Source organism: Phalacrocorax aristotelis, chromosome 5 (genome assembly GCF_949628215.1).
Source record: "Phalacrocorax aristotelis chromosome 5, bGulAri2.1, whole genome shotgun sequence".
NCBI classification, from domain to species: domain Eukaryota; kingdom Metazoa; phylum Chordata; class Aves; order Suliformes; family Phalacrocoracidae; genus Phalacrocorax; species Phalacrocorax aristotelis.
In genome coordinates this window covers 35295246-35438692 of record NC_134280.1, presented here as the reverse complement: position 1 = coordinate 35438692, position 143447 = coordinate 35295246, and the positions used below count along the sequence as shown (strand labels likewise).

General features: G+C 41.7%; 2 protein-coding genes and 1 long non-coding RNA gene across 10 annotated transcripts; 1 reads left to right on the top strand and 2 right to left on the bottom strand.

Moving 5' to 3' along the window:
- Positions 1 to 43568: 43568 nt before the first annotated feature.
- Positions 43569 to 47675, bottom strand: LOC142057106 (uncharacterized). The gene is made up of 3 exons (XR_012660542.1): positions 47546 to 47675; positions 46789 to 46882; positions 43569 to 45692 (listed from the first exon to the last, which is right to left on the bottom strand). It is a non-coding gene; the product is annotated as an uncharacterized LOC142057106 (long non-coding RNA).
- A 319-nt stretch (positions 47676 to 47994) lies between these two features.
- Positions 47995 to 114912, top strand: GLS (glutaminase). Of its 4 annotated transcripts, XM_075093927.1 has the most exons (18): positions 48002 to 48378; positions 55997 to 56093; positions 56547 to 56668; positions 62777 to 62906; positions 63630 to 63709; positions 65633 to 65796; positions 72300 to 72358; positions 79839 to 79871; positions 80135 to 80193; positions 81337 to 81403; positions 81959 to 82009; positions 84375 to 84551; positions 85680 to 85811; positions 87570 to 87662; positions 109885 to 109946; positions 110899 to 110975; positions 111148 to 111211; positions 111570 to 114912. In XM_075093927.1, exons 1-18 carry the CDS (start codon positions 48035 to 48037, stop codon positions 111724 to 111726), a joined length of 1968 nt encoding a protein of 655 aa, XP_074950028.1. In that variant the 5' UTR covers positions 48002 to 48034; the 3' UTR covers positions 111727 to 114912. The 4 variants fall into 4 exon arrangements, with proteins under 4 accessions (XP_074950026.1, XP_074950028.1, XP_074950027.1 ...); XM_075093926.1 differs by lacking the exons at positions 48002 to 48378; positions 55997 to 56093; positions 56547 to 56668 and adding an exon at positions 62112 to 62184; XM_075093928.1 differs by lacking the exons at positions 48002 to 48378; positions 55997 to 56093; positions 56547 to 56668 and adding an exon at positions 62114 to 62656.
- Positions 114823 to 142465, bottom strand: STAT1 (signal transducer and activator of transcription 1). Of its 5 annotated transcripts, none has more exons than XM_075093919.1 (25): positions 142365 to 142414; positions 140420 to 140742; positions 139588 to 139716; positions 138806 to 138950; positions 137448 to 137546; positions 135572 to 135667; positions 134750 to 134828; positions 133595 to 133686; positions 132784 to 132935; positions 132356 to 132514; positions 130927 to 131019; positions 130484 to 130543; positions 129625 to 129654; positions 129448 to 129541; positions 128521 to 128562; positions 127955 to 128038; positions 127310 to 127408; positions 126675 to 126810; positions 124743 to 124798; positions 123578 to 123672; positions 121117 to 121256; positions 119587 to 119772; positions 118885 to 118960; positions 118328 to 118430; positions 114823 to 117722 (listed from the first exon to the last, which is right to left on the bottom strand). In XM_075093919.1, exons 3-25 carry the CDS (start codon positions 139713 to 139715, stop codon positions 117699 to 117701), a joined length of 2268 nt encoding a protein of 755 aa, XP_074950020.1. In that variant the 5' UTR covers position 139716; positions 140420 to 140742; positions 142365 to 142414; the 3' UTR covers positions 114823 to 117698. The 5 variants fall into 5 exon arrangements, with proteins under 5 accessions (XP_074950020.1, XP_074950019.1, XP_074950021.1 ...); XM_075093918.1 differs by lacking the exon at positions 142365 to 142414 and adding an exon at positions 141595 to 141635; XM_075093920.1 differs by lacking the exon at positions 142365 to 142414 and adding an exon at positions 141595 to 141635 and having other exon boundaries at positions 140420 to 140633.
- Positions 142466 to 143447: the final 982 nt, after the last annotated feature.

Genomic DNA, 143447 nt, shown 5'->3' with positions numbered 1-143447 from the left:
GTGCCCTCAGCCCTCCTCCTGCTAGTCCCCAAAGAGGGATTTGCACGGCCGCAAAGTCACTACCCAAGGGGCCCTTAGGTTCAGCATCGCCGTGCCATAAAAAATAACACGAGATGGTCCCCTCCTTAATACAGAAATATGCGGGACACATTATGTTTCTCGAGAACCTGTTGAAGTCCTTTGCCTCTGTGCTTGGCAGGGCAGTTTACTGACCCAGTGTGTGCGTAAGAACTGCCTTATTTTTAAGGGACAAAATCCAGCCTTTTCCCTGTACACAAAATGAAACTCCCCAGGTGTCTGGTGAGCCCCTGGCTGACCCTGGGGGTGGTCGTGGTCCCGGCCTGGAGGTGACACGGCCGAGGGCTCCAGCTGGTTTCGGTGGAGCAGTGTCGGCCTCACGCCTGCACGGCAGCCTTGGGATCCGCCTCGTGCTCATTCAGGAGCTTCAGCTTCACCGCCACACGTAGACTGATCTCAGCAGCATCCCTCTCGTATCTCCCCTCCCTGGCTTGCTTCCAGCCTCTCCCGCATGCACCCGGTTATTACTGTAGCATCCAGCATGTTTTACTTCATATTCATCTCTTTTGCACATACCGGCCCACTCACATATTAGATCCGAATCCTTTTTTTCTTTTTTTTTTTTTTTTTGGCTTGTTGCTTGACAAAGCGGTGAGGCACGACACGCCGTGTGTTGTGGCACATCCTGACAGGTCTCGGCACACAGCATGGTACGGCACAGAGCTGCCATCTCCACTGTGCCCTGGCTGCCTTGCTGGCCAGCCCCACCGGCTCTCAGCAGCAGCCCACCTTCGGGGAAGCAGAGGAAAGCATTGGATGCTGCGGATGGTGATGGCACCAAAGGTGTCTTGGCTTTCAATATATGTCTCGTGCAAAAGCAGGGAGTAAGGCATGGAAAACCACATTCATTTGCTATGCCTGAAGCCTTACGGTGGTTGTATTAGATATTATTTTGGCTTTTCCTTCTCACGTACGGCAGTGGCCACGTTATCTGCAGATGATTTGATAGGGCTGGCTGGGGCTGTGTAGGATTCCCTGATGTATTGCTAGCATTGAAAGGTGAAATTCCGGAAATAGCGCAAATACAGAGTTTTCAAATGATTTTGGTGTGGTAAGCATGTGGCCAGTTTTAAAGGGCTATCACTGTACTTCTCAGAAAGACAAGAAAAGCTTTTAAAGCTTGATAAGAACAATGACTCATAAGCGGGAGGGAGAGAGGCTCATAGCTTCTTGCCGAGGGGTTATCATGAATGGCTGGGGAAGGCAGTACCAGTGCACTGCTTCAGTGGGGATGGCATCTCTGCGGCTGGGTTTTTCTCTTTTTTTTGTGTCTCCTGAAAATTTGCTTCTCTGGTTGCTGATTTTCCTCTCCTGGAGTGACCCACTCAAAAGGCTAAAAAGTACTTCTGCTGGCTGGTGGAGCCTGGGATTTATTTAAATTTGCAGAGGAAAAAAGTTGGAGTGATATTCAAAGTGGCCATTTTAAAGTATGCATCCATTGTAGATCTCTGATGTAACTATAGATATTTTAATTATAAGATAGAGAAGAGTCATGTCAGTGCTTGAAACCAAGTTTAAATCTCATCCTTGTGCAAACCACTTTCTTTTGCTGTCCAAAACAATCCCCCGGGTGCCCACAGAGCGAGGTCCCATCTCATTCCCAAAGACCATTATTTTTTCTTCCCTCAAACAGAGATTAGCAGACTAGAAGAGCAGCAGACACTGTGTGAATCACTTTGCTGGCTCCCCACTTACCTGGAGCCATTTAATTTCACCCTTTGCTGTACCAAGCATCAGCTGGACAGTGCTCGGTCTCCAGGTGGGAGCTTGCTGGGGTGGCTTTCATTTTTTTTCTAGCCATTTCTATGCATTTGGGGGAAATCAAAGAGGTTTGGTGTGAACTCCACAGCTGAGATAGAGCCGGCAAAGCAGGTGGCAAGCCTGTGTTCAGTGCAAGGAGGAAAAAAAACCCTACAAACCAAACTGAAAGGCTTTTAATTAAAACAAAAGATTAGATCAACAAAGTATTACAACAGGTGGTTAAATCCTGCGGCTAAACGGCCCGTGCTTTGTTCTCCAACTCTAATGTATGAAGAGAAACTTTCTACACGGCAAAACAAGGGATCCTGAATACATGGCATTAAAAGTTTATTACCGGTAACACAGCAAAATTGGCACCCGCGTTTCACAGGAAGAAAGCAGAGACATGTAAATATAGGGCTTACATCTATGGGGCCTCTTGAAGGATGTCAAAAGTTTGCATTCCCATGGGATGGAAAGAGACTGATTTGGTTTGCTCCTCGCTGCGGCTGTGTGAGGAGCTGCTGGCACCCCTGTGCACCCAGGAGGGGTGCGCTGCTGGCAGGGGACAGGAGGGGGATGTGGGTCTGAGGCCGACAGTTTTGCTAGTGGTCTGACCCTGGCGAGCAGTGAGGCTGGGCGCAGCCATCCACCCTGCCCCCCACAGCTACACACCCTGTTGATTAAATTAGTGTAGAGTATTTTGCTCCTCATGGGCTGTGATATTTGCAAAGCACTTTGAAACATGTGTTGTGGGCAAGGACTTCTGCGTAGCTCTGCAGCCATGCTGAGGAAGAGGTAGGATGCTTCACCTGCTGCTGCTTACCCTGCTCCCAACCCCACGAGGTGCTGCTAAACCACCTACCAGAGATGCCTTGTTCTTTGTGGGTGACCTACGCCCTGATTTTCAGAACTGTTTCACAATTTTTTGGTCTCCCAATCTCAGATGCTTAACCTCACGTACCTAGAGGGAGCCTGATGGTGAGAGGCTGGGTCCACCTGACAGTGCGTGCATCCAGTCCTCCAACATCCGTGTAGGCATCCCCTACATCCCATTGCTTTTTCATGACCAGCATGAGAAGTCTCCTGGACCATGCTGGGCAGCAAGGTCTCCATGACAGGAGACACCTGGGCCACCAGCATGCTTCCCCTTGATCATGCTGGTAGGTTGGCACCCTCCCGAAGACCCCGTCCTGACCATGTTCTCCCCGCTCTGGATCTGCTGCAGGTCACCCCTGTGGCTCAGGGCACCGGTACCTGCCTCGGCAAGCGCAGGCAGGGCAAGGGCAGGTGATCCACGGGGCGTTGGCAGCTCCAGGGGATGAAGTCAGTGCGTTGGGGATGTGCCCTCGCTGCAGCTGAGCAGCACAGACAAGCCAGAAGGCATTCCCAACACTGCTTGTGAGTCCTCCTCCAGTGGCGCCTGAGTGTCAGGACTTAGGGAAACGGGTGAATGTTGTGCCTGCTCTCACAACCACAAATAATACCATGAAAAAGAATTACTGTTCAGAATTGTTAACTTCCTTCGAATTAAGGCTGGGGCGGGGGAAGACCCACCTCTAACCTGTTTTGTTTGGTTGCTTTGCTCTACAGTCTGCATTCAGCAGAATTTGGTGGCATGTCTGTCTTCCTGAAAGACAACCTTTCATCAGACAAAAGCCCAATCCAAACCCCACTTTAAAATGTTTCAGAGTGAGGAATTGGATTGGCTATGGCTGTGCACTGGGGAAAAAATCAGAGCTATCATCTGATGCTTTTAAAGCATCTGCTAAGCCACCATTTTAGAAGGCAGGTAGGTATGGCGAGTCCCAGAGGAGGGATGCCACTCTCCTGTAGAGCGGGTACCAGCAAGCACAGCCCTAGCTTGGAGCAGAGCTGCCAGAGCAGGAACCCCAAGAAGTGGTGCTGTGGCAAGGCTTGGCGCCACCTGCTATTTTTTCACGGGATGAAGAAAGCTCTCTCGCCTGACCCAGGGGCTCCTTCCCCCCAGGAGAGGACAGATGGTCTCCCAGTGAGGGCGTGGGACTGGGAATCAGGAGCTCTGGATGCCTTTCCCGGCTACATCAAAAACTTGCTATGTGGCACCACCTACTTCTGTGCCCACGTTTCCTCCTCCTCCTTCCCTCTCACTCGCCGCTTTTTCCAGACCTTTCACCTTGCTGCTCGAATGTTGGGGGTTTTTTCTTTCACAGAGTGTTTTTCGCAGACTCGAAAGCCTCCCGGCATGCTGTCACAAGTACCTGGACCAGACGCCCACTCCTGCCCAGGCTTCTCCCCCCTCCTCCTTCTTTCCATCAATCTCTCCCTTCCCCTCACAGAGCTGCTGCCGCTCACTCGACGTCTCCTCCAGATACTGCTTCTGGCCAAAACTTCTCCTTGCTCTACTTTTTAGGCATCGCTATCGGTTTTGCTGCAGGCGGTGCACTCGGAGGCATGGGTGGTTCTGGTGCGGGGGGCAGAGCTGGCACTGGGTGAGGGGGGTGGTCGGCAGCGGGCAGGGTTTAGCCCCCGCTCAGGCAAGCCTGCTGGCAAGAATATCATGATATCAGTGGATGTGACTCACAGCAAAGCAGCCTGATTCAGTTTATCGGTTTTCTGCTCTGGACTGAACAAAACCTTCAGAGCTGGGTACTGCTTGCCCTCTTGGGTGCATTTGTCCAGATGCTCTGGGTTTTGCTGTAATAGGCTGCTTCAAGGTGATGCTCTTCATTTTTGGATAGAAGTGCGTGCTTGCGGAGCAGGCACCACCTAGCTAATAAACTCAGGGCACAGTTTTTTTACTCCCAGAAGATTATCTGTGCGACAAGACACTGTGCCTCCCCTTCCCAAGGGCTCCTTGCAAAGGCTTCACCTTCCGTGCTCCATCCAGGCTGCGGCTGTCAATGTCAATGGATTTTAAGTGTCTAATCGCAACATTTAAGTTATTTATTGCTGCCTCAAAAGGGTGAGACACCCACTCCAAAGCAAAACATCTACAAGATTTCTGAAGATGGGTCTGGCCTGGGCTGTCCAGCACGTGTTGTTGCTCCTGGTCACCCAGGGGACAAATCAAAGTGATGAGCCATGGTTAGCAGTGCCAAAATATCGGCGGTGTCAAACCCTTCAGCAGCATCCTTCGCAGCTGCTGTTATTGCTTGCCACCCAGAGTGAGCACTGGGGACCATTTGAGGCTGCGTTGGAGGCACAGCCAGCCTTTCACAGCTGTTCCTGCTCAGTGCGAGACCCAGGCTCACTCCTTCTCCAACCCGTGTTCATGTGGCTCGTGTCCCTCGGGGAGCTCTGTCCCACCAGCTCCATCCCTCGAGGTCCCACTTGGTCAGTTTCTACCTTCGGCACATGCAGCAGTGACTCCATGTCTTCAAATCCTGGTTGAAGCCTCCCCTTGATTGATTAAGCATAGCTCTGCTGGGGCAGAGCAGCCACCCAATTAATTCAGTTTTTTCAATGGTGAAGTGTGGGGATACGGTACATGCTGTAGCCCTTGTCTTCAGCAACGCTTTTGGTGGGGTCCTACTTGGCAGTCGCATGAATGAGCTGGCAGGATGTCTTCCGGATGCAAATGCCCAGTGGGGCTGAAAACGCCAGAGATCCACACCCGAGCAGGCATGTGCTTAAATAGGAGACTGGAGGCATTTCCTAGGACCACCGATCCTTCCTCCAGAACACAAGGGTAAGGAAAACTGGCTCATCTAGTCTGCAGAGAAAAGCTGGGGATGAGGGAGAGGAGTGATGCCAGCAGGATAAGGGGATGCCAGCATATAAAACTTGAACCTACAGCCTGAAGCCTTAGTTTTCCAGGAGCGACCCAAAGGAGGGATGAGCCCTGCGGTGCTGAGTGTGGGGTCTGATGCTGCTGACGTCCCCATGTGCTGCGGAAGAGCACGTAGAGCCGAGCAGCTTGTGAACACGCAGCAGAGCAAAAGGTGAACCGCAGGACTGGTTGAAAATATCTCTACTTTTCATAACTCAATAACATGTCTTGCATGTAAATTAGGTGTCTGATGTGTTCCCACCACCATCAGCAGGATTTTTATCTGCTTGCGAGAAAGGGAGCTGGGTAAGAACCTTGTGTTACTGAATAATCCTGCTAGAGAGAAGAATATAAGAACTAATTAAATTAAATCTTATTTAATACTTGGCTCAGGGTTAGGATGGTAATAAAAGAAGAGAAACTGTTTCCTTGTTGTAATATGGTAGAGCGTTAATTAAAAGAAAAAAGGCCCCCAAACCGTTGTGATGCCAAGTTGCATTAATATCCAGCTGTTGTGCTTTGCATCTGCTGAAGTGCTGAAACAGTCCTTTAAAATATGTGGCTTTAAGTTTGCATAAATAAAAGCAACGACCAAGGCTGAGGGGCGGCAAACAAAAGGGAAAGCAGAGATGCTGTGTAGTACAGGAGACGGGGTTTCTCAAGGAGCTTTGTTCTCCTGATGAAAACACAAAGCCGTGGTCCTTCCCGCCTCTCCTGCTGCCACTGCAGCCTCCAGCGAGGAACCGTTTCTGCACAGTGGAGATGATGGGGCTTTTCCTCTCCCTATTCAGCAAAGGAGATGGCCAGTATAGCTGATGAGAAAAACCAAGGGAATATTACTTTGTCCTTAAACTCGTAACCTTATAATCTAAAAATTAAGGATTCTGAAATGTCTCTTAACATTCTTAAAGCTTTATTTCATGCAATTCATATAAAAATACTTTATGTTGATATTTTTATCAAAATCTTTTAATTTTATTTTGCTATTTTAATCTATAAATGTATCATAAATTTAAGGAAAAATCTTAGGTTATTTACCTTGGGACCTTCTTGATGAAACTGAAATGGCCCTTTGAAATACTCTGGATTCACTAAATCGGCTTCTCCCCCCCCGGAGATCATTGGTTCAGAAAGAATTCAGCAGATCTGTGTGATAACACATAACTGAACGAATTAGGTTTCAGCAGAACTCGTTTGAAGATGGTGTTTTGGAAAACCAGTAAGTGATAGAGGTATAAAGCTCACCAGGTTTCAGGATTCTTATGAAATGTCACAAAGGAAAATAATCTACAGCTGCTGAATTAGAACAATCCCAAATATTTTCAGTTTTCCATAAATTGGAATTTTCAAAAGATCTAATTTTTTTTCTAATTTTGAGGAAAAATTGTTCAGGTATCTCAAAATTTGGTTAGTGCATGGGCATGTTTTGCCATTCCAACTTCTCATGTCATACCTGTGAAGGCAACGTATTACGTGCCTTACAATTACTGACACATCATAATATGGCATAAGAGCTTCAACAATTTTTATTTTTTATTTTTTAATTAAGAGTGGTTTGGACTTGATACTGATTAAACTACCTTGCCTTTGTTTCTAGATCAAAGTGGCTCTTGTTCACGTTGTTACGAAACGGTTTGTCGGCTTTGCTAAGGCACAAACAGGAGCCACTTTGATCTAGAACAAAGAAAAGATGTCTCAAATAGTACCAGATAACAGTTTCTCTTTGTGATTGTAATGGAAAATAAAATGAGAATATTTCAACTATTATTCTTGTCATAATATGACATGATACAAGAACTACTTCTGACATGTAATTTAATAGGTAAAAATAATATTATTAGAAGGAAACTCCATAAAATAAGAATTTTTTTTTTTTTTATGGAGAATTCTTCATTTATAAAGTGGCAATTTTCATCAATATGCATGTCTCATCAACAACCGAATTCTGCTGCAAGTGCCTTTGTGGCGGAAAATACTTCGTTTCACCAAAAATTAAGAAATGGCTCTCATTAGCTTGGAGTTTGTGGTGCATAGTCACCTGGGATGCAGGGATGCTCTTGCAGATGTGCCCTGCATCAGGGGGCAATATAAGAGCTTTGCGCTGCTGAGACTAGGAGGGGGGTGCTGATGACCATTAAAAAGTGGGGAAGCTGCAGGATTTCTTCCCAAGAGAGACTTACTTCTCAGGCTTTTTCCAAAACTGCGTGCAAACAGCTTTTGTCCTCTTAATTTATGACTTTGTGGTCTTACTTTATGGCTTTGACTAACGTCTCTCTCTGCTGAAGAAAGCTGGTATAGGAGGGGGGTTTTCCTTAGCCCGCCGGAGCTGGGGTCTCGCTTTCCTCACTCAAGGACTCCAGGTTGCTGACAGCCGTGGCATTATGTAGCCATGACCCATTGAACGTACCCCCTCAACCCCTTGCAGGCTGCCAGGGCAGGCAGGGACCCGACGTGGCCCTTCCCCGTGCCCCACAGCATCCTGCTCCTGCAGCCTAGCCACCAGCATGCTCAGAGGCATGGACAGGACCAGAGAAGCTTCCTGGGATTTGGGAAAGGAGCCAAAAGTCACAGTCTGCTCCTAACCAGCTGATGAAGATAGCTGAAACTTCAGGAGCTGTCAGTGGGGTTTCTGGCCAGCCTTAGCCTCAGGTGCTCTGGAGAGGAGTAGCAAATAGAACTTTAATTACTTTGTGTATGTAAATTGTCTCCTGAAACAGGCATTTGGCAACCCTAATGGTTTTCTGCATGCCGGGATGTAGCCAGGCACTAAAATAAGTCAGTCTGTAGAAGGGATGGGAGGTGGGAGATAGGGAAAACTCTTTTTATATTACTCCCCTTGCTATATTAAGAGGCACTGTTCTGTTTCCTGGCTCGAGGAAAAAGCTCTCCCTTGCCTTGCAGACAGTCTCTTGTCCTGGTTTCACTGCTCAGAAACCAGGATTTAGAAATCCTTGTTCTTGGCATTGCCACCCATGTCCCTGTGACCTAAGGGACATGAGGAGGTCTCAGGGCGAGGCCATGGCGGTGCTGTTAGATGACACTGGGGTTTGGGGTTTGCCGCCTGTCCTGACTCACTGGCTGGTTGCAGACAGAGAGAATATGAGAAGCTGGGCATTACGGGGAGGTCCTGCTCCTCCCAGAGAAGGGTGTGATGGCCAAGGGAGACCTCAGGCACTGGGACTGCTTCTTGTTTTTCTCTTTCCCTCCCCCCCCTTCTTCCCCCTTGAAACTCACAGCTGGGTATTGCTGGGGGTGAGGCTTCTGGGGGTTGGATAGCTTTGGATGTACGCGTTTTAAATAACGGTGCCGAGCCCAGTGCTTTTTATGTCGGTGCCACCTTAGTATTGTGGAAATCCAGGGACATAAATAGCAAATAAGTGACCTTGACACGCAGTCTCTGCTCATGGCTATTTACTCCTTATAGGTGAATTTCTTCCCATTACAATGACAATGTGGAACCCCTTCAAGCACTCTAATAACACCCATCCTTGGAAATGAATAAATACGCTGTATAATCTGTGACCTCCTCCCATATATAGAGGTGTACCTGCTCAGCTGACGCGACCTCCCTGCCTTGCTGGAAGCCCGGCATGCTGCTGGAAGCCGACACAAGCGAGGAGGAACGGAGAGCAGGCTGTTTTCTTCCTGAAGCGAGTGGGAGCAGGCAGCGGGCGATGCTGCGCCCCCGCTTGTCACGGCTGTTGTTTTCCGCCAGAGCGAGGGGGAAGAGATGCAGACATTGCAAAAGCTGGATCACACCAAACCGCTGTTTCTCGCCCCCCACCCCCCAAGCCTAGACCCATCCCCATCCATCACGCTGCTCAGAGTAGTAATTAATGAGTGTAAAGCGTTCCCAAATACAAAAGCTCAGGTGAAAAGCAGTGACAGCCCCGGGTGCCCGTGCGGAGCCTGGTGTGTTTGGCACAGCCGACGACCGGAGGCCAGGGAGCCCTGGGCTCCTCACCACAGAGAGGCCACGAGCAGAGGCTGAGCCTGGGGCCAGGGGATGCTGCATAACACCCCCTGCAAAGCCATTCCACTGAATGTAAAGATTTGTTTTTTCCACAAAGCCTAAATATTGAGTTTCAGTGGAGGTGACAGTACCTTTTATTTCACCAATAAAAAGGCAAGTCAGGGGAGTGATCCCACAGAAACAGATGCATATTTATTCACTCAGGAGTATAGATGTTTGTGGGCTACAGCCTTAACATAGCATCTGAAATTACTCTGCTTGGCTAGATATTGCTATTAACATCTACCCATAACAATAGTATCATTATTTTTCACTAATATAATAAACAGAGAAATAATATAATTTTTCACTAATATAATAAACAGAGAAAATGCAGATGAACCCCTGTGGTAAAGTCTGCCTGGCTTGTGAGATGCACCCCAAAAACACCCTCCTTTCCTTCAGTAGTGCAAAGGGAGCAAATTGTGAGGGTCAGGGGGCTCTGTGCTTCAGCCTTGTACCGGGACACAGAGGGAATCCTTGCCTCTGTATTTTTGGTAGGTGTAGGGCTGTCATGCTGAAGACTGGGCTGTGAGGAGGAGGAGGGAGCAGGTTGCTCTGACTCCTCCTCGCAGGAGCGACAGCTCTTTGCTGGGGCTGGCTGCTATGATTCATTGTACCTGGGCCCAGTAGACACCCCGTCCCCGTAAAATGATGGTACCTTCCAGGTGCGCAAGAAATACATCAAAGAGCTTCTGCCAAGACTAACTTGATAATGACAAATTAACTTTGTAAAATGGGGCTTTTCCAATAAGACCATTCCTCAGCGGTGCTCAAAGAATTTTCCCGCTTTGCTCATGTTGTGTAAACACTGATTTACTCAGAAAACCCAATGTGTATAGCCTAAAATAGCATTATATTGACTTCGAGTATCAATTCCAGAAATGATCCATTTCTGTTGGTGGGACAAACCCCCACCAGTTTTCCACCATAGAGACCATGTTCACCTTGTGCTCCATACAAGAACAAGGCATCCAGTAGAACCTCCAGTACTGGGAGACAACTGGTCCAGCATTTTTCAACAGGCACATTTCTTCAAGTAGCAAGTAAGCCACTTGTTAGCCATTACATCTATGTAAGTGTTATCCTGTATTTTACTCCCTTTTTCATCCTCCTTTCCCCAGTCACTCCCTTTTTGGTAAGCTCTTTAGAAAGGGCTCTCGGTGCTATTTGGAGCTCCAGTCTGACAACGTGAATATTGAGTACATCCAAGATTTCTTCCTACAATATCAGGTGTGCTTTGCGGATTAGGCAGCAGAGTCAGCACCAGATGACTTTGCTATAAAGCCTCACAAAATCTCCTCGACAGGGGCAGGTGATCCCCGCACGGAGCCTGCTTACGGTGCTGCCTGCCTTGTGATGCTCGGGTTTATTTTTGGAGCACTTGGAGTCTTGAATGTGTTAGGCTCTGAGATGCCATTTTGCTTTCTCCCAAAATAAATTTGCAGTCTTTGTGGTTGAGGGCAAAAACGCCAAGCTTATATTTTTCTTTCCATTGTTAAATAGAAAACAGAAGAACCATCCTTTAAAGCTATTCTTTATATGAATTTCAAAGACAAAATACAAGGCATGAGGCCCATTTTTTCTCTGCAGATCACCTTGGATTCCCATTTGCCATACCCACACCACCCTTCTGTTGCTTGGTGAATGGAGCCAAACACATTCATTTTTTACCATTCTTTTTTTTACATTTAGCTCCCCAGCTGAAATCAAAGTGGTGATGCTGGCACAGCTGGGAGAGGGACAGCAGCTGGCCCCTGTTCTCCAGGGGCTTTGCTGATTACATTTCCTCCAGGCAGGGTGGGATGCAGCCTGCTCCTCTTTGGGCTCCCACGTCAGGATCTTTGCTAAAATTTCTCTTGTGAAAAGAAGGCAAAAAAGCATATTTAAGCAGTTGCTACATTTCAATGTATTTTCTTCTTTGCTGTATTGAGGACTTTCCTTGGGAAAGATGGATCCTATCATGCTGCCTAAGGCTTTGGTGAGATTAAAGCTTTCCTTGCTGTTACTGGCAGTTGTTTAGCCGAAGGTAAAGGTGGGTGAGGCTGGTTTCTGCTTTGCTGCTTGTGGAGCTTTGCCTGTTGCCAGCTTGTCCAGTGTGAGGCTGATCTTTATGTTAGTGGGACATGAGCAGTCCTGTAATACCAATTCAGGCTCTGTTTGTGGCAGAGGGTACGCAGCAAGGGGAGTCATTCTGCTGGCCAAGCTAAAAAGCCACCTTATTCATTGTGGCAACAGCTGGGTCATGTATCATGCCTATAGGAGATGATATGGGTTTCCCTGCTGTTGTAACTAGATAGGTAGTAAGAAGATATGTGGTACTTAGGGACATGGTTTAGTGGTGAACTTGGCAGTGTTATGGTTTGGACTCAATGACTTTGGACTTTAAGCTTTACGGTTGAACTCAGTGACCATAAGGTCTTTTCCACCCTAAATGACGCTATGATTCTAAGATAAATAAGAAGTAGCATTCAGATATTAAAGGGGTGGGCTAATATGCCATAAGGTGTACGCTGCCACTGGGGTTTAATCTAAAGGACTGCCTCTCAGGTGTGGCTATGCACATATTAATTGAGGTGTTTAACTCAGGAGCATTTCGTCAGGCTTACCGTAATCAGCTTTACTAGTGTTGGTGCAAAAGTCTTTCTGGCTGCCTTAGTTTGTTTAGAAACAGGATTAATCAATGTTAATTAAATAGACTAGGACCACATTCAAAGTTAAATTAGCCATTCTCAAGCTAAATAAATGTTCAAGAAAGGGTTTGGGCTGGTTTACGAGTCAGTGGCTGGGGCACCACAGAGAGCTGGTTGTGGAGGGAAAACCATAACCCCCATCCCTACAGCGGGTGTCTGTGGGCTCCGTCCCCTCTGCGACCTGGTGCTTCCCAACAAGTGTATATTCACTCCTCTGAATTGGTTTAATTCCTGCCACAAGCGGTGCCAGCCATGCCCGTGTTACTTGCCTGCATTGTTAAAGGCTACATTGATTGGATTTTCACATGATGTACCGATGTTGATTCTTGCCAGACAACTTTCCCCTTGTGCCGTAGCAAGTGGGAACAAATGTTCTCCCGTTCAGACGTGGCCAAGGCGCTTTCAGCAGCTCTGAATGGAGAGGGAGGGCTTGTAGTGAGAGCAGTTGAGTGCCAAGATGCTACAGCCACAGCGCAGAGGCAAGACTGAAAATAGGTGTTCAAAGACCACAGACGTGTGAGCCTCCACCAAAGAGAAACAAATATTTTGCCTCATTCCAAGAGAGGTTCAGCCCCAAACCCCAACAACATGCATCTTGATCGCAAGTAAAATTTGCGAAGAAAAGATATTTTTAAAATATATATATATATATATGAATAAACAGGGAGTGTTGTGCAAGACCCTGGGAAGGCACTGAATTTTAACATTCACTCTGGCTTGCTCCAAACCGCTGCTCCAACAGGCAAACACCCACCTCCGTGCCTGCCCACGTGCGCGGCTGTCACGTTCCTTCTACCTCCTGCATCCCCGGCAGCCCGGGATGCAGGAGATGATTAATGCCGGCAGAGCAGGCATGCAAGTAGTATTTGTCTCCATCTGAAATAAATACGGCACATATGGAAATAATTGAATAAACCGCCATGTTTTAACTGCAGCTCCTCCAGGGTATCTTATTTAGAGCTGATGTGTTAGGAGTAAGAGGGGAAAATGGGCAGTTTCCATGTGGTTTTATGATTCCTTTCGATTCCACTAATATATTGCACATCATTTATAGGCGTGGAAGACAAAAAGTGTTCGTCTTGAGCCGTGATTGCTTTACTGTGTCCCACTCAGATGTGCTGCAAGGGACCGGCAAGGGTTTCATGCTTCTTTCTAAGTGTGATGCTTAGCAGCGCTGATGGCCATCGACGTGCTAAAAATATTTGAGACCATTGATACTTAAGATGCCATATAATATCTTTTCCTTAAAACCCCTGGTATCATAGATTGCAGCTCTGGCTATTCAAAAGACTTGATTCAACTTCCAATGAAACCAGTGAAAATTTGGGTTAGGCCCAGGGCAGTATTTTTCAGGCCAGTGAAATGTGCTGTTCTCTCCGACTCGTGTGCGTCGCTCCTATCGAGCATAAAAAAAGCACAGGGAAAGTACAATGCAATTGAAATCAAGCCATGCAATGTTCTTTCTACTCCTTTCTCTTCTTCCTCCTGTTCTTCTGAAAATAAACAAAAACAAAATGAAAAAAAAATTAACAACAAGCAGCAGGGGAGAAAAAGGGAGAAGAGGTTGTTCAGTACCAAAGTGCTACATAATTAGAGATTTCCTGGAAGAAACACCTGGTGTGGTGTTAAGCTTAGCTGCTGAGCCCTTCCACGCTCCCCAGGCCACTCAGCCTATTTTTGGCACTTTTTGGGGTGTCCAGGATTGGGGCACAGCTGTATTTTGCAGTACAGGCTGGTCACCCTCCTGATGCGGATGTTATTCCTGCAACAAATTATCTGATTGAAATTCGTGCTTCACTAGTCCGAGATGTTTAAAATAATAATCATCCCACTCCGCCCCGTCAGAGCATTCCCCGTGACGCACCACGCACTGCTCGCCGTGATGCATGGCTGGGAGATATGGTGCCACCTCTTTTGCTGGCTGCTGGTGAGAGCTGAGATCAGCCATGCTGGGTGCAGCGAGCACCCGGCCCTGCTGACTTTCTTTAAATAAACCTCCCGCTCCCGGAGTTCCTTTACGTCTGGGCTGTGCTTTGCAGGGGGAGATGGATGTGCAGGGGCACCCCCCCACCCCCCCACCCCCCCCCACTGGTGCCAGGCGTGATGGCAGTGCTGAGACCCATTAGGAGGATGGATGGGGAAAACAAAAGGGTGAGCCCAAACTTCTGCCACTGGGAAGCTTTGAATCTAGCAGCAAGATTTGGCTTTCAGTTACTAATCTTCTATGCAGAAGGGAGTTGATCTGGATTTATACCCAGGGAGCAAAAGGAAACAATTTGGCCCTGGGTTTCCCGTCTCTAACTGCATGCCTGCAGCCCTCTTCTCACGGGGAGGTGACGGGAGCTTTGCCACAGACTTCAGGAAGCTCAGGTGTAGGTTCCAAGTTTCACTTTTTTTTTTTTCTTAATGTTTAGCATTTTAGGCATGTCTTAGAATGATCCTTGTGACAACTTCATGAAACCCATCTGGCTTCTCTTTTTTAAATTATTTTTCAAATGCATCTGTGCAAATCTAAATAAGCTATCGACAGTGATACAGCATACACTCTGTAAAAGCATGAACTCTGTGTGCTTGGTGCTTACAACCACCAAGTGCAAATCCACTAAGAAAGGCATTTCTAACTGGGCCTCCTGTCCTTGATAATTCAGGTGGTATTTGTGCAGATAAATCAGGGCACCAAAGCATTTATTTGCTTCTAGTGACAGGCACCATCTGCTACATGCCTGCAAAGTGTTCAGGAAGGGATCCTGCCTGCCTGCTGCGCACAGAGAGGCTGTGGCAATGAGAATAATAACAGCCAATTTAGCAGCAATATTCGCACGCAGATGAGGGCAGGGGTATGTCTGCAAGGTCAAGAGCAGGCATGGCCAGCAGTGCTGCCTGCTGGGGGCAGGGGGGTTAGATCAGGTACAGGCTGGTGTGAGCTGGCAAACAGCATCCAGGTGGGAACCAGCATCCCCTGAGTATCTGCACTTGCCAACACCAGCATCCTCCCAAACCACATCATGGCTTGAAGAGATCACAGGCTTTAGAATGTTCCCTGATGGCTTTCATGGATTCACCCACAAGTGCTATGTGTGGATGGACCACTGCATGAAAATACCCACTCGGGAGGAATTTGGGTACCCCTGGGGCACAGGTCTCAGGATATGGGTTAATGAGGGGTCACAAACCTACCACACAGTAGGTGTGAAGTCTTTGACCAGTGCGGCAACTTGGTGGTAGCCTGGGTGTCATTACTGCCTTCGTTTGTGACAGCAGCCAAACCACACAGCCCCTGTGGAGCCCAGGACTGATCATCCCCGATGCCTTAATTAAACTGTGTTGCCAGTGGTGGGCTGGCTCCTGCTCCTGCTGAAACGGGCACGTTACAGTTTGGCACCACCGTGTCACCATCTGCAAAGCAAGGGAGAGGGTATTGAGCTGGTAGGGGTTGGAAAAGGCTGTGTGGTAAAGCACTGCAAGGGGATTTGATGGAAAGGGTTTCTGAGCATCACTGAGATCTTATATCCCAGAATAATGTTATCCCCATTTTTTAGTGTGTGTGTGTTATTGTTGAGGGTTTTTTTAGCACAATAGGAAATAATTACTATTCTTTTTGGGTAAGTAAGCAATTCCCTCCTGGAAGAAGTTCCCAGGAATCTTCTGCGCTCGCATGTCTGTGCATTACAGCAGGGTCAGCTCTCCATGCAAGTCAAATTCATGCAAAACAACATACATGTAGGCTCTAGTCTACTGGGTTTAGATCAGAGACGGATCAGATGACTCACAGGAATCTATGGAAATAGATCAAAGTAGCAGCACACGTTTGAAGAGAGCGTTTGTGTTCGGCAGGGAGCGGGGTTTTTTTGACAACGGCTCGGAGCATGAGTCAGAGCGTGGGCCGGCGTGGGTGGCTGCGTGGGCGGCTGCATCTGTGGGTGTCGGACCGAGACAGACGCAGATAGATGGCTGCAATTAAGTAGTTAGCGAAATGACTGTAATAGTAAAATGAATTTAAAGGCGCAGGTTGCAAACGCGGTGTTCCCAAATAGTTCCTTCCTGGCAACTCGGGGGCCGGCGGGCTTTTCCCGTCGGATGCTCTGCTCTGGGAGCCAGTTATCGCTCCTGGTGTAGGAAGCAAGTCAGGCGGCTGCTTGCTGCAAACTCGCTGGTTTCCAGCTGCCATGCACACCATGGGGAGGGCATGGGACGGGTGGTGGAGCCCTGCCTGGGGCTGCAGGCTCTGACCCTGGCAATCTCCTGCTGGGGAAGGAAAGCTGGGAGGAGGAAGGGGTGGTAAGGGAACAAGGAGAGGAGAACAGATCTACATTTACTGGGAATGGTTGCAAAACACCCACACACTTCTGTGGGACTAGGATCATGCCCAGAGCTCACAGAAAAGCTAAAGCTGGTGGGTTTTGTGTTTGGTTTTTTGTGGGGTTTTTTTGTGTTTTTTTTTTTTTTTTCTATGGTGCCCATCACTATTGCTTCTAAATACTGGCACTGGATCCCACTTGTGATGTGACCCCAGTAATCCAGTCCAGAAAGCTTGCTCTTGGGCTGTACCTCTTGCCTTTGCAGCGAATGCAAACCAATTGCAGTTAACTGCCTCCAAAGGACCTGGATTCGGCTCCTTCGCTATTGGTCTTGGTGCCCCCACAATGGCAACAGGGCCCGTATTATACCAGCTTGCCGACTCCGCACTGTGGGACCCACCTCCTGGCAGCCCCGTATGCGAGCTTTCGGCGGGGAAGTGGAGCGAGATTCTCTTCCTCGCTGCTATTTTTAGGTATTGCTATTTCATGCCCTGCCACTCAGATTTGATAAGTCTGCATGGCATGAGGGAAATCTGATTAAAATAAATAAACCAGTAAAGGCCTCATTCAATATGTGACGAAGGAAATACAAAGCTTGCGGCCACAAACCTGCGTACCCAGCTAAACCTCTGCACGTGACCTGGCCGAGAGATTGGGGGTACCAGATACCTGCTTTCAGTGGACCTTTGTACTTTTAATGTTTAAGCTTCATTTCTATGTAACAGTGCCACTGACTTAATTGATAGTATTAACCCACTTGAGTCGTAGTAATTTTTGAGTGGATTGGGGGAAAAAATTAAAAGTTACCCTCCAAGCCCAGCTTTGCCATTCTGTAAAAATGAGATGTTTGATTTAATGATGAATTGTAATTAGGTTTGCTGCCAACAGGGGCAAGCGGCTCAGGCGTTTCTTGAGCCATAAGCATCTTGTGTGCCGAAACACAGCTCCCAGGAGAGGTGTCCTCCTAGGTCCTACAAGTGGGTTCCTGCATGTTTCCAGACTGTGCAGGTCTGCCTGTTCAGGATTACCTGTGTGCTCCAGAAAACCTCTCAATTTCTGGTAGAAAGTCCCTGTGTCTATCAGTGTATTTTACTAAAGAACGTCCATGGGTCCTTTTTAAGATATTGCTTGGTAAATAACTATTATTGCCCTGCACCCTGCTCAGCTGGCCTTGTAAGGAGATATATGTAGTGGGGATTTCCTTCTCCGAGCAGATGGCTGTTACATGGAAAGGAGGATTTATAATTTATTGATTTTTTTTCTTTTTTTTTTTTTTTTTTGAGATGTTCTGCACAGGCGAGGGACCAAAAGATTGCTCTTCGCTCTGATTGCTACACAGAGCACACTTTAGCAGGGGAAAAAGGGTGTTATTTTGAATAATTAAAAAAACACAATCTCTTGAAGTAGTAGATGTGTAAAATAAATCTATTTTTAAAAGTGTCAGTATAAGTGCTTCTAAATGTGTCCACTGTAGCATATGCTGCCCACGCATTTGCAGCATTTCCCAGTGTGTGTGAGCAACACTGTCCTCTGCTGAGTGTCGTCAGAGCTGTGCATGGCCACCGCCAACAAGGCCACCGCCGACACGGCCACTGCCAGCTCCTGCGCCCGAACCGCGCTTCGTTTCTAGAGAAGTCCTGGGTACAACAATTTGCTTTTTGTAGCTAGACAAGGTCTCACCAAAAAGATTGCCCAACCTGATACCTTTACAGTTGGTTATCCTTGCCAGCAGGAAGGACAGACACGTGGTGATGAGTTGGGAGGCTTTCCGGCTGGGTGATGGATGTCCTGGATGGATCACCTGGATGGGGGTGAGGAACTCGATGGAGGTGAGCTGAAACTCTGGCAGTTTCAGCTACCCTGGTGCTCACCTTACTTGCTGCCATTCCCGGGACATTGTCCGCAAGCAATTTCATAGAATATAAGTTACTGGAGATATCCCAGGCTTACTTTCTACATAGCTTTTTATTTTCCCTTTTCATTTTCGGCAACCTCTGGTCTAGAGGTATCACCAATTGTAATGTAAAATACTTACATTTCAAACTATGGATTAGAAAGGGAGAGAATAAATTGCAACGTGATTTTTTTTGAGGCAAATTTCTATTCCTGTCTGTTCTTGGATTGGGGTGCAATTACAGTGTATCGGAGCTCAGAGTTTCATTTACCATCTTTGATTGTCAGGCAGTCAGATGTGTGCCTTTCCCCACCTCTCAGACCTGTAATTTAGCTGCCGTCCTGCCATGACACTTGACTCCATTTTAATTACAGTGATCGTTCAATCTGGAAAGCTATTTCAAGGGGGCTGAGGGCTGGGCGTTTTGAGCCCTCTCCTGCTCAGAGGCTCTCCCCAGAGCCAAGACTGCTCCCCTAAAGCTTCACCCTATGGGATGGACCGTGCAGTCGGGCAGGAGAGTTTTGTATCTCATGGGAGAAGCAGCGTAGGTTTAAAACCAGGTTGAGATGACTGCAAAACTGCCTGAGGTTTGGGACACAGGATAGAACCCAGAGTCATTAACTGGAGGAGTTTTCTGCTTTCTAGTTTTGTGTAAAATGAGGGGTATTATTATTTATCTTTCCCTGTGGCAATTGGAGCCGATGTGTTTTGCAAGGACCCTGAGCGAGAGCTCGTTGGGGCGTGCCGCCCGCCCAGCCGCACCAGCAGGCAGCCTCCCTGACCCATGGGGCTGTGCCGGCGCCAGCCCGTGCCCGCCCGCGTCCCCACTCCCCCAGTCCCACACACGGCCCTCGCCCCAGCCTGCTCACACTGACTCATCCTCTTGCCACCACGCCTTTGCACGCTGCTGTTCACTGCTTCTCCACTCCCCGCGTCTGTCTTTTTTTTTTTTTTTTTTCCCCAAGGCTCTTGAAGCAGTTGTAAATCAAATCCATTTTTCTCACCATTCCCCTGAACCACCTGGGGGACAGCAAATGGCAGGCTTTTACCATGCTGGCTTTTCACCTCATACTACATGCAGTTTGGTCAAGATGTCAACCAGCTTGTGGATCTGCCCAGATGCTTCAGGGGATGATGCCAAGATCCCTGTGATCTTTAAAAATTTGGGCCCCTCTTAGTATGGGGATCTCACAGCCCAGCAGGGCCAGCACTTCCCTTGACTTTCATTTTCCTGAAGAAGGTGGTGGGACACCAGGTAGAAGCCCGATGGCCTCTCTGAGGCAGCAAAGCTCAATGGCAATGAGTTTTGTGGGTGTTTTTAAGCTACAAAAAAGGGCAGTGGGGAGCGTCACCTCACCCCAGTGGTTCCCTGTAACGGGGTGCAGTGCAGGGGTGCAGACACACAGGTGGGGGGACATCTCCCGAGGGAGGAGGGGAAGGGGCTGCTCCTGCTGTCCCCCCACAGGCACCTGGGGTGGACCAGCTGCAGTCAGCAAAGGGGGAGGAGTGAGAAGAGAGTGCTTTTCCTCTGTGAACTCACAAAAATTGTTTTCTGTTAAAAAAACCTGCATATTTATTTTTTATTCTGTTTCACTAAATGTAAACAAGAATTATTTTTATGCTGCTTCTGCTAAATGTCATAATTGTATAATTGCTGAGCATTTGACTTTTAATGTTTTCAAAATCATTGATACCAAATCATCCCTCTCACCTCTTTTCCTAGATCGAAGGGTCTCCTCTTGAGTCTTCCCAGTGCTACCTGGCCAACTGGCTATAGAAGGACCTGAAACTCTGATCATGCCTCATTACCTGAGCTGCACAGGCAAAGGGGGTTTGGATTAGGGAAAAAATAAATAATTCCAATTTAAACATTTATAATTGAAGTAAGCATTGAAATGAAGAAGGGAAGAAGTGGGATGGGTGATATGCCATGGATGTGGGAGGCTAATTCGTTCCCACCAGACACCAACCCTACCCCAGCAGAGCTCTGATACAGCCAAACAATTTGGCTGCGGCTGCCCCGGGCTCGCCGCAAGCCCTGAGCGTGTGAAGAGGTCAGTGCAGCCAATGGTCTGTAAATATAAGTGTTTCGTGCACAGGGGCTTTCCTGCGCTGAGACACAAGTGACTGTGGGAGCAAACTGACGTGGGAGGATTAGCCTGGGCAAGACAAGAAAAGCTCTGACACGTATGCTTAAAACCATAAGAATAACAAGGGTTTTTTCAACTAAGTATACAAAAAAAAAAAAAAAGGTGCTTTATTGATAACAGCTCCCCTTCTGTAAGAGGGAAAGGGTAAGTCATTTTATAAGTAGCAGCCAGGCCCACATTTCTGGCAGTTTGGGCTTTGGTCAGAAAAGACTCATATGGAGAAAATCATGAACTGTGTGCTTGTAGTCTGGTCTTTCTGCAAGAGAAGAGACATTTGAGGAGCAAAACACAACTGTGCTCCTCCAGGTGCCTTTCCGGATGCGATTCATAAGGATGACTGGGGCGGAGCAGAGTTCATCTGGTGCAACACCTTACCAGGGTCTGCCAGCCCCACTGCTCTGGCTTTGGAGCAAGGAGCACTGGAGCTGCCCTGGCCTCACGGGCCCCTTCTCTGCCTCACGCCCTGTCCCCTCACCCTCTGAGCAAGCAGAGAGGGGTCCTCCAGGCCCCATGAAGGGATAAATGCTGATCCCTTCACTGATGGTGCTGCACTTGATGAAAAAAGCACAGGGCGACACTCCGTCATGGCAAAAACATGTCAGATTACAGCTTAAGTGACAGCTTCAAGGCAAAACCTGGTTTGCTTTTCAGTGTAACATTAGTGTCCATTCAATGACCATTAATATGTAGTTGAAAAAGGTGACATTTAATTTTCTCCTTATTCTTCCTCTTTTTTTTAAGTTCCAATCACTTTTATCTCTGCCTGTCACAAGTCTTGGCATTCACTCCTCCCAGGGCTGTTATCTCTGAGCAAATATCCTTTACTGATATCCTGTGTACCAGCTGAGGAGCAGTTCCGTGTGCCTTGTGAGGTCAGGTTTGGCCACACATAGCATTTACAGAGAGAATTTATTTATTTAAATAAGTTTCTTATTTTCTCCCTACTTGAGCATTGGTAGATGTTGGGGTGTCAAAGTCAGTTATCCTCTGGAGAGGAAGATGTGGGAACAGGTGGGTTTTTGCTTGCTGCCTGTAGCCACTGCAGTGGACTTGCATGGGGACGCATTCCCTGCCATGAGCCTCTTGGAGCTGCTGGTCCCAGGATGAATGAGGGCTGGAAAGGGATAGCTGGAAACAGTTGGTGGGAAAGTAGATGGACGGTGAGATGATGTGAGTAATGTGGCTGTGCAGTGCTCAAGCAAAGCCACTGGGGTCATGTAAACGCTTGTGTGAGTGTTTTCTGTCTGCCTCTCTCCCTGTGTGTGTTGTGCGTGCGCACGGGAAGTCCACCCTGCAACCCTGATAGAGCACCTCCATCCTGAGATGATGACTTCAGTTGTGAGCGTGCTTCTCTTCTGGCAGAAATGAGCATGGGTCATTTCAGTCCCAGTGCTGCAGAGCAGCGCTAGGGCCACGTGTGTGTGTCTGCTGCCTGTGCTACTTGAGCTGGACTGTTTGCCTGCTCAAAGCCAGTGAAGCACAAATATCTTGTGTTTTGCTTTCCTGAGGTCTGTACTGGTAACGTGCCTGCCAAACGGAGAAGGGGAGGGAGGGAGCAAAAGCCATCCTGTAGTAGAAGCGCAGAGCGAAGGACCGGCACACGGAGCAGAGGAGGTGCCGGCCACAGGATGACTGGCAACCCAAACCTCCGCTGAAGCAAGCGCTGGAGCATGCCTGAACTGGCACTGCTACTCCTGTGCTGCAGAATGGTTCAGCCACGAGGAAGAGGTGCTATAAACTAGCAATGAAAATGTTTGGGAAGTCCAGGTGAAGTGTTGGCCATGTCTAATGGAGACTGTGAAAGGAAAACAAGTCCTGTGACCAACAAGTAGAGCATTGGTCAGAAATGTAAATCTCCTTTTTATCATCTTTTCCTTTCCCCCAGCTGTAACGAGTGTTTTGGTCACCCCATTATTTTATTCTTACGTTTTAAAGCTTTGCTGGAGCATTTCATTTCAGTAAAACTCATGCTTTCCTTGGTCTTTTTTTATTTTATTGAAAGTCTCTTCTCTTGCTCAAGGAAGGCTGATGGAAGAAACGCTAGCCACCAGTTCTTACCAATGAATCATTTCTATTTTAAGGTATTTCAGGTTAGCATAGGCTGATAAAGCCTATAAGCAGTAGATGGGCCCGAGAATGCTTGAAGCTATGCAGGTCGATGTCAGACATTCATACTCCCACACTTTCACAGGGCTGTTGAAAATTGATTTCTATGAAGCATCCAGGAGGGGAACAAAATACAAGGCTATGTGGATTCTGGAAAGGAGGCCCACTTTTCTGGCAGCAAACTTAGAAGAAAAACCTTTCTCCAAAGCAAGATAATATGGCATAAATCACAAAGACCCCTGACTCCATGAACCATACTAATCAATGCTTATATTCAATAGAGTTAGAATTGTTTTGATTTGCTTCACTCCTAACCACTCAGCAGATGAAACTTTGTGGTCCAGCAGCTGCTAACGTGGGGAGTTCCCACAGGTAATGCCTGCTTTCTGGGTATTAATAAACTAAAGCTCCGGTCTCGCCTTTTGGGCAAAGCAATTGTTGACACTCCCTCCTACCAGTGGTCCAACAGAGCTGAAGGCACTTACCCAGGGCCAGATTCCCTTCATCCTGGTGTCCATCAAAATGTTTCCCCTGCAGAGCTGAGGTTTCACGAGGTGGCTGTTACCAAGGTGCCCCAGCCTGTGGGGTACCTGGGGGCACCTTTCACCGACCCCTGAGCAAAGTCCTCAGGAGCAAGGGAGTCTGCAATGCAAGTGGTGATAGAGGTTTGGGTGAGTTCCTGGCACTCACCCATGAAGATTTCCTTCAGGAGATGATGCTCTGAAAGTGGTGGGGATTAGCGTAGCTGCTGTGCAACCATGCTGAGGCCCGCAGTGTTTCTGGCAGGCTGATAGAGAAGAGGTTTGGGCTCCATAGGATCCCATTGAGTGAGAGCAGCTGTTGAAGTGTTTTAAAAAATGACTTAGCGTTTACCCAAAGCTTAGAAATTGCCATGAGATGAGAGATCATTATTTGCCTGTAGTTTTTTGCTCACCATTCACAACTCACATCTTGGGAAGGGACGCTTTGGGAATCTAAGTGCTTCCAAAAAGAAACATGACTCAAACCCTCGCTCTGACATGCCCTGCTAAAATCCCCCATCGGTGTATTTATGCTGGGCTGGGCAGCGGGGCAGCCTGGCACCAGGCAGCCTGTAGGACCCAGCTGTGACTCAGTGCAAAGAGCAATGCAGGCTGAAGTGGCACAAAAGAGCAATATTTCCTGGTAAAAATTCACGAGGCATCTGTAAGGAAACGCTAGTGCCCCTAATGAAGCACCTAAGTGTCAGTTGACCGGCATCTTTGCCCTATATCAGTAATGAACTCGTATGAGAAAGAAGGGTGGTGCGACCCATTAGACAACTGCTTAGTGAGAGGCAGCTTCTGAAATGCTCCCCAGGTCCCCTGTGTGGGATGTAATACATCCCTGAGTGATCACGGTCTTTGTCCAGCTGGAAGATAATTCCATTTATCTCCCTGTCAGGACCGTGTACCCCAGACACCTTGAACCGAGGACAGGCTTGTTGCCCCCGGGCAGGAGATGCAGTATCTGCTGAGACGACGTCTTATTTCCATATGACACCTGCTGGTGAAAAAAAGGCATGGCTGCCCTTTAGAAACAGGATCTACTTTGTGGCTTTTTATTTTCCCAGAAAGCATGCATCTCTTACCACTTGCCAGTACGGGCTTTCTCGGTGCTCGGAGTTGGTATTTTCAGTACTCTGACTCATTTCGGCAGGTTGGAAAGTACTTGTCCGAGGCACTTATGCATACAGGATGTATCTCTCTAGATGTTGGTTTTCTTTGGTTCTGCAGAAAATGAGCTTTCAAAAAGAAATCCACCTTTAAACTAATTAAACTTCAAATTATTTCAGTGTCAACAGAACCTGCTCTGAATGCGAACCAATGCAACGTAGCTTAATGCCACTGCCGTGAAGAAAGGTGACCATGTTTTCAGATAGAAACAAAGCTCTTGAACATCACCGGATTTTATTTTATGCTTTATCATTTTGCTGTAAAGAGTTTATCAGATTTGTGCAAGCTCTGCCCTCTATGTCACCTTAACTGCCTGCTGTGTTTGCGGGAGGAAGGCAGTAGTGATGGAGCGCAGGAGCGTGGAGACCCCCATGACTGCAAATTCGTTGACTTCCATGGGTCCAGCAAAAACCTGGTGGACTGCTCTGGTGCAGGAGGGACCCACTCAGTCAAAGGGTGCGTGAACGGCATTTTGCAGAGCCTGGAAGGGCTGTGGAGCTGCAAGGCGTATTTACACGCCAGTTTTTCTGCTTGAGTTGGAGAAGCGAGGCTGGAGCTGAGCAAGAATTACAGGCTGCCAGACCTGACCTGAAAGCAGTGAGCACCTGTCCCATGGAGGCTGGCTTTATGTCGGTCTGCATTCGATGGAAAAAAATAAATATGCTGGCTGGAAAAAGATATTCTGTGTACGGTACTTGATAACATTTGTGGTGAGGACTGCTCTGTGGCTATGTAGCAAATACCAACTTGCTGAAGGCCTCTCTGCTTATGCAAATCCCCCTAAGCTTATTCCTAATTCCAGTATCGCCCTGACTCCACTGACACATTTCAAATGTGGTCCTGAACGTTGCAAAGGTTGCAAATCCTTGATTTACGGTGTCACTGTATTCTTTGGCTGGCTGTTTAAAAAGAATATCATTCAACAAACAGTAGCTGAATGCATTCATGTCAAGTGAAATCATTCCTTTAAAAGATTTAGTTGTCAGGTATTCATTAAAGCGGGTTTCACATCAAAATGATAGTCACTAATACAGCGAAAACATCTTTTATGGCTTTCAGGATTTTTATGTTGCATTGTAAAAATGCCAGACCTCCATGGTACAGAAATGTCTTCCTGGACGTACACGGTAGATATGAGACTGCATTTCCCTGGTTCCCTCCAGAAGAAAATGGATATGGTTTATCAGCATGGTTGGAACAAGGACGTTCCTGAAAACCCTTCATGTAAATAGGGCACAATGAACAGTTGCTGCAAATTTAGCATAACATTCCCATCACTTCTGCAAACTGTTTTCTACCTTGTAAACACTAAAACTCGAGTTTGTCTTTTATTTTCTCTGTGAGGTGAAAATTACCATTCTAACTTCATTTTTTGTGAAGTAACTGAGATGAAAGGTAGTTCTGGCTTAAGAAATGGAAAGTCAGTAGCAATCTAGTCACTTCAAACTTTGGTTGTCTGGATGCTTTGGAGAATTTCACTTATCTGGGAGACTGCTAGATCAGCATTTAATAGAAACCAGTCCTTTTTTGCTAGTGTCCAGGCTGGAGAAATCCAGAGGAAACCACCAAGGCTGGAATGGCGGGGGGCACTGAATTCAGGTTCAGGTTAATGGGAGCTGAAGCACGCTCAGCTCTCCCTCAAAGTCAAGCAGGTGCCTAAATATGGATTGAGGCATCTCACTTTAGACTAGCTATTTTTGAAACTCCTGGCCCCAGTTTGTGAATTGATGGCATTTCAGTTGCAAAGAGCAGATGGTACTCGCTAGTGATCCAGGACAGCTTTTCTGCGTTAGTGTCAAGAATAGATCAAATGCCAGCTGTAGCTCTTTTGGGTCAGCAGAGGTGAAGTCACAGAGTGATGGGCACAATATTGAACATGCAGCAGCAGGGAAAAATCAAGCATTCCTTTTAGCAGCACAAAGCGCTTTTAAATGGCTTAAAATGCTGTTTCTCATGTCTTTTTGCACAGCTTAATTCCTTGTGTGTCTCACTCAGCAGTAAACTAAATTGCCCGGTCCCATAAAAATATTATTCTGCATAGATTTAGCTTTCAATTTTCTGCAATTCAGCATTTGCATCCAGTTCTTGGCGGCAACTTTGGCTGTGCTGCTGATGGGGCACTTCACAGAGGCACAGTCCCTTCTCAACCCTGTGAGCTGGAGAACTCACTAAATTTAGTGGTGCTAAGCAGGGCCTGGAGGGACTGGGGCGGAAGAAGGAACTGCGGTGCCCTCGTTTGCCTTCCCAGGAAATCTCGTTTTAGAGGTCCTGGTGGGAAGGCTGCCAAGCTGATCCGCCTAAGAGTAGGCAGTGTAAAGAGGAGTTTGAGAGTGTTTTATGTTTATTAGAAAACCAGAGGTGATTTCCATTTCTTGCCTTACTGCTCATTTTACGTGCTGCTCAGTTTTAGTTGTACCCTTAGCGAGAAACTCCAGAAAGGTGGTGTCGTGTCAGCAAGGATGATCCTTTCTTGTTAGTTTAATTGGGTGCAAAGCCTCTTTTTTTTTTTTTTTTGGCTGAAGAAAGATATGATGCATAAAGAAGAGAGTTTGCATCATTTAAGGCAAAAAATGAGTTGTGTTTGTGTAAGAAAGCTGGTCCACAGGCACACCCTGCTGGCTTGTAGGGAGAGTGCAAAGGCACTATACATACACTTTATAAAAAGGCAGCTTTCTTTTCTTTTTATAATCTACATTAACTTTTTTTCCATGGTACCTCTCTCTTGGTTTTCATTTCTGAAAATACAGGCAGTGATGCGTGAGCTGCAGGAGGCTGCCTGACTGGGAGGACTCCCACAGCAGATCCCAATGCGTTTGGATATCTCTCTACTAGACCTATATGCCTACCAAAATGACCTTATAATGTGTGTAGCTGAAATGGCAAAGACCAAAGCAGGTTGCATGTGACACCTCTCCATGCCCTAAGAGAGGTAAGCAACACTGCAAGCTTGCCTGTTGTCAGGGCTTTTCCATATGAAGGAAATTACCAGGATAGCAACAGGGAAAAAAAAACCAAAACAACAACCTGTTCTTTGATTCTGCTCTGGTGTCTGTTCCAGATGCTTGTGAGATAATTGCCTCCATATGACTTTCCACCCAAAAGAAAAGAATAAAGAAAAAAAAAAAGAATCGAGGAAATAATGCTCCCTTTATACCCGAATAAAATGTCTGTAGTGATTCAGAAATAGTTACTCTGCATGATTTCCACATGCAAAGCCGCTGCTGTTAGCAGCATGACTGAATTACCTGGGAGCAATAAGTGTCTTCAAATTATATCTGGCCCTTACAGGGCAAATATTAAGGCTGAAAGTTTGAAGAGTTGTAGGTGATCATTGGCCATCCTATTTGAAACCTCTCAAATGGAGCCAATTTTGAAAAATTGCTATGCAGCTGAAACTCAGGTTTTTTAGAAATGTCAGACCAGAGACACACTTGTTCATTAGTTCTGGAGTGGCTGAACGCCTGCATTTTTTCGAGACATGTACTGCAATTTTCATATATTTGGGAGTCCTATGACTGATGGAGAGATAGGTGCCCAGCGAGGGAAGAATTGAAAGGACCCTTCATTTCTGGTGTATGACCCCCAGGGAGCGTGGTTGGGAGCACAGCTGTCTGAGCATTAGGACCCATCAGGGGTCTCTCTTCTTCCCCACCCATGATTTGGATAACCAGTGCAACCTAGTACCAGCATAGCCCTGCCTATGATAGGTGGGTGCCCTACAGCCCCTGGGGACCCTGGCTGTAGCAGATTGCTGGGGTTATGCCCAAGCTTGCTCGTCCTGGGTGTGCTGGTAGGACAGGAGGGAAGCCTTCGGGGTGTTCTTGGTGTTGCCTGGTAATAAAAGTGATGTCCTGGGGATGTAGGAATATGGAGTTTGGACTTCTCCCTGTGAAATCACTGTGGGAAAGGGGATGGAGACAGAAAGGGTAGGTGGCAGGGTGAGCAGGCTGCAGGCAGCTCACTCAGAAAGCTCCCTGAAGACTGGGAGCATCACCTGGAGGAAAGCCATGTTTCCTTTTGGCATTTATCCTCTCTGTATCTGGTGAAAATAATGCTTGTGTGGAATCCAAGTCTTCCCGACTTGTTGGAGAAAGAGGTGATATTACAAATTATAGTGCTTAATTCACTTCAAGGAATGAAGAACTTCAAGAATAAATCATCACTAATATGATGATTCAGCCTTCGTTCTCCCTTTTTCCCAGTACCCCGTGTTTGTATTCATACCTGTGATTCTGTGTGATAACTGGTTTGGAAGTCCTCTTTCGGCCCCTTTCTCGGAAAAGGTAAGTGGCAGGCCTTTGCTCTTGTGAGGGTGTATTTAGATGCTATGCCCCGGGAACTGTGAAGTTTGCACCCCTTTCACATCCATAACCCATTTTTATCCTGTAAGGAGGGCTTTACCTTCATAAACAAACTGGTTTTTCATAAGCATAAGCTCACTTTGAGCCCTGCAGACTGAAATGCAGTATCAGCTTACACCTGCAGGCTGTGCTTCTGGACAGCTTTTCTCATCAGCTCTAATCCCTCTCCTAGACCTGTCCTGTAAATGATGCATTTTCTATCTTTTCGCAGATTATATTTGTCGGGAAAATTATAAATTGCTTGCATTTGCTAGATTACCTTTGCATTTGTATAAACCTATAATGAGCTTATAATAAATCAGGGTCAGATAGCTGCTGCACAGTAAAATAACCAGCAAATATAGCAACAGCCTTAATAATAATAATCTATGCAGATATATGCTCGTGTATATTTTACAATACTTTTATATGATGCCAACGTGTGCTAAGCACTTCAAAGCCTTGGAAGATAGATCTTTGCCCTGCAGCACTTGCAAAGTTAACAGCCATTGAGGGGAAGGGCAGCAAGGAAATGCCTTATATAGCTGGGATGTTTGAGCAGTAATGTTGATTATGCAAGCAATAATGTCAGTGGTATGAGGAAAATGCTGATACATTTTCTATGGTTGAGGGTTTTTTTTTGGCTTGTTTGTTTGTTTGTTTTTCCTGATGAAAGATCTCTGTCAGCGGCGACGCCTTATAACGTGCCAGTTCTCAAACTTCGTGAAATGCGGTGAAAAGCCTGGGCTGATTTTGCTGTTACAGTGGGGAAGGGCTATGGCTTGTGCTGCTAAATAGAGAAGTAACTTGGATGTGGCAGGCACAGGAGGAAGCGGGGAGATTGGCTCAGAGCAAGTTGAATTTAGTTACAACAGGTTTTATTCTGTTTTGGTTAATGACTTTGTAGAAGAAAAAAAATCCCTCATTTCTGCATGTCCAGTTGGCGTTGTTTTTATAGCATGTTGCTTTCTCAGTTCTACTCCTCCTTCTCTCACGCTCACAAAAAATGTTATTTTGGATTAAGCCACCGCTGTGGTATGCATGGTGGTATTACTCAAGGAAGTAAACAAAACAAGAAAAGTGCACCGCAGCTCTTCTTGCACTACAAACCTACCAGTCAAAAATATTTCTGTTGTCTTCCAGTAGCACCTATGACCTCCTGGGCTTTGTTCCGATCGCTGCAATAGTATTTGTAAGATAACCCATGAAAGCAATGGGAGATGCTACACATTCTGCCTGATAGACAAGCCTCCTGTAACACAGTAGCCCTGGACGTTATCTACAGTGAAGCGCATGCTTTGATTATTATGAGATTAATTTTGGGTGGAGCAGTTAACCCCCCACTGACTCTGCACATGATTAGGCACTCGTTCAGCAGGGCCCATGTGCGCATGGAGGCAGCCCTTCCCCTCCAACCGAGCGCAGGCGGTGTGGCCTCCTTGCTGCACAGCTATTTTGCTGGAGAGAAAGAAGGATCATGGGACTCTGGAGGGAGAGCCTTTTATGCGCTGTTTTTGCAAAGGGCTCATCAGTGTCCCTTCAAAAAGGAAACGATGCTTAGTAAGGCGATGTCCCACCAGACAGGTGACAAATAAAGCGGGCAGCAGCTGCAAGGTGATGAATTTCAGCTTGTCCCTTCAGCTAACATGACATTTTATTTTTCCATGACATTATTCCAACTTGAATGCTCTTGGGGTTTGAGAAACCACCACATAACTAATGGCATTTCAGCTTTGGAAGTGAGTCATCTCCAAGCTAGGGAGCACACAATGACTCCTTTCAATTGCCTTGCAGAGCAGGGTGACTTGTGTTTCTAGCTCCAGCTGTCAACCTTTAAGCAGACCAATGGCAGGCCTATAGAAAAATCAACGAGGATGTTGCTAATCATTTACAAATAAATGATAACTTCGGTTAATTTGCTATCCCAAAGCAATTGCTGTTGCTTAGGCAGAGAAGGCCGAAGGCTAAAGATATTTTTGGCCACTGGCTTGCTATCCTCAGCTGCCCTGTCTGCTGCAGATTATAATCTTCTCTGTCACCTTGCTTCAATAGTTCATTGAATCTGTGCCTGAAACTGGATCTGGGCAATGAGGTTTTCTATAAGAAAAGCTTTTTTTTTTTTTTTTTTTGGCAAATGTTTAATCCACTTTACAGAGCAGCGAGGTGTTAATTGTTAAGACTTTATGGGTTAGGATGGTTGACGAGGATAACTTTGCCCAGTGTATCGCAATCATGTGCAGAATTAAGTACAGGCTGACCTCCCTGCACCTCCTTTGAAAATTTAGGAATGAAGAGATCTGGGCTGAGCCTTATCAGTTCAAGCATATATCAGTTCAAGGCCATATTCATGGCCTGGCTTAAACGTGGCTTCCAACTTGAATGTAGTATAAATATATATGTAGCCACTGTCTGAATATTCTTCTGTCCCTTCCTTTCACTTCTCAGTATTGCTACTGCAGTAACTGAAGTGCTTGTCATTTTCAAATTGCTCTGCAGTCCCTGGATTTGAGACAACAGTTGGCTTTGGCTAAAGGCTCAAAAGGGAGTCAGCTGGACTGGTGTGCATGTTGTTATCCATTCCCTGGTACCCTTCGTGAGAGTGCTCCTGGGGGGGATGAGTAAGGGCCCAGCCCAGTCCTCTGGTAACCCAAGTCATCACAGGGCATTGTTTGATGGGGCTTTCCCTGTTTTCTGTAGTGCTTACACGACTGTAATGCCCAGGGATCAGGGGCAGAGCTCTGTCGAGTTAAGCCCTATATGAACATGTGATAAACAGACAAGTGCTGAAGAGATCGCAAGCTATTGTTGGTGTGCAAAGCTAATTGTACAGGCATTACAATTTATGTGCACAGTTTGTTTTTTGAGGGGTGGGGTTTTTTAAACAGTGAAGTCAGCTGGCATTTAGCAAAGGAAAAGAGAAGAACTCTGGTTTTCTTCTTTCCAGTTTGATACTGGTACAATGGATACCAGAGCATAGGTCTATTTTTGCAATGAAGACTAAAGACTAAGGGAATAGCTAAGCCCAGAGCTTTGCCTTATAAGGGAACTGCCAGAAAGCGCAGCTCTCTGGCGAGCCTCTCCTCGGCAGAGAAATCTATAAAGCAACACGGTGATGTGTCACAAAGGAGGGTGAACGGATGGCCAGAAAAACAACGCTCCTTTAAATAACGTTGCAAAACTTCAGTGTGAAGGAGGCCACCAGCTTCCTTCTGCAGAGGATTGTGTGCAGTCATGCCAAAGGAACATCTACAAGTTTGCCTGAACAGGAACCTTCTTTGTAACAGCCAGCGCAGAGCGTCTCTATTACAGACTGGCACTTCAGCTGACTTCTCAGCTGGAAGCTGTAAACCCCTTCTGGGCTACCAGGCACTTTCCGCTGGGTGGACAGAGGTCCTTTCCCTGGGTCAGCAAACTTTCCTGGCTGTAGCTCTTCGTTGTCACCCAGTCCGAGCTGTCCTCTCTGACTCCAGGGCAGATCATTCATGCTGCAGTCCACAAGAGCCTCATCAGTCTGCATGCATGCCTGAGCAGCCCACAGGTTTCGAGAGGGGAAATCGGACCAATAGGCTCTCTTGTGCCACGGGTCTCTTCCCAAGCTAAAAAGGTGCTAGAAAGACAGCAGAGATGCTTTGCAAAGACTGCTGGCTCAGCAACAAAGGTAATACATTATTTTAATTAAAAGGGCAAGTGGTTATGAAATGTTCCTGAAATATTAATGGAAATAGACATCGACAGCAGCAGTTTTGTTTGAAGTATAATCAATCTAAATAGATCTGCTAGTCTGCCACACAGCCACGTGACTCCCTCGGGTTTTGGTGTCTCAGCTGCGAGGCAGCGGTTGCAGAGGGCTCGCTGGGACAGGGCGGGGTGAAATGCAGCCTTGGTGGGAGAGTATAAAGTCTTCTTTGTACTTACTTTGTAAAGTCTCCCAAAGCAGAGCATTGTGGCAATACTCCAGCCGCTGGCTCTACTTGTGCTTCCTCCAGTGCTGTGACTGCAGGCTAGTGAAACGTACTGTCAGACAGAAACTGAATTTGCAGAAGAGCAGATGTGGGGAAGTTCCCTTGCTCATTTTAGAAAAGAAGGGCCAAAACTGATAAACCCCTGCCACGTTTGCTGTGCATGGACTGTCACCCAACAGAAGAGCTTCACCTGATCTTACCCGCTGTGTGCCCAACTTCCAAGACCACAGCACAGGGCAGAGACTTCCCAATGACTCGGGAATTCAGCAGTTACCCTGAAAACACTCGATCAGCCCCTCTGCTTTGGAGTTAAATGGATCCTCCCTGAAGGGGAGAGGCACCTCTGAGGAAGGTGTTTAGTGCAGATCATCAGAGATGCCCAAACCTGGTATGGCTTTTGAGGGAGCAGGCTCAGCTCCATAATACGCCTTGAGGGCAAGTGGGTCGTGTCACATGTGAAACCTGCTTGCGGGAGCACTTGTGTACCACCTGCTGCCACTGCTGTTACTATGTATGGGTGATGTTGCTGTGTCACATAGCCATTAAGCGGGGATAATTTTTAGGTAGTAATGATAAAAAGCTGGCATTATTAAATGAAAGCTACAGCTCCCCTCACTAAAGGATCGACAGTATAAAATGGTAAAAATACACTGCTGTGCAGTGAAAAACTTTATTTGTGCAGAAACATCTGATATCCAAGAGCTCAATTAGGTCTGATAAATGAGCTTAAAGTTACATTTCAAGAGCAGTCTTCAGAAGCACAAGGATGTTTCCCCACAGTAAATATATACATACATAAGTGGCTCTGTAGAGGTCTAAAACATCACCCGCTGAGCACAGGTGTGGGAATATTATACCTTGCCAAAAACTCTTAACAGGTTTTAGCAAAACCTAAGCCCTAGGAATAATTAGGAATAATAAATCCTTCTTCACAACACTGTTTCTATTAACACTGTAAAAATTTGAATTAAAACAATCCCTATCTTATCCCCACCAGTACTTAGTGCCGTGTCCTTTCTCCCAGTAGGACTGCATCACTGCGTGCTGGTATTTAACCTCCTGGGTGAGAGCAAACTGCACCAGAACCTGTCAGATCTAGAAACACAATGAGGTACCTGTCCCTCAGGAAAGTTGAAACTGTACACTTCCGTCTCAGGCTGGAGTTAATAATTGATCTTCCTCAGATGTAAACTACATGCTTCTGAAAAAATAAAAACAAATGTGCCCCGAAGAAACATCCCTGTGTCTGAACGTGAACTGCTGATGAGTTACTTCAGCAAAAAGTTTGGCAAAAGAGGGTATAAGCTCTTTTGTAAGAGCCTTGGTTAAATCACTCAGCTTTGCCTCTTGAAAATATTGCAGCATCTAGAAAAGTATTCTTGAGCATCTTTTTTCTAACCCGTGATTTTTTTTGTGTGTGCTTTTCCTAATCACTCTTCTTCACATGGTGTCTATCCCTAAATGCATAATGTAGCTTTCTGGAGTGGACATAGTCATACAGATAGATGTCTTGTTCCAGGCATACAGTATGACTTCCCTGTGACTCACAGGGTCATCTGGGCTGATTTTCCACTCAACTCATGCTCTTTCAGCGTCTGCCAGGGTGATGGTGGCGGCCACTTGTGCTGTGCTTTCGAGTGTCACAGCTGCGCGGGCTGGGATCTGCTACGTGTTGCTGGCAGAAAGCAACAGCCAATGTGGCTCTGGTGTCTGCCAGAGGTGCTAAATGCCTCAGGCTGCAAACTCCTCACCCTGGTGGTCTCTAAACTCTTGGAAATCACTTAGCAGGTAGTGCTGCTGCTGCTTGCAGCAGGCCCGGGGCAGCCACTGCACCAGCTGCAGCACTAACCTGATAGCGAGGACGGTCAAAAGCAGCCACTAAGGTCCTGCTGGTAGCACTCCTCCTGCAACAGGCCTCAAAACTGACCAGAGCTGGAGTGGCACATACTGAGCACTATGTCCAGTAGCCTCATGGCTTAGCATCTCTCTTAGTTTAGTACAGCCTGCACAGGCATGCATAACCTCTCCAGTGGTATGGAACAGCCTGGAATTTTGCAGCACTTTACCCAGCATTATGGGATAACAGCTTTTTGCTAGAAGTTGAAATGTATGATATATTTTCTTTCACCGTGGAAAAAAATCCCAGCTGTTCTTGAGCTGGTGATCATCAGAACCTAATGCTGTGGAAATCACCTTACCCTGACAGAATAAGACAAGACTATTGCTTGCTCTGTTCTTCATGAAAAAAAATTGATTTTGAGCACCCATCTTAAACATCTGTCTGCATGGTCAACAGACTGCTCAATCACAGTAGCAATTTCTTTTTACATCTGGAAAGTTGTACTGTGCATGATCTGTGTCACTGTATTCTCTTTATAACTACCTGCCGTTAGCATAATCCTTTTGTTGTCATTACACCGACAAATTGCATGCTAGGTGCTGTTGCACACTCCAGTGAGGCAGTTTTCCTTCTACATCTGGCATTTTTCCTGCAGGTTAACTGGCAGTGCCCACCTGGAAGGGAGGGAGGCACACCTGGCAAGCCGGAGGGACTCCTGTCTCACCTTGCTTCTGCTTCTTTCAGCTGTCAGTTCCATGTTCTTGTTCCCGAAACAGTGTTTCTTCCCTCTGGTGTATGTGGGGTTTTTTAACGTTTAAGTTTAGCCAAAGTTCAGGGGCCTCGGGCCTGACTTTGGTCTGAGGATTATAATTTTCACATGTACTGCATGGCTTCTTTTTTGTTGTTTTCTTCTTCCCTTGCTCACGAACCCCTCTGCTCCGTCTCCTGCCAGAAGATCTACTGCATCTGAGCTTTCTGCCTGCCTTTCTCTCTGATTAATGTACCTTGTCACTTTTATGTGTGTCTTCAGTGCCTCCTTTCCCAGCTGACGCCAGCCAGCTGCTGCAGGCTGTGGCTTTAGCTTCTGTTACCTGCTAGCCTGAGCAGAAATGGTGGTTGTGCAGGAGAATGGTAGCTTTGACTGTGCACCCGTATGATGGAGTGATGCTCGGCAAAATCTTAGTGCTGTCAGGGTGCCAATCGTGTCTCCAGTGCTTTGACTGTCTGGTTAGGGAGTGGATTTAGAGGGTGTAATGCTACAGACCACAAATAAAATCTGTATTACCTGATGGGCCTGACTCCACAGTGCTGTGTCAATCAGGTGTCTATTTTAGTGTTTCACGAATATGTCTGTTGTTTAAGCCTGGCTAAGTTCTGCACCCTTTCTGGCATTTAAGCAGGGACTTCAGAGGGTGTAGGTCAGTTAGCTGATCTGGGTCATAAGTCTTTATTTTTGGTGTAGGTAGGTGTATTTTGGCCGTGTTGATACAGACTTCTCCATCTGAACAGCTTTGCAAGTGACATTTATGACATGAATCTTGTCCAGTGCTGCCACTCTAGGAGGTGTTGATGACTAACAACATGGTCAAGTTGCTGTACATGTGCCTTCTGGTGGCCTTACTGTCTTGTATGTTCTGTAGGGCAACACTGACTCTGGGCAGCAAGAAAGGAGAAAGAACCTCCCTCGACGCTGCCAAACCACGTGAGTTATGCCAGACACATGCAGTATCAGGGGATGACTCACAGGATGATATGTCTGTTATGTGACCTTCTGAGCTAGGGCTCGGAGCCAGCTGGAGCACACAGACTAGCTCACTCAAGATAAGTTGTGCTTTCTTTGTTATTGTCGTGCAGTCTCTTCAATGCTGTGGCTATGTCGCCTGCACGTCCCGAGGCAGCTGATGAAGCACATGACCGCTGGTAGACTTCTCAGCAGGGCTTGAGTAGTGAAATAAACACAGGGGGGCAGGAGGGGGTTCACCTCCAGATGAACAAAAGAGGATCTCTTCCACTTGCCCTGTGTCAGAGCTCTTGAGATGATTTAGCACATCCAAAAATGCAAGCAGTTAGTAACCCCGTTCATATTATTGCAAATGCTTTCCGATGCAAGACGTTGCATTTGTGGTGCTGTGGCTACAGTATTATAGTCTGTTTTATCATGCATCTTTATTGGGGCAGGGAAATCTTGCTTTGCATAGTTGCAGCACTATCAGATTGCCAAAAGCCCCTGCTTCATTTATCTTCAGCTCCTTGGAAGTGCTGATGGCCCTTGGCCAGGGTGCAAAAGATGGCTGTGTGGTGACAGTAATCACAGCGCTCTTTCCTGGCAGCACCTAGGAAGGATGTTTTTGTGGTGAGGAGGAGCCAGGCACAGGTATATGGACCCTGGCTGCGCACACCTGAGAACACAGGGGAAGCCTTGCATGATCCTGTTTTAATCCTTAGGGTTTAGAGCCAAATAGCTGCATGGGTTTGCAACACGCGTGTTGGTCCTGTGTGCAGGAAGGCTGCCCAGAAGTGTAGACATGTGTCAGTAACTCTTATTTCAAGTGCTTGGACAGGTCATGTCTGTGGTGTAACTGACTGAGCTGTGCTCCTGCTCGCCTGCATATCCTCCTGACTGAACATTGCCGTGGGCATCCAGGAAATTCTTTCCACTGAGTCAGAGAAGGGACCCTGTTGTGTAATACCGGGTTTGCACTCTGTCGTGGCTTCCACACGGGATTAGGACAGCATCTGCACTTTCCCTAAACTGATACTGAAGCGTGCTACTGGGACCATGGCAGCCAGCCTTCACGGGGGTGTCCCCAACAGTGTAAAATGAATTAAAGGGACACCAAAGCCCCATTTTGCAGGGATGAGCCACAGCCACAGAAGTTGCTGGGGAGTGCCAGCAGGCTCCAGCTTACAGCTGCTTCCAATCATTTCCATTTCCTGGATAATGGTGTTCATTTCCTTCCAGATTTTACTTGCCTGGGAACGCAGTAACATCTGTTCCTCCAGGTTTCATGAAAGATGAACTTCCTCGTGGCAGAAAAGGCTTTTAAAGCCTTTTTTTTTTTTTCTTCTCCTCAGAACAGTTGATTTAAACAAGGTTTATCTCTAAAAGACTATTATAAAAATGATAAGCTTCCCTCTGTGTTTGGCTATTTGCTAAACTATTTCTGCTCCTACTTGCTCACAACACCAGCCCAAGCTCCAAAAGCCCGTCTTCCCTGACATTCAGGGCAGCGTGCAGAGCACCAATGGCTGCATCTGTGCCAGGAGCAGTCCTCCCGTGTGCTGCCTCATGCCGCACAAAAGCTGAACAGATTGGCAGTCCCGCTAAAATGTACTGTATTGTAGCCAATTCTACCGAGGATGCATAAAATGCTATGGAAAGAAACCTTTTCCATGCAAAGGGACATTCAGTCTGCTGCACTGATATGAATAAAAACTGAAAAGGTTCACAACAGTGAGAGCAAACAGATTATTTGCTTAGTAAAAGGTACTTCTTTAAGTGGCTGCTCTTTTGTGTGAACTTGCACTTAGAGTTCTGGATTTTTCTAGTACAATATGGCACAGTTCATCTCTATAGGACCACTTACGGAACGTAGGTTATTTTGTTTGGGTTTTTTTTTTTTCTTCCATAAAAACAAAACTAATAAGCTTCATTAAAAATACTACATGCCTCATGGTTACAAGTAGCATCATTTCTCATCACTTTTCTCCTCTTGTCACTTTATTATTATAAGGTAAAAAACCGATGTAACTCTTTAGGGACGAAGAGTAAAGTAGTTAAGACTAATTTTATTCTCATGCAGCCCAATTCTAAAGAATTTCAAATACCTAGCTCTCTTCCTGTCTTCAGTAGAAGCCTAGCATCTCCTTCCTGACACCTTTGAGGAAGGCATGACCTCTCCCATTGGGCGTCGCATGGCCCTTTAACAAACTTTCCCAGACCTTTGCACAGACGCAAGCTGTGACCAGTGGACTGGCTGTTTCCTAGGACATCCCTTTTGGCTTGAGACAGAGTGCCCTGCCATCCCTCTGCCCACTCTGCTTTGAGGTAATGTGTAACAGGCTGCCAGACCTCTTGGAAAAAATCTTCTCCATCCATTTGCAGTTCCAATCTGAAAGCCTCTGAGAGCTGAAGGTTAAGCAGTTCAAGTTCCAGCTGGAATAAGCAGGCTGACTTTATACATAAACTCTGAAACATGCATTCAAAGGTTACACCTGTAACTTTTGCAGCACAGCTGCCTATTACCCATGCCCTTGAACTCAGAAGACTAGTAGGTAACAGAGGAACAGAGAAGCTAGTTTTGTCCTGCCATGGGGAGGCCGAAGCCAGCCTGCTCTGCTGCTGCTCTTTTTCGAGCACAAAATTCCCAACGCTGAGTTTCAACACTACTCAACGGGCTCATGACCGTCTGCCTGGGTGACAGCCATCCGGTGACTACGCTGCTTCTACCCTCCATCTCAGGCGTGCAATGTTCTTCTGATTTTTAAGATGCAAGTCCCAGCATGCCAATAAATGTTGCCTAAACATTAGAAGCACACGGGGAACAGAAATAAGCAGGCGAGGAAGCACAGCTGTAGCACTATTAAAGGCGCTCGTTCTTTTCCTCCTCCCTGTAACGTTTCAAAGACAGCGTTGGAGGCAATTGTGCGAGATCTATTCAGGGATGCAAAAAAATGCTAGCAATCTTTTTTTAGAACTACTATGTGGGAAGAGCACCGTTCCTCGTGGTTTTTGCAAACAATCACTTACGCTGATGGTAATCCCAAGCAGGGCTGAATGCCATTTGGCTGGGTGCATTGGGCAGCCAGAACCGGGCCACATCCCTGGCAAATGATCAGCACTGTTCGACCACACACATCCCTCAGCTTCTCCCCTAAGTACAGGGTCATTGGGCTGAGCTGGTGCATGTATCAGTTCATAAACTTCTTAAGTTAATGGTTCGTGTTATGCATATTAGCATTGAGATGTAAATTAACCTTTTCCCTGTTAGCTGTTAAAATAAAGGGTATAATCTCTATATTCAGGATGTTTGTAGAAGATTATTAATCACTAGGATGTGGATTTTGATTGATTATTTCCAGTTCTAGTAATCATTAACAACTACTGGTAGTTTAAGAATTACTTTTTATTTCAAAGGGTAGAATTTATTTGGCTCTACACCAAGGTAGATTAAGTCACACTGAGCAGTTATTACCATTCCCTTCAACCATACTGCTGTGTGAAGAAGCAATGTATTCTACTGCTTGTGCTTTCTCAACTCTGAATTTCACCTTTAATATTAATAAAATATGTTGACATATCAAACAACGTAACTACCAGGTAAAGCAGAACAAAATGAGTCACTATTTAAACTGTTATTTTAGATCTTGCTTTCTTTATTGAAGTATATCAATCAAAAGACAGATGTAAACCTTAGAAGATAGACAACCAGAGGAAAAACTTGTTCTTTTATTCAGCTTCAGTTTATCTCAACTTATACATTTCTGCATCAGAATACACATAATGAAAGGCCAAAAAATAAACCAAATTAACTTCTTGATTAAACATGACTAAAAGGAATACACGTGCCCTATTTTGAGAGTTTATAATTCTGCTACAGACATGATGCAGTGAGTCAAAACTGGGAAGGAAATAGAAAGGTGTCTGGGCGATGTTTTCTTAACCATAGATACATGAATAATTACATGTGTCTGTTCTGCATGCCCTTCCGGCCCAAAATACTCAACATAGTTAACTTTTTCACTTGTTCTCTTAAAGTCCTTTTAACCCAAAAGTATTCTCCCTGACACAGCTAGGTTCTGGTCTCATTGCTCAGACTTTGTTTCAGCAGAGCCGATCCTAAGTGTCTAATGAGGGTTTAGTCTGACACAGCATATATAGCAAACAGCCTGAAGACCCAAAAAAACCCAAAAATCAAATGGGCTACTGGCAGGCTCTGTTAGATTTGTTCTTAAATTAGGTGTCTTGGGTGATTACTGTAGGGTATTATGAGGTTACTTTGTGTGCAAGTATGTGACAGAATGAGGGATGCTCTAGTAATTCTGTAACTGCTTATATTTCCTCCTAAATCAATATAACTGTATGATCCAGACAGACAACTGGTTTAGCATCATGCTTTATCGTAAGGGTATCTAATTGCCTGAAGCCCTGCTTGTTGATTGAGCTACCAAATGAAACTTTATCTAAATATTAAAAATATCCAAGCATTTTCGTCATGGTTTAAAAATTGCCTGTGAAGTCAGTTGTCCAACAACATCCCTTTCCTGTTGTACAAGGCCAAGTATACAGAGAGAAACAAAGTTATCAAGATTTCTTGGCTACTGCTCTTCCTTTGAGCTATCCTATGGCACGTCTAATTCAAAGCTCCTCAAGACACGTTTCACAGGTTTATTATGTGAAACTCCTCTTTCTCAAAGAGGAGAATTATCACTCATCGATTTTTAACCCAGGTTGTCTCACTCACGCAGTTTACAGCATGACCGAATTCAATAGTTGGCTCAGAGCAACTGTGAGGGGGTGACAAGCCATGGCATGTACGTGGGAGTAAGTGACTTTGCCACCAGAGATCATGTAATGTTAGAAACATTCCAAATTTCAAACCAGTCAGTTGATGCAAAAGCCCGCATAATTGGGTCTAATACTGCTATGGAAACTGTGGTGAGGGCTAAAAATACTATTTAAAAAGTAGAGTTCTCTTCTCTTGTGCATTTTTCCATCAACTCCTGACTTCACTGAGAGTCGTTTCAAGCCCTGTCTGAAAAGATGGAGCATTATGGAGCAGTTAAAGACGATGCGAAGATGTTCCGTGGCAGCAGTTAACTCTAAAGAAGCACAAATCTTGTGCTTTCACAAATGTTTCAAATGCACCAAAAATACCTCACAAGGATTTCAAATGTTTGTTGTCTTGGAAGTTAGGATGGACGTACACACATTTAAGCACTAAACTAGTTTAGAAAAGCACATGCTTAATCCAGGCTAATTTACCGTCTTGAGTGCTCTATTTTTTAAATCTTTGAATCCAGTTTCACAAATCTTCGGTCCCCACTGGCCTGTTGCTGTGGAACTGTTCAAAAGTAATTGTCTAAATATTAAATACCCTTGGAGTGTGATGGCGCATTGCGTGCTACTGGAAGTGCCACTGGTAGCATGTCCACAGTCACCAGCAACACGTAGGCTTGCCCGTGGGTACCAAGAGTGTCTGCTTTGTTATGCTCCCTTGCCTCCTTCCTTTCACCTCCTGAAGGAAGTTAGGTGTTTATATAAAGAGGGAATTAGATGGTGGGGGAGGGGAGAATCTGTCAAGGTTACACCCTTCGAGAACTAAAAAACATCGGATGTTTTCCCGTTAGTCTTTACAGGGCTGTTCGTTTTTAATTCCACAGGAGACTGAAACAGTCTTGCAGCTTGCAAGGAGACTTGCAACACATGGCAGTTGCAAAGGAAGCTGAGCCCTGAATCACCTCAAGTGTCCATTCCTCTTCCCTTAGTGCAGCAGCAAAAATGAGAAGGTGCCAAAAATACCTGGGCAGAAAGAACCGCCTGATTTTGCTGATTAGTTTGCCACTTCAGAAGTAGTAGGGTTTGTTGGCGCTAGCGTTATTCCCTGCACCTGGTCAGAGTGGTTTCTATGTACGCCCGAGGAGCCTTCTGGAGATCGCAGACTTTTAAACTCTTTGGATTACCACTTATGCTGAGAAGTTTCCATTTCAGTCCGACTGCTTGTTTTGCTTGCTTGATTTTACCTTGTTTTGTTTTGTTTTCCTCCAGGGTGGATAGCCCTGCTCTTAAGCCTCGGTGCCCTTCTAAGCTTAAGCTTCTACATGGCCACAAGTAATTTCAACCTCAACTTGTGAAAGGGCAAAACCAGATGGGTGAGAGAGGGTTCTTCCGATGTGGGACCACTCAATAGGATTCACTTATGTGTCTTTACCTGAAAGACTGCATCTCTCCAAGTGCCTTTTCGTAAGGTGCTGGAATTCAGAGGTGAAAGCAACCAGCTCTGGATGAGGTGTGGCTGCAGTGCACTGTCACCTCCGTCACTTCGGGGCTGGGGTGGCACATGCAGATGTTACTGGCCAGCCAGCGATCACCAGCACTGCATAGCTTTGTACACAATGAGCCAGCTTGTGGTCAGCCTAAGTGCTCTGACCTTTGCTTAAATGTAGGCAGCAATTTTACATGTCTGTTCTCAAAAGCAGCTAGACATGAGTTCATGGACTCCCCTGAGCTCCCAGGCTCACTCATGCACGCTCGGCGCAGGCACCTGGGATACGATGGAGCAGCCAGATGATGTTGTTGCTCGTTTCTATTTGCTAGCACAAGGTTACCAAGGCTAACATTTGAGGATCAGGAACAAAACCAGAAAATCCAAGTTTGCTCCCACTCCCTGGCTTGCTGTGGTATCAAGACCTGCACTGTGGTTTGGCAGATGTCATCATAATTAAGCATTATACATGATTGTGAATGGAATGCACGGGGTTTGTAATGCTATGATTTAGGTATATATTGTAGTGCAAATAATATTCAGTGCGTTGGATGCAGCAGAGAATACTTCTCTGGTAGGTAAGCTGTTGGCTTCTAAAGGTGAATGTTCTGATGTGTACAGAATTTTGCATCTGAAAAGTGCTGTAATTGATAATGTACACGAGGAACGATGGTGCTGTCTCACTGGCGAAGATGAAAGGAAACAGGTTAATAGAGTAATAAGAAAAAATTGTGCCAGACTTTGCAGATCACACTTGATAAACATACTTCTATAATTTCCTTGCTCTGTCATATGCACTAGAAAGCATCATATATTGTCTGTTAATAATGCAAGGAACATTCCAGGCCCTTGTAGTCTCTCTTCATGTCAGTCTCACCAAATCCTCCAAATATTTTTGTTGCTTTCCTTTGAATTAATTCCTTGCTGCCCATATTTGCCTGGTATGAGCACGATGAGAAATGAGCTATGGTCTCATTGATGCACTACACACAGAAGATGATTTTGATTTTGATTTTTTTTCTATTGCTTTACACAGGGAAGATTATTTTGGTTTTTTTTTTTCTATTGCTTGTTACTTGAGGTGACTCCCTCAACTACTGTTACCTTCCAGGTAAATTATTCCTCTGAATATTTCCCTACTTGTTGGATTTCTATTGAGCTATTGTGCCTAAACATTTAAACCTTCATTTTTCTTAGATTAAATAGTAACTTTATTTACTGCTTATGCTTCTATGCTCAGAGGTAGCTGTTCCGTATCATCTGGACAATCCAATGGGGGATGTTTTTTGTGACTGAGCGCCTTTCACTCGAATCAATATCAAAATGTTACCCAACTGTGCAGCAAGTTAGCCTCACGAGAAAAAATTATTTTTGGGAACTGCTGCTAGAATTGGTAGGAATACTCAAATAGAGTCAAAATTGCGGTGTCTGGTCCTCAGTTCTCTTTTGGAAAACATTACCCAGCAACAAATGAAACGGAGCCAACACAACCATTTAAAATAGCAAAGTAAACAGTTCATGTCGTAGTCAAGATAATCCTTAATTTCTGCTGCTTATCTGAGATCTGCCCTGCCGATCTGATGGGAGGATTTAACCTTCCTGAAAGCTGTTATCAGTGTGTGTGCTTGAACTGGGAAGACCTCTTTCCACCTGCTTTTCAGAGCCCCTTCTCCTACAAGATTAGTGCTGCTATGCCTCTCTTAGAAAGAAAAACCTCTGAAACACGCATTATTTTTAGAAGGTTACACTAGGAATATTTTGCTATGACACAGCTTAAGGGAAATACTTAAAAAATAATGCCTGTTTAAAAGATACACTTTTTCCTTCACTGAAGAACCATGTCTTCTTAAATTCTCTCTCTCAATTTTTGTCTGTATAGTTGTGGAAATTAAAAAGAGAATCATCGGCTTATGGTTACTGCCGGTTGTGTAACCAACTTGAAATAAAAGCTATAGGGAATTTTAACTTCAAATTTCTTTGCACTATGTTGGAAACCATTCTTGTTATTTTCTGTTTGTCTTGGGATACTGTGTGAAACACAGAATGGCAGAGCAGATGGCCTGTCTTCTATCTCCAAAGAGACGAGTAATATCACTCTGCTCAAGAGGGAAGTCTAAAGACGGTTTCACTGAGGTATGGAAAAGCCCAGTCTAACACCTGGATCAAAACAAAACTCAGGGTCAGTTTAAGAGGTTTAATGCAGAATACTTTTCACAAGCAAAGGAATGTATTTCTGCTGTTGTCTTTACCACATTTCTTATGGCTTATTTTAAAAGTAAAAAAAATATAAATTAATCTTTAAATTAAGACTTACTAGTATACCTGTGCCTTTGGGAGGGAGAGAATCACTGGGTGAAACTTCTCAGGCTTAGTCATAGTAGGAGCAAGGAGTGATGGCCTGAAGTATGCAGCAAAAGTTCTCAGAATAGGGAATGAGTCACTGCTGCCCTTGAACTGTGAATCTGAAACTACAGTTTTCATTTTGCATTGTTCCTGAGCTGTGCATTTGTAGTTCCACACACAGAGCAACTTGCCTTTTCTGCCCTCCAGAGCTAAAAAACACATACAAGGGCACTTCCAGGGAGAGAAGTTGAGGATTAATTTCTTGTGGTGAGCTTTAAGAAAAGATTTATTGAAGAATACTAGCTTTGGGAGATTTCTGATGTGAAGGTGATACTAAAAGGTTAAATAAAGGAACAAGGCAATAGCATACAAAGCAGGAAAAAAAAAAGGAAATGAGTAAAATTGAAGAGTTCGTGTAGGGTCAAGAATGTGTAACACAGGGCACTGTCATGAGAGGCAAATATTTTTGTTAATATAGTACTTTTGTTTTCCTTCCCACAACCTTATTTGCAATGCTTTGAAATGAAACTAAAGCACTGAAAGGAAAGATCCAGATCATTACAATTTGCATTCTTCCTCCTCTTCTCCCCTACAGTATGAGAGATGAATTAGACGAGTTTTTGAACCAGGTCAGTTACTAAACAGCTGGCTTGTGAAAGAGTGCAGCTGTCCCACCAAAAATACCACCTTGGTGCTAAAAATCAGCAGGGAATCTTGTAAATGTCTGGAGAACTGCGTGTTCAGTTAGTGACCAAATGCACATACTGGAAAGGCCATTGCAGTCTCTAGTCTTGCAGCAGTAGCCCCTGCAGAGAGAATGGAAAAGGTGCTTGAGAAACTTCTATCTTTACAGTGTTTTACATAACGGAATTTAAAAGATGAGAAATATTATTACTGAGTGGCAGGATAAAAGAGGCAGTTATTGCCTTGCCAAAAAGGCTTAGCAAATAGAAATCCAGAATGAGTTCCAGGAAATGTAATAGGTAATGTAATAAATATGTGAGAACTGTAGGTACTTTGCATTTTTGTATGTGAAGTAACTGTAGACCAGGATTACACATCCCACACTGGTATTTCAAGTTTCCTTGTTCAGTGGGAAGGAAAACCACTGGTGCGCTGTGGCTTATTTTACAGGCGTAGATTATCAGCTATCTTTAAATCTGCTTCCAAAAACTGTCATGGCTGTTGTGACAATTTATTAGCAGAAGGAACTCCTGTGAGCATTTGTGCTGTGGTGTAAATATAAGCAAAGCCTATTCTCTGTGCCTATTTGTGTGATTATCTCAAACGCAGAGTGCATGGAAAACAGGTAACAAAAAAACTTCTGTGTTTTACGTGGCTCTTTCAGAGCCATTTACTATGCATAGACAGCTGAAACTTTCAAACTGGGGGATGGTGGAAAACAAAATATCCATATCTCCAGAGTAAAACACTTCCAATAAAGTGTGCAGCAAGATCATTTTCACTCAGAACTACAACTTCTCCAGCTCCCCCTCCCCCAAACATGATAAACATACCAAAAGAAATAAACCTCAGTACACGGGGCACTTGTTCACAAGGAAAATCAGCTGTAATAGACTCAGAATGCCAGAAGTATTTACATTTTTGCTCAAAAAATGATGATTCCTGAAGTGAGAAAGCTAGTGGCGATTTAAATACTGGTTTCTAGGCCGGCTGTGTTGGTGAAGTTGGATCTCCTCTTCTACTGTTACCCATAATGGATACAATTTACTAATAGAGGTGTGTACTCATCTGGGACAAATTTAGCAGTCGGTTACTTGAGCGAAGAATTTCACCAAGTAACTGCAAAATCTGTGACTTCCAAGACGCTGTATGCTGGCAAGCAGCATGGCAGGATGCTGTGGCAGAAGCTTAAGTCTATGTAAGGAGTGACATTTATACCTCTCACTGAAGCCTTGTGGTTATTCTCTGCTACTCTTCTCATTTTGGCCTTCAGCATTGCGTTACTATGGGTCGGCGGTTCCCACACTGAGGGCTGTAAATGAGCAACAGGAAAATTTTCACGCTCTGATCGAATGTTTGCTGATGTGAATGACGAGAAGAGCCGTGCCCAATTCATCTCGGTGCCCAGGTGCTGTATGTCTTGCCCGCTTTTTGGGGTTTTTTTGGAAGCTGTATGCTTCGGCCTCCACAGCAAATTTAGGCAATGGGCTACGCAATTACATTCTTATTGCAAGCGCATGGAAACCCCTTAGCAGATTTGTGCATTAAGAGAAGCGTTTTCCCCAGCGAGTTTGGGAACTACTCGTCCCGCTTTGCCTCCCGAGCCCTTTCCCACCCCGCCTGAGCGGTGGGACGGCGGTGCGTGCCCCTCCCCGAGGCGGCAGCGTCCTGCCCGCACCGGTGACCGGCTGCACCCGCCGCCCGCTCCTCTCTCCCGGGAGAGGCGGCCCGCTTGATAGTTAAAAACCTTAAAATTTTAAAAATCAAATAAAAATCGGCTGTATCCATGACAACCTAAACCCGACACGGCCGACGCTCAGCCCGTTTCCGACCCCTTTACACGTCGCAGGGGAAGGGAAGGGTCGCCGGGAGCGTTTCGGCCGACCCGCAGGTGCCCGTCTCGCCCCGCTCCCCCTCCCCACCGCCACTGGGCCACGGCCCGGACCAGCCGCGGCGGGGGGCGGCAAGCGGTTACCCAAACTTCTCCCCTTCCCCTCAGGGGCCGGGGCCGGCAGAACATGGAGGCTGCGGGGAGGGTGGGGTGACCCGCTCCCCTCAGCAGGCCCGGCCCAGCTCGCCACCGCCCTGCTGCGCGGCGGGCCTCCCCGCGGGGGGGCGCTGCCCCGCCCCGCCCCACTCGCGCCCCGCCCCACTCGCGCCTCGCCGGCGGTACCGATCGCCCCGCCCCGCCGCGCTCCGCCCCGCCCCGCCGCGCAGCGCAGCACGGCGCCGCCGGCCTCGCGCACCCAGGCCCAGTGGCCCGCGGGCGGCTCGTCCTGCGCCGGCGGGCGTGGCCCATTGCCGGAGTGGCGTCCGTCCCGTCCAATGAGCGCGCCACATGCCTGACAGTTACACGGCGGCCGCCAATAGGGGCGATCAGGGGCGATCGGGGGCGGGCGCGGCGGGGCGCGATCGGCGCCGCAGGCAGGCGGCGGGGGCAGTCGGCGGAGGGAAGCGGTGCAGCATGATGCGGCTGTGGCGCTCGGCGCTGCTGCGGGAGCTGCTGCTGCTCGGCCCGCCGGGGGCGGCCGGCGGCGGCGGCGCGGGTCCCGGAGCCGGCCCCAGGCGCCTCCCGCCGCCGCTGGCCCCCTTCGGCCTGAGCCCGCCCGCCTCCCGCCGCGGCCCGGGGCCGCCGCCTTCGGCGCGGGGTCTGTGCACTCGCTCGGAGGGAGCCTTGGAGGAGCCGGGGAAGGGGGCGCAAGCGCCGCCGCCCACCCCCGGGGAGCCCCCCGCCGACAGCGGCCACAACAATAACCACGGCGGCGGCAAGGAGCTGGCGGGAGGCGGTGGCGGCGTCGGGGGGGAGAAGTGAGTGCGAGGCGGGGCAGCAGGGCCGGGCCGGGCGGCGGGGGATGCGGAGGCGCCATGTGAGCGCCGCCTCCCCCTTGGCACGCGTGGTGCCTGCGGAAGGGGGCCGGGCCGGGCGCGGGGGCCGCCGGGCCGCCTCCCCGGCAGGTGCGAGGCCCAGGCGGCGGGGAGGGCGCTGCTCCGCGCAGGGATCGCCCCGCCGGGGCCGGGGGGCTTCGCCGCCGCGGGCGGGCTGGGGTCTGCGGCGGCCGCGCCCCGGGCGGGCCGGGCCTGTGCGTGGGGCAGCGCGGGGTGGGGCTGCGCGGCGGGCCGGGGCTCCGCGGGTCCCGAAAGGGGGGAGCGGGCGGGTCTCTGGGGGCTCCCCTCACAGCTCTCGGGGGCCCGGCCGCGCCTGGGGCTCGCGCTCGTCGCGGGGCCCCTCCCGCGTAAGCGCACGTTCGTATGTGGGGCGGGGGAGGGCTCGTATTTTGGCTCAGAGGAGAACGCCGTGCGTGAGGGTGTTTCTGCTAGCGCTGCTACTTGCCTAAAATATTTTCCAAGAGAAGTGGAAGCTGTGTCATCTTATGTTAATTATTAAAGGCAGCGTACGTGGTGTATGGCCCTGCCTCGGAAGTTTTGCGGCGCTGCCTCCGCCGTGCCTACATCTAGTGCAGTTGGGGATGGATGTCACGGCCAGTTAGTGCTGTGTACAGGCGTCCTTAGGTGCTGCAGGGTGTGCCCCTGTGCCAGGAGCTCCTGGCTTGTCCCTAAGTGACAAAGGTACATGCAGGTAATAGAATGATAATACCGTATATACATGTGAAATTAGTACTCCTTCACTTAGAACCTGAAATATTCTTGAAAGAATTGGTGTTTCAGCTGCAGTTTGTGTCCCTGGTGATGACCAGTAATGGATACCGGGGGTAGAGTGTAATGGCAAGGTAAATGAATTGATAGTTCTCCTTAGCACCCTGCCCTGTTAGTCCTCAGCATTAATCAGGTTTTGAAAAAGTTGTTCATTTCTCACTTCTCCATCTGATACTCTGCCCCTTGCTTGTTTGAACCTGGGTATGCTTAGTATTTCTGATAGCCTTTTATGAGAAGTTTGACAGCTTAACTGCAAGCCCCATGAAGATCCATCTCGTTTGTGTGTGTTTGGAACATGCCCTTTGGCTTTCCTGCAGGCAGCCCATGTGTCTTCTTTGTGCTGCTTATGGGGCAGCATAATTAAAATCTAAAACAAAGGTGCTTTCCCAGGCTTTGCTATGCTTATAGCAAAAGATAGAGGAAGTAAGGCCAAGAAAGAAGTACCTTTCTTTAATGCTGAGCAAAGTCTCTGCCAGCCTAATGCTAAGAGGAAGTCTGGAAAAGATTCCACAAGGCCAGTTGGGAAGGCTTCATCCCTTAGCTTGTCAGTAGTTCTCCTTTTGAGTTGTGGTTTTGGGGTGGTTTTTTTTAGCATGAGCTTGTACTCCTGTAACATGGCAGGTGGGGAAAAGTTATCATCTTATTCTTCTCTCCTTTCTCGCACCAAATGTCTTAGCTGCTCAGCTTGTTTCAAGCCTTTTGTTCCAATGGGATATAGTCATCTTCAGAGGTATCAGTTTTAATGTCTGCTGTCAAATGCCTTAAAAAAAAAAAAAAGCATGAGTGTCAGGTTATATAACCATATAAAATATAATACACAATCATGTGTATTATTGTTATTTATACTCTTGTTCAACATATATGAAGTTTCCTCTTTTAATTAGCTCTATACATAATGTTTTGGAAAAAAATAGTATTCAGTTGTGGCTCAAGTAGGTGTGGTTTATAAAGGTTGAACTTCTATTTTCAGTGAGAAATACAGACAGTACCGTTAAAAACTTAGGAAAAACCAGTATACCAACCATGAGGGGTTTTTGACAATGCTGAAAAGGTGGTTTATTAAAGAGGTAACGTTCTCTTAAACTGAGCTTTTATAGCAGCTTCCTATAGCTAGCATTAGTTAGGGAAATCCTATAACTTCTAATGCATCTGGTAAGGCTATGTAGTCACAAACCAGTTATACACTTTTAATCATTTTTGGCTTTTGATGAAAGGATGTATTTGAAAGTCAGATGCATGTTCTTTGAGCCTTACTACAAAAAAAAACCCCCAAAGAACAATTACATAAAACATACAGCATATAGTTATGAACAAGGAAAAAGCTGCAAACAGTTTCTTTTCAGTTCAGGCTGTGCAGGAATTCCTGGTGGCACGTTAGCCAGGCTGCTTTCTTAATGCAGAATTACGACAATCTTCCTTAAGCAGTTGTAAATTGCATGTGGAAATAATTGCTTTATTAAGGCAGAGTACAGGATTCAGAAGAGAAGTCCTTCTAAAGACAGGTTTCTGGACTAAACTGACAGCTAGGCTAAGTCAGTGTAGTCTGTGTGTTCCGCTGATTCCAGCGGTTTGCCATCCAGCAGTATGTATCATTTGAGTTGTGTTTGGCAGATGGTTTGGGAACCCAACTGGGAAGACCGTAGTCCGTTTTATGTTTTCTCTTTTCTCTTGTTTTGGGGCATTACTTTTTTCTATTTGGTTGTAAGGTCATGGTCCTAGGTTACTAGAATAACCTACAGTGTCAAAGGACTGCACAAAGGTTTTCTTGCTTGTTTGCTTGCTTAACAGTCCTTGTGTACAGAGAGTAGGAGTTGCAAGTGAAAACTTGAAATGTTTTGTGCAAAGACTGTACAGAAACTTAGAACAGTTTAATTCCTCATAGAGGGAATAAATTACGAGGTCTTGTGGCTGATGAAATAACTAGCATCCCATTGCATAACCAGATCCCCTTCTGTGTTTCTTCCTAAATGTCTTCCACCACCTCCTTATCCCTGCTATCCAGCCTTCACTCTATGTATCGACCTGAAACTTAGTAGTACCTTTTGGAAAGGAAAAATATTTGAGCTTAAACTGAGAGTGGTTAGAGACTGGTAATTTTGATTAATGAAGGCTGCGGATTAAAATGCAATCATATCTATGTTCATGCTTAAATACTTGAAACACAATAACCCAGTACATTCATAAACTTGTATAATACTTAGTAATGTTTATTTCTACTTTCAGTATAATTGTGCATTGCTTGCTTTTACTTTCAGTGTAAATGTGCACTCTTACATCTTATGCTGGACAGTAGTAGGATCAAACATAGCTTATCTTAGTGAAAGCTATTTCTAAATTGCAGAGGTCTTGATTAAGGTGAGCGGGAGGAGCAAAATGTGGCCAACCCTGACTTTTAAAGCAGAAAGTAGTTATTTAGTGACTTGACATTTGGTTGTCTTGAAGTTGCCATCTTACTACAGATAACTAAAAGATGCCTGTTTAGATGGAGTGGCTACCAACTGCAGGTTGCAGCCCTTGCAGCTTCCATGGAATGGTTTGGGTTGGAGAGACCTTTAAAGGTCATCTGGTCCAACCCCCCTGCAGTGAGCAGGGACATCCTCAGCTACATGAGGTTACTCACAGCCCCGTCTCACCTGGCCTTGGAAGTTTCCAGGGATGGGATATCTACCACCTCTCTAGGCAACCTATGCCAGTGTTTCACCACCCTCACTGTAAAAAATTTCTTCCTTATATCTAGTCTAAATCTACCCTCTTTTAGTTTTAAAACCATTACCCCTTGTCCTATCACAACAGGCCCTACTAAAGAGATTGTCCCCGTCTTTTTTATAAGCCCCCTTTAGGTACAAAAGGCTGCATTAAGGTCTCCCCAGAGCCTTCTCTTCTCCAGGCTGAACAATCTCAACTGTCTCAGCCCGTCCTCGTTAGGATGGAATAATTTTTGTGGCCCTCCTCTAGACCTGCTCCAGCAGGTCCATGCTTTTCCTGTGCGGAGGGCTCCGGCGCTGGACGCTGCACTCCAGGTGGGGTCTCACCAGAGCAGAGTAGAGGGGCAGAACCACCTCCCTTGACCTGCTGGCCATGCTGCTTTTGATGCAGCCCAGGATATGGTCATCCTTCCGGGCTGCAAGTGCACGTTGCTGGCTCATGTCCAGCTTTTCATCCACCAGTACCCCCAAGTTCTTTTCTGCAGGGCTGCTCTGAATCCCTCCACCCCCAAGCCTGTATTGATACTGGGGGGTTGCCCTGACCCAGGTGCAGGACCATGCACTTGGCCTTGTTGAACCTCACAAGGCTCAGGTGGGCCTGCTTCTTGAGCTTGTCCAGGTCCCTCTGGATGGCATCCTTTTCCTCCAGTGTGTCAACTTTACCACTCAGCTTTGTGTCTTCTGCACCCTTGCTGAGGGTGGACTCAATCCTACTGTCTGCGTCATTGATGAAGAAGTTAAACAGTAGTGGTCCTAATATGGACCCCTGAGAGACCATTGTTTGTGAGGGCTCTTGTGATCTTATATTTTTGACTGGTGTCTTATGGTTAATAATGAACCTGAAACTATTACTAGCAGTAACATATTTTTATATCTTTTGTTCTATAAATCTTGTTCTCCATTTTGGCAGTTACATCCTGAAGTATGAAGCAGGAATGTTCACCATATTTGAAATTTAATCTCTTCTATATTGTAGAAATTATAATTCAGCTGTTGTTAAAATGACATTCTTTGTGGGATCTGGTATAAGCATCATACTGATGCAAAAGGAAGAGCTGAGGGAAGGAACAATATGGACTGCAAAGTCCTCGTGCTTGGAATTCCTGTATTCTGTTTCTCTTCATATTTAAAGATAAGTTTGGAGCATCTGCCAGTTTTCTAGTCCACAGAGTACCACTGAAGAAGTTATGTAATAGTCAGGTGCTTAATTTTTTTTTAAAGAAGGAAAATAAGTACCAAAAGTCATTATTTATGAAATGGAACAAACTGGAATTTCCATTTTAATTTGACTGTGGAAATTGCAGGTTCCCTGACTGGAAAAACAGCTCTTCATAATGTGTGCTGAACAGCACTATCTTGCTAAGTGTGCTCGTGCTGCTAAAACACAGCTTTTAGGTTAAACAAATATTAGTTACTGACATCACTGACCTGATAAACTGCAGAGCAAGCCTTTCCACCTCTATTTAGCCGATAAACTTTATCGAAACATGGACTATTTGACAAAGATCATTTTTCTGTAAATATATTGAATGCCATCCTCTTTGCTTTGGCAGTCAGTGCAGATCCATTGTTAAATTAGGCTGACTGACCCAATATTGAACAGCAGCAGATGTGAAAGATATGGAAACTATGTCAAGAGAGAATTTATGCTGAGGTGCACATCTCTTTAATAGATTAAAATCTTGCAAAGAGGCAGATAAAAATCTTGGTCAAATGTCTGAGTTTTTTTTTCCTGCACCCTTCCAGACAGAAATTCCACATTGGGAACAGCTGTAAAAGAAACTTGTAATTAAATAGGTTATAAGTTAACATTTCTCAATGTGTTTGCTGGCTTGTTTTGTCAAAGTGAAATATGGAAGTTTCCTCTGTAAGACCTTCAGCAATCCAGTAACGAGGTAGCACAGGCATTCCTTAAAACATGAAAACTCTAAGCTTTGGGGAGCTTAGTTAAATGCTCTGTGTAAATGGGGAAAATGTAGGGGAGTAGATTAGGTAACTCAGCATGGCTTTAAAACCCAAAATACATAGCTGCAGAATTAGGATGGTACAGGATGAAGCTTTGATTGTTGGTTCTGTTGGCGTGACTGGGAATACTGTTCTCAAAAGATTGAAAGCGCAATGTGCTGTGTGGAAGACTTGAATTTTCTTTAGGATAAAGGGTGTTCAGTAATTTGCTTGAGGTAGTTGTGAGCGTTTGTCTTGGTTGAATTACCAGCCTGTCTGTGTACTACTCAGCCAGCATCATTTAAAAAAAAAAATCCAGACTGGAAGACAAGGAAAGTTCTGTTGGCTTACAAAGCTCTCTTCTGTTCTTAGTATGTAAGTACAGTGTTTTAAATAAATTGGAAAATGAGAAGTGAGGTTTTTACTACTGGGTTTTGCTGCGAGTTATGGGGAGAGGAGGGAGGCAAGTGCAATCTAAAGGTTGCCTTAAATTTAAAAGGGTATTTGGATATGATCAGATCTTTATTAAAAATAATCATAAATCTGGCCTGTTGTTGAGCTAAAGTAAGCTAGTATTGGGAGAGGAGGGAGGATTAAACGTCATTCTGTAAGATTGCATTGGCCTACCTAGGGTCTGTGCTTAGTTGTAGTATTTTGTTTTCATAGTTATAACCCTGAGGACTGATATTCAAAGAATTACTAATCTTGTGAAAACTTTCATGACTAGAATTTAGACATGCTTTTTGTACACACATGCATACATTCATAAGAATGGATAAATTGCCACTAAGCATTCTGGTTTTGGGCAATAATTTTTATATATTACAGTAGAGTAACAAAGTATTGCCAATATTACTAAATTATAAGATTGAGCTTGAAAATTGATGGCTAAAATAATGTAAGACTGCATACTCTGTGGTTTAGTTTATTTCTAAGTTTACTGGAGAACTGTTTTTTTTATTTAGTTTTGCTTATCAACCATCAGAACATTGGCTTTCTCTAAACTGACTTTCTCTAGAAACAAACCTAAGCACTTCAGGGAACTAAAATAATTGATCCGAAGCCCTTTGCTATCACTGCCTCTAGCAGTTTGAAGTGTACATTCCAGATGTATGCTGCGATGCTGTACTTAAAGGGGAAGCATAAAGAATTGAGTACAGACTTGTGCTCCTGCCTGCTGCAGGATGCTTTGGAACATCAAGGAAAGGCAAAACTTAGAGGTTAAATCAAAAGCTTTGAGGGAAAGCTGTCAGTAGTACAGCTTTCTCTCTTGGAAGGACTCTTGGTTCTTAATCTGGTAGGTTTCTTTCACATTTCACTTAAAAGAGAAATATAAGTTACAAAGAAATGCAAGCATACAGGAAGTATATTGCAGAGTAAAATAGTTAACACATGGAATCCCTGGAGAGCCAGCATATTTACATTGATAAACATGTTGACCATTAAAGATGTGTCTGCACTGCATGTTCACTTACTCTGCTAAGTACACAGGATGAGAGTTACTGCTTCTGTGCCGGAGCTGGTTCAGGTTACTGTACTATGCTGCAGATGGCTTTGCTTGCGTTCACTGTCACTGCTGTGGCTTACATAAGCTTCTAGAAGGACAAGGGCTTCCAGACTCTTCCTAGGAGTACTATTTTAAAGAAAATAATACACACGCATCATCTCTTTGCTTTCTCTCACCTGTGGAACCACTGGGTCAGTCTGTTCTTACAGCTTTATTATGAGGCATGTAGGGCTTTGAGTCTTACAAATCCTTCTTCCTCTGTGCAAGTAACGTGTCTATTCTCTGTAACATCAAGAAGAGGGAAATGTGATGGATCTGCTCCAAAAGACTTCTAAATACAATGTTAGCAATGAATGAATGTCTGTAAAAACATGACTAGTTGCAGTTAAAAATGTTTGCTATTGTGAAGTATATGTATACTACTTTTAATGTTACCCTTTTTTCCCTGTACTTAAAGCTGAAGTAAGCTTTGTGTTCACGGATAAGTGTTCTTTGAAATTAATGGTAGTAGTAATGTTGATAGTGAAAATGCGTTTCCTTGTGAGTAATGGAAAAATGTGTATAAATAAAAATATGCACTAAACTAATCTATGCATGTATCTCTTTTTTTTTCCAGTAAAATGAAGCAAGGTCTTCTTCCCAGCTTAGAAGATCTACTTTTCTATACCATTGCAGAAGGACAAGAAAAAATACCAGTTCATAAATTCATAACTGTAAGTTTACTGTTCCAGAGTGCTGTATGAAAGCTAACTACTACCAGCTTTTTTAATGTTCTAAATGCAAGAATACAAAGCAAAGAATTTGTTATACATGGTTAGCCGCAGCAAGTAGTGTAACTGTTTTCCCTGCCCCGACACTGTTTCTGTAACTAAGTGAGAGATTGAGTGTATCATTATTCACTTGTTTCTTCTGTTGTGCCAAAGAGTATGCACTTGTGTAAAATGTAGTCGCACTGCTGTGGATTTCAAATGACCGTAATACTTTGACATCAGAGGCAGCCAAAATGGCAGAAGAAAATGGCAAAAGGATCAATAAGGTGTCAAAATATCTGTGTTGATTATGCAGTGGCAGATGTCTCTTATCTTGATAAACAAGACTGAGTGGTAGAGAACTTGATTGTAATAGCATATTTTTTCATTTAAGTAATTATTGTTTTATTATAATAGGCACTCAAATCTACTGGATTACGTACATCTGATCCCCGCTTGAAAGAGTGCATGGATATGTTAAGACTGACCCTTCAGACAACTTCAGATGGTGTTATGCTGGACAAAGACCTTTTTAAAAAGTAAACTTTCTGTCAATAATGTAACTATAATTCTCAGTGAATGTTGTCTGTGTGTTACTGACTGCCATCTTAGGAGAGACGTAAGGTATATAAACCAATGTGTAAATAGAAAGGGGGTCAAGCACACACTCCTACTGATGCTGTTTTCATGAGTCTGTTCTCTGGTTTCATGCAGCAGACAGATTGTGTGATCTCCACAAGAGTTTAATGTGTCAGTGTTGTTTGCATGTGTATCTGACCCCCTGCTGCAACTCTCGGTCAGATGCCAAAGAAATTAATTGATGCAGCATGGAGTATTTGGTATGAGTACATAAAACTTCTCCCTTGCTGCATTATAATATTTAATCTGAAGTTCAGGATGCTGCTTCTGTGTAGTGTGATGTTCAGAGCACGTGTGTAGTTAATTCTAAAACTGAGTATATGAAAAACAGTGAAGTTAAATTTCAAGATATGTAGAGAGGAGGGCAGTTAGGATTGTAGACACTGCTTTGGTCTGTTCTGGAAAAGATTTATGTGCCATATTTTAGTGATACTTTTTTTTAAGAAAAGTCTGTGGTCAGTTAGCTGAACAATATAAGCACTGTTCAGGCTGTCTTCAGTTCATTCCAAGCACACTCTGTTGCTCCCCTGCTTAGTTTTTGTGTGCCAAAAGATTGGAAGTTTAGAGGCTCTTAAATCTTGAAATTAAATTTGTAGGCTATTTTTAAGTCTATATTCTTATTCTATTTGCAGGATAAATGACGTATCTAAAACTTGATTCTTTCATGAAGAGTATACTTTTTGTCAAAATTGGTACATTTTTGTTCTGTGGCATTTTTTGAATTTCTGAGCTAATGCTGTTTAGTGCTATTTCCTCTCAGTTAAAATTTAAAATATGTATGTGTATAACACCTGGTGTGTTTACATATGTAATTGCATATATATTATATACATATAAGTCTATAAATTATATAGTATCCAGTGTATGTTTATACTGTATATTTACATCATTTATATAAACAAAAGTATATATGTTTATTTTCTAATACATGTAAACATTTTTGGAAGTACATTGAGAAAAACTGAATGTCTGTGTGTGACAGTAAGAAAAAGTCAATTGATTCAACAAATGTGGCATTCTTAAATGTACAACACGGACTAACTTTATTCTTGTGTTTAAGTTCAAGACCATGTCTTCACTGGTTGTCAGCACAGTAAAAACTGTAAATTGTTAAGAGTCAGAAACCTTCCTGGGTGTATGGTTGGATTGAAAAGGAAATGCTTTTGCTATTATGCATTACATTTATACTAGAAGACTTGTTTGTAATAGTAAACTATGAATTACGTTTTAGGCAAGGGCTCTACATTAAAAAAGGATAAGTGATTGCTAATTAGAGGGCTGAATATTAGCCTGTGTTCTATGTCATATCTCTAGGACTTGATCCTCTGTGTTAGGGGAGTGGTTGTTACTCTGATAATTTGTTGAAAGCTTACATGGCTGCTTCTTGTGTAGGAGAGTTTTGAACATAAAGATTATCCATGGGATGGAGAGGTGAATCTCTTTTCACACACTAGTTTTTCCTTTGCAGCAGCAGGTGTTAATCTTGTTTATAAATTTACACACACACACCCCCCAACTTCAGTTATCTGTTCCTTCTAGGCACGCTGTTTGCTGTGTAGAGACTTGTACAAGGTTACTGTATTTTTTGTTCTTCTCCAGGTGTTGAGGTGAGAAATATATCTACTCAGCTGTACTTACCTCAGGACTTTGAATCTTCAGTTCCCTAAGCATAAAAGTCAGTGGTGTAATTCTCCTGCTGAATCTGAATCCAAAGCTTCTAGATCAAATAAAGCATGAAGGATCAGTGATGTGGATTAGTGATAGCGTAGCTTGACTAAATCAATCAAGTCCAGTAGAAATTACCTGTAAAATTTTTTAGCTCATGCATCTGTACTGTCCATCTTTGTAACAGAAGTTTCAACACCTTTTTAGTGGTTAGTGTGACTAAAAGTGCTTTATTTTGAATATTTTTGGCTTTATAGTGCTTTCCACTTGAATAAAAATTTGGAAGAAATCTCCATGTTACAGGCAGAACAACTTGGTTTTTTAATCTTTCATCTCCAGAGCTGCTTGAATTGAAGGCTTCACTGGTGCACATTCTAGAGAGTGCTTGACAAACTTCTTGAATTGGCTGTTCGTGTTGCATCTATGTGATGTAACATGTGGTCTTTGTAGCATGAAGGATACCTTGCTGAGAACAGCCTGCTTACTGAAAGCAGTGCAGCATGCTAGTTAGCTTGGTATGAGACTTTGCTTATTTGGTACCCTAGCTATGGTACTAATTAATAAAATAATAGTAGTACTTTTTAACTATTATTAGATGAATCTTAGGCAACTTAACAAATATGGAAGATAGTACATGTTAATCTTCCTCACAAAGCGTGCACATTTTGACATACGCTACTTTTTAGATGTTTCTATGATGTTGTTGCTAATTTGTAGAAAAAATTCTAATAATCTTTCTAAGAAATCCTTCTACTCCTCTTAGCTTTTTCTCTTAACTCACAGCTTGTTGCTAACAAAACAACAGAAGACTTGCAAAAAGCCTATTTCTTAGCTAACAATACTTTGGTCAATGTGAGAGGTGGGGAAGAAAAGGCATGAGGCAACCAGAATGGATTTATTTTGAAAATGATGTAAACTTGATAAAAATTATGATAAACATGTAATGATATAAACATGAGGTGATAGCTACTGAGTCTGAGGTTTAAACTTAATTCTTTTTCAGAATAACTTACTTGGCTTTGTAGATTTAGTCTTTGTCACAAGGTGCTGTGTGTCCCAATTTGTTAACCTAGAACTGTGGTCTTGCTAGCCACATCTCTGATCTGCAGGTAGGAAGCAGCAATCTGGGTATGTGTGTTTTAAGCATAAACCTGACAGTCTATTGCTGGATCTCAAACAGGGTTATCAATTTGCTTCCAAGTGGCTGTGCTGCTCTCTCAATCTGGGTAGCAAATCCTGAGGAAAACCTTCATTTCAGATATGCTTAACCCAGGCATTATGTTTTCATTCTCTTGGTTTGAGCAATTAGAAAGTGTTTGATGGAAGATGTAGAGGACTTCCACTGTTATAATATTAATACCTCATTTGTCAAAATGTCACTTTTTTCCAAAATGTCTGAATATATTGAACACATGTGCAGGCGTTGTCTTGCTAGTTGGAAATGGAGCTTCACTTTCCTTTCTGTAATGCTTATCCTCTAGCTTTTTAAACGGCGGAAAAAGTATCCATTCAGCTATATAGATAGATTAACAGCTCTTCAAAATTGGTGGGAGTACAGGCAGTGTTTTTAGCAGATGCCTACTTTGTGTAGGGAAGCAATAATCAGCAAGTTGAGCCAGAACATGAAAAAGAATGGATGAATGTAACAAGTTGTATGATACAGGAAACAAAGTGACCCTAACTTAATGCTAGAGACCAAAGATTCAGTTTAAAAAAAAAAAACCCCAAACAAACAAGCCAAAACTGTTACTTTCACTGAAAGTTATTATAGGTCATAAGACTTGCATCCTAATCTTCCTAACCCAAATGTATCGGGGAAGTTTAATAGTTTGAAAAGACGTGTTTTCATATGGGGGAAGAAGTGCTTGGATTAGTATTTGGCAAGACAGAAGTTTTTTGGGTGAGTTTATAAAGTTTGGGGAAATGGAAGAATTTGATGTGGGAAGTTTTTAGTGTACCTATCCGCTAAAGTATGTGTGGGATAAGGGCTACGTTGTTAGTAAAATTTGACTGTAGAAAGTAAATTAATATATTGATAGATAAATCTTAAATTCCTCCCTGTGATCTTTTCCTACTGCTCCAGTTCTCCTGAGCCTCAGACCATTTGTCTCCAAAGGGTTATCTGGAACATAAACCAGTTAAACACCAGTGGGAAGGAGATGCCAGCTGCAAAATATTAGAGGCTGTCAAGGCTAGTGTCCTCTGACTGAAAGTATTACTGCCCCATTAACTGGAGTTTACTAAGATCTCTCTGCCACTTTGTCTGTGCAGTAATTGTTCCAAATATTCTTCTAGATTAATTGAACCCCAGTACTTCATGTCTGTGAATTCATAGCATTTGCCCAGGTTAAGGAGTACTAGGATAAACACCCAAACACTGACCTAGGCAGAAGTCTGGGAACAATAACTTCTTGCAGAAATAGGTAATGTCCTTAACCAGCATAACTATTTGTGCAGTGACTTTCAATCTTGAGCTTAAAACGATTGCATTATTGAAGTAAGCCTCCTAGATCTGGGGTGAATTGGTGAGTGTATAACTGCCCTTCCTGTTTTAGAAAAGTAATGTGGTATCACAGGACTGTATTTCAGTGTGTGCTGCATTTTTGTTGTTTTCCACACTTTGTATTCTTCAGTTGTTTTAACAGGCTTATGTGAACTTTAGAAAAAATGAAAAAAAATATCTTTTACAAGAGTTCTTAGTGCAGTCCAGATGATTCAGACAGTGCAGAAGTATATCTGAAGGTTAAACCTAGTGCATATGTGTGGTGTTATTCTTTCAGCAGATGTAGCTGCTGTAATTGTTAATTGCTTGTGAAAAGGGATTGTTGCACCTGGAGTAGGTAACTAATTGGAGGCTGCTGGGAACAAAAACTAACAGGATTTTTTGGAAGATATGTGAAAAAGGAGTGAATAAGCATGACAAATTACAACAAAATCACCTCAATTGGCTATTTTAACATAGACCTGTCAAAGCAGCTTATTACAGAGTAATTCTTAAGATGCCAGTGTGTACAACGGAAACTTCTCTACTGTTACTCTTTCACTGTTGGAAAGTACTGCCTTCCAGAATTTGAAATGGTTGTTAGCTGAATTTGGGATAATGTCTCCTAAGTATGAAGGAGATCAAACTGAAGCTTTAAAAAAAGAGTGGGATTCAAAGGGAAGATAATTCTGTCTGTTGGCTGGTCTTCATGCAACTTCATTTTGAACTGATAATGACTTTTAATAAGAGGATTACTAGAAGTATCTATTCCAAGTGAAAGTATTTCTCTAAAAATAATTTTTTTAGTTTTGTGAATAAGTCTTCATTGGAAGGATATGTGCTCATTTGTAATATGGGCCTAGATGTTCTTAACTTCCCATTTGTCTGAATTAACAGTTTCTTTCTGCATTTAATGAAGGTGTTAATGAAATTGTTTGTTTGGTGATAAACCTCACTTTCTCTTCCTTGCACTGGGATAGGGCTGTTAATACCCTTTGTCAGAACATATTTCAACTGCTGTGATAATGGCTCCCAATTCCCACCCCTGCTCCTGCTCACCCCCCACTCACAGGCACACCACTTTAAGCAGTGTGTCTCAGCTTGTATTTTGATCCTTCCCTCCTGTCCCTTCTAGATAAGCCCTTTCCTGGAAGAAGGGTTTATCAGTTTTTTAAATGTACTAGATAGGCTGATGATCAGAGGGTGCAGGTGTTAAATGTTTTTTGGGTTAAAAGGCAGCAAAGATTCCTTAACTAGTGATAGTTTGAAGTAAGAAACTTGTGGTATTGCTCCATGTTAACTTTTGTTTACTTTAGAAGATATTGTGAAGTACTTCCACAGGGTTCTATTCTTACTAGGATGGAAACTCATTCCAGCATGGTTGGCAGTGTTCTTGTCCAGTTCATGGTGAAACTGGTTGGAAGTGAGAGAAACCAACCCTGAACCTCAGAAGTCAGATCCAACTCTGAAATCAGCACTTCTTTGGACAAGGGCTGGTTTAGATGGCTGTCGCATGTCTTGATCCAAAGAAATGGGTGGCTGAGATCCCTTTTGCAAGCTTAGACGCTACTTGAAGGCAAATTGATAGTGCCTTGCAGTACAGCCTTAAAGTTGAAACTTCAAATAAGGGCTCTAAATAAAAAGGCATAAAAGCAAATGCAATGAAATTTTAATTTTTTAAAATTATTTATAACTTACGGAGTGGAAAATTGAAAAGTCTTTCTAATAAAGACCTGTTCATGTGGGTATATAACTTCAAGGGACTGATAGTCCTTATTTAAATAGCATGTAATTGCTGCTTAAGTAGGCTTTTTGATAGTACTTTGTCAAAATACTAATAAGATTTTTAAATTTTTTACAGGTGTGTACAGAGTAACATTGTGTTGCTTACTCAAGCTTTCAGGAGGAAGTTTGTCATTCCAGATTTTATGTCGTTTACTTCACATATTGATGAGTTATATGAAAGTGCTAAAAAACAGTCTGGAGGAAAGGTAACCTGTTTGTAAATCCAACTTCACACTGCTGTAGATTTCTTGATTATTAACCGAATATGTTTAAGTTGGCATATTTTTCTTAACCTTTTTAGCAAAATGTTAAACTGGTAACTTGATAAAATAGTTTTGGAAGTTCAGTTATGTCTGCGACTTGTAAACTGTTAGAAATAAAGCTCCTTACTTCTAATGATGTTTTACAATTTTGAGGCTAGAAAGATAGGATGGTGGTGTTCTTTCTTTATTTTACATAAACTATAAAAACTCTATATAATTTGTCAGACTAAAGTTAGTCTGTAAAGCAATTATGCTACTCTGCAGAACTGGCTGGGTTGTGTGACAGAAATAGTTGTGAACACCATACCTATGTTAGTATTAAAGTTTATTCTAGTGTTTATTTTCAATAAATTAATTGAAAAACTCCAAACTTTGTTACCAGCTAAAATGTTATAGGAAATGAAAATCCTAAACATGTAACAAAACAGATTTCTTTTAGAATGTGCTGAGGTTTGTACTTTCGTTGAAAAAATATATTTTATATTGATCTAGTGAATATAATAATTTGTAATGAAGTTTTAGCTATATTAGGTGATTATTCATGGAATAATTCAGTTGTAACTTGTGTATCCTTTCCATTGGCATTTATTTTAATCAATATATGTTAACATATAGTTAAGTATTTTGATGTGGTAATGCCTCTGTTGTTATTTCATGTCGTCATAGGTTGCTGACTATATTCCACAACTGGCCAAGTTCAGCCCTGATTTGTGGGGTGTGTCACTTTGCACAGTGGATGGACAGAGGTATATTCTAACTTCCAGATTTTACTGTTTCGATTACTTGAACTGTCTGATATGTTGCAAGAAGCAGGGAGTTGGACTTGATCCTTACGGGTCCCTTCCAACTTGAGTTAATCTGTGATACACAGTGCTTCATGGTATCTCAAGGTTTAATAAAGAGCTTTTCTGGAGTTGTTTAAGAAGTGAAATCCACTTGGTCATCTTTCTTAACATTTTTTTCCAACTTCCCTGTTAAGCTGAATTATTTTGCTATGCTATTATGATAAAATGTTGTTTAAATAGTATTTGTAAATACTGTATTTAAAGTCTAGATTATATTGTGCTTATTATCCAAACACAGTAATGAAGTTGTGGGTAATTTCAGTGATTACCAAAGGACAAGACAGACAATGCTTACGTAGTATTAATCTGTGGAAGTTGAAGAGTTTTGCCTGATAGTACCCGTGCCTTGAGCTATATTTGTTTTCTGAAAGTCATGATGTACTTAAAAATTAGTTCTTTTTCTACATTTTAGTGTTCCTACTGTAGCTTTATTGTATGATCACTATATGTCATTGAAAAAAATCAGATCCATTTTCTTTTTAAAGAAAATTTTCTTTTTAAAGAAAATGGAGATGTGGAAACTGGACAGAATTTAACATGATTTTGCTCTTCAGGTTTATTAAAATTTCTCCTGTAAGGGTATATATAGGCCTCAGATATAATTAGAATGATTTTATTTTTATTGAGTAGTGACTCAGTGTATCAGATGATTACGAGTCCAAATGTATCTCTCACCATCTAGCTGAGAAGTAATATGAACTTTTCTGTGCCTACCTTTGTCTAGTCACAATGTGAGATACTCATCAGCTTGCATGTCTCTGCTGTCCTGCAGTTTGATATAGTCATACTGCATATTCTGAGTATCATAGTTTTTAGGTATTGGTGTTTCCCAAGTGAATGGGGCATTCTTGAGAGAGCATCAGACTTGCTTGTGGTGACTGTGGATTTGGGATCATTTTAATGTGATCTGTTATGATCTGTATGTTTGTATCTTATCAGCCATATGCTCTCTGATCTCTAGAGGAAGAGCTGTACAAGTGAGTTGAAGTATTTTGCAGCTCTCTGCTTAAGTGTCTGAATTATAAGTTATTCATAGTAAAACAGCTTTAAAAGTAAAAAAGTTCTCCTTTTTGAATACTTAATTTTGCTTTTTTTTGGCTATTATGTAAAAAAATTGGCATTATAACATTACTAATTAAATTTTTTTGATGTTATGTAATGTTGGTTTTTATAATGCCAAAATGGTTTTATGAGTTTCTCTGAAGTCTTCTACATTTTCTGCAAAGAAAAGAAGGAAATACACTTCTGATTTTGCCATCAGACAAGTGGTTGCTTGGAGCACTTTGCTCTAGATGCAGCAAATGCTGCTTGTATGAGTCATTCTTCAATGCAGTCTGACTTACATGTTGAAAGTAAACTTTGGAAAAGATAGCATTTAATAATTGTAATAAAATACCTATGCAGTTATCAAAGGTAATGTAAATATAGCTATTTCCCTCAAATTGCAAAACTGAATTGGACCTCATCTTTGTTCATATAGAAGTAAATATGTATAGCGCCTGTACCCTGTTGAGCTTGCATTTGAGTAGGGTAAGTGCGATAATAGAGCTCTGAGGTGATTATTTTGCTCTGGTACAAACCTATTTCTGAACTTGCTTTTATTTTTTTACATTGACAGTTATGTTTAGCTTATGGAGACAATTGTTAAAACCTTTAAATCTTTTTGTTCTGCTCTTCAAAATGAGACTTAATATGCTTTTAGGGTTTTGGGGTGTTTTTGTTAATAGTCCTAGTAGGTTGAAGGATAAACGAAGCATTTAACACACGACTTGCCTCAGCTGACAAACAGGAAATTTCAAACCTCTTCATCTGTGTTTTTCCCAGGCATTCTGTTGGCGATACCAAAGTTCCATTTTGTCTTCAGTCCTGTGTAAAGCCTTTGAAATATGCTATTGCTGTTAATGATCTTGGCACAGAGTATGTGCACAGATATGTTGGTAAAGAGCCTAGTGGATTAAGATTCAACAAATTGTTCCTGAATGAAGATGGTAAGAGATATATAATACTTGGTAATGCGAATACTCAATTTTAGAAAATTGTAAAACAAACTACATGGCTTTTTCAGTCTTTTCATTTTACTGTATCCTCTTCAGTATTATTATTAGACAGTGTCCCAAAATATTTTGCCATCAGCAAGGTAGGCTTAACCTTTTTTGCTCACTTTTGCCTAACTTAGAACGCTAGTGAAAGATGCTTTATTACTTCTGTTCTACTTACTAGTATCTAGCTGTAGGAAAAACCAAAGAATTTTGTTACGGCAAGTGTTTGAGATGTATATTTATTTAGTTGAGCTGGTAGTAAGTTTTCCTTAATCATGCCTTCTGTAAAGTGATGGTGAAAGAATCAGATATGTTAAATTCATTTTAAGGAACATGTATATAACTTCCTTTCTCAGTCCTCTGAGAAGTAGGTGCTGGTGCCAAAGGCCAGGGCTGGCTAGTTTCCAGAAGGCAAAATTGAACACATCTTCCCACATATTATTCTAAACTGAATTTGGCTACTGATTCAAAACAATGTGTTTTTTTCCTGCAGCAGGAGAGCTTTAGCAAGAATTTATTATACAGTACTTACCTAGATTATTTCTTTTCATTTTATATTAACTGTCAAGCGTGAAAATGTTATTTTAAAAAACATAGTAGCAAAAATTGGGGGATGACTCATGTAGCCTTAGAGGAAATACTGGATGTTGTCTCTGAAAGGCAAATGTTTCTTCTAGCAGGTCGTTCTCAGAGAACAGACAATGTTTCTGTTGCCATGGTATTGCAATTAATATTTAATTAACAGCATAAGGCTTGGATATTTTTGTCAAGGACTGAATTGAATTCTGACTTAAATATCTATATTCTTAATATAGAAATTATACCTAATTATGATGAAGGTACATACCTTAAAATCATAATTCCAAACTTAGAAATAAAGTGGATCTTGACAATTTGTCGTCTTTTTATTATGTTAGTAAGTGGTAATGAAATACCAGTATGCCTGTATACCTCCAAGAGGGAATTAAGCATTTTGTCAAGCTTTGCTGTCTCGCTTTTGCTTTCCTAGTTTTTCCAGATACTATGTTGTACAGTGTGAAGAAGACTGCCTTTCCTGTCCTAAGAAAGCTTTCATATAAAAAAAGTTTTGATGGTGCTAAAAATAGCCCATTTTTTCCTTTGGGTCAATATAGGTGTTCTGTTTTTTTATATTTTTAATGACATGACAAAGTATTGTAGCTAATCTCTTTATTGCTCCTTTTAAGGTTGAACTATGAGAGAAAATGAATTGTTAGGCTGTGTTTTTTTTTATTATAGTACTGTTAGACTTTAAAAGTGTTTATAAGACTGTTATGCAATAAGAGAATTGGGATTATTGAAAGTTTGACCAGTGTGCATGAAATTAATAGAGAGGACTAAATGATAGAAGTTTTTATTTATGCACTTGTGTGGCTGATATAACTGACAGGAGGAAAATGTGTTAGAACTAACCCAAACAGCCTTTCATCTATACAGTCCTTAAATGAAAGACTAAAACAGAAGGTAGAAGCCTAGTAAAAAGGAACGTTTAGTTATAGGGAGGGAAAGGAAGGTTCAGTTTCTGCAAGTGGAAGAGGAGAAAGGAAGAAGAGATTACACTTTACTTGTAGATTTTATGTATGAAGTTTGGATATGCAGAGTATTTGGCAGTTTGAACGTGCATAACTACTCTGAAGATCAGATTTGAAAATAAATATATATAATATAGGTATTGTATTTGCTTTCTAATTATTCTGATATAGTTGAATTCCATGTTTGTAATTAGGATTTTAAGAAGTGATATGCTGGTATTTGAAAACTGATTAGACATGCACCTGAAGCTACTTTTTCTACTTACTACATTCAAGATTCCTAAAGCAGGATGTTCTTTCACTACTTTGTTTACTAGTATTGAGATTCAAGCTGGAAAGAATGGAGAATATTACAGGACAATTTTAAATCATAACTAAAAATGTTAACTATAACGAAGTGTTACGAAGAATTGTATTCATTTTGAGTAAGATCTGTGCTGTGCAGTGGAAATTTGGAAATGTCTGCAGCCTTGTGAATAGTCAATTTTAAAATTTTTTTCAAAGGGAACATATGGCCTATCGAACAATTCTGATTTCCTGAGGACTAAAACAATTCCGATGTTAATTAAAAACAGATTATTCTAGTTAACTGAAGTAGATCAGGAATTTTACGTAGTAAAATGTGTCTGAAATAGGCATCATCTGGAATTATTTTTATGGCCATTGAGCAGCAGTTTGCAGGTTTTTTTCATGCCTATTGAGTTCATGATGCAACATGTGTGACGTACAATGATGTACAAAGAAGGCCTAAGACCAATGATGGACCAAAAAGGTCAGAAGAACTGGCAGAGGAAAAGCACTGTAATTTGAGCTTATTAGGGGAAAGGTCTAGTTCACATACGGCAGAATTGCATGGCAGGTTGCTGGAGCAATTGTGCTAATTGTTGAGCAGTTGTGAGGGGAAAAAAACCCCATATTTTCCACCATTCAGTAGTGGTATCCAGTGGAGAGATTCTTTTTTTTAGGTAGCTAAATAAATTATATTTTCTTTTACTTTAAATTTAGATATACCTGTTAAATATATTGTAGTTCCCAATGTAAAAGGCAGTTCTAGACAAATATCTCCTTCCCAAAGGAAAAGGAATGCTGTATTGGAGAATAGTGTATTTGATATTCAGAGGCTTTAGGTGAGTTGTTTAAGCAAGAGGCATATCGTTGAATCAGTGCTAGACTTAATCAGGGCACCCCAGTTGAAGTTGAAGGGTTATTATGGCTTATTCTTTTCATTAAGGATAAAAACACGAATTTACTCCAAAGAGAAATGAGATGATACAGCAATATAAGAGACTTCCGGAGAAGTTGTGTAAAAGATTTTCTGTTTTTCCGTCTGAGCAGATATTTGCCTTTATTTGATTATACATACAGAGCATATATGTGTGTTTTTGTTTTTAGTGATGTGTGTCAGTTAGCTTTGCAGAGTTTGATACCTCTTTCTAAAGATTAATAGATTAGGTTGTTTCACCTCTTTGACAAACTGTTGCAATTACAGTTCCTTGTTCTTCCTTGTTGTTCTGCAATGTGGAATCCCCTTGTTGATGGCACCCACTGTGAGGTAAATCAGTAGTTGCTGCTACTTTAGAAGGAAACCTATGTATAACTTTCCTTAAAAATTAATGCAGCGTCAGAACCTATACATCCTGAAGAGGTGAAAAAATACCTGGGAATGGAAGTATTATTGATGGGAAAGGAAGACACCTCTTCTTTTAAATTAGCAGGAGTCCTGCAGAACTTAAGATTTTATTTAGGCATCCTGGCCCCTAAAAAAAGCCAGTATATCTTAAGTATGTGTAGAGGTTCTTCGCTATAGAATAGGACAGTTCAGTTGGAAGGGATCTACAACAATTATCTAGTCCAACTGCCTGACCACTTCAGCACTAAGAGTTAAACCATATTATTAAGGGCATTGTCCAAATGCCTCTTAAACACTGACAGGCTTGGGGCATCAGCCACCTCTCAAGAAGCCTGTAGCTATTGTGGCAGGATAGAAAGGTTATCTGTCAATTATAGATATCAATGCTATCCAAACGCTTCCCATACATAATCTGCTGCTATCCAGATAATAGTGAAAATTGATTTCCTGGGACCCGGATACCCTGACAGGGTTTATTCTGCTTAGAAGAGGCAGTGGTGTATTAATGGAAGGTGTCCTACTCAGCTCTGTGATGTGCTAGTGTTAGGCAGCAGCAGGAGACCCTTAAAGAAGAGCTGTTGTTAGCGTGTGGTAAGCCGGACTGTGGTACCTCCCCTTAGCTGTTAAGTCTCCAACAATGATTATTACTTGTTGACTTGTCAAGGGGTGAAGAGAACTCAACTTAATTTCAGAAGCACATTCAGAAAAGTCCATGTCTCCTTTCACCAGGAGGTTCTTGCCATTCTTCATGTGAGGTCAATACATGGTGGTGTGTGGTTGTAAAGTGGCCAGAACTGGTACATGTAGTTTGAGATGTTAAGCAATGAGAGACAGAAATCTTCAGAGCAGAGGAAAGGGTAACCAAGAATGCCTTGTGACATTGAAGGGAAAGTGGTGATGTCCTCAAGGAAATGAGATACAATAGAATTTCTGAGGGTATATTCTGTTATATGGACTTTACCACATTGATAAGCTTTTGAGTTGATGAATGCTAAATGAAAATTGCACATACTTTTTATTCAAATATGTATTTGTTGTGGGATTTGAGATTTTTTTTGCTTTATACTGTGTGGCAGATTGAAACAATAGGTGTGCAGAGGAATCAAGAGCAAAACATTTATAAAAAATACTTTTAGAATGGGTTGTATTTGTCGTTAATGTGTTTGTGGACTAGAATGATACTTGATGAGGAAGCTGGAAAAAGAGAACTGTAGGTAGAGCAAGAAATGAGGGTGACAGTGTATTCTCATCATGTGTGAGGCCAGTGTTGTGTTGGACTATGTGCCTGGAGTTGGGATCCCCAGTTCAAGGAGAACATTGAAAAACTGGAAGGGGCTCTAGTGGAGGGCTGCCAAGGTGCTGTGGGGTCCAGGGCACATAACTTCCAAGGAACAGTTGCAAGGGGAGGTTAGGGGCTCTCCTGGGAGCCACTTAGAACTCTTGAAGAGCAATTGCAAAGATGTAAGTTTGTGTAACTCTTCTTGGTAGTGGCAGATGATACAAGGGCCAGCGGCCCCACACTGTGGCTTAGGCGGTGCAGGTTGGATGTTAGGGTAAACCTGTCATCTAGGAGGAACAACATGCAAAAAGACAGAGGGTTTGACATGTTTGGAGGTCTTCAAGACTCAGCTAGATAAAGGCATGACTGACTTGATGTAACCTTGGCAATAGTCTTGCTTTGAGTGGGAGGGTAGAGGAGACGACCTCCAGATGTCCCTCCTTGGTTAGAAGGACTAAGAAGGAGCTTGTGATGCTGTGAATAGTCTTTTGACTTGTAAGATCTTTGGTGTTCAGGTTTTTGGTCCCTAAGGAGAGTCAGAGTTAGGAAGCTATGGAAATGCTACGCTTTTTTGCTACTTAGAATCTGTTTTTAATCAGAAGTCAAATATATTTGACCCAGGTTTCTTGCGTTATTGACACGAATAGAACAGGATGTTCAGTATAGGTGGATCTTAAGTACAATCAGATGAAATGAGAATCATTCATGAGTCTGTTGCAGAGATAAGGAATGGCACTAACAACTTTAAAAATAGTATATAGACGTTAAGTTTGTATTTTAGGGGAGCTTTACTTTCTTGGACAGGAGATATTGGTCTTTTTCACTAACAGAATAACTTGATTTTTTAAAAACATCTTTCTAGTATTGACTTTCTGAAAAATATTAAAAGGAATTTGAGATTGTTAGTTTTTGTAGATTATCTGATAGTCACAGATGGGTAAGTGTCATTGACCATGACCAGTGTAATTTTCATGGGAAAGTGTGTGTGTGTGTATATGTATTGTGAATATCAGACTAACTTCCAAAAAGCAATTGTCTCAAGTTCCTTTCAGTGTGTGTGTACTATATATGAAAATAGTGAATACTTTGTTATTTAAAATGAATATTTTTTTCAAATTTGGAGAGAAAGTAACAGCAAATTAAAAGAATCCAAACCTGTCACAATATTAATGTATTGAGAACTGGTTGAGAATTACAGACATCAGAACCATCAAAAATCAAAATCCTAGTTAGAAGGCACAGCAAAAATTTTAGTTACAAAAAAAAAGAATGAAAACTTGTATTTGGGAAAAGTAGACAGCTGAGAAGGAAAGCTTTTTTGGAAAAAAGGAGGAAAAAAAGATTTATTCACATAAGCAGCCAAGAATGACTGGGAATGCAAAAATACTCTTAATATGGAGATTAGCGATGAAAAGAAAAACTTAAGTGTAGCAGGTATATGCAAGTTAAATTCTAGTAAGGATGAATAAATTATTTGTATTTCAGCAGCTGCCAGTAGACATCTCTGATTCTTAAAAAGGATCAGGATTTTGTATTTATGTACAGCAATAAGAAAATTCAAGAACTGGAAGCCTCATTTATTTTAAAGGAACTTGTTTGAACACTTTTAAAATCACTGAGACTTGGTAACTTGGAGAAAAATTGAAAAGTCCCTTAGGGGTGGTTCCACTTGCAAATTGATTTGTATTAATCAAATCTTGGAAAGCTAGAGAGAACTAAAAATGTCCTGAAAAGAAATTATGCCAAAATGATTGATTTCCGGGACTGTTAAGTAGCATTAGGCTGTTGTTCTCAACTGTAAAATACTTTGCTCAGAATTAGAAAAAAAAATGTGTATGATGTTGGCTTACAGTATTTTTCATTTAGGATTATATTCTATGATCATATCTAAGTCATAGATTAATATTTATCATTTTTCACTTAAACACTTGACTGGTTTTGTTTGACAAATGTGTCTTGGGATATACTTGTAATTGAAAATTTTATTTCACAGACAGGCCTCATAACCCTATGGTGAACGCTGGAGCAATTGTGATCACGTCTTTAATCAAGGTAAAAAGTTCATTTTTAGTTTCTCTCAGAGCATTTTAATAAGATGTAGAGAATCTTGTAAAGCTCTGATGTTTTGGAAATAGTAACACTTTCCAAACAAATGCAATATTAGACTAGCAATTTTTAAACAGTAATGTGCAACTGAGAGACACTGGTTTTCCTTAGCGTTTTTACTTTTCTTTTGTTTCCTTCTTTAACCGCACAACACTTGATATTCTATTGAGAGAGTTGCCTCATACTTGTTAAATGCTAAGAGTATGTCCTCAGAAATATACTTTATAGCACTCAGAAATATGTTTCTGAATGTCTGATGCTCTTGTATAGCATAAAGTTACGAAGTTATTTCTTGCTGTGCAGAAAAAATGAAGATACTATAATTTGTACAGGAGCAATGCAGCTATATTCGCACATCAGTCTTAATACTGAATTTGTCCACTATTAACATGCTGTAAGGCTAAGTTATGTTTAACATCTATGTAATGTAGTTTCTGTTGGAGTGTAAAATGTGCTTTCTTAAATAAGTGTATTTGGAAACAGTTACTCATATTTTGCTGAGTAAACCATAGCTGAATAATGACTTAGCATCTTTAGTCCATGATCTTGTGACTTTTGGAAGGCTGTATTTTATTTTCCTTTGAATAGCTGTATATATCTCTTGAAGTTGTAAATAGCATAAATTCCATGCAATGCTAATGTTTGCCAGATACTTCGCTTGTATTTTCTGCCTTTTTTTAGCAGCCACTAATACAAAAAAACTTTTTTAAGGGTACCTGTGTAGAGTTGTGGGGAATATGTCGGTCCCCTGGAGTTTCGAAGTAGAAAACTTTATACTGTTACTTCTGAAGTCTAAAAATCTTGTTTACAGCCTTTGTCTTGGTTATGTTTTGAAGTCCGTTAGCTACAGTATGTTTTCTACCTCCCTATTTCCAAATTGTTGATTTTAAAATTACTTAGATCATGATTTTCTGTTATTTTATATTTAAAGAAGGTGTAAGAACTTCTGCTTAAAGACATTTATCTTTAATAGCTGTAGGTGAAAGAAAATGGCCTTAAGTATGACAGGTAAATTCATTCACGTTTAATATTTTTTTAAAGGTTGACTGAGCATTGAAATTCACTTGGATAATAGTGAATTTTAAAATTTGACTTAACACATTTGTCTGAACTGTGAAAACGTTAGTCCTACTACGACATGCCCTACTGGTCATAAGGCAAAACACAAGCATGTGCCTCCTGCAGAAGGCACATAATTCTTGATAAATTGTGTACTTCTAAATAGATAACATGGATTTGTTTACTGCATGCAACTGATATTTGTTAGAAGGTTGGGGGATTGTTATTGCGTCGTGTTTTTATTTTTATTTGGTTTTTTCTGTAGTGTTCTTATGAAGAGTATTGCATTGCACTGACTTTTTGCATGTGGTAACTGCACGTCTAATGGACGCATATCATACTTATCACTCCATTATTTGTTTTCAGTGTGATTAAAATGTAGATTATTTTATGTACTGCTTTCACTAAGATAGCATTTATCATTTGAATAACTAACCAAACTAAACATACTCTGAAGAAAATTACGAAGAGGGTCACAGGTATAAAGTTATTTAATAGCTGTTCTTTTGTGAAATAACTTTGTTACAATCTTCAACTTAAAAATATTCCTACTAACTAATCGGTGATTTTTAAATAATTCACACTTATATTTGATCTAATCTAAGGCTTACTTTTTTCTAGAAAAGGTGGATTCATTAACCCATGTTTTGCCCTCTGTTCCTCTGCATTCATTCTGTTTAAGGTGTTACTTGCATATCTTGAAGGCTGCATATGGCTCCTAGTGTCCAAGAAAATTAAGGGATTATTAAACATGGTCAGATTTACCATCTATGACAGATTTAGCTATGATAGCATTTGGATAGCTATGGAGAGATTATAGCTGTATTTCGGTGTTAAGAATGCTTTTAACTCCTTTGATATTCATTATTTTGTCTCTTTCTGAGAAATTAATGTCTTTCAAAATTTACATATGTTGTACTGAATTTAGCTGTTAGTATGCATGAACTTGCACACAACTGCCCTTAGAATCTGACAAATTCTGATTGTATGTGAATAAGAGATGATGCTTGGGGTTATCTTTTTGTCAGAATATGTAATACTTTAGGGGAATATTTTAGGGGAAAAAAGATTTCGTAGCATCACATACCCAGTTTTGGCTGCCTTAAGAATTTAGTATGTGCACCTTGGAAAGATCATAGACCTAAACTGTAATGTTATGTTTAGTTATGTTTATTCATAATAATAAATAATGAAGCGTATGTGCATGTTGTACATTTGTTTGGCTTACTTAGGCATGACTATATCATACTTCTACCAGCTTAAATGATTCTCCTACTGTCATGTGCTTGGAACTGCAATATATTTACGTTTTGGTGCCTTAACTCATGGCTCTGTTCTAACCACTTGTGTTACACTCCACAGACTGTGGCAGCAATTTAAAGCATGTATCTACAATAAAAATGTTTTAGCAAAAAGACATCCTGTGGGCCAGTTTTAATGAAATAAAATTTTCAAAGAACCCTAAGGACCTTCTACCTTGTTTGTAAATTGTACAGTCATTTTCCCTTATTACTAGTTATATAAATTACATAGTTATAACAATTTTCAAATAATTGTTATAAAAAGAAAATTAAAGCGGCAATTCCAGGAGTGTTTGGCAAGTGTTATTTGATAAAATGGTAAATTCTTCCATGTCTCCTAGGCAATACAGGTGCTTGAAAAAGGAAGATTCAGTTCATGTACGGATCTAGCACAGATTGTGTTCTGTAACTACGCAGCTTTCTGTACATCACATTGAGAAAATACTTTATTGCCTGTAGCATGGATAGATTTTAATGCTTTGATCTGTTTTTTTCTTAAACCTTAAACTCAATTCTCAAAGCGTGTCATCTCCAGGAACATCATTGGTTGTGTTAGCAATTGCCTGCTTTTATGTATCTTTACTGACTAGGGAGGGTAGTGCATTAGAGCTGCAAATGAGATGAAGAGGACAGGTCCAGAGTGAAATATGTAGAAGGCAGGTGGCTGTGGAAGGAATTACCAGAGGACAAGGGATTAAGTCACTTTTATTGTATACTTCAAGATTCCATCTGTAGATAAAAGCTTTCCTAGTAAAACAGCAAAGGTTTGGGCAAATACAGTGTATGTAAATCTGGAGGTGCCGACAAACACATGCAGAATCTTACGCAGACAGTGATGATAGACTTGAGTGCTTGGGGAAGGGGGATATCCTATGGTATGAATTAACGTGGGAAGCATTTAGACGTGTTGTGGGGGCAATATTCGTAGTCCTTGCAAAAAAAATTGATGTATGAGAAAATGAAAATGCTGATCTTACTGACCCTGAGAAAGCTTAATTCAATGAAGGCTTTTCTTTTTTGTGCAAAACAGGTGTATCCGATAATACTTTAAAGCTTTCTAAATATGCTGATAAGTCATAAAATAAATGTGGCAGAGGGGTAGAAAAACCTGTCTGGCTGTGCCAAGGGTCTATTTGCTGTCAGAATACAGTTATTAAGAAACCTGTCCAGTTACGGTCTAATACTTGAAGGGTGGGAAAATCCATGGCTTACTGGGTTTTATTTGGCAATATAGTTAGAATAAATAGTACAGATTTTGCTTAATTGCTCTATGCTACCCACTCCAGTTATTCTTCCTCATAGACTGATGTACATGCACACTGCTTTAAAATGTGTTGGTGTTGTGATCTTCTCTACCAGATACTTGTCTTTATTCTGGTGAAGTTTACTCTCTTAAGTTATTCATTTTCTTGTAGTAACTAATTTTGGATAGAACACACATTCACATTATTCTGCACTTCTTATTATAACTCAAATGCATTGGGTATTATTTGACATAGAGTATGTAGTAGTGATATTTGATATGACATATATTCAGTGGTCACATATGTGAGTATTTAATACCTGAAGGTCACAAAAGTAATTCTTATATGTGTTCGAAATAGTAATAGTATTGGTCTTAGTGGGTCAAATACTGTCTGTGACAGAGTGCTCTCAAGTATTTCAGAGCTGAAAATGGCATACTAAGCAGTCAAGACACCAGTTCTCACAGAACAGGCCAGATTAACAAATATAATTAAAAAGGTGTGTAAGTACAGAAGACTAGAAGACATTAATAGTTAAGTTAATGTAAAATGCACTAACATAAAAAAGAATGTTTCCTTGCACACTGACATAGCATTATGATTTTTTTCTGGATGTTTTCATCACAGAATAGTGTTAGATTATAAATTTGGCTTTAAAAAAAAATCCAGAAATTAATTTTTAAATAATCTTCTATTATTAGAAGACCATAAACTTCTCTTGATCCCTATGTTTTCATGAGCTTGGCTTAGATTAAAAATAGAAAAATTATTTTAACAAGAGACACATGGTAAGAGCTTATGTGGTCTAATAAAATAAACACTGAACATTGATGAATGTAAAGTGGCTAATATTAGCTACTTTTCTAATAAATATTGCCTAATTTTGTTGTTGCAAGCTCTGGTGAGTATCCATGGATCTCTTTCCTAGGTACATGAAGGCATGCCATCTATGCAACTGCTTATAGCAACTGCTTATATTTTCCTAGTAGAAATACAAATAATAAAAGCACCTTGTTTTTTTTGTGTGGTTTTTTTTTTAAAAAGGGGGGGAAGAACACTAAAACCTTACACAATAAAAAAATTCAAATTTATGATTGACAGCCATAGTGGTTTTAAGTGTTTACAAAATTATATTGGGCTGTCTTCTGCAAGTTTGAATTTTCTGCCTATCATACTGCTTCAATCTTAACATTTTCAATTTCATTTTGTATTCATTTAGAAGTGTTTTTTCATATGTATATACACACAAGCATGTATACAGTAAGTGTGTATATGAACATATGTTTCAGTAAATGTTTGTGGAGGGTAGTGCATGGAATGTCTCCTTTGATGTTCTAGACAGATGAATTGCATCTGAACTTAAATAAAAATGCTTTTTGGAAAATATTGTCACAGTGCCCCCAACCTCATAAGTTTATACAATCAAGCTAAAAATAAGAAGCACTTGTGCAAGAACAGTAGTTTTGTTGTCTCTTGTATTTCTTCAAATTAATGGAACAATTGCTTAGTATTCTGAATGTTAGGATTTTATATTTGCAATTGAATTTTAATCAAAGAATGTATGTTGCCTCTGTCTCTTCAGCTTTGTAGGAGGAGCAGCATACCTTTGTCAGCTGCTGAAAGAGGGAAACCAATAGGTTGGGTTTTTTAGGCATCAAGTGTATGGAAGCAAAGTTTTCTATTTTAGTTGTGTTATGTTAAATCCCTACTGAGCTCTTGGTCATACGATTATTTAGGCAAATATTTTATGTATACGTGCAGTCTAATTTCTGTAACAATGCTTTTGTGTTTGATATAAAGTATATATACAAGTGTGTGGAACATCAAGGACTAAAACTGCGTCATCTGAGTTAGTATACAGAAGGTTTTCTTCCCAGAATAAGAGATTAGATGTAAATTTTTAAAAGAAACCTTTTTTATAACAAGTTGATGTGGAAAAAGTTTGTATTGAGTCTTTTGCCCACCGATTTTATATGCTGCTAGTAAAACTAGGTTTTTGTTGAAGGGCTAGGAATTTTTTTCAGCTATGCAAAAAAACCCCAAAAAAAGTGAAGTGTTATATATTTATATTTTTGAAGAAAGCATGATCCCTTTCTCCCTCTTTCTTTTTTTAACAAAAGAACTTGTTTCAATTTATTATACATGTCTAACCATACAATTATCAATGCAGCATCCCATAACTAATGCTGACCCACTTTCCCAGAAAAAGATGTTCATTGTGCATTTGAAAGGTTGAAAAGGTTTTTGTGGTTTAAATGTTGTTACATATTTTACAGCATTAGGATCTATGGAATATTTTGACAACTGCAACAGTTCAATGAAGTTGGTAATTTCTTCTTTTAATTATTTTTCATTGAACAGATTTGGAGTTAACTTTCTGAGACTTGTGTTCTGGTATATTATACAGGAACATTTTGATGAAATGTGTCATGAATTTTTTTATCTTATTGCAAATTAGCTAGATATTGTTGCCTTAAGAGTAAGGTTATTAGCCTTTAAGCATAAGGTAACCACTGACGCATAATTTTGACAAAACAGTGTGGTGTTCCTTTCAGCTAGTGATTGTACGTGTATGACTGTGCATCCTCTTGTAGATGAGCTGATGCATGGGCTTCAAAGATTACCTGCAACACCCTAATTCACATACAGAGACTGGCTTTACGCATTTCTTTAAGTAAAGTACTGGTCGATATAAAGCTTCAGGTTTCTCCACTTCCTTCCCCATTCCCATACTTAACACATTGCAAGTAGTGTCTTGAATTATTTGAGAGGTTAAACAGTTTTGTTATCTAAATAGAGTATCTTTAATGCTAAAATTATTTATTAAAACATCTTCTCCAGATACATTGTTTACACTTGTGTGTGTGATGCCATTGTTTTTAAAACTTCCTCAAAAAAAATTCTACTTGGCTACTTCAAAAAATTAAAAATTCCCAGTAGACCATGTGCTATTTTTTACCTCCCACCTCTCTTGCTATAGGAATTGGTGAAAGGACGCCCGTCAAAGATATGTAAAGAATTAATGCATCTTTAACTGGCAGCTACTAAATTTGAGAATCTTCTTAAGTGGGGAGGGGGGGAAGGAAAAAGCCCCAAGATAACACCCCTCATCCTCCCTGAAAAAACCAAACCAACCAACCCTAAGAATTAAGTTTTATTAAGCTGGATTTAGATTTTTCCTTACATTGTTAGCACAATGATGTACTCTATGTTGTGAAATTCTATTTCTGTTTGATTTTTAATAGGTAGGACATTAATCAGATATTAATCAAGTCAGATATTTCTGACGAAATGAAATTATTTTCATAGTAAGGGGTAAGACTTTCTTTTAAGTCTTCAGTCTAAACTTTTTAGATGGGTGCTAGCCATGGAAAATTTTAACTTCAGTAGCCTGAACTTTACTATGCTCAGCTCTGTTGGTAATATAATACCTTTGGGTTACTAATCTATAAAAATTTAGTGTTTTCATTATAACGATACTGATTGTAGTTATTTTTGTATTTTTTTGCTTTAACTACCACATTTACTTGTGCTAAACACATGCAGTTGAATAGAGTGCACTTAAAATAAAGCATACCTTTTCCAGTTTAAAATAATTTCCAACATACAGGTGTTTAAGTCTCTTATAGGATTATTTAATTTAAATTATAATTAAAGATTTACTTATCTAACACTTTAATTTTTTCATTAATACATGAAATGATTGTAGTACCTTATTCTTAATTAGCCTCATACCTTAGTTAAAAATCCTAGTACTGTTAAGTGAAATAACTTCTTTCTAATGTTAACAATTTTTGTAAATTATTTTTTCTTTTCTTTCAGCAAGGAGCAAATAATGCAGAAAAATTTGACTATGTAAGTTAATGTTATAACATTCCTTTTTTAACTAAACTCAGTGGTAAAAGTCTCAAGATGGCAAGGGAATTGAAAGTGAAATTTTAGTAATTTCAGATGTTTTGTCTTTACTTGGTTGTTTAATCATTTAGTGATTTGCGTTGAATTTGTAAAATTGTGTTACAAGATTTGGGGTGAGGCTGGATTGGAAGTTTATCAGTTGTAACTTTTTAATGTCTGAAAATGTTAGTTTGCTTTTTTCCCCCCTCCTCTCTCTCTAACAGGTGATGCAATTCATGAATAAAATGGCTGGTAATGAGTATGTTGGATTCAGTAATGCTACGTAAGTATTTTTTATTTACTTGATGAAGTTAGATGGAAATTGTCTCAACTGAGAGTTGCCATTTTGAGCTTACGGCAAAGTTCAGTTATTTACATTAAAACAGTCATTTAATCCTGAAGATTAGAGGGTGTCTTTGGCTTAAAATTTCCCAAAACTGAAGTTAAGCATGTCTGACATCAGCATGGCTAAATCTCACGTAAAAGTGTTGGTTACGTCTTTGAAACTTCATTATTCTAAGTGCTCTGTTGGCGCTATGGCAGCGAGAGCTGTAAGTGCAACTCTTATCTTCCTGGCATTCATATTGAAAATTAAACTCTGTATGTTGATAACTGCGTATCAAATGTTTAGAAAGTGTACTTCATGCGTTTGGGCCTCTTCATGCTTTTTTATCTTGCATATTTAAATTCTCTTCTAAAACAATTCCCCCCATTAACTCAATATATAGTGTTCCAAAAATCTTGAGAGCTTTTTGAGGTGGCACTGGGAGAATCATAAAGATTCCATGTAGTGGAGTTGTTTCCAGGTTGCTAGTTGGCATGCACGTGGGGAGAAGCAGAATGAGGTAACTAGTGCTTTTCCTGAGCTTTGTTAATGTAAAAGCATTTACTGTGGAAGGAACCAGACAGGAGAGAATTACCTACCCTTGTACCCATACAGATTCCTCTTTTAGGCTTCATCCTGAAATTAATAATCACGATAAACAGTGCAGCCATCCCTCTGGTTACTATTCGACCTGCTACCTCATCCTCAGATTCCTGTCTAGTTTGGTCAGTGTTGCGAGTGACCCTTTTGCTATGGCTCATTGTGGGATATTTCATTCCACTACAGCCTTTTTAGAAACGCTTCTAAGAGCAGGATCTTACACTTCTTTGCCTTATCTCCAAGTCAGCTTGTGTATGTGCAGGTAACCAGTAGTGTTGCGTATTTGGATGTTAAAGCTAATTCACTCTAGCTGGGTGTACTGGGGTGAGCTTCTATTGCAATTTCTGTCCCATTAGTAGAATGTTTGTGTTCAGAAGTAATGTATCCTTTACCTGCAGTTTTAGTGAATTACATTATGTGTTTCTGAAAGTTGGCGTTTTTTGGAAGTTTGATGTGTTGTCCTGTCTCTTTTTTCTTTTAACTTTTTTATCTTTTTTCAAGGTTTCAGTCCGAAAGAGAGAGTGGAGATAGAAACTTTGCAATCGGCTATTACTTGAAAGAAAAAAAGGTTGCTCTCTTGTTTGTTTTACTTTGAAGGCTGTATTGTGGTTTTTTCCATAGTCTGTGAAGATTTTATTTAATGTACAGTATGGCATAAATTAATCTAATAGTGTATGTTTTCATACTGATACTCAAAATGCTGTCATCTAGAAAGTGTGCGACTTTTTTCTGTATCATAGCCATGATAACTTGTTTTATTTGTTGTAAAATGCATAATCTCTGCTATACAGGTGACTTTATAAAACTAGATGTATTTTGCAGTTTGCTGATTTAAGGTTGTTGAAAGCTGTACTGACAATACTTTAATACCTAGCTTATTGACCTCACTGCACTGTTACTTTCAGATCTGACATGATTTAATATTTCTATTTAATAATTTTTAATATTTCTATTTAATTTCTATTTAATATTTGTTACATTTAAATAAATACTTAATTTTAAATCTGCCTAATGCTTAATGTGCCAGCAAGAATATAGGTTAATTTGTCTCTCTAAAGGTGATATTTAAAAAAAATAAACATCTTAATATTACCTAAAGACTGTCTTTATTTTTCTTCCTCAGTGCTTTCCTGAAGGCACGGATATGGTTGCTATACTAGACTTCTATTTTCAGGTAACTGACTTTAAAATTGTCTCATTATAGCCTTAGAATTACTGTTATAAGCCGTAGAAGCTGATTTCTTCATAGATGTGAAGGCTTTAATGGCTTATAGTTAAACTTGTCAGCTTCTGTTAAACTCTGGAAATTAATGGTGTACATTTCATGTATCCAGGTTTGCTTTTGTTTAGGTGATGTACTTAGGTGTCTTTATTGCTAATGCAACACTAGTAGTTAGAAGCTTAAAGTGTCTACTTCAGTGAGTTTGACAAAGTACTTCTGCTTCTTTGGGTTGCTGCTCTTTATCGTACTGTGAAATAATTTTAACTCGGTGTGTAACTAAAATAGTATGTGCATGCTCTATTGTAAGCTCAAGGGTAGTGTTATAAATGAAATAATATCTCCTTTTTGTTTGATTCAATGCATATGAATAGAACAAAGACTGTAGTCATATACTTTCCCCTCCCCCATTTTTTTTTCTTTTTACCTTACAGTAAGTTATTTGTAACTTCACAAAATGAGAACTTGGCAAGTGTGAGGTATTTCCTTAGTTAGGGTTTCCTAATGCTAAAACATTCACAACTCGGTCAGCTCTGCTGCCTGTAGCTCTCAAGAGGTAGTTCAAGTTGTGTTACTGATTCAGTCTGTCTGGTATAGTTAAAAAAAAAAAAAAAATCCAGAGCTTAGTTCTCAAAATGAATCTGGTTTTGATTCATGAGACTTGCTTTTACTTATGTAAACTATAAACGTTTTTAAATGCAAATTTTGTTTTTTTGCATTGGGATTAACCTGCTCTAATCTTTACATCAAATGACTGTTTATGAAGTAAGGTATATGTGATTAGCCTTAGATGGCCTCTTGTTGAGTTGGAAGCTCGGTACAAGCTAATAGTCTATTCTGAATTTCTGTTATTACAGAACAAAACTGATAATTTATTTGAATTTACTGTTTAAATATGCTTTTTAAATGCTTCATATCCCACTGCCTCAAGTAATAAGCTTCTGAGTGCAAAGCTGTTTGTAGGTTAAGAAATACCAAAACTCACTTTTCTGGTGTATTTAATTTGGCCTCATTTTTGTGCATATTGTGATATCTAATTTCATGACTATGTGTCATTCTCTTTTTTTCTTGCAAAATCCCCTTTTCACTCCATACTCAAAAAAGGCAGCTTGTACATGAGCGGCAGTTCTGTTTTCTTTTCACTGTACAACTCATACTTTCCAACACTCAGGTTCTACTTCCAAGGCCAGTTATTTCTTTGGGTTTTCTGTAATGCTCGTTCCTAGAACCTTTCCGAACAGGAATAAACTTATTTTCCTGTTGTCTCTGTAAAGTGAGGATGAATTACTCTCATTTTAGAGAAGAGGTACAAATTGCAGGTACTTAAACTGAGAACCTAGAAACACTTCTCTTTTTTTTTTTTTTAAATAAAGTAGGTGATATTATGTGATACTTCATATGTTTAAAACACAGTTGCCATTTTAGATGCGTCTCTGACAATCTCTTGATTTGCAACTCCAGTTGATTGGACTAGGATGTATTGAGTTTGGCACCCGGAAAATAAGAATTCCAGGTAGTAACTACTCATGCAAACTTGGGTTAGGTAACTTCATGAAGTATTATGTAATGACTGTTTGGCAACAGCAAGAATACAAGCACTAGCTGTTTATTTTTCAGAGTAGCATTTCAGTTTCAGGTTGAAACCAACTTATCTTTTGGTTTCTGCAGAAATGAGGCAGCATCAGGTGATGGCATCATATCACATTTCCTGATGTGTCACCAAAGTATGTATAGTCTGTACTGAAGCAGGGTTCCTGGGAGAAACTATCGTGTGGTCATATCATTAATATATCAAAAAGCATATATGAGAGAAAGGTGAAATAAGGCTGCATCAGTAGGAAGTGCTGGCATTAAGACTTGCATGTACTAGAGTTTGCAGCTTTAAAATGTACTTTTAATAGATGTGTGTGGTCTTGTAAGGCTTAAAAAACAGCCACACAAAAACCCAAAATAAAAAAAAAATCAGTCATTCTGTGGCTTTGCCATTTAAGCAGATGCAGAATACTAAGATTGTTTTCCAGACCTCTTCCTCTCAAAGCAGTGCAAGGGGGGGTGGGGGGAGGATTCAAGCAGAGACACTAACCTGTGTAAAATACTATCACAAACTATTAAGAGGGCTTACAAACACTGTTGCTGGGATCTTCATAGTAGGAAGATTCAGACCCTATTAACTGATGCTACTAGCATCAGCTGTAACAAATGTTATGCTACAGGTTATTTGAAATGTTATTTCTATAGAGATATATTGTTGATCCTGCTGTAGTCGGCCTTTTTGTGCTAGAAGTATCAGTTCTTATAATCTCAAATTTTTTTTCATAAGCTTTGCTCAATAGAAGTAACGTGTGAATCGGCAAGTGTGATGGCAGCAACTCTGGCTAATGGTGGCTTTTGCCCAATCACTGGTGAAAGAGTACTCAGTCCTGAAGCAGTCCGGAATACCCTGAGTTTAATGCATTCCTGTGGCATGTATGACTTTTCAGGGCAGTTTGCCTTCCATGTAAGTGGTTTTTTAGTTATTAATTATAGCTGACCAGGACAATTAATCTGTTTTCCATGTTCCAGGGCTTACTTGCATGCTTCTGGGGGAGGGGAGGGGGTGTTACATGAATTGTTTAGAAATTGAACACACCACATGGGAAAATCTTGTCTAGAGTTCATGGCACTACTAGTATACCATACATTATAGTACTTGCTATTCTCTGCCACTTCACATTTGGGAGTCCTTCTCATGTTGAAATATAAATACTGTCCCTGAAAGGCTGTTCATGAGAGAAACAGGTGATTGATGCAGATGTAACTGGGAACAGCATAACTGAAGAAATCCTACTATAATGGTAGTAAAGAACAGCAGAAAGCATTTGCAGGCAATTGCTTTTTCTTCATTGACTCAGACTTTCATGACTTGCCCTCGTGTTATAAAAGTGGCTGTCATAGACAGCATATGCACCATGCTTCTGCTTTTCAGCAGTATGTTTCTTACATGTAGTTCAAGATGTATTGCATCTTATTTGTGTTTTCAGTGTCTTGTTTTTGAGCATTTCTACGTTTTCCTCATTGAATACATGTAAAATTGATTATGATACTTTGTGTGACCTAAAAGTTATTGCTTATAGAGCTATGGGGATATGTGACATGTGCTTTCTGTTGGAAAAAAGCAATACTTTTATCCAGATTGTAAGTAGGTTATTGTATGACTTTATGGACAGACTCTTCTTGTTTTCTTGGGTGGTTGTTTTTTACCTTTTTCAGTCAAGGGTTTTTTCAGGTATATAGCTTGTACTACTGCCTAGTTGCAAACTGTTCATGACAATACACTCGTTTACTACTGCTTAGTCATAATTGCTTTTTATAATAGTTTTGAATTATCTTTTTCACTGTATTACTGGACTCTGTTTTACTGAGAGCAAATAACTTCATAATTGTGTACCTCGGACTGCCGTGAATGGTGCTTCAGGTTATTGTCTAACTGAAGAGAGATAAGTAATAATGCTTTCCCAGCTTAAAATGCTTTCCAGATCTACATTTTATAAATGTTGTACAATAATATTCAGTAAAATGCTAGTGCATTCTGTTAGAATCATGGGGAATGTCTGCAGAGGACAGTAACTTTCTAATTATTCTCTAGGTTGGTCTTCCTGCAAAATCTGGAGTTGCTGGTGGGATTCTTCTGGTTGTTCCTAATGTCATGGGCTTGATGTGCTGGTCACCTCCTCTGGACAAAATGGGCAACAGTGTTAAAGGGATTCACTTTTGTCATGTAAGCAGCATTGCCTTTAGTGGGTTTCTTTGGTTGTTTTGGGGGTTTTATTTATTTACTCCATCCTTTTGCTGCTGACGTTTACCAAGCTTCAGTTAGTATAGCTGGGATTTAAGTGAATTAAATAACGATTTGGTACTCTTCCATACATAGCATGTTTCATCTGATCCAAGGGTGAAAGTCCAAGAAGAGACATTTGCATTTCAGTAATAAGTAACACTGTAATTCAGTGAGCATTAAGAAAGTATGATGCCAGAAACACTGGAGAAATTTCTTGTGGAAGAGCTTTGAAAAGTAACACTTCATGAAGTAATGGAAGAGCTGGTCTCTCGTGTACTGCATCAGAAGCTCTAGAGCTCTATTTATAGACTTCTTTTCCTCTCCAGTCATAAAATAAACAATTCTCAGAACTTTGGAAGTGTAACTCTTTATTTCATTAAAATAAAATAAGAAGATTCTAATGAAATATTGCTGTTCTGATGGGTTTTTTTAAAACCTATTTTTGTAAACCGCCTCACTTAAAACATGTTTTCATAGATCAGACCCAGTTATTGGACAAGCTCTTCCTAGCTTCGTGTCTCATTTTTGAAAGAGCTGTGGACAGCCGATTGATAGCAGTATTAGAAGCAGGAGGGATTTTGTAGAGTACTTTGTAATGAATAATAAAGATGTTTTGTGGGAGAAGAGAAGTAAATAACATTGTCATCCTTTTTTATATTTTCTCGCTAAAACCACCTTGTAATACTGATTGAGTAATCAGAAATGGGGGTGCAGGGGAGGAGAGGTCTCAAAAAAGAGAACAGTAGGCTATCTAGGGCCCCACAGGAAACGTAAGGTTAGTAATGCTTTGGAAGTTGAAGGCATAACTGTGTTTTGGTCTTTTTTTTTTTTTTCTTCTCCCCTTACTTACCCCTCTTAAAGTAATGATGACGATTAAGCTGCATGAAGGCCAGCCAAACTTAAGTTCCTAGGGTGAACACATGTATATCTAGTCTTAGCTTATCAACAACAGCATGGGATTTATAGTATGCATGGGTTTAGTTCATGTGGATGAACAGCAGCTAAAATTTTCATACTTCTATTTAACATCTGTACAATTTCAGCTGCAAATTGAGTATGAAATTACTAATTCTAGTTTTAAATACTTTAAAGTTTCTTAGGAAATAGTCTTGTACTTGATAATCCGAATATGAAATCATAGAACAATAACTAGGTGAAGGATTTACTGCATTTATTCTGTGTTATAATGAGACCTAAAATCTGATACAGGGTATTGGCATACAAGCAACATGAATGTAACATTCACTTTTAAAAATACAACATAGCGAAGTTCAGTAATTATAACCTTTCATGTTGTAATTCAAATGGAATTAAAATCCATTACGTCACACACTTTCTTGTTTCATTCTTTTGATAGAAGTTTTATGTACTAGACTAGCCCAGACTATTACTCCTGTTCCTGAAGTATTTCATAGAGCTGGAACAGAAATATATTAAAATAGATATTTTGCAAATTTCTACTTGTTTTGTACTCCTTTAGAAAGGAGTTTAAAGGTGTTATTAGAACTTAATCATATCATTGTATTATGTTCAAAGGGCCTTACAGACACTGGTGTTGATTTATTAAATAAGCTTCTCTTATTACTGGTGTAAGTTACTAGGATATGGCATAAAACATAAGTGGTAGTATTATTATAATCTCATATGTATTTGGCTATCATATGCAAATAGTAATGTATGTTCACTAAATATTTGCAGGATCTGGTTTCTTTGTGCAATTTCCATAACTACGATAATTTGAGACACTTTGCAAAAAAGCTTGATCCTCGCAGAGAAGGTGGTGATCAGCGGGTAAGTTAATGTGTGTTTAGTGAGTATTGCTTGTAGACATCAGAAGAAATACAGAAAGTTTTTCTCTAAATGCAAAACTGCTCAATGACATGTGTTGCATCAAAGCTTTCAGATGAACTAGTTAGTTTACATTATTAGTGGACACTTACCTGGGTGGGCCACACTATCACAGGATTCTGCATAGTAGAACTTCATATGAGATTTGTAACTCCATTTCATGCAGTTCATCTCCCTTGCTGGAGTAACTATATGGTATCTGATAAAAGTTGCAAGGAGTTTTACTGTACTGGTTGCCTTTATTAAAGATTTGACCAGCTGGTGGGCTTAGCCTTTTTGTTCTGGGCTGCAATGCATGAGATGTATGTTTAGCATTTTTCCAGAGTGATATAACTGAGACCATGTGACTTGCTGAGTCGCACAGGCAGTGAATTCAGGTGTTACAGTGCTGTAGACAAATGCCTGTTACTAAAAGGAGGTGGTGTAAGCAGTCTCTGAGAATGAACTGAATCCACTCGAACTACATGTACAAAAGATAAAAGTGTGAGGGTGCTTGAGATAAGGGAAACCTCTTTGCTTTTTGCCACCGTTCATGCTTTAACTAAGGCATGAAGAAGATTTCAGTGGGAGAAGATCCAGTAGAAAGATATTTAAAGTGCTTCTATTTGCATGTATATGTCTGAAACATACCCGATTTGGAATCTGAATTTTTTAAACTGGAAAAGAGAATATAACAGTTTATGTGAAGAGGTGAAAAACATGAGTCTGTTAGCATTGACTGCAAGTATGGATTTTTTTCCTTCAAATACACTAATAAATAACGTATGTTGCTTGAACAACTAGCATTCCTTTGGACCAATGGACTATGAGAATCTCCAGCAAGAACTTGCTTTAAAAGAAACAGTATGGAAAAAAGTGTCACCTGAATCAAACGAGGACATCTCCAGAACCGTAGTGTATAGAATGGAAGGTCGGGGAGAGCAAAACTAAAGAAATGGGTTCTAGTTTCATTAAATTCTTTATTTTAAAAAACCCTCAAGCATCTCCAGATTTAACTTTGATTTGAATATTGGTTGCCTGGTGTTTCATTTATACATTTTGTGTAAATTCTGTATGCTATACCAAAAAGACTGTCAAAGTTCAACGTGGGAAAAACACGCGCAAACAACAAAACCCAAAACTGTTAACTGACTTTTGTAGTTACTTAACTCATTTACTTTAAAAAAAAAAAAAAGGTAAATCTGAATGTGTTCAAAGATATACCACTTTTGTGTATATCTGTTTATTTTTGTTTATATTTGAGTATTTTAAGTAAATTAACTTTAGATCTAAGCAAGAGCTTATGATGTGTCCTCTGATCAGGGTCAGCATGTAAAGGTAGAGGAATGTTAATTAAAATAAAGTAAAATAGTGTCAGTAAAATACAGCAAATTTATTATATATTAAGCGGAGATAGGTTCTGGGTCATGTTATTACTGTATCCTTTTTTTTAACATGACCTTTCAAATTGCTTTGAACAGAAATGGATCCTTTGCATGCATCCATGCTAGTGAAGACTTTTTTTTAGTCAGATCTTTAATTATAAATGCTTACACTTAAATAAAAAGTAAAAATGGCTGGGGAAGACTGGGAGAAGGGGGGGAAAAACTATGCCTGTTTGCAAGTTAACTAATGCAGCGGACAGATTTCTTACCAAACTATTTTGAGTGTTTTGCTAGCTGCTTGTATGGCCAGCTGGTAGTTATGACTCAGAATTCTGCCTGACTAATAATGCTGTCTGTGCTCCACCCTAGAGAGGAATGTAAGCAATCTTGCTTTTAGTGTGGTAACCAACCGAGTAATGAGCAGGAAACAGAGTAGTGAGCAGGAAATATATTCAGAGAAAAGCAGATAGGTAGATACTATTAAAACTGTTCACAGTTAACTCATTTTTCAACTGCTAATGTGTGTGCATATTCATGTATAAGATCAGAGGTTTCATTTACTTACACATGAGCAAATTTTTAAGAAGTTATTATTAATTGCCACTTTTTAAAATAATGGTGAGTTTGCATCTCTGTCAGCTTGCTAAGAAACAGGACTTGCATTCTTCTGTAGGAAACCAGATCTGTTCATCTGCATAATTTGATACTACTGAGTATCTTGAGTGTAGAGCATATCTTGAAATGGTGTAGGTAAGCTTTGAATAGGCTCAGTAGGCAATGCTGAACAGAGGGCACAGACTTGCTGAGTTCTTGATACTTCTAGCTTTTAGATTCTTAATGATGCTAAAAATCTTAGAAAATTATTCTCTATTTTTATAAAGCTTTCCCCTTCAAAAGCTTGCAGATAATTTGATATATCCCACCCCCTTTACACATGCAGAATCCTGTTCATAAAACTGTCAAAAACTTGTCCAAGTAATGATAAATGGTATTGGCTTATTGAGTATTTTAAGAGGCAATGCCAGATAATCCCTTAGTAACACTTCCCTCCTTCTCCATGCCCCCCCCCCCCAGTCCCTCTCCCTTTTTAGTTTATCTAAAACTCCAAAGTGCATTCATGTGTTTTGCATAAAGGGAGAGTTAGGTTTTTCCTGTCCCTTTTTTGACCCGTCTGGATGACTGCTTTATGCATCTTCCTGAAGTCACAAAGCTCTTGCTCTCTGAGAAAGCAAGCTGTTTTCAATTACTCCCTTTAAATGTTGTTAGTTTTGCATAAATATTTGAAATAAGCTCTGACTAAACCCTGGACAATCTTCATCTAGCAGTGTATTGTAAAAGGATGGGCTTCCTGTCTTTGAAGCCTAGTATTAAAATGTTTAAGCAAAACAATACAGAACATCAATTTTCACTGAATTTGAAGCACTACTGGGATGAAGAGGTAAATCTGTGGTGCATGTCAGTAACAAACATCAGTCATAAATTGCTGAATAATAGCTGTTTTATAATCTTATCACTGATGATAAGATTAGGTTTGTCAGTACTTATCTTGAAAATAAAGGCAGTCTTGCATTATAAAAACATCTCACCTGTTTGAGGATTTTACAGTAAAAGAGTAGTTACAGAGACATAACAAGTATTCAGATCTTGCCTAACAACATGGCTTTATCTGAACTACTCTCAGTTGCAAGAGGGAACATAATGTGTCTGTGCTGCTAGTGAAAAGTATTTTCAGTGGTGACATGTTGCCTGCTAAATTAGTGATTTAATTAAAGGAAAGTGTATGATGCAGGATTTGCTTGATCTAATTCTACATGTATTTTCAGATTTTAGTACTATTTGAAGCTAATTCTAAAAACATGGTTGAAGACGGAAAATTGTTCTGTCTGGGTTTCAACTTGAAAATAAAAACCTTTACCATATTTATATTTGCCGGTTACATACAAAACTTGTGGTAGAGGCAAGTCCTGCATGAGAAGTACAAAATTAAGGAAACTACTAGATCTTTAATATGCATAAGAATAATATTTAGGGTACAGCTTACACAATCTTTAGATACATATTACAGTTCTGTAATATATGCTTTTGAAGCCTGTCTCAGAATTTAAGCAAGCCTCTAGTTAGGAGGGGTCAGGAGGAGACTCCTTTGGACCAATTATCTTGTAACTTGCCTACGCTCAGTTTCTTGTTCTGGCCTGCCATGTTTGCAGATGGCCCTTGTTCATGGCAGGGTACGCAGATAGCTGGGACCACAGTCAGGTCTGCCATGACGACTTACCCATGCCTGCGTTATGTTTGGTGAGTGGGTCTGATGACAGAACGCAGTGATAGAGGCCAGTCATTGAATGTTTGAAGTCTGCAATGGTTTTAGTGTTCACCTGTGCTACAGTAATAGCAATTCTTGATATTCAAGCATTTTAGCTGTTTGTTTGGTTTTCTTTGTCAGCATCGTTAACATTTCATTAGAAATGTAAATGCTTTTTAAAATTTTATTTTAGCGTTTGTGCTGTACTTTTTGGCTCAGTTGTTACCTGTCTCGTTTTCCATTTTTCATTTGCATTGTATGTTATTTATGTATCTTGATTTCCAGCATGCTTATTTTTGTATTGTTTAATAAATTTATTTTAAGCTGATTTTATTGTATTTTTTTCTCTCAATGGAGAACAGATTTGTTCAAACATATTTTTGAGGTTGAAGTGAGCTAGTGAGCACTCCGTTCTAAAAAAGATAAAGTTCTGGAAAAGTAGGTGGAATAAGCAGATTTAATTAAACCAGTCACTGAAAACCTTTCTACATTTCTTAAACATTTTGTGCAATAATCCAATTCTTTTTCTCTTTGAACTGTTAGCTTAAAGTTGAAAGCAAAAATCAAAGTAGCAAAACTTACTCACCGTGACTTTCCTAATGAAAATGTCATGGTACAGTAGGATATTAACGCCACTGAATTCGTGTGTTTTTGAAGGTACTAATTCAGTCACTAGGGCAATATGTGGTTAATGGTGCTAGCGCCAGGGTAGTAACTGTTAATCCTGAGCATTATGAAGTGAAAAATATAGCTTGTAGTAAATCACGCATAGCAAGGAAGGTGGTCCAAAAACCACATCCTTGTAGTAGCAGCAGTGGGGTCTGAATGGCAGTTAGTTGAACCTGAGTTCCTGGCAGAGCACTTGCCCTTTGTCACAGGCTTACTTTTTTTTCCCCCATGAAAATGTGAGGTATTAAATAGTAGGTGAATTGATAATGAGATGATTCGGAGGCAAGATTTTTGTCACTACGCATGCCCATACTGAGGGTGGCTGTAATTATGAATTTAGCTTTTCTATAGATTGGTTTATAAACTACAGTTACTGGTATGTTTTTAAAATTAGATTTATGTTCATTGTACGTAAAATATCACATATCAAAGGAGTTTGTTGGCTAAAAGTCACAGAGATAAGGAAAACTGGAAGAGTAGTAGATACAAAAAGAGCCACAGGTGATTCACTCTAGAATTATTTTGGCTCTTATATTTTGGCTTTCATTGTGCATTTGTGTCAAAAGACCAGTGGGTGGGTAGATGAATAAAAAGGCAATGCAGTCAGAAGAGGGTGGGCAGGCGGGCGGGGGGACAGAGTATGTTGTTTTCTCATTGTTCTTATTTCTCTGTCTTGATACATACAAATCATTGATGCACAGTAGTTAGCTGTGAGCAAAGTAGTTAATTACAAGCTTCATAATTTATAATGTTTTAGTACCCTAAACATTGCTTGTAGGCTTTCAGTATTTTTTTATTTTGTGTAAATATTTCTGTACTTTTCTGTTGGGAGTTCAGAAGCAGTTTTTCCAGTGAAATAATAGACTTTTTTCAGCAGAGTTCTTGGAATGACTAAATATGCCAAATAATTTGTCTTCAGTGCAGAGTCTCTTTGAGGAATTTGAATGTCACAAATGTCTATAGTAGTTGCAGGGATGGCAAGAGGCTTTAAATCGGTACCAATCTAACTAGACTTAATTATTTTTTTTCATCATACCAGTATCTTGTCTGTTCCACACTTGTCCTGTCTAGAAAACGCATGACTAAGTAGTGTGCGTAATGACATGCTTTTAAAGGATGGGTCATATGCAGCCCATTTTCTTTCAGGAATTTATGTCCTGATATGTTGGAACACTTTGATGCAGTCTAAATTATTAAACTACCTACTTTGAATCAATTGTGGCTTCTAATTTACCATTCGCACTTTCTAGAGAATGTTGTGCGCAAAATAGAAATGCCCTTTTTCCTTTTGCTTTTCATGCAAGTACAAGTTAATTTTATTTTTGGCTTCTAATGCTGCTTTATACAGACTTTTGAATATCACTTGAACTCCTAGCTTTTAAAAGTTTTTGCAAGACCAAAGTGACACAGCCCTGCCCATAATTCAGGTACTTCTGAAAATGCACAGGCCTATTTTCTGTGCATAAGCAGGCCTTACGTAGTGGTTACACCTGAAACTGCGGTTTTACTAAATAAAGCCCTACAGTAGAGTTGAGGCTGGCAGGAGAGTGGTGGTGGTGGCGGCAAGTTGGGTTTTTTTGCATCTGTTCAAGTAGTTTAAACAGAATTTAATCGAGGTAATGAAGCTGACATGGATGCATGATGTATAGTAAGGGTGTCTGGAGTTAACTGGACTATGCAGATTTTTAAAAAGGAAAGACAAGCACGTTTACACATTGAGAAAATAATAGGCACTGGCACCTTGGCACTGAGGTTGATGGGGAAACAGGGTTGAAGGAAGGACAAGGGGAAAGGGAAATAATTTTAGAATGCTTTTCTGCCCTCAAAAATGTTCCAGCCGGCTGTATTTTCATGTATTTCTTTATGCGGGGAGCATATCTGTTCTAAGGTAATGCTTCCTGTTCTACCTGTTGCTCTACTCTGATTTTGACCTAGCTGTTACATAGCTAATTCCTTCTGTAGTCTGCATGCTTTCCTGATACCAGTTATGCTCGCAGAAGGCAAAAGAGGTCTTCTGCATATCTTCTTTCCACATTTCCTCTGGTGCCTTTTTCTGATCAGTTACGTTAGATCTTCTCTGGTTAAGTAGCACTATTATTTTGTGAATTATGGGCAGTTGGTAATGCTTTTCCTGTTAAAGATCAGTGTACATTATTTTCATTATTATTTGGTCAGACTTGGAATGCAGTACCCCCCGGCCTGTGTCTGCACTTCTGTTAATAATGATTTTTCAGTGAAATTGCTTGAATTTGATGGGGGGTTTTTTACGTGTTGAATATTCTGGAAAATTTAAGTAATTGTTTTGATAGTACAGTCAACAAATATCTGTTATTTTCTTTGGAAGGTTCTTTAGTAGCTAAGTGTTATTGTTAAGTAGGCTTTTCACTTGAGTTGCCAAACAGCTGGTATACAGAATTTGAAATATTCTTGTTTACCCTGTAAATTGGGAATTTATCTTCATATTGTATATTTTCTTAGGTCATTTTTACTGAGCCAGGTGTGATCATCATAACACGTTTGTATAAAGTGCAGGAGATTCTAGTGACTGTAAGCAACCTAAGAATGAAACCATAAGGTCATAGAGCTTGGAAGGGATCTCTAGAGATCATCTAGTCCAGCCTCTGCTCAAAGCAGGATCTAACATTGGTTAGATCATGTTGTTCAGGGACTTGGCTGGTCAAGTGTTGAAAACTTCCAAGGACGGGGTTTCTGTAACCTCACTGGTAACCCATCCTCATGCCTTATTACTTTCATTGTGAAGAATTTTCTCTTAACCTCCAGTTGAAATTTACCCTTTCTGAGCTTGTGATGGTGAGCCCTGTCTCTTCACTGTCCATGATGAGCTTACCACCATGTGGAAATTTGGCCTTTAGGGAATCCTAGAAGCAACATAATTAAAAATGGCTTTTGGTCAGCAATAACTAACATTTTTACCTCAGCTGTGTTTTCCTACTGGGTCCTAAATATTTTCTCTTTGTTATACTATTGGGAATAAAGTGATTTAAGGATTTGAAAATGCTATATTCCCTTTATTTTTCTTTTCAAAAGTAACAGGCTAAATGCAAACATGGAAGTGTGGTATTTGTTGAGGGACAGCATGTTGCTGTTAGGACCCCTTGTGATCAGAGCACTCATTATCAAAACAATGAACTGAGGACACGAGTGGAGTGATAGGAAGAGATAACGTTGCTTGCTTCCTGTTGATGTCATTCACTAACCCAGCTCTTTCCTTGAGGCAGGCAACTTTGTTCTTTGTTCAGGAATTACTCATTATTCAAAATCAGTTTGTTTTTTTTTAAACTGGTAGACCTTGCTTTGGCTCTATGTGTAGCTTTGGCTTTCTGTATGGTAAGTGTGCTTCACACTTGTCCCTTCTTTTAAAGGACTTGAACGTCTCTAACCTGTAATTGGTTCAAGACAACTAATTAAAATGTAATCTTGATCAGAGGATAAAGTGTTCTGGTCAAATGTGTGTTTTAAAAATAAAATAAATAACACAAAAACCAAACCACTCATGCCGTTGCAGAAAAGGACTAAGAATTATGATTGAGGGCATGAAGAAGCCAGGTTAAAACATCTGAGCTTGTTTTGCCCTGTATACCAAAGGCTGATGGGGAATAATATGATGTTCCCAGTGTTTGAAGATAAAACTATGCAGGCAGGTGATCTGTTTAAGCTAACAAATATTTCTGATGCAAGAAAAGGAGGTACTGAATAGTCAAAAAATTAGAAGGTTTCTAGCAACTCATTCTTAATAGTTGAGAAACAATCCTCCCAACAAGAGTAGAGTGAAAATTTCTGGTAGGATTTCCTCTAGTCTGCTTTTAGCCTGTGGGGTATAGTCAGCCTCCTGCTTGTTTGTGAAGTTTCAGTAAATATCTTTTGAGAATGTTCTCCTTTATTTTGGGTATAATTCCTGCTCCAAGTCCCGTAGTTAAACTGTCGTCCATAAATTGCAAAGTACCTACAGTGTGGAAAGCGGGAGCATTACTCAGTTGTGTGGATATTGGTCACAGTCAATGGGTCCTTGAAAAGGCGGATGCTCTTTTGTCCTGTCTGCTTAATACAGCTAGTGTCACTAAATCACCCATCAGCATTCTGCTTTATTCATGTGGCTGTCGTTGATCCCAGTCCTTTGGTCTCAAATCTTGCAGTGTTAGTAATGTCTATATCCACTACTTCACAGGCTCTTGTTTTTCTTTTTTTTTCTGCATCCGGAATCAGTTGGTCAGTGTTCATTCCCCTGGTTAAGGCTTCTGTATATGTTCTGCATGCTTTTTGTTGCAGAAGTGTTTGCAGGGGTTATCCTGTGAAAGGACTGAACCAGGAACTACCAAAGTCCATATCGTGAGATGATGATGACCTGAAGATTTCTGTAAAAGTTTGCTGCAAGAATTGTTACTTTACCATTTTGGGACTTCCAGTCATTGTAATTTACTGACAAAACATTATTTCATTGCTGATAAGAAATTCTGAAAAACTTTGACAGCAGAGTAAGTTAAAGCCTTTGAGAGGGTCATTCATTTTTTTCCACTTTTATGCTTTGGACATGGCAGCAAGATTCAAGTATTTCCATCCAAAATACTAATGGCAAATGCACCCCACCTAGAACCTAGCACCTAGAATTTGTATGGTTTCACTTGATCCATTAACTTTTTATTGAAATAATTTGTCCGACTACTATTCCTTTGTCATACCGTTCATGGCAAACAACACAGCAGTAACATCTTTTTGTCATCAGGACAGGAGCCAGGTTGGATTTTTCTATTACTTCCTCTTGTTAAGTCACGGTTCTCTGGAACAGCCTGATTCACTGTAGTTATTCTAACTCAATTTATAGTTATATAAATATATATATATAAAATATATATATAGTTATTCTAACTCAATTTTCCTTATTAAGTCTTCAAAAATTTTGCTTGCTGGCATGATTTGAGTTTACAAATGTCCATGAAAGGTTTTTTCTTTAAAAAAAAAAAAAAAAGCATGTGGAATTAGCCAACTAGGTCTTAAGTCTAGTGAAAGATGATGAAATTTTTACTTAATATTGGGAGTTTTGTCAATGATATGCTTAATTCTGTTGTCTCCAAAAGTAAAAAGTATGTTAATTCATTGATATCAGAAGTCAGAAACAGCAGGTGGAACCAAGCATGACCATGCTTCTTGTAATCTGGTCAAGGCAGTTTTGGTACTCAAGTTTCTCTCCTCTTCCCAGTATTCTTAACTTCTCAAATCAACATAGTCATCCCCAAAATAAAGGTTATGGCTATGAAGCAAAGGATAAGACATCTTTAATTGTGAGTAGCACCTCAGGTTAAATACTCTTCTACCAGTCTTGCCTATTTGTCCAAGCATGCCTGTGCACAGGGAAGGGAGCTCTCTAGTCATTGCATCATCTAAGTCCTGGTGAAGCTTCAGCACTAGTTACTAAAGGCCTTCTGTGTTGGAAAATTCAGGATCATCTGTGAGTTATTCAGAGGTACCTATCACAGGGCAATATTGGCTGCATCCATCCTAGTACCTCTTCTTAATATTGCATTACCATAGTTGTGTGTAAGGGAATCTTGAAGCTTTTTTTGCAGGAATTGTCTTCCAACTAGATAAATTTCTGTTCCTTGGATCTTGTAATCTAATACTGATGGAGTTGTCGGCTCTGAATCTTGAGCTCTGGCTTCTGTGTTGGTGTTTTTTTTTTTTTCTGTGTACCCCTTGAACCAGTTAATGGTGGTTTTCTCTGCTACAAGGGGAAAGACACAACCAATCATGCACTGCTCCTCCCTCAACTTTTCCCACCATCGTGCTGAGTACTTCCTGCCCCTAATGAGGGTACGGGAAATAAGAAACTGCCCCATCCATGCACCCTGTACATTATTATGGTACTATGTCATCTCTTCTAGATAAAAATTAGTTTGAATGCCCTGGTTTGGGGGGAGAGGCTTGTACGCAGGGATTCAGCTGAACTGTGGTTTGTGTGACTTACTACCTCTGGTCCTCAAGTTCTGGAGTCAGTATTGGTGAAGAATTGATTCCTCTGTCTCTGGTGGGTGAGGCAGTGGTGGGAGTAGAGAAACGTGGCTGGCCAAAACAGCCTCAGCTCACCCTGTGGGGTTTATACATCTCGGGAGTGGAATAGATGGGCATGGTCTTTTCAGAAAGAATCTGTTACTGAAGGTAAGTAGATATTTCACTTAATTTAGTAGACATTTAGTTTAATTGCTTAGCTCTTAATTAATTTTCATTAAATAGTCCTATCTGTAGTTAGTAAACTGATTTTGTTTAAATACTTTAGAATTAATCAATAACCAGAAGAACTGTGAAGAATTCATTGCAAATTCAGTGTTTGTCATGAAATAAGATCTTTGCTTCCATAGCTTGCAATCTTCAAGGACAATTCAGTCAGTGCCGTTGTTACTGTCTTTCAGGCACATGAGCAAAACCAAACTTAGCATGAAGTAGACTTACTTATAGATTCACAAACTGTACTGGAAATACATAGTATTTTAAATTTCACTTACAAGATGCTACATCTCATTTATCATTTAAAAATTAGAAGAATTAAATGTAGTGATCTCTGAGCATGCAGTGGCTGAATTAGTTGTAGAATTGAGTTTATAACGCTTTTTCTCCGTATGAGATAAAGGATATTTTTTGACTCCATGAAGAGCTTGCACCTCCTGCCTGTTAGTAGTTAAGGTGAATTTACCTTTTCATAGGTAGAGAGGTGGTGTTTTGAGGAATACCAGTGAGACAGACTCTTTCCAGAAATGTGTCCACTTGATCATCTTATGAGCAAGAGATTGGTATTGGAAGAGGTGAATTCTCATATAGTCTTTCATATGTTTTTCATAGCTCCAAATGTAACTGGAAGAAAAGGTGACCTTCTGCTCCTAATTACTGCTTCCTGTGTCCTTGTTAGGCTTCTAGGGAACAGAGCAGAAAAGGTGGGCAAAGAGTTATGGTATTGTGCCAGCTTGTAGCAAGTATCATTTTTAGATACTTCTCAATACTTAAATAATTTTAAAGTATTCTGATTAAAAAAGGACTTTGGGCAGAGATGGGTAAAGAAAATCAGTTTACTCTAAAATGCAATATTGGTACTCTAATTATCTGCAGTTTCTGATCTATTTCTGAAAGGTTTGAATCTGAAGGAAACATGAATGGTAGAAATCCCTTTGAAACTGGTAGATGAGTAGGAACGAGGGGAGAGAGAGAGAAACCATCTGTGCTCAGCCTTCACCTCCAGGAAGGCTGCCCTTTTCCTTTTGCAACTTTAGCTGATATGTTATCCAGTAAAGGAGACTGACAGTTGTTTGTGGGGTGAAGGAAGGGCATTATGATTACCTTTTTTTTCCCCTGGTGACAAGAGAAATTTTCAATGTATATATTTGGTTTAATTAAATGCCTCTTGCATTCAGCTACATACACAGCTTCTGTGACAGGTACTGAGATTGAGCTACCAGTATAAGCTTGTTTGTATCTTAGTGTGCCTATGTCTGAATTGAACCTAGGCAAAACTCCTTGTTCTGTTTTCAGACTCCTAAAGGGACACTTCTAGGACCATAGAACTGTTTTGTTGGTATCTATCTGCCACTTTAAAAAGGTACGAAGTCAGAAGAAGAAAAGATCAGCTTTATTTGAAGCGGTTGGATATGGATTGGAAACAATTTTAAAAGTTGAATTGCAATAAGAAGACATCTAGAATCACACTGGGATTTTGACCAGCTTGATACACAATTAAAAAAAGTCATCTCAGGATTGCATAATATTTTTTTCCTGATGACTTGATCTATTTGTTAGCAAACAGTAACACCTGTCCTCATAATGTTTCCCACCTTCCTCCTCGCTCTGTACAAAGTGCGGTCTGATGCTGAGGTGAGAGGCAGTAGCTGCAGCGCTAGCCCTTCGAGGGCTGCCCTTGAAACTCATTCTCATGCGCTTACTTGCTGACTGCTAACTGAGCAGCCATTCATTTCCCATAGCCTGCCTAGCTGCTCTTAGCAGCTGCTGACTGCTGCCATGTCGTCAGCAATTTAAAGGTCAAGAAACCCTTTTAACTTACAAAATTATCCAGCACATTTGTTTAACTTTTAATGAAGTAAAAATTCACAAAAAAGCAGTAACATTACCTAGAATAATGCATTTCTTGTGTTCCTGTGTAATCAGCTCGGCTATCCAGATGCAGTAAGGGTCCGTAGGTAGGTTACGGACTGCTGGAATGGGTCTTTGTTAGGATCATAAATGTAATGAACTCATCTAAGTGATTCCAGACTGAAAGCTGTTAGTACTGTATTGCCATCTGGTACAGGCAAGGGGAGACTGAGAACCTGGGTAAACAACTAACTAGCTGGCTAGCTTGCCTGAGGTTTTTGTAGCTAAAGCAGTACAGTTGGTTTAAAGCTGCTTTGGGTACGTGTGTGTGAAAATACAGCCTCTTGTGCGCCTGCAGTCTAGACTTAACTCATGGGAGGAAAGGCTTTCAGTATATACATGAATTGTGCTTGAACACGAACGCTAAAAACTGTGAGGCAGTTACTGAGGAATAAATGTTTTATGAGTCTGTTAGTTTTTGACCAACAGCACAAGCTGTGTGAATAATTGCTGTGCAAGCAGCATTTCATGTTAATTCCACCAGGGAGACTCCAAAAATAAACCCCGTGGTAGCAGCTTTGGAAGTTACTGTTGCAGCTTTGACTCCAAAAATAAATGCTGCCCCCACAGCTTGTAAAACTAATGGAGCTGGGTATCGGTCTCTGTCTCTAGCTGTAAAGACGAGCTTTGCACAGTCTAGAGGAAAAGAAATGATAGTTGGTGTGTTACAAAATGGACTGGAGAAAAAAATTGACAAAGTCTTGTTTCCTGTGTTAGTTTCAAAATGGAGGAGTAAATATTTGCAGATTCTAGAGTTAGTTTTGCACTTTCTTAAAATTACATGAGGAAACAAGAATCAATAGTGCAGAAAATAGGCTAAAGGGTGGGGGGGGAAAGTCCTGAAGAAGAAACTGAAAAGTGTTATGGAGCAGCTAGCCTTGTTCGTATTTTCAAATATTTCTGTACGTCATTAATGTGTGTAAGTGTATGCATTAATTTATTCACATATCCTCTAATTATTTATAGTACAATGGGAACAAAGACTTTCCCAAAGAATTCTAACTTTATAAACTTTTTGTGAGCCTTGTGTTCATTTAATGTCAGGCAAGAGGCTCTGCTAGAGGCAGTTGGTGTTAGGTTGCTGAAGAGGTAGGTGTGGTCTGTTGATCACTCTTACTCGAGCCAAAAGACTTATTTTTGCATGCTTCAGAAAGTTACTTAGAGAAATTATCTTTTCTTATGTAACTGTTAGTTTTCTGTAGCATAAGGTAATGTTGTGGCTTAATCTAGAGGCTGCTACGGGTGACTACACAGACTGTCCATCCCTAGGAACGCTTGGGCAGAGCCTCACCAGGTGTGCTCTGGAGTCCGCTTCAGAGCCAGCCCTCACCTGGGTGGCACCTAAATTAGTCTGGGATTCGGTGAATAAAACACTGTGCTTAAGTTTGGGTGTTGTATCCCAGCAGGCTGCTTGCACTGGAGTGGGGCATGCGGGTAAGTGCAGACGTTCACGCCTCGGCTGTGGAACGGAGGTAATGCTTAGCTGAGTTTTGAAATCTGTGTGAGAGGTGGTACACGTGCATTTCTCCAGCGCTGTCTCTGTGGGCATCCAAGAATCAGTTCAGCCCTTCAAATACAGTGGGTGTTAGAGATCTGTTTGTGGCAGACTGAAAACTACCAGTTTTAAAAGCTGTAAGAAACTTCGGTGAGAGGACAGAGTAGTAGTTCAGTGCTTTTGACAAACCTGAATTGTTTGGGGTGGGTATTTGTTTAGGGGGCAGTCTTAGTTTTTACTTTTAAAAGTAAATGTTTTGCCCTTAGGTAAGAACTTTCATTTTATTTCAGGGGAAGCAAAGCAGAAGCTCAGTTGCAAAGATACTGAATTTCAGTTGAGATTTCTTTCCTTCCAAAATACAGCCTAACTTCATATTGAAGAATGGTATATTTAAGGAAACCTGTGGCTCTCTTTTAGACTTGAACAGTGATTTTTCCTCACTAGCCTTGTCAGTGGGCCCTGGAGAGCAGATTCCAGTTTATTGCAAATTAATTGTAAATATTAAAATGGCCAACTTTTTAAAATAAGCAATTCTGTCTAGTGTCTGAATGTACAGGCACGTGTGTTCCTCTCTGAGATTAGTCTCTGGTTCATTTTTGTCCTTTTAGGGACTATTTGCATTCTAGGTTTGATTTCGGAGTTGAAACTTCAAAATTAATGTTGAGCAGTTCTTTCTGAATTTTATTTTGAAACCTTGCATGCAGGGAGAAAGTAATCTGTGGGCTAATCTTCAGCACAGTTGGATTGCCAATTCAGTGTGTAAAAACTTGGTGACTGAATCGTTTAATTTGTGGTCTAGATGAACTTTTTCTGTGTGCTTTTTTGTTGTTTTTTTTTTTATAGGCCATCACTGTTTGAGAATTTATATTGGCATCTTTTAGACGGCAGGAAGATTTTTTCCACTGATAAAATGAGCATCTAAAAACCTGTAATTTTTCCAGAGGGTGAGAAGACTGATATGCTTCTGCTGCACAGTCACATGGCCCTCATCATGGGATCAGCTTCCGGAAAAGTAGCAGAACAGCAGTACTGTGAAGTCAAGCTTAGGTTGATTTTTGGAGCTTTTATTACCTCATGCAGTCCCTCTTGACTTATGTAAACTCTTTGCTGTTGCGTTGCTTGTCAGTATGTGATATTTGCAAAGGTCAGGAGAATAGGAAGACTTTATAGTAGTTGGCCTCTTCCCAGTATGAAACATTAATCCTGGTTCACTAGACAAACGCTCACCTTAGACAGCTTAAATATCTATTTTTCGAATTTCAGAGTTAATCCAGCGCTGAGCCAGATTAGCAAAGCCGTGTGCTGTTGACAATGGGTGCGAAAGCTGAGCACGTAGGGCAGCGGCTGCAGCAGGCCTTTGGGCGCGGGGTGGAGAGGCGCGCGGCATTGCTTGGCACGTCGCTCGTGCGTCTGGTATGTCAGTATCACCCAGCTGCCAAACCGGGGCAGCTTTCAGCGGGGTGAGCAGAGACTGTGGAAGAAAAATAACTAGGCGCTTTGCACTCTCATCTTTCTCCTGGTCGTAACAACGCGTTGCTGGGATCCGCAGTTTTGAACTAAACCTGTCGGACTTTCTGTATAAATGGCGAAATTGTGCTGCGTCATCCTCGGCTGTTGGTGCAGGTACCAACAGAAAATAGCCAAGGTATCATAAATGCAAATTAACCGTGCTGCAGTGGTAGGAGGTTTTAGTGGCATGGAAAACTGTGCTTCGAAGACACTTCCAGACAAGTTGGTCTAATTTCTCTTGTGTATTCTGCGCTGGTGAAGGGCTGCAGACCTTTAGTCCCATCTCAGTGCAGCTCTTCTACAGCTGGGAGCATTTGTCAGGAGAGTGGGTGGTATCATGCACCAGGAGTCTTGCTTTTATCTGGAATATACCCGCTCTGAGATCCCAGTGCATCAGGGACCGGGGCTCAGTGTGACAGTTGCTTGTCATTAGGGAAGTCCTGAGCTGCAAGAGTGGAGGTTTGTATCCCGATTTATCTCCTCGCCTTTGTGCGGTGCAGGGGAATGTTTAAAACTTTGTTGTTCAAGCCAGTTGGCCTGAAGGGCAGGGTTCCCAAAAGGAAAAACTGTGGCTCACTTTAAGCACAAAAAATGAGATGTGAGAGAAGAGAGCGGTGGCCTCTTTTTCTCAACTAGCTCTACTATCTCTTTATTTCATCCTCCTTGTATTTGAAAGTCTCCTGTCACCACACTGGGTCTGGTGCCTAGTAAAGTTCCGATGTGGCAAAGTTCTTGAGAAATAACGTGCAAACAACCTCTATTTTCCCAACGTTTTGAACATCTTTTTTGAAGGCTAACTGGTGGCATTGTCCCTAAACATCCTGTAAAGAGCATTGGAAAGATTTACGGGTTTTTGTTTGTTTATCCTCGTTGGTATTGCCTTTAGCAGCACTGTTTTAAACTATTGGGCTTGACTGTATTCCTTATCCACCTGGAGAAACAGTAAAGTTGGAAGTAATATTTCTTTAGCCTGTACATTCTGTAATGTTTTCAAAGAAATTGGGGGAGGGGGTACTCTCAGGAAGCAGGACACAGTAGGAAATGAAAATCCAGATTCAGTGACCTTTTTAGCTCAGAGCTTCTCATGGAATTAATCCAGCTCTGAGCTAAATTAATTTTTTTCTGAAGGATTTGTTTTCTTTGTGTGCACAGCTGTTTGGCTCTTTTCTCCCGACGCAAGCGGAGTATGGAGCAGAGGCTCGCCCTGCTGTGCTGGAGTCACTGCAGCAGGAGCAGAGCAGGGCAGACAGCCCTGCAGGACGCGTGGGCAGGTACAGAGCACGGGGCTGGCATGGCCAGCTGCTTGGGTTTGGTTTCTACTTGAGTTTTGGTTGTTTTATAATAATGCTGAAGCGTGCGTGCCAGTGGGCAGAAGGCGCTGGCTTGTCCTGCGTTCTCCACATGACCGTAGCAGTTCGTTTCCATCTCTGGGCCTCAGTTTCCCATCTCAGTGCTGATAATGATAGCAGCTTGCTTTCTGTGAAGCGTTTAGAGAGATCTTCTGTTGATAAGCATTAGAGCTAGGCCGTGATACACATGCTTTTTACATTTTAAAAAAAAATCCTCTAAACCAGTCTGTATTGAGAGGGAAGTGATTCTTATCTCAGTCTTGTATGGGGATTTGCTATTGGCTGTTATGAGACTAAGACTATTTAAGTCTTCTCATCTGGGCTGGATTTGGGTATGCAGCTCAACTGGGAAAGACTATTATGTTGCAAATACTCCACCAAGGCTGTTCCCGTGTACCTGCCAAGCCTTCCAGATCAACTGGACGTGTTGAAATTTCACTTGCGATAAGTAACTTCAGCATATTAATACTGAAGTTAAACTTAGTTTTTTCATTAGGTTTTCCAGGTTGTTACACGGAGAAATTGAAAAACAAAACAGAAGCTGTCGTGTCATACCAAAGTCCTTTGACGATGTGCGTTAGAGAGGAATGGGGGACAGCAGCGTACTTGCGGGCGCTGGGCACGCCCGCCCTGAAACGCCGAGGCAGCCCTCGTGTTTTGCTGCGCTTCCTCTGTTCGTGTGCAGTTGGCTTCACATCTGAATCCTGCTGCTGGAAGGAGACTTCTTCAAAGCTTTTAGCACAATCAGGCTTAGGAGATGTTTAAAATAACTGCAGTTTGAAAGCTTTGGGCTAGGAATCACTTTAATGCTCAGTTTTCCTCTGTAACTTTCAATGCTGTATCTCACTCAGTTTGTGCTTTTGGGATTTTGCGTTGGGTTTTTTCCCTTTTTTCCCTTTAGGCCCCCTATGTTTATCTGAAATATCTGCTGCAGCAGTGTAACTTCCTGCTGCTCTGAACTCTGTTTCCTTCCTTTAACTTGACCTCAGTGTAGTTCTTCATTAACAACAGTCTCGGTTTGTTCTTCCTTGTGCTGCTCACGTTCTTGCCCGCAGACTCACAGAACGGTTAGTTGGAAAAGATCTTTTGGAGGTCGTGGTCATTCGGCCCCCTCTGGCACGAAGCAGGACCTTTGCCAGCACTAGACCAAGTTGGTCATAGCTTCATCCAGCTGAGTCTGAGACCTCTAACACCTACTGACCTGAAGGTGAAAATACAAGGTGTGTGGTCTGGGACTTCTGATCTTTAATGGTGGGTGACACAAATATTGCTGAGGAACTTCTTGTTGGTTTCGCCACCTGGATAACAAGGTTTATATCCAGCACTTGGGAAGAGGTGTTTGTGTACAAAGATGGTTTCATCGTAGCTAAGTGAGTAGAGCTCTGTATTTCTGGCATAGTAACGAGAGCTGTGAAGTTAATCTGGTGCAGTGCACGGGGGTTTTATCTCCCATTGGTACCAGGCGGAACAGTTTTTGCTCTGGGCTTGACACTGCTGTATGGTAATGTTTGATCCAACTCATATATAGTGAAGGGACTCCATCCTTCTCCTTTTATTAAATTTTCGTAGTTAAGTAATTCTGTGCAGTAGTGAAAAGCAACTAGTAGCTGTTGGGTTGAAGGGAAACTTTCTGTTTCTGGAAACGAGGGAAAAATTGCATTCATCGGTGCAGTTAACAAGCACCAGTACTGGGTATGGCATAGAGGAGATAATGAACCACTTGGTGAGAAGCTCATTGACAGAGTCTCTAAACACTTGAATTAATTGCCTTGTCCCTTGTGCCCTACTTAGTTTGAACGGATACAGCTCATCTGTTCTCTTTGCTATTTTTTTTCTTCCCTACAGTTAAAAACCCCACAGTCATGTGCTTGCTGCTCTGACTTTAGTTTCTTTGGCTCTTGATTTTTGCAATGGACCTGTTATTTCAGGCTAGTAGGTTGTGAGTTTGGGGGTAGAGAGTTTTTACTTGCATTTTTGAAGTCTTGATTGTGCTTGATTTTTGTGGCAGCCTAAGTGAGATCTTGTGCAGCAACAAAGCTTCTGGCAGCAAGTTATTTTCACATAATAACCTTTTCTCAATGTAAATTATAATCTCTTATATGATGGTTTAATATATATGCTGCTTAGATTAATATTCTCCTAAAAACTGAGATGTTCCGGAACATGCTCATGGAAACTCTGTTCTTACTTTGAATTGAAAATGTATTTTCTATTTGCAGATTTTTAAATTTTATTCTTGAATTCACTTTTTATGTCCATCTTTGTTTTTTGGATGCCTTTTGAGCAATTTCATTGCATACCTTATAAAACTTCTTAACTTTTTGGCCTTGACTATGCTGCTGACAAAGTAGGGTGAAGTTACAGAGTCTGTGTGTTTTGTTGCTAGCAGATCCAATCTAATTCTTCCATAAAATCGTTGAAGTCTCACTTAAAATGGGGGCAGGTAGCCCTACGGGGGTTTGTTTTAGCTATGATGGCTACACTGTCAGCTTTTTTCCAGCGTGAATTTGTTTCTGACCAGTTTTGGATAATTGTCCTGCTAAATTTGTTTTTCTCCTGCTTTTTGTATCCCACTACCTTTACTGTTGTACAGAGAGCAGTCATATTTCCTCTCAAATTTCCTTCTTCTGAACTAAACAAGCAGATCTCTTTCTTTTTGTCTGGACTTGTATTTTTTTGCTTTGATCTGTCAAGAAGTTCAGTTTTATAACAATGCAACCTTGGATTTCAAGTTATTTATCTTCAGAAAGGAGTGGCTTTAAACTCTGATTGCTGAGAAACATGGCCTAAGATTATTGTGTTAGAAAGCCCCAGGAATCTCCAAATTACATCTGTCACATCGTTATAGAAAATGAAAATGGCTTTTTAACAAAATGTTCAGCTGAATCCAGAGGGATTCTTGGCCCCACCTACACTTGCAAAGTGATTTTTTGTAAGGAAGGAATGCGTTATTCTTATTTTATTATTTTAATACATATTTGTATTTCCAGAAACAACGAAGCCCAGCCAAAATTATTGGTTACCTCTGCAACTGTTTTTTGTTAAGCACAGAATGTCCTTTGCTCATCCTAGGTCCTGAAAAAGGGAGAGTATTCAGCACCTGCAGACCTGAAATGTCTGAGTGCAGCCAGCCCGGTCTGCCTGCAGGGCCCCAGCAGTAGAGCAATGCTCCACTCCCCTCTTGGCAAGGAAGACGACTGATTGTGCTGATGAAATGTAGAGATTATCAAACTAAATTCCCCTTTCGTGCCTGCATTTAAATGCAATCTGTAGCCCAGAGTCTATAAAAGGTGTACATTCTTTTAGGAGGTTTTAGTATTTTGGTGTGATTCTTTTCTATTGAAAGCCTAGTGAGAAGTGCTCTTGGGAGTTTGCTGCCCTTAAGTGGACTTGGTGATGCGAGTGATGCTGCCTCTGTGACGGCTGCAAGCTTACCACAGAAAGGATGAGACGCAGGTCCCTGTGGGGTGCTTGTCACGGCTTATTCCCCTGGTCCTGTAACTGCTGTACTGAGCTGGGGGTTGGAGTGAAGGCGAGCCCAGCTGCGGGGCGCAGGGGCAGCCTGGAGAGGACCTGCCTGGGGTGGGGGCAGAAAAAAGGCTGTAGGGGTGGGTGGGCTCAGCCAGGGACGGCTGGCTCTGCATCCAGAGCAAAGCCTGTGCTCATGTCCTGTAGGATTTCTGGTTGCTGTTGGTTTTTTATTTTGTTTTGCATTTTTTTTTTCCAGAAACTTTAAACAAAAAAATTTTTATGGGAGGAGCAGAATTCCGCCAGGCCTGTCCTCCGTAATGCTTGTGAGAAGGGTCTGGGAAATTATCTCTGGTTTGCCTCAGTTAGAGGTGACCCAGGTGCTTTGGGGTCAGTGCTGTGAGAGCCCAGGGGCCCAGCCTTTGGAGCCGGTCAGGTTTAGAAGCAGCCTGGGAGATACTGAACCCCCTGAGAAGGGATGGAGACCTGCAGAGCCTGCCGCACGCTTGCTGTGCAAGGCTCCTAAGCCTGATGGGCCTCGTAGTGCACACTGAAAAGGAGGTGCATGAGTGTGTGGATACTGGAGTAAGGAGTGTGGCTGTTTCCATCCTGGCTCTGTCTCCTTCTGCCTAACAGTCTCTCTTTGCGTCAGTGCATATTTGAGGTGTGAAAAACAACAAGCAATTCCACTACTTTGGTTTATAAGAGGCGCAGATGTTGGATCATCTGTGGCCCTGTGAAAATATGCCAGTGTTTTTGCAGAAATCGGTGGGAGACTTGCTTGTGGCGGTGATTTTCTTGATTTTTTTTTTTGTTGTTTATTTCTTCTCCTTGATGTGGAAGGTCAACGCAGCATCAGCTTCTTCCTTTATCTCTGTTACTTGGCTGGTAGCAGCGACAGAACTTTGTAGACTCAACTTAAAAAGCAACAACACAGCATTTGGAAAGTTTACCGGAAAATGCTGTGAAATGGTGTCTAGAAGTGGCCATATTGATTTATGAAAGAAGCTGAGGTAGATGGTTTTAAGCATCCCATCTCATTCGTTTTGGCTCTTGTTAAAACTTTTAGCGTTGTTATAGCCAGGATATGGTAAAAATGTGCATGGGATGACGTTGGTAGACTAACAGTATGGTTTATTCCTCATTAATGCAGCTGAGAAAAGCAATACTTGCCTGAGACTTTTCCTGTGTTATTTGATCTAAGGAGGTCCTACTTTTGTCTGCCTTGAGACCTTGCTTTTCTTGTAGTGGTTCATTTTGTGATGAAATTGCTTAATATTGTTTATTTGAAGAAAGCCTCTATATTAGACGGGCACAAGGAAAGTCTGTGATACCAAGCAAAACCGGTACCGTTTGCTGACATAGATTTATCTTAGTATTAGGAGTCTCTTGTTAAAAATAAACTAAAAAAAAAAATATTTTTTAAAAAATCCTACTTTCCAGAATGGGTTCATTGCAGGAGGTGTTTATGGTTTGTGAATTGTACAAAGTGATGCTGTCTCTGTAATTCAATACTTGGTATCATTGGGCAATCAAAGAGAGAAATACAGTTTGTCCCTACAGCAAGGCTCATGGTTTTTTACCACAGTAGAATAGAAATGGACGTTTTCTGGTTCTTTTACTGTCCTTATGACTTCAACCTTGAAAAGACAGACATACAAGTAAGCATACGGTAGCAAAGCAAGCTGGAACGAGTTCTTCGTGCTGTATACTATATTGCAAATATGGCCAGAGAGGGGGATAAAATGAACAGGTTCATAAGCACTGGACCAACTAGCCACGCTGGGCTTTTCTGGGTTTTCAATTTGTCTTCTTTTTGAGGAAAGAAGCTAAATAAACTGGCTTTCATCTCTCTCTGTAGGTGAAGTCTGTGATAAATCTGCTGTTTGCTGCCTACACAGGGGATGTGTCTGCACTCCGGAGGTAAAAATCAGTGTGGGGTTGGGAATAGGAAAGCTGCTTGTTTGGTACCTGCTATTGTTGTTTACTTGTGAATATGCACTGTGTCTGTGTTGGGGACGTCTGAGCTGCACTGGAGGTTGAATATGTTCACCCAAAAACCAAACAAACAACCCCCCCAATCCTAACCATCACAAAGGTACCCTCACACTATCCTGAAATCCCATTGTTTTCCCTTTCTTTGGATCGTACTGAAATAAACTTCCTTAACCAGTCATTTCATAGTGATGGCAGAAAACCCTAGCTGTACTCTAGCCTGCTTTATAAATCAATTCTGAAACTGCCACAAAAAAATCAGGCTGGAAAATGGACAGAATTGTTGGAGAGGCTAGGAAATATAGCTTTGCTTTCTAAGTCTGGAATAGAATCTGGCAATGCTTAGTGTTGTAATAGTAAGAGACTAAATAAACGTATTAATGTGGCTAGAATATACCTGAATATAGTTAGTAGCTGGAAAGATGTGTATAGTTTAGCTCTGCTGTCCCAGACCACCACAGCATGATGAAAGACCTCTCCCAATACTGTAACGCTGTTCAGGATTTTCAGACTTGGGAGTCCTTCCTGGGTTTCCTCAGCTGGCATAAATTTACTTTGCCTTTTATGGCTTAGCTTGTCCCTGTTAGATTTTAAATCTAACATGTTGACTGATACGAACCCTGCAAAGATATTTCTATTTTTCTTGATAACAGCTAGATATCACAAAAAAATTACGCCCCTACCTTATTTTTAGAGCCAAAGCAGTAAGGGCCCCATTCATTATAACTGAAGGTATGATGTGCTCTTGATACCGGTTATATCCTCTTGCAGGAGGTGTTTAATCATTTTAGCACAGCGGTATTGTTCCATGCTAGTTTTGTAATTTGTTTTAATTATGTAAGACTTCTCTGTAATCGTGGGCGGGTTTTGAATTTTTCAGGTTTGCTCTGTCAGGAATGGATATGGAACAAAGAGACTACGACTCACGAACAGCCCTGCATGTAGCAGCTGCAGAAGGTAATGTCTCCTCGTACGTGACTTGCTTCCTGTTAATGGAATGTGGTCAGTCTTCTTTACAGCATCTTCACTCTCTCTATATGCATACCTGCTTTTTAAAATTTTGTATGTGTATATACATATAGAGATATACATCTAAATATGTACACTCACAGTCCTGCTTTTCTTGTAGGACATGTAGATGTTGTTAAATTTCTGCTGGAAGCATGCAAAGTGAATCCTTTCCCCAAAGACAGGTGAGTGGTTTTACTGCCACTTTGGAGGAGAGATGCTCTAATAACACCCCTCTAGCTCCCATGAGGAGAGGTATCAAATAAGAGTGGAATGTGTTGAGCCAGTACACTGAAGCATAAGGAACAGGATCCTACTGGTTCTCTATAGGGTCCGCAGAGCAAACGGGAATAAAGCTATGATGAATTGTTAAAGCCATTATTTAAAAGGTTACGCTCAGCTTACAAAGTATTTTCGCAGTTACTGAACTTAGTGTGGTCTGTGTGCTTAATAATTATCACAGAATGTAAAGAACTACATTTCTGGTGCTTTTGGCTCTGTACTTAGGTGCTGATCTTAGAAATACTGTGCTCCTTCCTGTAGGTGGAATAACACTCCTATGGATGAAGCTTTACATTTTGGACACCATGATGTTTTTAAAATTCTTCAAGAATACCAGGTCCAATATACGCCGTCAGAGGATTCCAACAACGGAAAGGAGAACCGAACGGTTCACAAAAATCTAGATGGCTTGCTATAATCATCTTCAGCTAGATCCTAAGAATCAAATCACTTACCTATTTAATTGTGGTATACATAAGTAATGAAGAGCGTGTGTGTTTCTATCTGATAGTGGTATATATTTTACAGAAGTCTCTGTTACTTCAGTGTTATGTTACAGGAGTTTCTATACGCACAGGACAAATCCAATCTCTCTCAAAAGAAACAAAACCAACTAAGAATCTCCCTCCATAATGTGAGCAATATTACCTCATGCTGCATTTAATTGATGTACAAAAATATTTTGCTGTTGTTGGCTTTACTGTGCACTACTTAATTTATTTTTGTGTTCTATGTGAACTCTAGTCTGTGGTCAGGAATTTTTCTGCTGATCTTTTTTTTGTTTGTTTCTATAGCCCTCTCTTTCCAGTATGGCCAAGATGAGCCAGAGTACTGTCAGGCATGAGCGTCAGTGAGGTTTTTCAAAAGCTGAGGATGCTGATGTAGATTTAGGCTGGGTGTGTTAATTAAGGATCTGCACTTAACTCTGGAGAAAAAAAAAAATTCCACACAACCTTGTTTACATAATATAAATATAAACGGAGTATATAGGTGACAGTTGTCTATGGTCTAGGCTTGTTCTTAGAGATAGTCTTGTCAGGGAGTCTGTTTTAAGGTTTGTTTGACCAAATGGCATAGGGGAACGTGACTTGTAACATCAAACAGCGTTTAGTGGGTTTTTTGGTTTTGTTTTGCAAGCGTTTCTTTCAGTTCCCTTTGTCTCGCCTCCCTCCTCTCTCTCCATGTTCAGCTGCTAAAGTACTTCCCCGTCACTGGGGCAAGCGGGTGCTTCCACTCTATGCGCTTGTGTTCCTCGCAGATACGCTCGCACTACAGCAAGCCTCGACAAGCTGCAAAAACCCCCTTTTGGGGCTCACGTGTGGTGTTTGGGGCGGTTGCGCCAGGAACCAGCGAGGGGAATGGAAGTATGTGAACAGCAAAGCACTAAACCAAATACTACATGTAAATCTGACTTAGTTTAGGCTTGTAATAAGGAACATGGATGGAGTGAAACAGCTTTAAGGAGCATAGAGCCAATCAAAGCATGAGCAGAGCAGGAGTTAAGCCAAATTTTTGAGTATGTTCTCTTCTTGCACTACCATCGACCAGGGAGCAGGATATTGCATCAGTGGGATTCCGCTGGTGCAGAACAGGAGTTCAGGAGCACAAGTAGGTGATGCCTTTTGTGGTGAGCGGTGGCATTTCTTGTCTTGCCACCGGAGCCCGCTTGGCACATGCCCCGCTGTGGGAAATATAGATGCAGATGCTTGTTGTCTGCAGAAATACGTCATTACAACAGTTCCCTACCCCATGTGCAATTGCGTCTGCCAATTCTGTGGGATAAAACCTCAGAAGTGAGAAGTCAAAGTTAAGAGTTCGATATTCACCAAACACCGCAGTTGTTGGGCACAGGCAAGAATTTTAGCACAAGAATTCTAGGCAAGAATCGTTTAGCACATGGAAAAGGAGCTTGTGCTTGAGAATTGTGTATATGGCTATTTTTATCCTAGCACGTAGTGTACAAGTCACTAGCAGATCTGAAAGTTCAAATTTTCTGTGTTTAGGTACCAAAATCCTCCGGAAATAATGCCCAAATTCTTTCTAGGATGGCCCAAGCACTTTATAAAGATGATCTGAACCACATTATCCTCCTCTTGCAAATGGGTACACTAAGGCATAGAGAGAAGTAACTTCTGGAGTGACCCAGCAGGTCAGGATAGTTGAGAGTAAATCCTCTCGAGTTCCTGTACAGTGTCTCGTCAATATGCCATACTGCCTCCCCGCAGGGAGGACAAATCACATGGAAGAGTGCTTGATACTCATCACAAGCAGTGACTGTCTTCATGATGATGAAACTTTGGAAAAGTCTGGAAGTCTGAAGCCCTGAAATCACATCTGGAAGCTGGCTGGCATGGCTATCAAACACTTTTTCTCAATAATCTTGCTGTTCTTAAGCTGCCTTCCCCCCCCCCCTTTTTTTTTTTTTGCTGAAGATGAACTGTTTTTCTGAAGGCTTTTAACTTATTCTTTTCACATCCTGTGTCCCAGCCACCTTAGTTCTAATCAAGAACTAAAGAAAATGGCCTCTTGCTCTTTATTGAGCCACATCGGTCACTGCGTAGCACAAGGCCTCTTCTCTGCTGCACCCTGAAGTAAATTCCAACATGTTTGCTCTGGCAAAAGATCTATCAGCTTTAGTGCAGAGAAGTATTTTCAGCTGGACCCTGGATTGGTATTCTGTATCTGTATATCTGTATCAGCTAGTCTGACTTCTTCCATAGTTTTTTTTCTTATTAAAACATCCTTTAGCTTATCAGAAAAATACCTGATTTAGCTTTATTTAACTGAAATTTGCATTGCTCAAACTAGCATTTTTGAAATATAAGTATAATATTAGATAATATATATACGAAAAACCAAAACAAGGCATTTTAACTAAGTTAACACTAAAGATCATGGCTGTCCCTAAACTTAACGCTTTCCTGAATCATACTGAGTGCTTTTAGCCAGTCTTAGCTTCAGTGCATTTTTGCTGGTTAGTTTTAGTATTTTCTCATTGTGAGAAGATGCATTATTTTGTAATGTCCAATTCAGCAGCGCAGCTATTTAGAGATGGTGTTATTTATAAATATAAATATATGCAGTACATTGGTTTGGCTGTTTATCACTCATGACACTGACATGTAGATTTTGCCGTAAATAGCTTTTTGGTTATCTTATCAAATGCTGACTTCCTTATGCTCCAAAGAGGATTTCCCCCACTCCTTTGTTTTTGTCATTTATGTTTCTTCTGTACCACAACCTGAAATCGTTAAGCTAACTTAATGCTTTGTACTGAGAAATATTGTGATAGTCTTAGCATTAATTAGCCTATCTTTGTGAACAAAATGTATTGTACCAGACTTTTTTTGCTTCCAAGCTGGACTATCAGTGACTACCCTTATTGGCAGTGTACTTCTGGTCATTGTAACTGACTGGGCTGATCTTGACTTTTAGATTCGGTATTGTGGGGAATAGACAGTGATGAATGTATTTCTAGCAGTTTCCCATGAATGAATCTAAACTTGAGCTGTACTGGTTCTGAAAATGAAAGTTATTTATTTTAAGAAATAAAATCCAGATAGTGTTGCTTTTTACAGCATAATAAATGGAAATACAAAGATGATGATGATGGTTTTTATTGGTTATCTGTGTGACTGATGTTGAAATAAGCCTTCAGGCATGGGGGAAGGCTGTCCAGGAAAACCTACTCTGGTCCTTTACAAAGCATGCTTACAGGCAATGAGAATAAATTTCAGATATAGCTGCCTTTTTTTTTTTTCTTTTAAAACCTACACTGATAACCAGTGAAAGGACACAGCTCTGCTTTTTGTTAATGCTAGGGTTCTTAAGTGGATTGGCTAAGTGCCCTCAACAGCTCCAGCTTTCTCTTGCCTACTCTTCACTCCTGCTATCCTTCATCTCACCAAAAGTTTTTTTTTCCTTTTTATTATTCTTCTGGCTGTGTGGTTAATAAAAGCCTGACATGTGTGAGGCAAGGGATTGTGTCACTTAATAGCTCCAGAGAAAAATCACATACCAGTAGGCCCACTTCATAGCTCACAAAGCTTAGCTATAGATCGGTTATCCCATCAACTCAAACTAGAAGTTCAAGTTAAGTTTATTGAAGTTTGGTTGGGGAAGAAAAAAAGTGACATGATGTGAGCAACAATAAAAAAAATTTCTAACAGCCACCTTCTAAGAACCCGCTATTGCAGACTGACCTCCAACAAGGCAATGAGGCAAAAGCATTTGTTGCCTTTGGCTTCAGAGCTGTAATTGTGTAGTTGCGCAAAAAAATTAAAATGAGATACACAGTAAACTACTGGCAGATACATCATCTTTGTAATAGAAGTAGCCAGAAAACAAGCGAAGGAGCAAAAGTGTCAACTGACAGTTCCACATATTTAAAATGGTAAAAGAATATTCCACTGGAGAGAAAACCCATTGCTTTTAGAACTTCTGGCTGTGTGAAGACAAAGCCATTGCTTTAGATCTCACAAAATTTCACCCTGGTCAATAAAACTGAAGTATATAAGTAATGAAAACAAACTGCTTCATATAGACCATGAGTACAAGGTGTACCTCAAGAAACAAATACTTGACTTTTGTATTACAGTTAGGATATACATTCAGCTAGTTACAAGCTAAAAGCATTAAGTCACCACTTGTGATATTCTGTGTAGCACTGTTAACTTTGGTAATCCAGGGCAGCAAAAATGTCAGTTTAGCAATGCTTTCCGTTTAAATACCTACGTTACATGCCCTAGGTATTTTATATTTTCTTTCTCCAGAGCTTTTGCTGGGGGGACATTAGTCTTCCTGGGCACCACACACTAAACTGAACCAGTCGTTTATTTTCTAAGCAGCGGCTGATGGATCTAGTATTTCTGAACGGTAGAGCAGTAGCTCTGCAATCCCTGTGAGGCACAGGGGCCACCACTGCCCTCCCAGGTGCTGGGAAGAGAGAGCAGTGGGCTGAGAAGCTGCACTAGCAGCTGTCTCACACGTGGGTTGAGGTTGGAGGGACCTCTGGAGGTCATCTTGTCCAATCCCCCAGCTCAGGCAGGGCCGCCTAGGGCTGGTTGCCCAGATCCCGTACCTGAACATGCAGGATCGAGCATGAGCGCTCTGCAGCCCCTCTGCTCAGCTGCGTGCTAGTTAGCAGTCTGGACTAATCCACGCCCTTAGTCCAAGAGACCAGCTGCTTAAGACAACCTTTCCTCTTAACTGTGAGTTGTTACTTATCTTCAAACATGCAGAGAAACAAACCTGTTCTCCTCTGGTGGAAGCACAACTTCAGCCTTTAAGTACTAGAGATTGCATATCATGCAGCCTTTACTCAGTATAAATTTAACTTCTTCACTTCCCTGTGCCTCATCCCTAATGGCAAAAATAGTTCATTATCAAAGCCTGTAGGGTCTTATAGCTATTCAAATCAACAGTTAAATAAAGCTCTGGTTTATGGTGCATGAGAAAACTAGGTTTCAATTCACCTGTTACAACCTAAATGGGGCATGTGTTATTGTAGACGATACAAGTGACCAGGTCCTCACCTCGCTAGATTAAGCACAGTAAGTAAAAACATACTCCAATTGCTTTTGTACTTTTTAAGAGTAGGTTCTCGTTTTGTCCAATGCTGCTGCTGGACAGCATGATTCCAGCCTGTAGAGGAATAGTCTTGATTGTACACGTGGAGTGGCAAACTCAGCACATGCCAATGCAGCTTTAAGGTGGTGTCCTAAGCTGCGCTCTTTATGAGAAAGATCATGCTAAATGCCCTATGCAAGAAGACCTTGCCTTAAGAAACAAGCAAAATTGAAATGCAGATAACATTTCTGGCTTATGTTCTCTCAGTATGCCATGCCCTTAGAAAAGATAAAACCAGCAAACTTCAGCAGCGCATGGATTCAGTGTGGCATATACCTGCAGAGTGTTTGTCTTCTTTCTGTGATGCAGATGAGAATTCAGAGCTGTGAAAGTTCTTCAGAAGCAGTTACACAGAAGGTACCAGCTTTCTGAACAGAACCTCTGCAAAAGAACTAGCTTTCCTTTGAAGCCTTCTGTGTACAGCCAACTGTTTTAAACTTTAACTAATTCCCTTAAACAAAAAACCATGCATGTTTCTCCCATCGCTTGCTGAGGACCTCTCATTCCTATCCTGCTTTCTTCCTCTGCTCTGGTACAGTATCCTGCTCACTGGAAATTCTTTAACAAAGAACTTCTAAACAAAAAAGCGCATGTAAGGAGGCTACCCAGACTACTGTTTATATTCCCATTAATTAAAAATTGCGACTGGACCTTCAGGCTGAGAGACCAAAGAATTGGAATGAAGCACGTCACCAAGTCATTGACTGCAGAGCGGGATGCATAAGCTAATCAGCTGTGTCGATGCAGTAAAAAGTTCAACCTTTAAGTTGAATATGCTGAGCACATCTGCAACATGAAAAGTAAATGTCAGTTAATCAAGCCAAGTCAAGCCCTGATACTCTAGCCTTTGCTAATCCCAGAGCACAACCAGGTCCTCCCCACATAGCACCAGATTCACATCTTAGGATCAAACTACCATGGGCGGGGGGGGACGACAGACGACAGGGAAAGCCATGCTTTAATTAGCAAGTTTTTTTCCAAAGTACACCCTGAAAAGGCCACCCTGCTTTGGTAACAGGCAATACATTGCCAGCGTTGGCAGGGCAACACTTCCAAGCTGCATACCTGCTCCACCTTCCCTCCCCACCCCAGGCCCCACAGGAAGGACTACAGCCTTACTCCTTCCTTCTCATCTTCCCTCCCCCTGCAAGATACATGCTGGAAGCTTTGCTTGCCTGTTCTTCACCCTACCCCACAAACCAACAGAAAGAACAACTGATAGCAATCCCAGTTTAACTCTGGATTCCCAGCTTTTCCTACTCATTTGAAGAGACACGTTCTCAAGCATTAGCTTGCATGAAGTATCTAATGTATGTTTGAAGGGGAGAAAATAAAAAGGAAAAAAAGCAAGTTCTGGCTCAGGCCTCCTGCAAAAGGCTTGTGATACATACCACAGTGTCAATCTCTGATGGGCCCACCATCCAAGACACCTGATCAAAGTCTTCAGGAGACATGGGGAGCAGATTTTCTGGAGACTGGAGCCTGGAAGGGTGGCTAATGGAAGAAGAGCAGGGACAGTCACTAAAGAAGTGAGGCACAGCTGGGCTACTGGCACTGAGTCCTGAAGGGCCACTAATGAGGTCTCTTGTTAAGGAGACCTAGCCTGTGAGAAATACACCATGCTTTGCAAAGCCAGCATGGCTTCAAATGAAAACCAAGACTACTCAGTGACCTACATTCTAATCAAACAAGTCCACCAAGTCTTAAAGAACTTGCTTTTCAAGAAATTATACCAGTACGGCTACCTGCAAATTTCTAGGGGTTTTAACTTAAAAATGGTGCCTCAAACACAGCACTGCATGAAATGTGGTGTGCTCAGACCCTTGAAGAGAAAGAGAGGAAAGATTTGACAGGGGCATCTACACCTTAAATACTGTGAAGAGACATGAACTACAGCTAAAAATTTATCATCAGTTACTAGAAATCCAGAATTTCTGTGGAAACTTACACTTCAGATACAGAGATTAACTCAGTCTTGATGTAGCCATTTCCTTTGGGACCATCCAAATCCATAGGCTCTGGTGCTTCAAGGAGGAAAAAAGAAAAGCTTGTGGTTTTTTTAAGCAAGTTTACTTCACATTGCCACCTTTATTGTACCAAAAATAAACCCTGTGACCCAGATAATGTGCAAGCCTCCTTCTCATGCATTTTACTGTACTATGGTTAATTTATTCAGTTTTCAGTCAGATTTTCCTTTTTGCTTTTCCCCTACAGAAAATGAGGAATAAAACCTCCCCTGAAGTTTGATATAGCTGTATCAACACATCCTGCCAGGCCCACACAGCCAGGATCAATCCTGTGTAACAGTCAAATAAGAATCATGGCTCCAGCTGTTAGTGGGAACCTACATCTCTGAAATATCTCACAGGCTCATATGAAAGCTGAATTAGAGGGCCAGTGACAATTACATTTTCGGTTTTTCATCTGACTAGATTTCATGTTGTGCCTCTTTAAAAACAGACCTTTTCTTAACCTGCTGAAGTTTAGGTACCCATTCTTACCTTTCAGCTGAGCAGCACTCAAGCATGGGTTAGGCTGCCAAGACACTCAGTCCAACTGCTATCCTTTCTATGCCACAGAAATTACAGTGCCCACGTACCTCGGGAACAAACATCACACTTACACGGTATGAGCCATTTAGAGCACTCACCCTCCTTAGGCCTGGAGTAGTATTTGCCAAAGGCATTGTCTTTGGGTATATCGGGGTACAGAAATCTCAGTGGATTTTCAGGAATGTTTTCAGCTGCCATCACTTTGTAGTTGCGAATGATATCAGGGAAAGTAACAGCAGAGAGCTCCTTCTTGGTATACGGCTCTACCGAATGAAACTGGGGCTCTGCAGGTGAGAGAAGCAGTGACTCTTAAAGGTGGTTTCAAAGCCTTTTCTAAAACTGCCCAGAAAAGCTGCATCCGCTTCCACAAATTCAGAGGTCACACGAACAAAAGGCTTACCTGGATGACACCCAATGTGCTGCAGGTAAATGTTTATTGACTGTCAAAGGGAGCATAATTGTTTTGTGAGGTAGAAAAGCATACAGGAAGTGTATAGTGATGGCCTTTGGTGTAATTGCTATCCAGAATGACTGGGGTGACCTGTCTGTGGAAATTAACTCCAATATTTCATTAACTAATCAAAGTTGTGCTACCTTTTCAACCTTCTTCCAAATGATGTCATCCAAACTCTATTGCCTATTAGGAAGTTTGAGCCTAATACACCACTTGGGGCTCTTATGAAATATAAGGAGAGACAGATAAAGCCTCCATAAATGCTCCAAATACCATCACCCTTCTTTGCTCAACTTTTGGGTGCCTCAGCTATGAAGGTAGTAAGGGGAAAGAAGTCATTCTAGTACATTAAGCAGTTTCTCTTCCAGCTGTTGTAGGTCTTGGGCTCATCCAAGTGAAGTGTCAATGGCTGCAGCATCCCAGCAAGTGGGGCTGATTTAAGTAGTATGATAAGGAAAAACCCTCATTGGCTACAAGGGAGATTATATCTTTTTGCAGCTTTTAAGTCTCTAGACCCTCTTTCTTGATAGAGGGTGAATAACCCAGCTAGCTGAAGAATGAAGCTCTTAATCTGTGCTGCTTCTGCAAACAGGAGGAAAGAGAACGACTAGGAAAATGAAGTAAGTGAATATGTGGTTTACCTGGGGGAAACATGGGAAGGAAGGCATAAATGTGTTGGACCATGAGTTAAGGAAAACTGTTTGAGAGAGGAGAGCTGCACACAAGGTGAAGTTGTGGGAGAGAACAATAGTGCAGAGGGCTGAACGTGACTGTAGTGAACTTTTCCTAGGAGAAAAATCTCTGCTGGGGAAGGTGACAGAGGTTTGGAGGGAGGTGTGGATATGTATGTACTAATGGTGCCTTGCTAAGAGAGCCTTTAAGCAGGCAGGGGAGACAGCCTAGGCAGTTTGTCCTCAACAGACTTTCAGGCTAGAAGCAGTACCTGGGAAGTATTATTAATCCTCGCTGAAACCCTAAACAAGCCACTGTGTGGCTTATGAACACCAAGTAAGCCATGTATCTGCTAAGGCTTGTGGCTGGCTGCTTGTAAGGGTGGGGACTACTAGGGTGGTGTATTGTATTGGCTCTCACTGTGAAAGAGGGTAAAGGCTTCTTGTTCTGATCTAAACTTATATTTTTTTGAAGACAAAGATGTTCTCTGTTACTGACTTACCATTCTGAGATCCTTCCACCCAAGTAAATGTGATGGCTCCCTCTCTGCTGCTTTCACTGAATCTTAGTAAAAATGTTCCTGGACTCTGGTCCTTCAATAAAGCACGTTCTTTCTCTTTACTGATGAAACCCATGATGCAGCTGTAATGTTGAAAAAAAAGCTGAGTTTACTCATCAGTGTAAAATCTAAGCTGTGCTGGGCTAGCTAGGAAAGCTAAAAAGCTAAAGTACTTGTTACAGCCTTACAGATGGCTTTGTCCTGTGAACAGCTAGGAAGTTAGCAGTAGGACTGACAGGCTGAAGCTGCCCTGTGGAAGTCATGAATCACCGCAGCTTCCCTCAGCACTCTTCCTTTTGCATGGTGGTTTATACAATAACCTCTCTGAGCTCGGAATAAGAGATTGTCTTTTGCTGGCAAAACTGGGCTGCGGAAGCAGAAATAGTTACATGTGTACAATATGGTCAGATCCCAGCTAGCAGTTTTAACTTCAGAAGTATGTTAAGGAACAGTTGTTCCTTGTCTTTGGCTGATGAAACAGTTTGCCAGCAGCTAGATTGCATCACACAGACGTGGGGTTTGTTTTATTCCTTGTGCATGTTTTCTAGATGAGCTGTTAAGCTTGTGTGACTTCAGCACAGTGACATTTGCTGAGCATAGTGTAGGCAAGGAAGCCAGTGCGGTAATTTTAAGAAATGGATTTGTCTGAATAGGTACTGTGGAGGCAGCACTAGGGCATAACTTGGTCAAACTTCAACTGCTTTTTCTTTTCTTTTTTTTTGCACTGCTGCTTATTCCTCAAAATGCTCCATCAATAATGAATTTTTGAGTACTACTACTACTACTGTCCTTCCTTGCATTAAGTTAGAGAAGGTGCTTTTTGCACAAAACCTACTAAGTAATCATTACTTTGCTTAGAAATTTCAGGTGCTGTAAGCTGTAGCTGTCCTGTTTTATGGGTTTGGTGGGGTTTTTTGGGTCATTTGTGGGTCTGGATTTTTTTTAATGGCATGGTTTAGGTAACAAATCTGTTTGGTAGCAAATGTACTGTGTATAATAATGATAGCCTTTAGCCTTTCCATCCCTCATGTATTAAGAAAGGCAAGTGTTCCTGAGGCTGTAATACCTATACTTTTGTATACAAGTGGAATCTCCATCCTAATAAATACTAGACTTGTCTCTTTCCCACTCAAGTATCTTTGCAGTTTGCAAGAGCTTTTCCCTTTAGTTTCCTTTTTGCCTTTCAAGAAAACAAAGACCCGTGACTAGGCAACAAAGCCAGGTAAAAGAAGAAAAACTGATAGTACTAAATCTCTGATTTTGACTACATTCAGTATTTAACTTGCACCTCTTCTTTCTGTTAAACCCTATGCAGGGGATTGCTCTCACAACTGAGAGCAATGAGTAATGCTATTCAAGACTGTATACTACTACAGACACATGAAAAACAACCCCGTAGGCACACAGCCATACTGAGGTAGAACACAAAATGGGAGAGAACTGCAACTCAGCTTCAGTAATGGTGGCAAAAGATCCTGCTGCACTGGAGTCCACTTAGTTAAGAATATGTAGGTTTTAGGAAGTAAAACAAGGCCTGTACTATAAAAGGCTTCAATGGAATTCATCTGGAGCTAGGAGGTAATAACTCGAAGTCTGCTGCTGAATATAGCAAGGCAGAGCCATCCTGCTGTTGTAGGTTCTGCAAAATTCTGGGATACTAGGATGCTTCACTGCGAGTGTGCTATTGACAGGGTGTCTTAACATGGCTAAACCTAAAATGCTGGGTTGTGACCTTGACTGAACTTGTTTCTGGCAGCAGTTACTTCTGAAAACAGCAATACCAGAACCAAAAGTTTACTAACCGGTATTAAAGGGCAAACTGAACAGGTTTTCCATCTGGCAGTCTTACAAATTAATAATACTCTGTTAAAATCAGTAAAGACTATTGTCTGGCCTCATGGTGCAGACACAGAAGTTGAGAGTCTGGCTGCTGCCACCTAGAGGATGCTCACAATAATGTTTGCTTGTGGTTTTTGGTTTTGTTTTTTTTAAGATGGATGATCATTTTTATGATTTATACTTTGTTGCAGTTTATTCTTCCATGTCAAACACATAAGATGCTCTGTCTAGGATGTGAAAAGAACCTATTTGTAGCGGGAGCAGAGGCAAAAAAAAACCCCTAACGTTCAAAGCCCTGGTCTCTGACTTAAATGGGACAGCTTGGCTATCTGATGCTTTTGTTTTAAGCAATTGCCTCATTAAAGACTACTTCGCTATTAGAATTAATTTGTCTCTGATTCTTCTGGCTGCAAGTTTCACTCTGGATCCAAGGTATCTGCATGAACAGCTTCACAACATGAGGAGGCAACTGCTAGCCTACTGTCTAGCAGTAGGAGGCATGAGGAGGCAACTGTCATTGTCTGAGGCAATGACATCATCTTTGTTAACTTCACTGAAGTCTTACCCATCATTCCAGAGACACAGGAGGTGTTTCTTAATAAGCTCCAGGATTCCTTCAATCCACAGCCAAAAAGGGAAGTTTTTATCATTTATATTTTCCTGAAATTCAGAATATGGAAAGGCAGGGGTGAGAGGGGATAACAAGGATAATGAAACACAGCTTTTGTTAAGTGGAAAGGAAGCAAGCTCTCAATCCTGCCAGCATCTATTTGTTCTTGCATTTTTCTCCCCTTTTTCTTCCTTTCCACTATCCCTGTATTCTCCATGATTATTTTTTTTTTTCCTTTCTGCTTCTCTACTCCAGAAGGACAGAAACTATTGGGAACGAAGCATGTACTAAATCTTAAGGCAAGAGGCAGTGTGAGAGCAATGCCTGCCTGAGCCTTCAGTACCCACAAACAAGTGATCCATTGCCTCTTGTGCAACAGCACTGGTCTAAGAGCAGAGAAAGGCTCTGGTTCCTGCCTGGGCACTGTCCTTATTGGAGCTTTTGGACATCCAAACCATCCCGTGGGGGCTAGCAGAACAGCTTAGAGACACCTTCTGTTCAGACTTGGATTTCAATTCCTTGTGAGACACTCGTATTAATGAACTTGAGTGCTTGCAGGTCACCTGAGCTTTGCTCTTCCACTTCTCTCTGCTGTCATCTCCTGCTTATCTGTACCAGTTTAGGGCCTAAAGCCAAAGAAAGTGTGAGAAGTCCTCCTGTTTTGCTGCAGCCAGGATTGTGAAATCTCATGATGAGGCTTTCTGCTATTATACTGACCCTCTTGACTGCCCTGTGCTAATCCTCACCCTAATCCTGTTGCCCCTGGCCTGGGAAATGTCCTTCACTATGACAGAGAGGAATCGCTCATCTTGCTGGGTGTTTTAATGCATTATGTAATAGTTAAAATGGAGAAGTATTCTATTAATAGCAATTGCATTAATAATAATGAAGATACTGTGTTTGAAAGATGCATTTTTCTATGTAGTTTACATGGCATAAAAGCCATCTCAAAATCATCATCTTCTTGCTATTGCAAGCCCTTTTTCCTCCTACTGCTCCTTTAACCTCGCCACCAAAAAGCTATAGCATAATTAGGGTGCACTATCGAAAAAGAAAGCACCTAAAAGCCAAAAAAGACAAAGCCCCCTCTTCCATCTCAATTTTTAAACTGAGTTCATACCTTGCAGAATCTTGTCCAAGGAATGAGCCCATCGTGAGATCCTCCACTTGTTGGCCCTGAACAGAGTAAATTGACTTCAGTCATTTTTATAAGTTACTAAGTAAGACCAAAGTGAAAGTACTTATAGCACCAAGTTTTGAATGTTTGTTTACAACTCTGAACTGCTGGACTAAGAAAAGACATGCAAGGCTACAGTATTTTCACAGCTAGCGCAGGGAGAGCTTGCAGAGCTCCCCTCTGGAGAATCTCACTGTATGAGAATGACCAAATGTATTTAAACAGACGTTGTGTAATGGGAACAAACTCATTCTGACACCTTCTCTGCTGTGCTACACCTAACACTTGCCAGTTTCAAAATGCTTCCAGGAAGGAGACTGGAGTCTTGCATATTTCTTCTCCAGCAAAACAATAAAACTGCAACTCATAAGCTTTTCTGTAGGAGCTTGGCAGACCCTACATCGTCATTCTGAGATCAAGCACTTTCCTGTCTCAATTTGGGTGACGTGCAGGCCTTTGCCCAAGAAACTCGATTCCTAGGTTTGCCCCAACCACAGGCTCGTCTTATTCCTGCTGCAATCACTTCCCCACCTTGTTTTTATGTCAATAGTGTCTCATAACCACATCAAAACCACAAAGAAAATCCTATGCTGCAACTACAGGAGCTAGACCTTTGCACACCAACTGTATTCAGAGCCAAATTCTTTCCATACAGATCGTGCTATGGACTTCAATAAAGTCAGAAATAGGCTGCTTTTCCCTCATGTCTCTAAAAATAAATTGGGTTAGGGAGTTTGTTTCTGATGCTACTAGTGTTAGAGACCAAGATTCTGTTAACTTTCACATCACAAAAACAGCAGGTGAGCTGTATCCTGGCACCCTGTTAGATTCTGTGTCCCCTTGCACTATGGGATCATGAACATGCAGCGTTTCAGCTACCTGGATTTTTTTCAGTAGTGAAATACTTCTAGATGTAGAGGTAAGATTTAGCATCCCTACTGTTACCAGAGCTTGACAAAGAATCTCTGAAGGTCTGAAATGTAAGTTGAGCATAAAAATAGACAGTGGTCACTTAGCCTTCATCATGGTTAATTAGACTAATAAAAACTATTCTCCTTGCAGAATTCTGTGAAGTATTCTATTAAATCGTAAGCTATTTGTCAGATCCTAGGTCTTGGGGAAATTAGAGGATGGGAATTAGAGACTGGAATGCTGTACTTGCCACCTAGACCCACTAACGTAAAAACCCTTTAAATATAAATGCTTCCTAAAATGTAAAGATTAGTGGAATATACTGAATCAACAGTACTTTTTACCTAGAGTCTGGTATGCAAACTCAGCAGCTCTGTCAAGGGCCCTGCCTATCAGGCAAACTGATCAGGAGTTTGGAAAACAAAACTGGTAGCTGATTAGGCTTTCACAAAGGACTGGGAGACTTTCAATTTGATATCCTTAATAGTATGACCATGTTTGCACTTTGACGTTGCAACTGTGTTTATGCAGATAGAGTAAGCCCCCACTGTACTTGGTGGCATGCATAAGTTAAAATTAATGGAGATGGACTTAAGAAAAAAACCAAACCCAAAAACAAAACATGCCACGAAAGAGCCACCTCAGAGATTGACTAAATGTGTACTACTTCAGTAGCTCTTCAAAAGGCAGAAGTAGCCCCAGTCTGCACTACCCTAATGCACAGAACTCCGAAGTTAGAACTGCAGGTTTCTTTTATGACCCGACATTCATTTGCAAACTCTACCATTCTGAAAACTGGAAAACATTCATTGCTCTGAGGTGATATTGTATGAGGTAGGAAAAGGTGTGAGAGGAAATGAAAACTTAGATTGCAGAAAAGATGTAGAATCAGCTTCAATTCAAATGAGCCATCTGCTTGTTCAGTAGAACCAAAAGGTTTAAAGTAATGGAAGCAGACCATACCAAGTAGCTTCTCTCCCAGCATGCTCAGCTGATCAGCATTAAGTCCTCTCTTTGTTACAGAAGAAAACTGCCAACTCAGAACTTCAGAAAGTTTAGACCACTTTGCACAAGGTGGATTCAGAAAGAAGGATAAGTTCTATAATGGAAGGGAAAAATACAATCTACAGTTAATAAACACTAATTTTGGAATGCCACATGAATTTACAAAAGTATATTGCCAAAATAGAATGCAGATTTAAGAACCAATGTCAGCATGAGACATACCTGGAACAGCAGGCTGCTATTCTAACAGGCACTCTTTACCATGAAAAGCAGTCTCTGGGACTTTGCTTTGGACATGTTTTCTCCCCATGGGCGAAATTCCTAGATTACTCAAGTGCACTGTATTTGAATTCTTAAATGTTTATTTGGCTTCTCACTGTGTACTGTATACAGATATTAAAGGTTGTATTCAGTATATTTGGGTTTCAAACATTGCTCTGTTTAGGACAGGGAAGTCGCTGTGCCTCTCTGCCCTCCTCCCCCACCTGAAAGCTATTAAGAGTCATCTACATGGAAAAAATGCAGCTGCCACTTGTATATAGACAGTGCTTGAAAATGACACACAGTATTTCTGGTATTTTTTTTTTAAGTACCTTTAGATCAATAGACAGCATGTTGAACCATAAGATAGAAGCCCATCCACTTGGAAGCTGGCTCACATTTGAGATCACAACAATGGGAAGGGATGTGGTCTGAAAAGGACGCGAAAAGAAACATGTCAGACTACCCTGTACCACTACTGCAGTCCTTTAGATTACACACACACACATTTCCATTGTAATTCCTTCCTTGCATGGTCTTAACTCTCACTTGAGGTTTATATCTAGGGGAGAAAAAGTCGGTATGATGAAGTACTAGAAAGACTCGGGTGATTTTTTTTTTGTCTGATAAAGACTTCCAATTAGTGTCAGTTATGATAGCACTGATAGTAACAGAGTTCATAGCGTATTGCTTCTGAAATAAATGGGAATTGATACCTAGAGAGCTTAAAAAGCAGGGTTGGTTATCAGGTACTTTGTAAAGCACATCCACTCTTATCTACCCAGAGGCTTGATGGCATCCTCACTGTATGTGTATATACAAAGATGTTGTGAACTGTTATTCATATATTTTGAAATAACTGGAAGTGTTTGACATCCAAGTAATTTTGAAAAAAAAAAAAAAATAAAAGGAAGTTTAGATTGTCAGCATGAGTGTCATACAGGAATTTAAGTCCATCTGTTTCATCTAAGACATACCTCTAGGTCTATTACCAAGCCAGGCTGGCAGAGCTGTGTCTCAAAACTCAGAGAGTGCAGTTCTTCTGTTACAATGAGAGGACCCTTTAAAGAAAGAAAAAAAAGTAATAAAAAACCAAAATCCTTTCAGGGACTGAAAATTGCTTGGGGGGAAGGTAAGTGGATTTATCATCGGGAGAAACCTTTTCTGCCCAAGGCTGCTTGCTCTGCACCTCAGATACAGTTTACAGGTCAAACCCAGGTGACAATGCCAACTTCCTGAAAATGCCTGTTAGAATGGGAACTCTAGGTGCTTTTTTTTTTTCTTTTGGCTCCTGCCCTGAGGCCACAAAAAAAGTATCCTTGCCAGAATGTCCTTTTAAAGCTAGGTACCAATAGGGGAGAGTCCACAGGAGCACCATTCTGGTACTAGTTGTCATTTGTAGACACCTCCTACATGGATTGTTTCCTAGAAACACTGAACTCCTCTCCTACTGTTCGCCATCCCGTGTGCTTCTTCATGTCACTGAGCAGAATGGTGTTTTAAATGCTTGAATGCCTTTCCAAATGAAAATAGTACCGCTTACCTCATTGGTTCTGCTTCCTGCATTTTTCTGTTCTTTGAGTTGCTGCAAACAGATTAAAAAAACCTGTCATTCATTTACCTTGGCTACAAATGAAAATGGTAGGAGATGAAAATGTTTGCATGCTTTAGTTGTTCAACTGTATGCAAACTTGCTGCCTGATCCTATTTGGTTATAAGCTGCAGAAGCCAAAAGATTAAACTATAGGTAACTACTACTATAAACTATTCATCTATGAAAATAGATATTGCACCCTTATGATGTAATGCCTTTATGTAAAAGGCCTTATAAGAACTGAAGCACTGTGAAATTAGGGAGGATCAGATGAAATACTAGTTTCTCAAAGTATCCCTTGAACTGGACAATAAACTCCAGACAGTGTCTATTCAGGACAATGATGGGAGGGAGGGAGAATTCTGTGTTCACTGATTCAGGACTTGCATCTTTCCTTTCCTGTTGTAAAGGTGAAACCAATCTGATTTGACCTGCAAGTTGTGAGATAAGTGTCGTATAGTCTGGTGAAGGCACTGAACTTCTTGCAGCTGCTCCCTCCTAGATAATTTGCCTCTTCCAGTTTCAAGGCTCTTTAGACTACTCCAAGCTTTTCTACCTATGGGCCTTCCTCTGAAAGGCCCAAACCAGCATTTCTAGCCTTTTTCTTTTTCCTCCGAAGAACTCATTGCATCATAAGCTGTATGGCAGCAAATAGTCTTGCCTTTCTGGCCCTATTTCAGTGACAAAAGCAATAGCATTTCAGTTGAAACAGGCCAAAGATTTCAAAAAGGGAAGAACAAAGGAGGAGAGATGTTCACAGTTCCTCTTACACAAAAGTAAACAATGACTTCAATAACAAAAGCAATTTGTCTTCTTCCTACCACACCCTCTAGCCACACAATTAAATGGATGTGTCAATAAAAGAAATTCCCCTACCAAGTGCCTGAATTCTGCTGCTAGACTTCCATTAGTAGATTCCTCCATATTCATTACTTTTGTGTTTGTTCCCAAAATATTAAATTTTCTGAACCTTCACAAAGAGAGAGAAAAGAATGAGTCTCTGATTCATTGAAAGAACCCAATATTAATATATCAAACTGTAATGTCACGTACCCTTTGACTGAGTTCTTCTCACTTACATCTCTGTCAAAAAAAAAAAAAGACAAATCTTTTAAAGATTCTGCCACAGGCGCCCATGTTTTTTGTGTTTTAGCAGCTGACTGAATACTGGTAAAACGATTCTGTGAAATCTTTTGTGCAAAAGGGGAGTCAATTGGTTCAAGCAGCCAAAATAAATACTGTGCTACACAGGCTATCTTTTACAGAGGTGTAAGTTTTCCTATGGGGGCTTTATAACCAAAGCAAGTCCTTCCTTTTACTACATAGGCTATAACTCTTGCTCTGAGGAAAAAATTGTATAGTAATGTTCTAAATTTGCTTCCAAACCATACAACTTCTTGAATAAATTGCTGCATCACTTGAATCTGTTTTCCTACCACTCTGGATTTTACTGAGCTGCATTATATCTAGTGTCCTTCTCAGAGCCTCAGCTCTGAGAATTTGCTTTCCTTTCCCTGACTCTGCAAGTTTCTGGATGCCAGAGCTGTTTCAAGTGAACAGAATGCCCCATAAAGACTTGAATGGCAAGACTAAAACTCACCTGCTTTCTTAAAAGCACAACCCCCTTTCATGACACTACAGCCACCGTTGCTATTCTAGATAGCCTATAACATTTCTTTCCCTGCCGTTAAAGCAAATGCAGAGGACTTCTGTACTTTGTGACATGACTCTTATGGCAGAGAGATTTAGAGCGAGGGCATGGGTAAGAAAAAGGGAGGCTGAACCTACTGCCATGGAGAACCAGCCTGCTCCTGGCTAACTCAACACTTGGAATATGACTGCCTTTTGGATTTCTGAATGTGGGGACTTGCTCACCATTAGCATACACAGGGATGAGAAAAATGCAACGTACTTATCAAATAACACTTTCACTTTCAAGTTGTAGTTCAATTCCTGCAATTTCACCAGCAATCTGGAAAGAGAAGGTTTTTTAGAATTACTCCAGCTGCAGAAGACAGGATGAATTAGCAAGGTCTGTGGACACTGATCCCATGTCCTGATTTAAAGAGGAAACTAGATAGGCAAATGAGTTGTTATTTTGCATGACAAAGTGGTCTGCATGTATATGTTCTGTTGTTAGGTTGTGTTTCTTGTCCGCTCAGTACTCCACGCTTCTGGTAAAGGGTAAAAGCTAAATGCAAGTTGAACTTTGCTAGAAGACATCCCCCTGCCGCATGGTACTTTCCTTTTCCTGACCTCAGCACTTAGGCTATATTGTAAGAGGTGCAACCCTTTCAGATGTAGAAAGCCAATGACAAGAAAAACTTACCACAAAACAAGAAGGGGAAAACATACCTCAGCTTTACAGTAAACTGTACTCCTGTCTTCAGGACTAATGGCCTCTGAGGATGTGTTGGCATGCAAGGCTGCCTCTCTACCACAAAGGAGCTAAGGAAAGAACAGATTAAAAGCATTTTGATTTATCAGTGTTGTCCTTAAGGAATAAGAAATTACATAAAAAGTGAACTTTAAAAGAATGGTGATTTACCAGTAGTGCTGTACACTTTACTAATTCAGTTTTGATCTATACAGAGACCTTTGTGTTGGTTTTTTTCACTTGTATCAATGGGGCTAGAAATATTGCAAGTATGGAGTGATTTTGTAAGGTTTGGCTTCTCCTGAACTACATTGATGGCTAGAGGAAGGAGGGTGCTACCTCAGACCTCCATGAAATCAACCGCACGTAAACACTGTGATGTAAATAGCATAATCCAAGTGAGGAGTGTTGCTTCGTTTGCCGTTCCCTGGGTTTGCTAAGTTCTTATGGTTACAGTGCTATGTAACAATATGTGCCCAAGAGCTAGATAAGCTAGTTAGGGATTTGATGACGGCTAGCTTAACCCCAGGAAGCAAACTGCCAAGGCTAACCTGTTCTGATGCACGCCAAACTGTTGCCATCTTGGGCACCTTTTGTGTAGCACTGGTCTCTGTAGATGTAAATCCTGAGGTATTTCTATTGTTACCGAGTCCTAGGTAGCGTGGAGGCTTTACTTCTACGATACTCACAGGTAAGATAGCTAAACAGTAGCTGGACTTCCACAATTGCCTTCACTTTGAAAAGCAGTACCTGTGTTTTTCACTGGAAGATTAGTAGTCAATGGGACCCTGGAAACCTTGGGTTCTAGTCCCCCACACAGGGTGTTTCCTGCTAAGCCCCTGCTCTTATCTGCTAGTTTCAAGCCACCCGCAGCATGAATTTCTGTCCACTGTAGGTTTACAGAATGGGACTCTGATCTTATATGGGGCAACCACCAGCTACAGTAACTTGCCTCATAGAGATGGCACAGAGATAGGGCTGGCCTCACTATGCTGGAGACAAAGAAGATGTGTCCAGAGACAAAGGGTTGGAGAATCCAGTGTGTATTTATTTACCTTGGGCATAGCTTGGTGTGGAGCATTTCTTGCCCTCATTTACTTGAACTTTGCAGGGCTGAATCTTAAAGCAAGAAATGGATTAACAAACTAGGAGTTTGATTCTGTAACCAGTGCATATTGTAGCATAACTCCTGCTAACTTAAATGAATCCTGATCACAAACCCTTTCCCTGGACCTAAACCTGTGAAAATCCTAGACAGGGTGAATCTCAAAAATAGTCATTTAGTTTAATGTTTGTTACAAAATTGGGAAAACCTCAGACGTAAAGTTAGTGTGCAGGGAACAGAAAGGAAGGTGTTCCCCATCCATTTATTCACGCAAACACAAAAAGATCCTTCTTGTCTGTTACCTCTGGATGAGTTGTTTGAAAAGACTGTGTGTTCGGTCCTGCAGAACTTGTTTATTTTTTGTGATGGGATCAGGGTCGTAGGTAAATTTCTGTTCCAGTTCCTCAAGCTTTTTGAGCTGCTGACGAACTTGCTGTAGACTTTCAGCAACAATGGTGAACCTACAATTAGACAATCTTATTACTTCTAGCATGATTTTGTGTTGTAATAGTGCTGAGACACCAGCCAGGCGACTGTCCCTAAGGACTAGCCAGTGCACAGAGAACACTTCTTGCTCATTGGAAATGTGGTGGGGTGATAAAATCAATGCAGCGTAGTTAAGCTGTGCCAGAATGAAAACGTGTAATAATCAGTGCATTTCACAGATGGGCTTTTCCCACATGATACACTTCAAGTTCCTGTCCAATGCAGTCCTTGACTAGAGACTTACCAGTTCTGCAGCTGATCAAGACAGGCATTGGGTGGGCCACCAATGCATGCAGTCTGTTGCCTGTGTTTCCACTCCACCAGCTCCTCATTAATAAGAGCACTCTGTGTGTGCTCTGTGGTGTTCAGCAGCTGTACTATCTTGTTCACCACTTCCTACAGAAAATATTAAATTATGCTGTTTATTAAAAACACTTCATACAGGAAAACTAAGTATTGTTTTAGCCAATGCGATCTGTCTTGCAAAACTCTGCAAGGACCTCAAAGTAATAGTTTCTGTCAACAGAGGATGTTTTCTAAAAACACCTGGTTCTTTTTAGCTGGAGTAATTACTAGATTAAGTAGAGGAACAATGGAGAGACAAAGCATATTCAGTATCACTGAATTCTGAAGAGCCAGTGTCTCGCATCCATGTATGCCCGAAGTGTGTATCTGGGATGACCCAGGGCTTGCTGTAGACTTGAGCACTGCAACAAGAGTGAGCACATTTAGCTCATATATACATACATGTACTCTAATACAGCTCCAAGTTTCTTAATTGGTGTTTTCTTCAAGAACATGGCTATTGATATGACACCTTTTCCCTCTCATTGTTCTTTTAGCTTTGCCTGACAGTTTGATAAAGGCTGCTAGAAGAGAAATAAAACTGCATTCAGAGATTCTAGATTTTCAGTCATGATGCAAAGAATGAGATCTTAGTTCAGCTGACAGTAGTAGAAAAGTTTTCTTCTATAGTATGAGTTATGTCAACCCAATGAAAACAAACGTTCAAAATGAAGCGTATGCTGTTGCCTTCTGAAAAACTTGACTGCTACCTTTCTCTTGAGGTCAAGTGATAAAAACATCTTGTTGAGATTCATCTGTTCTTTCTTATATTCCTCCTGTGACGCGCTGTTGGACTCATGCTCTGTAAAATAAGTCCAGATTGTGAAGGTGAGGCTGAAGGAGTGCTGAAGTATGGGTGGGGAAACACTGGAGGGAAGAGGGGACCTGCCTGACTAATGGCAAGTGTCTTTAAAGCTTAAGGGAGGAAACATTTGCTGCCTCATAGATTATTTTTTTTTTTTATTCCTTCTTTTCCCCTTCTGAGAGGACAGTCCACATATAAAGCACTAATGCAAGGAAAAGCCACTATCCCAGCGAATTAACTGAAGTGTGAGTTTGCTTGCGGTTTAGAGCAAGAACCTGATTTAAAATAATTATATTGTGTAAAGACACACACTGAGCAATTTGTTCTCATGCTGACTTCAGACATGAATCATTCATATTCCTTAACCTGGCAACAGAAGCTCACTGAGGATGTTTGGAGCCTCCTGAGGGTGGCCCAGATTGACAGATCCTACAGAGTCACCCTCGCTACTACCTCTGCTGCCCACTGCCCTTAAGTTAGAGGTTCCCATCGCCTCACTGAAGTGCTACCTGCCTCCAAGTACAAAACATCATGGCTCAATGCTCCCCTTCGTATCTTCTGAACATGTCCCTTTTCTGAGGGACAGTCAACAGCCAATTTGTGTGGGAAACTGAAGCCTTTTCTAGAACAAAGTAGTCAAAAAGAGGGACAGAACTATATAATGAAATCAGCGTGAACTACAGCTGCCTGTGCTTCCCTCAGTAAGCAAGAGTCTACAAAACTTGAAGCAGGAAGGCAGTTGTGAAATATGAGATGGCAGAGAAAAGCCCAAATTTAACTATTTAGGTGTATGATTGAATGGTCACAGCGTCTATAGGATTTGCTATTTCTAGAAGCAAAGGGACAAAGGAATGCAGGAATGCTATGTTAACAAAGAGGCTCTCTTTTGTAAGAACAGATGGATGTAGATAATGCATTTTCGTAGGTTTCAGCATAAAGCAGAACTAATGAAGAAGGGACATCACCAGTAAGTTTGGCTGCATATCGTTACGTTTAGTTTCCTGATATAAGACAGCAGAGTTTACTCTTACAAACTATATGTCCTTGATAAATTACTCACCTCTGTTCTGCAAGGTTTTACATTTAAAGTCATATTCATCTTGCATATCTTCTAATGTCTTGATGTCTTGCTCCACGTCCTATAAAGCACAAATGAATGTGGCCACGATTATTCAATACTCTCATGTAATGCAAGACTACTTCTGATTAAGAACTGCATGGTACCAGCCCTTTACAGAGATGAAGTCTAGTTTTGTAGCAATGCTGTTTCCTGGAACTGCCTAACAGCAAATATCCTAAACTTAAATCACCTTATTATTCACTGTTCCTCCCTCTTCTCATCTAAGTAAAATCTGTTAATTATAAAATATGGAAAAGCCCTCAATGTCTAGCCATATAAGTTCACAGAGTTTAGAAGAACCTAGGCTACAGTGGAAAACCTTGCAACAGCACACAGCATTTTAAATAAACTTTCAAATTCTTAGGTATTGCTTGGTGAAAAGCTTTGTGTCATGACAGTATTTGTTAAGACAATAAACATCTAGACGCTAAATGAAAATCTATCTTTTAGTTAACAAATTGCTCAGTATATGACTTCGAAAGTTTTCCCTCAATTGCTAGTATTTCAGATGGGTAGAATGTTCTTGTTGCTGAAACTTAGGCACAAGAAATTTGATCTTGCTAAACCAGTTAAGTACCAATCTGTTTTATGGTGCTGCTGACAAGTAATTGTTTTCTGTTTTCAGACAATCGCTGGTTATGGACTTGAAAACCGAATTATTACCTTACTTTTATCTGTCATTTTAGAAAGTGTTATGTACTGAAAGCTTGTCAACACGTGTGAATCAACAAATGCTACTATAAATAGTTATGCTATACTTACGATAACGCTGTTTTTTACAGCCTTAACTTTTGCATCAAGCTCTTTCTGCTTGTCCAGCATCCCGATCATGGTGTTCTGTAGGCTCCCTACTTCCATCTGAGGGAAGCAAGCAGAACAGAAGTCAAACCAGAGCGACCCATAACAGTGAATAGATTTTTCATTAATATAAGTTAGTGGCTTTTGTTGACAAACCACCTGATGAAGCGTGGTTTGTTCTGATAAATCATACTAAGGTTTTATAATATAAAATTGAACTCAGGTGAACTTGCAAGAAACAAGGGAGATTTAAAAAAATGCATCATCACCACACAACAGGCATTTTTAATCATAGCAATACAAACTGTAAACATACTTTGTTTTCTCTCTGCACAAATCCGTTCTTTTGACTGCTTAGCTTCATGTACCTAGTAAATGTATTTCAAGAAAACAACCTTGAAGGCTGTATGGCATCTACATCAAGTATTAAATTCATCCATACAGGATATGGGGACAAATGGGTTAAGAGCAAGAACAAGACAGGCCTGTGTACAGGCAAATGGGGTAGCCTGGCATGCAATTTCTTTCCTACAGGGATTCAAGCACATTTTAGATTAACTCAATATCATTCAGGAAGTTTACTGCATGACATCACTTGAAATGTTGCAGTAATTTAAAAGATGGGATTTCTCATTCCACACATCAACAGTACTACTGGTGTTAGAAACTGTTCCTCCAATGTGGGACAGTCAAGAATGTGTTGTTCTAATTAACGCTTTAACTTAAGCTAAGGTCATCTGAAGTATTTATTTTGGTAAACAGCCAAAAGTCCCCTATCATATATGTAAGTCAGACTATTAAGGTAATCTGAGCATACACTTGGGATTCTCCTTTTGTTTTTAGGATGATTGTAACTGTGCTTGTTCTATATTTTTATCTTGTCAGCTTTGGGAAATGAGGGCACTTACCAGAAAGCAGAGGTAGGGTATGGTGTTGTACCTAGTGCCAACAGTAAGTATAGGAGGACTTATTTCCCTTTTTAACCTAAATATATTGCATGCTGGAAAGGCAGTTGAGTGCTTTGTCATGTGCCAGAACAGAAACTGAACAGCTGCGCTGCAGCTACAAGGGCTCTGCCGGAGTCACCTTTTTAGAGGAGCTGTTTTGGATATAGCTGTGTTAGGCCCTTTGAAAGCCTATGCCCGAGTGCTATTCCCACTCTGCCAAAAAGCATTTGAAAACCTGCCCTAGAGGGAAGGATTTCAGTATCAGAACTTCATGTGGTTGGTCAGTCATCACTTTATTGCATAAGTGGATCACATGTAGCTATATAGTTTGCAGGCCTTTTCCAACTGCAGAATTTTTTTATTGCAAAACATTTCTCATTACAAAGAAAAAAACAAAAGGATGAAAAGTCAGAGGACAGATGAGGAAGAGGAATGTGGCTTTACCTATGATTCAGAGGAAAGAAATGGTCATCTTAAAAAGAAAAAAAAACAAAACAAAACCAAAAATAGAAAGAACTACTGGGAGATAACTGGGAAGGAGAATGATGTAAATTCAGGAGTAAAATGCAGAAGTAAAAAACTAAAATATTGCTGCAGAATTAAGCCAAGCATAATTTTTAGATTGTAATAATCTGATGAGCACATCAGGCTATACTACAGAAGCATTAAAAAAAGGGTAGCTTTTACATTGCTCGAGGAATACAAACTATTTTTGCACAAACAAGCCACACTGTCCAGCTGGTATGTATCAGTGTTCACTCTTGAAGACAAAATAAACATATTGTTGGGCAGAGAGAGGACAGCCTGTTTCATCTTTGTCTTCTTCCTCTCATTCTGTCCCAAATAATAGCAAAGGGTAGATACAACTGCAGTAGACATTCCAAGAGTGTTACCTGATTTGACAGCTGGGCACTGTTCAGTATTTTCCTCTCTTCTTTCAGGCAGTTGTAGATGATCATTGCCATATGTATTGGGTCTTCTTGGAAGTTATCCTGGCATTAAAGACAGTCTATTGTTAAAGTTCATATCTATAACTTCCTGTCCTTCAGTAAAGTGATTGGCAAAAAGATTAGCCGGTGACTGTGCATGAGCCTTGAGGCACACATTGGTCATAAGCTGCAACCATCTCCTGGAAGGTTCTATTTTAGTTCATTAGCATACGAAGAGGTGGGACTTGGCACAAAACAACAGGAAAGGGTCAGAGACACTACTGGGATAAGGGAGATACTACCCTACAGACCTAGAAGAGAGCTCATCCTCTCTTGAGAGCCACCCTCCCACACCTTTGAAGTGTAGCTGCTGGTTTTGAAGGGTGGTTGTTCTAGTTTGACAGGTACAGCTCTTCAGTGATGTGAAGGAGATATGTTAGCTGCCATTTATGAACACAAGGCTGTGGATACAAATTCAACCTTATTGCTTTACATGCATACTAAGTTGAAACATGCTCTGGATTGTGTACTGCCCTGCTCCACCAAGGACTGTGCTGCCCTGGCAGGGTCACTGAGCTGTACCAGCCTTCTTGACCAATCTTTCAGTGCTGATCTATAGTTACTATCAGATAAGCATAGCCTGGTCATGTTCTGTTCTCCTCAGAAAACAGTGGCCTCGTTACTGACTTGGGGTGAGGAGAAGCTAGGTGTGTTGGAAATAGGCTGTGGGGAAGGTGACTCTACGGAGGATCCCCTGGCACAGAGCCCTACAGGGAGGAGGGGAAGACTGACTAATGAAAGTAATTGAGTCCACTAAGGATATGTTCTGCACTGCCACTCACTACCAATTGCTCTGGCCCTTTTGTTTGTCCGTACAATATTATGCACGGAAGTGCTGTGTAATGACATGTCCTTTGCTATTAATGGTAGTTCTGCAGTTTCATGGGAAAGACTTCTGCCTGTGTGTTTCTTCTGCAGTTTATTGGTACACTTGAGGAAACCGGCTGGGGAAGGGGTGGAGGGTAAATGAAAGTATATTGAAGTAAGCACTCTAAATACTTCTATGTAAACACCTTACAAATGACAACTTTCTCTTTCCTAGAGTTCTCAGAAAATGTAACTGTACTGATGACAAAACTGTAACTTTCTAACTGTAGCCAATTAAAACAAAAATGGAGCAACATTTTAATTCTGGCTTTTAAATTAGGATTCTCACACATTCTTTGCAGAAGTACCTCATAGCAGGGTAGTTTCTTTACAGGCATTCAATTGTGTTACTGAAGCAATCCAAGCAAATGTATAGGCATATAACCCAGGCATACCTGAAGATTTCGTTTGCTTTTCCTTATGTTGTGTTGCAGCAAAAAGTTGTTTTCTATCAAGAATCTACTAAATTGATCATCAAGCTGTGACAGCAGGTCATGGAATAACACCGTAGCAAAAGATATGTTGTTGGCTGCATGTTCCCTAGAATAATTTAAGGCATGCTTGCGTTAAATATGCTTTCAGTACAGTGTTCAAGAAATGCATACAGGAGTACTTTATTTTTAATGCCCAACTCTAGTTGTAGTATATGCAAGTAGTAAGAAATACCCTGAAACATAAGCCAGTTTCATTCTCTCAACTTTGACTTGACCTTCCTTGATACAGAAATGTTTTTCTTTGTATTATTCTTACCACATTCTGTGCAACTTAACTCATTCCACGCACATCAAGAAGCTAAACTGAACCTGATGCATGTGCACGTTGTACCGCTCTTTTACAAGAAGACACGCCAAAGAAATCTTGGCAGAACTTCTAAGTCTGCAACAGTGAGACTGAGCTGCCAAGGCAGTAAATGATTGGTTTTAAAACAGCTGCTTTTGTTACCAACCAACCAAAAGAAATACGAGAGAGTATATTTGTTGCTCTAGGTGTCAGGCCCCTCTAGAAAGCCTTGAAGAGGGGCAGGAACACAGGCTATAGCACCAACACAGCTACTGAAGCATCCTATCAGCAAGGGTTCACCTAGCAGCTTGCTTCCCAGGTATTCTTCTGCGGCCTGTAACTGCATGTATGAGAACATTGCATATCACACAGCCTGAAGGCCAATTTCTATGCTTACCAGTCCTGGTTTTCCAGCCACTGTGCCAGGTACTGCCTGATCTCCATAGGAAAGCTGTCATCGTATAGCTGGTGAACTTGCTCCAAAAACTTGGAATCAAGTTGCTGTAGCTGATACCACTGAGTCATTCTGAGGACAAGGAGGGGGGGGGGGAGGGGAACCAAACAAACAATGTTAAGTAGTTTTTGGACTGAACTGGTGAAAAGTAACTCTTAAATTTTTCATGAACGTTGGCAAAATTGGATAAGTAGGAAGGAAAAGTGTTTCCAGCAAACAATAACATTTTATTTTTAGCTCTGACAGTTCTAGAATGCTAATCATTAGAACAGAATACAACTTCTGTGCTTAATTAAAAAAAATGGCAAATTAAGACAGTGCACTAAGTTGTAAAAAATAACTCAAAGCTGAATCACCCTTACCTATGCAAACTTGCAGTTTTTTTCCTTTGAACCCCTTTTCACAGCATTTAGGGTACCGGTAGCATTACCACTCCCTTGCTTAGCAGGGATATGGGAATGAGGACCTGTGTGTTTGCCTGTACTCTGCAAGACTAAGATCCTGTATGTGGATTTTCACCTTTTGTTGGTGCAGAGGTATTCCCCATCACCAAGAGCGTGAGTGGAAACCAAAGGAAGCTCCAGGGGCCTGTTTACAGGTGCTACTTGTCTCCCCACTTGCTTACTCTGAAAATGGACTGGATCTCAAGTCACTTTAAATGGAGAATTATTGGAAAGAAATTAGGGGTTTTTTCTATGGTATGCTTTAGTTCCCATGATCAAATTTTCAGGGTGAAGTCAAGCAATCTGTGCAGCAGCAGACACGGGTCACTTACTGATATGACTGAGAGAACCTAGGCAGTACAAGACTTCTGTGATGACAGAGTGGCTGATACAGTTCTGATATATAGTCTCTGCAGACCTGTTACCGTCTCCTCGCTGTGCTGCAGGTTCGTGTCTCGCAGTGGAAATAGCATGTGAAGTTATGTCCGAGGAACGGTCCAGGCTGAGAACATCAGTGGTGAGATGCAAGTCCACTTGCATCTGTAACTTTTTAAAAAAGGGTGGTAGAACCTATCCAAGCATCAGGGTGAAGGACTCTCTATACATGGCTTCCTCTGAATGTATGCCATTTCCCTCAGCGACTGAGTGGCATATTCTATATGTGAGAAGCAAATCAGAGTTACAAATGCTATGATGTTTAAAGTGAGGGCTTTGAGGATTTTGACGTGCATGGGATACAGATTACATTTGAGTATGCAGTAGTGACACTAAGGCAAACAGTTAAATGTGACATTGGTGAGGAAAGCTGGAAGAACTTGCCTATGGGCATAAAGTTAGTCTGGTTTGGGTTGTACTCCAATCTTCCTGTGTCTTAAAGCAGCCAGACTGGGAAATGACTTGGGAGCGGTGGCAGAGAACCAGCCAAAGAGGTGGTTACAGAGCAATATCGTAATGCAACAAACGCGAGCAGGGAAACACTGAAAAAGGGGAAGTCAGTACCTTTAGTGGAAAAGGCATTACAAAGATCAATACTGGGATACAGAGCTCGTCCTGCCATTGACAAACTGGCAACTGAAGTGGTGGAGGATGGAAACCCCATTTTGCTGTCCTTCCTGCCTTCCCTTGGGTAACGGCAATAAGATCGCAGTCCGTAGGCACCTCTGGACAAAAGGGGCCGTATCTGCAGCTGTGCCTCGGTCCTGCCCGGGCTCCGGCCTGCCTTCCACGGCTAAATTCGGGCTCCTTCCAGCCTGCGTTCTGACTACATTTAACCCCGCCGCCTACTAACAATTCCCTCTCCGTGTCACACCCGACCGGCCGGGCGATCGCCGCCGAAGCTCCCGACGGCAGCCCGGGAGCAAAGGGCGGGGGACAGCCGCCCTTGCCGCCGGGGCCTCGCACGCCTCTCCCCGGCTGCACTGCGGCTCGCCCGTGTCGCGTCGTCCCGTCCCCCGCACCCCGCTCTCGCCGTGGCTGTTGGCGTCCGCGAGCCGCCGCCCGCACTTACCCGCGCGACGAGGGAGCACCCTGCATCCACACCGCGACCCTCCGCCGGCGACCAGAAATACCCGCGGGGCCGGGGGAGCGGCGGCTGCCCGCGGGGCCAATCGGGGCGCAGCGCCCACCGCCTCGGCCAATGGGCGCGCCGCAGGGCCGGGCTTCCCCGCCCACAGCCGCGCTGGGGAGGCGGGCCGCTCCCCCGCCCGGCCGCGCAGGGTGTGCGGGCAGCAGTAGCGCATCACGCAGGGAGAGATTGCGGGCGTTAAGGAAAGGCCGCCGAGGAGCGCGGCGGTGCTCGCAATAGTAGGCGAAGCAGAAACAGGGTGAGCGCCGTCCGCCCCGGGGACAGGCCTCCCTTTCTGTCGGCAGGGCTGTGTTAGAGGCCTGGAGGGGGGCGAGAGGGAGCTGAGAGACTTTTTGAAAGTAGGGTTTGTGAGCAGGCGTAACAGGTGGCAGGAAAGCAGGGGCCGCTGCCGGGGAGACGGTGGTGCTGTTACCGCGTCCCCGCAGGGAGGGGGGTGACCCTGTCAGGAATGGAGACCATTAGGAGATGGCTCCCGCTGCTGCGGGAGGGGACGATACTGAAGTGTGGAGTTCAGTGGGCGATCTCCGGGCGGTAGGCGAGCCAGCGGGGGCTCGCGGGTGGGAGCCATAGGTTTAGTTGCACTGGGCATCCTTCCCTCATCCCCTGAGGTGCAGTGACTGCACCGCCGTGCCGCTCCCTACGCCCTGGGCGCCGTCCCCCACTCCCTCTCCGTCGAAGCCAGCTGCCCTCACCTCTCGGGTAAGGCTCCGGGACCCGTCTCCAGCGCCGACAAGTGCCAGCCGCCTCGGGGAACCCGGGGGCCCCAGCGCGCAGTGCGCAGGCGCGGGTGGGGGGGTGCGGGGAGTGCCGAGGCGGGAACTGCCGCCCCACGTGACTTCGGGGAAAGGGCCGGCTGAGGGGAAGGCGAAAGTGAAAGGAGTGGCCGGCGCCTTCCCCCCCGGGAGTGGCCTCACCTCCCCATCCTTTCCCTTCCCTTGCCCCGGCCTCGCCGCCGCCGCCGCTACCCCTCGGTCTCGGCGGAGTACTTGGCACGGCGGTGGCACCTGCCCAGCCCGACTCTCTGTACCTGGGGGGGCGGCGACGCCTCATTTTCTTCATGGCCACCGCTTCTGGGGGTTAAAAGCATTAAAGGAGGTTAAAAGTGGCTCCAACGTGCAAGCGGTAGAAAGCAACCTGCTTTTTGCCGTTGCAGTAAGAATATCTCCCGGTTTTCAACTCCTCTTGGTGAAATAGCCAGCATAGTGATAGGCCGGCTCTGGAAATAAATAGCGGGGGCATAGAAGTCTGTAAAGGCAGCCGTTGTCCTGACTGTTCACGTTGCACGTGTGGAAGGAAGGCGTACAAGTGCATTGAAGGGCTGTACAAACACAGTTGCAATTGTTGGTTGAACTGTAACCCGGATTTCCAGCACAGTTACAGAGACTGTAAGAATGCTTGTAAGCTGAAGGTGGCTAAGTGTTTCAATTGTTCATGGAGTTCTGTCTGTTGAGAATTTTCTTCCCACTGAATATCTCATGATAAAGAGGCTTCCTTTTCCTTCACGACATCTTTCAATAGTCCTATTTGCTCAGATGCTGTTACTACTGCTTAGACACGCAAGGTCTGTGTTCTTTTCTCACGTACAAAGCGTCAACAAAGATGGGAAGAACTGAAGTGCAGGCTTTGGTGCGGGTCTGCAGGATACTTGGATCCTTTGCATCCCCCTCTCTCCTCAGAGGAGACAATTCTTAGTCCATGGAAGAAACAATTACATAGAAGTCCTGTTTGGTAAATTTTATGGCATGAAATGCTACCAGACAGTAGATATAAATGTG

What these genes read in the sequence shown, in the direction of transcription:
- GLS (XM_075093927.1), top strand. Translation starts at nt 48,035, where the DNA reads ATGATGCGGCTGTGGCGCTCGGCGCTGCTGCGGGAGCTGCTGCTGCTC. An exon ending in CAGTTCATAAATTCATAACT is followed by an intron (nt 56,094 to 56,546) that starts GTAAGTTTACTG and finishes TTATTATAATAG; the next exon opens with GCACTCAAATCTACTGGATT. An exon ending in ATTACTTGAAAGAAAAAAAG is followed by an intron (nt 81,404 to 81,958) that starts GTTGCTCTCTTG and finishes TTTCTTCCTCAG; the next exon opens with TGCTTTCCTGAAGGCACGGA.
- STAT1 (XM_075093921.1), bottom strand. Translation starts at nt 141,620, where the DNA reads ATGCAGGGTGCTCCCTCGTCGCGCGG. An exon ending in GGTGCTCCCTCGTCGCGCGG is followed by an intron (nt 139,717 to 141,594) that starts GTAAGTGCGGGC and finishes CCTTGTCCTCAG; the next exon opens with AATGACTCAGTGGTATCAGC. An exon ending in GAGAAGAACTCAGTCAAAGG is followed by an intron (nt 129,542 to 129,624) that starts GTACGTGACATT and finishes CTCTTTGTGAAG; the next exon opens with GTTCAGAAAATTTAATATTT.